The following is a 143,279-nucleotide window of genomic DNA, read 5'->3' on the forward strand; positions in this document are numbered from 1 at the left end:
TACAGTATAAAGGTAGATGTTTGTGTTAAAGCTCCATACAGTATAAAGGTAGATGTTTGTGTTAAAGCTCCATACAGTATAAAGGTAGATGTTTGTATTAAAGCTCCATACAGTATAAAGGTAGATGTTTGTGTTAAAGCTCCATACAGTATAAAGGTAGATGTTTGTATTAAAGCTCCATACGGTATAAAGGTAGATGTTTGTGTTAAAGCTCCATACAGTATAAAGGTAGATGTCCATGTGTAGTGTGATTATAAAGCAGCTCTAGGTTCTATATTAATACTGTGAAAGTATCAAAGCCTCAGTCCACAGAGAAATGCACACAGCCTGTATTCAGAAACTGAGCCTTAAAACCAGCCGTCAGGACTTCCTGTCACTTTGTGATGTCACAACTAAGCCCCGCCCCCTCACCACCTGGACAACACCATCCAACAACAACTTGCAGGATTTGGTTTCTCTGAGTGTTTTATTCTGAAATCTGTTCAGTTTATTCATTGGATCGCTTTAGAAAACAGTCAGCCAATCAGAAGAGAGGTTCAGAGCCTCCTCCTCTCTTCTGATTGGCTGACACCGACCTGTTGTTACCAGAGCTCCAGAGAGAAGCTGAGAGAGGAGATGGAAAACTACACTGAGATGGTTTTTTTTTTTTAGATCTTCTCATGGATCAGCTCTTCAAAATAAAAGACAGAAAAAGAAGGAAACATGAAGCTTTAAAAAAGTTAAAATCAAAATCAAACAGGAAGTCGTTAACGTTTCTGAACAAACAACAAGAGACAAGTTTCTCTGTAAATATTAACATTTATTTAAGTATACAATTTAGTCTTCTCATTGCCCCCCCCCCCACCCTCTCCCTCCCCCTCCCCCTCCCCATCCCGACCCCGTTTCACAGGTTCGATGTCAGTATCTCGGCTTCTCGATGCAGCATTAACCCCGTCTGCGCTGAAGGACGGACGGTAAAAACTCTTAACGGACGAACAGTTAAAACGAGCGTCGGTTTTTTATTTTTTTTACTTCTTTTTCTTTGCGCCGTTCGCAGACGGACGATCGCAACAAGGCGTCGCCGAACCCACAAGCTGCTGCTGCTGCTGCTGCTGCTCGCAAAAAATGCCACATTTGGTTCATTATCATTATTTGCTTTATTTTTTATTCTTTTATGTATTTATTTTCTATTATTCTCCACAGAAGGAGGCATTTACAGTCGCATTGCATAAAATTATATAGTTTGTTAACAGGAGGACGGAAGAGGATGATTTTTTTTATTTATTATTAGCGTTATTTTCATTATTATTATTATTATTTTGTTTCTTGTGTAGTGTGTAGTAGTGATATTTGTTGTTTTTTTTTAAATACTGACCAGAGCTGCTGACGCTTCCTGCTGCTGCGGAAAAAAAACAAAAAAATGAACGTAACAAAAATCCAACCGGACAGCGGAATAACAACAGTAATAACAACAACGACAACAAAACAAACTCCCATCGTCATTCCACAAAACGCCACAGTGTGTGTGAGAGTCGACGCGAGTGGAAATGTTTTTGTAAAGAAAAAAAGAAAAGAAAAAGAAAAACGTGCGAGAACATCATCTGTCATCTGTCACGTTTGTAAAATCGCGTTTAAAAGGCAAAACCTTTAGCGTTAAAAAAAAATAATATATAGTGTTTGTCACTGTAACCTGTCGGAAATAAAATACAAATCATTTCTGACACACTCACCAAAAAAAAAAGAAAAAAAAGAAAACACCAAACTGACCTATCATCATACAAACTGTGTGCAAAATAAACGGCTTTAATTAATTAAGTAAAAAATAAAGAGTTGAAGAGGCCGACCACCACGAGCCGCCATTGTTTTGGTCAACGAAATGTCTCCATGAAAAAATAACACGACTAAAACTACGATTTTTTTTTTTAAGCATTATTATTATTATAATAATAATAATAATAATTATAATAATTAGGAAACTCGCCAAAAAAGGTATGAAAAAGAAGCACGGTAAGTAAGAAAATAGTGTTATCTCGCATTAAACGCGACCGCTGCTCCAAACAACAGAGGATCCTGCCCGTTTTTCGGTCGCGCCTGCGTCTCTCTCCCTTTTTAAAAGTTTCTCTCAATGAAGCAGTGATGAAGACGAAGAAGAAGAAGTGAAGAAGTGAAGAAGTGAAGAAATGATAAATATTTCCCAGGGTGCACCGGGTTGATTAATTTTGATGATTAAATTGATGAAATGTTGAGTCTCCATGTTTGTGCTGATGACAGATTTAAGTGCTTCCTAATGAGTGGACATCCACGAGGAGGAAGAGGAGGAAGAGGAGGGGGGAAGAGGAGGGTGGTGCAGGTTTAACGGATGAGGTATTGCACAGATTAATTATCATAATCATAAAAAAAAACCCAAAATAGCCAAAAAAAAAGTAAAGGCAAAAAATAAATATACAGCAAATTCTTACAACATTTACATTTTTCAGGTTTTAGTCAGATTCTGGAAGATTTTTTTTTTTTTTCAGAAGATATTTTAGTGTCAGAGAAGAGATAGGTGCAGGAGGGGGGAGGTGGGGGTGGGGTTTTAGGACGGGGTGGGGGGGGGGTTGTCACTAGTCTTCCCACTCGTCGTCGTCCTCGAAGTCCTCGTCTTCGTCATCGTCCTCGTCTTCGTCTGGGAAGAAAACAAAGAAAGAAAAAACGATCAATTAAAGAGAAAGAGAAAAGGGAGACGAGTGGCTAACTTAGCTTAGCACAAACACTGGAAACAAGGGGAAACTGCTAGCCTAGCATAGCCTAGCCAAAGGTGCATCCATCTCCAAACTTCACCGGTGAACACATTTGATCTTAAAAACCCAAAGATATCCACCTTTTTCTGAACGTCAAAAACGTAAGCCGGTTTTGCTCTTCCGGTGGAATTTTATGTTTACGTTTCCATGGTTTCGGTAGTCGTAAATCTGCAAAACGCATGGATCATCACACCAGCTTTTAACGATGCATATCACACAAATTGACATCCGTGTTAAAAACCAGCGTTAAAGCAGAAGTAAGCGATATATTTGTGTTAATATAAGTCTTAAATAGTTGTATCTTCTGACAGCAATCACTTCTATAGAGTGTTTGGTCTGAAACACGGGTCTGTCAGTCACTCTGCTCTGCTCTGAGCCCAGGAGAAAACTTTCCTTGTATCCTACAGTTTTTATCCAATGAGGAGAGAGAACGGCATGCAGGGCTGTGTGTGCAGCCAAGGGACGCCGTGAATGTGGTGACGTAGGGACGAGGACTGTTATGGTGCGTTCAAGGCAACTCGTAACTCGTGTTTTTCCGACCTGTGAAGTTGTATCAGTTCGACCTGGTACGAGTTCACGGGTCGGAAGTTACGAGTGGCCGTTATAGTGACTTTCACAGGTAAAACAGGTCGGAAAAACACGAGTGGGTTGCCTGGAACGCTACAAAGTCGTAAGTCGTGACTTGAAGCTGTAATTTACGGTTTCAAAAGCCTGCCTGGAACGCAGCATTAGCCAAAACGACCGGATCGCTTACTTCTGCTTTAATAGATTCATGCGTTTACCGCAACTATGACAACGACTGAAAACCATGGAAACGTAAACGTACAATTCCACCGGAAATGCAAAACTGGCTTCCGGTTTTGATCATAGATGACGTTAAAGTTAAAGTTAAACTTGTGGATAAAACCAGACAAATAAGAGTTGATCCAGGGCTGAAGTTCATCACAGCGCTGGTTCCATGAGTTTATGATACTTAAAAGTTCAGTTCAGTGAGATAATCTTTACATATAAACTCCTTTTCTACCGTATCTGAAGCTTAATGCGACGGCCAGAAGTAAAAAGCTAACGTGTTTCCTCTTATTCTGACGTCACAGGCTCAGATTTTAACTCTCCAGCCTCTTTAACTTCCTGTGTTTCCTAGGAAACGGCCTCAGCTCAGGTGAGACGGTGACGTCGTCGCTCACCTGAGGAATGGATGGCTTTGCTCCTCTTCTGCATCACTTCCATGAGAGCGCCCACGATGCCGGCGGTCGAAGCCGGCGTCGGTGGTCCGGACTCGGGGAGATCGGGAACCTGGACACACACACACAGATGTTACAGATGTTACAGATGTTCAGAGCGCTTCACTTCCTGTTTTTTAAAGACCCCCTAAACCAAAAATGCCCTTTTTGAAATGTTTTGAAATTATTAACAATAAAAAAAAATAGTCATAGCAGAGCATTTTTACAAATTTTAAAATCAAGGTGTGGAGGCTGATGCACACCTAAAAAATCTTGAAAAACAGGTGCGTTGGAGCATAGGATAGGAGTGAACAAAGGAAAAAAGGCTCTTCCGCACACCAGTGGCGTAGGCAGAATTTTGATTTTGGGTCGGCCAGTACAAAATTGGATGGGCCATCTTTTCTCAGAAGGACAGTAGTGCATTCCATATAGCGCACATCACTGTTAACCATTTTATTGCACAACTTTTTTCTCTTTTTTTTTGTAACTTGCTCTTGACACAATATTTGATACATACAGATGAAATGATCTTTCCTGCCACTATGATGATAAACTGTATTTAACTGTACCTATGTAAACAATAAAACTCAGTAACTAATCACACAGGCAGCTCCATGTTGTCCCTGTGTGATGTTCAGGGACAGGTCAGGACAGTCTGAGGACAGACAGCTCTGAGGTTGAACTTTACTTCAAACTTTATTTATTTGTATAGCACCTTTCATACATATAAAAATGCACCTGTGACTGTGACTGTAGCTACGTCTTGACCACATGTCAGCTGATCAGCTGTAGTAGGCTACAGGAAACTTTTTTTTTTTTTTTTTTTTTAAATTTGCTCCGGTAGCGACCGGCTAATAGATACAGGATGATACTGTAAACCAGCACGGATCAGCTGTATTTATCAAAGCGTCACCGTGCTGAGGCACCGGGTCTGTTTGAGCTGCGTTCATGAAGTTAGAGGCTACTTTCAAACTCTTCAGGCAGTGATCAGTTATCAGTGTCTGCAGCTTTTTTTTTACTCGTTACTCACTGGTCTCTGTGTTTTAGCGACCGTGCTACATGGCTGAGTCCAGTATTATACAACAGGTAACATTGTTTCTTTTCACCTCCTCTCTCCCTTGCTGGCTGCACCAACGTTTTAAACAGAGATCCGCTACATCTGTCGGCCTTGTTTGTTTATATTTCACAGAACATCTCCCATTGAAAACGATCGATTAACTGCAGTTAATTTAATTTAATCAATAAATTTTTTCTTCTTATGAAACGTGGACGGGCGGGCCAGTGATTCGTGTGGGCGGCACTGGCCCGGCCAGGCCCACTCCTGCCTATGCGCCTGCCGCACACTGTCAAATCACTTGCAAGAGACTTTAATAAAACAAACAACGTTTCGGTCCACAAGACCTTTTTCAAGCAGATTTTCTTGCTTTTTTTTTTTTTTTTTAATCTCTGCTTGAATAAGGTCTTGTGGACCGAAACGTTGTTTGTTTTATTAAAGTCTCAGTCTGCGGGAAACCCTTTTTTTTTTACAAATTTTAAAATGCCTCTTTAGGGGAACTTTAACACTGGTGGTTACGGATGTTTCTCTCACGGTCTTGAGCTGGATCCCCTGGCGGATCTGGTCGAGCAGCGCGTCGCGGCCGCCGCTGCTGGACGCCGGCGCCCGGTTGTTCTGCTCCACCTTCTTCAGCTGCGTTCCCCCTCGGATCTGCTCCAGCAGCGCCGACGACGACTTCCCGCCGGGCGGAGTGGGCGAGTGAGGCGAGTCTCCGCCGCCGCCGCCGCCGTCCAGCTCTGGAGGGGGAGGGGGGCCGGGCGGGGGAGGGGGGGGAGGAGGAGGAGGAGGAGGGGCGGGGGCGGAGACCGGAGACTGCTGGGCTGGTGGTGGCGGTGGGGGGGGCGGGGCCTGGGGGGCGATGGAGGCGTGCGCAGGCGGAGGAGGAGGGGGCGGAGCCTGGTGGTGATGATGATGATGATGGTGGTGGTGATGCTGGGGGGGAGGGGGGGGCTGGTGACCTCCTCCTCCCCCCCGGGTGGGCGGCGGCGGCGGGGGAGGCGGAGCTCCCAGAGTTCCCGGTCTGGAGGGGGGAGGGGGAGGGGGGGCGGCGGCCGGGGCTCTGGACGGAGGAGGAGGGGGAGGGGCTCCGCGGCCGCCTCTGGAGGGGGGAGGAGGGGGAGGGGGCGGGGCCTGAGAGGAGGAGGAGGTGTGGTGGTGGGGCGGCGGGGGGGGAGGGGGAGGGGCTCCGCCGCCACGGGAAGGAGGCGGAGGGGGGGCTGCGGGAGAGAGGAGGATGATGTCATACAGGTGTCAATCAACCAGTGGATCAATAATAAACAACTAGACATTGTACTTCCTGAAGGAAAAACGTGTGAATGCTGAAAGCAGCTGAACGCCAGCGCTGAATTAGCAAACACAATTGACCTATGGCGAAGCCCACAGCAGGCAACTGATGATTTTTGGAGACAGAAAGATTAAATATCATCTGGAAGTCACCAAAACTTCACTTAGCTTTACTGCTATGGCTGCTGTTTGCCACGAAACACTGATAGCGACGGGCTAATTTCTGTTAGCCTGTCTATGGAGTTTTACATTATACGTTAGCATTAAGCTAGCGGACTTTATGCTTAGTTGTGATGCTGGCTAACATCTAAACATCTCTGACAATATGTTGCCTCACATACGTTGTTGACTTAACTTAGAACAGATGTAGACATCCTTGTTAAGTTTATCTATGTTTAGTTGGTGTTGTGGTCTACTGCATAACTTTATCCAGAGCAGACACTTCTCTTGGTTGAGATGTGGCTTGGGAAAAGGTAAAAAAAAAATCCACCCCGTCGCCCAGCCTCTCGGGGTATCTAGTGTCAGAGTTGCATGTCCCCCATGCACACCGTTTGACCATTTTAAACTTAAAATGTCAAGAAAAAACAGAAAACCGAATGAAAACTGACCTACTGCAATGCATTTCAATGGATGTGGAAGCAGAGAATGTCCGAGTGTATGGGCTAGCTATGCGCACTGTGATTGGCTCATCGAATTTCGGGGCGTGGCTTAGCCATAGGTCAATTGACAAATAGTGCAAGTAGTGATCAACATGCAAAGGTACGACCAAGGGAGGAATCGAACCCACGAGCTCATGGTCCGTAGACCTTTACTCTGCCACTAGGCAACAGAGAGCACTCAGTTGTCTTAGAGCAGCGGTATAAACAAGAAACATGTTAATAAACCGAGACAGAAAGAGGTAAAGAGAAAAGGTGGGGGGCATGTATGCATTATCAAGGTTGCTCATGCAAGATCTGAAAATAAGCCAGACCAAGTGGTGGTAGTTACAGTTAGAAGAGGTTGATACACTAACAAGAGATGAGCCCATGACCTTGGGGTTGGCAAGCAGCCACCTTAACCACTGGACTATAGCAATACTTGAGGTAATGGGAGGTTGAGACTTTCATGAATGTGAGATTATTCAACAATAGCTGAAAGTTTAACAGAATAGTATAAATATAAGCAAGAAGTAGAAATAGGGGACTTCTGTGCAAGGTGTGACTGTTTTTGGTGAATTTAAACAAAGTATAATGCCATTTACAGCGAGTTACAAACTGGAGCTCCATCTGCTCGGCTCTGAAAAAAAAAATGAACTAGGGTGAATGGGAGCAGAGAGTTCCCTAGCTGCGTTTAAAAAATATAATATAAAGTTATTCTCTAAGTCTCTGTGCATTTTTGACAACATTTTGAGACAGAAGACAAGTGTGGCTACAAACTGTTTCCAAATTCTTGTGTGTAGAGTGTCATTTGTCGCTTTGGTGGCAGTTTAAGAAGAAAAGTTCCAGTCGCTTTTTTGGCTCTCCTGCACTCTGACGATGATGTCACTCACTCTAGCCAAACGCAATACACACTCATTTAAAAGTGTGAAATCAGTCAGAAATGCTTATGTGCTTTTAAAGGATTTATCTCAAAAACGGTACAAGCTATGAAAAAGTTGTACACAGGTTGAATATATTAGAAGTTTGTCTACAGATCAGAATTTGAATGAAGTCTGTAGGTGAAAGTATGTGGAAGCAAATGAGGTTCAAAGTAGGAGCAGTAGTTTCAGAGTTTGAAAACTGTTCCGATGTATTTCCTATGGGACAAAAAAATCTGAACCATTTGAATATTTTAAAAAGTATAAATAGTTGAAAAGAGAAAAGTCATTTCGATAATGTCCAGAAAAAGCTGCACAATTTGATATTTGCTTTCAGCATTCACACTAAATACAGTAAAGGAGAGTTTTCTATCAGTAGATTAAAGGGATAGTTCAACATGTTGGCAAACTGGCCCATTGCCATAATCCCTATAGTCATAGCAGTAGGTGTTTTTACTCTTTTCTCCGGAGTAGAAAAAGACGAAAATTAGATTTAAAAAAAAAATCCCATAATTAGCAGACTAAAGGCAAAATCTGACCAATCAGGTTGGACTCACCCTGCCTCCTCAGCTCGTTCTTCACCGCCTCCACTCCTCCCTTCTTCTCGATGAAGTCGTAGATGACCTTGGACGTCTCTCTGTCCTTCAGCTGAGCCTCCGAGATGCCGCACATGTCGAACAGGTTCTTCAGCTCCGGGTCCAGGTTGTTCAGCTGCAGCCGCATCAAGAGAGAGAGAGAGAGAAAGGTTTTATTAAAGGAAACAACATGTGCAGAGTTGGATCTCAGTTTAAAACGCCACTACGGAAAACTAACCGTTACTCCAGATCATTCATCCCGTCTGCTATCAGACTCTTAAATCTAGACCCAAGCTTGTGGAAATAATAATTTTTTATCTTTACTTTTGATTATTCATTTATTGATCTATTTTTGATTCTGATTTTTAATTTTTGATTTATTTATTTTATTTTTTACACGCTGGAAGGCCAAACGGGAGACAAAGGTCATGTTTTGCTTCCACTGACATTGTAAATACAAACTAGCACCTGTGCATATGTATGAATGTGGATGAGTCTGTATTGTTGAGTTTGTATTGATGTGCTGTTGTGGATGAGCTTGTATTATTATTATTATTGTTCTTGGTGGACTGCCGAACAGAATTGCCCTCTGGGATTAATAAAGTTGATCAAATCAAATCAAATCAAATAAAACTTTATCTTTTGTTGTTATTCCTCTGTTTGTCCCAAAACAGCATCGTCTCTCTGGTGTCATTTCTATTTATTACCTTTGTAATAAAAATACAACGTAGACATGTTGCACCATTTTTATGAACCTAAACATCACAGACACCAAATCCCACCAGTTCATCCACATCAGTAAATGTTTGTTTCCACAAGAGCTTTAGTTTTGAGTTCAGGTCAGAAAAGCCTTGTGAAACATGCTGATGTCAAAACAGATATTACAACTATTAGAATAAACATAAAGTTCATTATTCTAGGAATACTCTTGAATCTCAGAGGGTTCGTTTAACACATAAAGTTTAGTTTAATTATTTGTGCATCCGTTTGCATTTCTGTTCCTCCGATATTTTCATTTTTCATTTTCTTCTTTTCCATTTTCATCCTTTATTAAAAAACATCTTGTGGTTTCGGTTTGTTTCTGACACTTTCATTTGTCGAGTACATGTGATGGTTGTAGAAATGTTTGTGCATCAACACTTCACCGACTCCTCATCTGTGACTTCTCTCCCTCTCTTCATGTTCTCGACTCCCTTTCAAAATAAAGTGCATTAACGGAGCTTCCTGCTGCAGACACAGAGTCAGTCTGACCTCTAGTGGCTGAAACGTGTAACTACAACCTGAGGACAAAACCACCGGCTGTCGTCTGCTGCTCTGCTGGACGAGTTACAGCTGCAAACATCAGGACGACGCTGATGCTTCTGCCTGTTTCCTTGTTTTTCTCTCCACTCAAGATGCATTCAACAGCATTAAAGGACAATTCCGGGCAAATTCAACTCGGGGCTGTATGTTCCTAACATTTTAGGTCTAAAAGAAGGAAATCTGAAGATTTTCAGTTTAATTGCGCTCGGTGTGTTCACGTGCAGTCGGACGCTCCCGTTTGTGTCATAAACACAGGAATATCAACTCTTGACTTGCTCGAAGTAAATAAACTTCTGGGTGCATGTTTGAGTCGCCGTCTGACGCTGTCTGTGGCTTTGAGGGATGGAAACAGCCTAAGCAGCAGAACTTCAATCCGCTCCCATTCATCGCTGCTGCCGTGGCGATGCGGGGACAGACACAACTACCGCAAAACAGGAGACATTACACTGAAAATCTACAGATTGCTTCTTTTAGACCTAAAATGTTAGGAACATACAGCCCGGAATTGTCCTTTAAACAGAGTTTTTGCTGGATAAAAGCTGCTGAGTTGTGTTTTTACAGCGTCTCAGGCTAAATTCTCTCTAATTCAAGGCTCAGTGTTAATTCATTTCTGTTACAGCACCAAGAATTTTAATAATAACATCGACAACGAGCTGCAGATTTACAGAAGCTCAGAGCTGCAGGTTTTTATTTTCTGTTTCAAAACCACTTCAGAGGAAAAGAATCAATAAAACTTTTAGAGTTTCTTATCAAACTGGATCCTCAGAGGGTTCTGTTTGTTTGTTTGTTTGTTTGTTTTAATTAACTCCTTAATGACCGTCTGTGGCGTGTGCAGCTGATTCTCTCTCTGCAGCGGAGCAACAACAGCCTATTGTGTGATGTCATCAGGCCGCCGCCGCCGCCACACAGGTTTCTATTGTGCTGCTGTGTGTGTGTGTGTGTGTATGTGTGAGAAAAGTGTGTGAGAAAAGTGTGTGTGTGTGTGTGTGTGTGTGTGTGAGAAAAGTGTGTGTGTGTGTGTGTGTGGAGGGGTACTCACATCAAAACCTGTGTTGGGATCCCAGCCCACGTGACCGATGTGCCTGAAGAAGACGGGACAGATATGTGGTGAGATCACACACACACACACACACACACGTACAGAAATGCATCAACTATTTAGCATGTGCACGTGGGCGACCATGTGTGTGCATGTTAAACACCGAGCCCACACACACACACACACTCATACACCAGTCACAGGGACAGTGTGTTCATTCAACGCTGCTCTCACACTCAACATGTTTCAGGTCCGAGGCTGAAAAACTGCTGCGTTCAAAACCTCCAAACTTTTTAATTTCTATTTATTTACTTATTTTTAAACTTTTTAAACCAAAGCTGTTTGAGTTTTTTTTCCTCCTTAAAACTTTTCAACGTCTCCAGAGGAACTCCAGCGTTGGTTGTGCTGTGCAGGATTTAGCACAAAAAAACACAAGAGAAAATCTGAGCTTCACCATGGAAACAACAAATTTACCCAGAAGACTGAGGAGTTATTTTCTGACAAAATGATTCATTGATTAATCAAGAAAACATCAGGTAACTTAATAAATGAATGAATGTGTTCTGTTTTTAATGGTTTATGTGAATAAAGAGCTTTGTAAATCTGTTTGTATCACAAAGTCAGTTTTTCATTCAAAATTAACTTGAAAAAACTTTTGTTATTAATCACAAACAATGTTTAAAATGCTGAGAATCTAAATATTTTTTAACTAAATGCACCTTCAGTTAAAATTCATTCAAAAATCTGACTTTTAATCCAATGTTTTATCATTTTGCATCATAACCAACACAACTGATTAATTGATTAATCAAGAAAACATCAGCTAACTTAATAAATAAATAAATGAATGTGTTATGTTTTTAATGGTTTATGTGAATAAGGTGAATAAAGAGCTTCGGAAATCTGTTATCTAGTATCATAAAGTCAGTTTTTCCTTCAATCTTTGAAATTAACTTGAAGAAACTTTTGTTATCAAACACAGATTATAATCAAAGTGTTTAGAATCTAAATATATTATAAAGTTCATTCAAAAATCGGACTTTAAATCCAATGTTTTATCATTTTTGCATCATAACCAACACAACAGACTGGTGTGTGTGTCATTCACTCTGCTGCAGCACAGACGGTGGACTGAGACTCACTGGAAGTTGCTGGGCGTGCCGATGTCGGCCTTGGTCAGCTTCTTCTTCTTGCCTTTGGTCTTCTTGTCCTTGCGGTTGAGGCCGCCGTGGCTCAGCATGTTGTTGAGGTGGTACGGCTGCTGCTGCTGCTGCTGCTGCTGCTGCTGGTGGCCGTGGTGGGAGTTGGAGTGGAATCTCACGTTGTTGATCTCCGGGTTCTTGATGTCCACTGTGGCCATGGGCAGAGCCGGGCCTGGAAGACAGTGGGGGGAGAGTGGGAGAGTGGGAGAGTGGGAGAGTGGGGGGTCGGGAAGAGAAGAGAAGTACATGAGCTGTGGCTGACTGTATAGAAGCTGTGTTGTTATGTATAGAAATGTCTGGTAACACTTTACTTGAATAGGTATTCATAAGATTGACATAACAGCTGTCATAAACATCAGTGAATACTTATGACAGCTGTCGTTAAGTGTCATTCAGTAAGTTATGTCACTTTTGATGCAAAGTTTAGTTTAGTTTATTAGTTTAATAAGGGACAATGTGCAATTACATTAACCATTTAAAGGAAAAAAATGAAAAGATGGTTGCACCAGATTTAGCTCCCAGCTAATTTCCATCTGTAGTACCTACACACATAACATAAAAGTTGTAAATTGACATTGTTTGAGATTTTTTGTTCTGACAACTTGACATAAAGACAATTTAAACTGTCATAGCAGACCTAATTGCCAAACTTTAAAAATTATGTCAAGTTCTCATAACAAGGACATCTCAAACAATGTCAACTTTGCATCAAAAGTGACATAACTTACCGAATGACACTTAACGACAGCTGTCATAAGTATTCATTGATGTTTATGACAGCTGTTATGTCATGGTTATGACAGTGTTATGTCAATCTTATGAATACCTATTCAAGTAAAGTGTTACCAAATGTCTTTCTCCTGGAGGATCGACCTCCTCTCCAGATAAACTTTAGATTTGAGCATCATCATTATTAAGAAAACCCTGTGGTGCCACATAGAAAAGTCATTTAACACATTTACACGTTCATAACGACCAAAATATAAGAAATATGAAGATAAACCAGCAGGAAATCAACTGGCTACAAGTCTCAGATGTCTCCTCTGTGTCTCTAACCCTCCTCTCCTCCATGTGCATTTGTTTTCAATGAGAAATGAATCCATGGAGCGGTGGATAAGGTTATTTATCATCTACCATGTTACCATGTGTATATCTGTGTAGTCTTATCTGTCATAAACAAAAAGAGATTACGGGTTACGGGTTAGCGCGTTACGTTTGTGTGGCGGTGTCGCCATGGAGACGAGAGCTGGGACACCGGGTCGGAGGCTCTGATCTTACAAGGTTGGTTTTCAGCCAAGAGACGCTCCATTCTCCCTGGAACTAGTTACTAGACATTGGTTTAACCAGAACTAGGACTCTGGAGCTGCAGCTAAGGGACACATGGAGCTGAGGTAAGGTGGAAATCCTAAAGAGTTTAAGGTCAGAACTCAGGAAATAGCGTTTTGCCAAATGTCAAAACGACATTTACTCAACTTGTTTTCACATTAATGTTGTAATCCATTATTTGTAATAGCAAATTAACATTTAATTTAATTTGCACCACCATAGTTTCACATGTATATGACCGCCTCTAATCCAGTTTGCAACACGTTATAGGCTGATCAGACTATTTTCAAGATGACGGCACCACATCCATCTTTGGATTTGCAACATAAACTGTGATGTTCTCCTTCAGTTTAGTCAACTTATTCTTTGTTCTTCATGTTTTCAAGTCAGAAAGATCTCCTCCTAATGCAAAAAAACTCAATCTGTCAGAGTTCTGCCAAAGCTAAAGATGAGGAACAAGAAGGGGGAAGTTTCTACTCAAATTACCAGGCATATACTGTATATAATCATACTTATTTACTTGGCTTGGCTTAACCTGCTAAAGCCTGAAACTCCTTTTTCTAGAGATTGAACTCAATGTTTTTTGGGTTCAGACACTCTGACTCTGGTTGTGTGTGTTGGGGCTGGTCATTAACTGCTCTACAAACCAGAGTGACTTTAATAATCCCTGACACCAGAGGGATCAACGTGTCAAAGAGCTGGTATGAACTCTGTTGTGTTTCATGTTCCCCAACAGTTCACTCTGAGCTTTTCTTCTCCATGTTTTCTAACACTAATGTCAAGCAGCGCTCCCTCTCTCCTCTCCTCTCCTGCCGGCCGGAGCCATTCAGTCCTCGAATCCCTCGTAATCTCCGCAAACAGCAGCAGCATCTGACATAATCACTAATCTACTGCTAATCCTGCTCCAAATCCCTGGACTCCCCATGAATATTACTAGATGTCTATGACCAGATCAACAGGCTCGCCCCGACCCCACAGACCCCGCCAACTCCGCCAACTCCGCCAACACCGCCAACACCGCCAACTCCGGAGGTTTCCTCAGCTGGTTCTGTGGAGGCTGGAGTCTCAGAGATGAGTTATTCTGTGGTACCGACCGAAAAGCTTTTTTTTTCTCTTCTTTTACCAAGATTAATTAAACTCAATATTTGGTACAAACTTTGTAAAGACACTCTGCACCAAATCAGATTCATCATCCTGTCTCCTTGTTCTTAGACCGGACAGTTCCTGGTAATTAGGGGTGTCACGATTTCGATTTTTTATCGAAATCGATCGAAATTATTTCATGGTCTCGAGCATCGAGGTCAAAAAGAGGATCGACGAAAGTAGTGCACACTGCTGTAACCAAAAAGAGTCACTGGATGGCATGCACCCTCTGTGACCTCTCATTTATTTTGTTTTATATTGTAAATAAATTATTTAAATTTGACCATTAGTGCCTAATGTGATATATTATGGAAATTGCATCACTTGTATGTAGCCCATCTTTTGAAATAAGATTTTCTGTACAAAATGTGATGAATAAAACCAATGACCGTAGACTAGACTAGTCTGAAAATGGCATAGGCCTCTGTGCTGTAAGAAAAATCGAGAATCGAATCGTGACCCTAAAATCGAAAATCAAATCGAATCAAAGATTTGGAGAATCGTGACACCCCTACTGGTTATAGATAACCAACTAAACCATTTTTGACAGATTTCAGACTAAGTTCTTGTGTAGCCACTTTGATGGTTGATTGATTCAGACGGGCCTATAACAAAGTGGTAACAGCTGCCACTCCAATTCTGTAGGTTTCAAATATTTGGCCAATTGATCCAAATGAGGCCTTCTTGTAAATTCGCTCCAATGAAGAGCTAGGAGGACTTCTGTGCAGGACAAGACCTCCAGGTCAATGGACATACAAACTGGATGTTGAGCGGCCACTTGTCTCCATTACCATCCAGACTAAATCTACTGCATGTTTCTGTTCTTGCAAGTTTGGCCTTTAAATGTTTAAATGTGGGATCTCTTGAGTCCAAACTTGTTGAGTTGATATTGGAAGACAAAACTGGTAAGAGGAGACAAGGACACAAACTCCACAAGAAATTTTAAAAACTGAGGAATCTCTTTGGACTCCACTCCCCCAACTCGGCTGGCTCATCAACAAACATCCATTCAAGTTGACAACATTTGCTAAAGGAGTGTCAGAGAGTTCACAACAAGCGAGTGGAACAATGAGGGCGATCCCTGAAGGAGCAGCATGGGCAGCTTCTTCCCCTATAGGCGTGTTCTCAGTGCTGTTCTCACAATGAGGACAAGGACAATACATTCCAAGAGGAGGGAGAAGGCAAACATGCATCTTCCCAAACAGAAACTCAACAACAACTCCAACAACACCACCACCCGTTGGTCTCATGTTTCACAGCCCAAATGTCAAAAGGAAATCTGTGCCACTGGAGAGAAACTTCAATGAAGCAATGATCTCAGGCACAAATCCATGGGGTTGATTGAAGAGGCCACTGATCTGTTCAGTGCATGTTAATCCTGCTCTTCACAGCCGCTGTGTTTGCCAACAGGCCGAGGGCTTAATGGGAGTAACTAGTCTTCAGGGAGTACACGGAGGCACAGCTGCCTGAGGAGAAGGTCTAAATTAACGGCTCTGGAGCTCTGGGACCGTTGTTCACATGTTGGTCTTCACATACAGCCAAACAAACACAGTGATACGGCATTTACCTTTGGGAAAGCTCCAAGTAGAGAGAGAGGTCCTTACTGCTCATCAGCCTTTTTTATCCACAGAACTAGTAAGACTGACCACTTCTGAACCAACATGACGTACCAGGAGCTGCCCCTCCCATCATTTAGACAATACAGCTGCAACAATTAATCGAACAATAATCAATTATTAAATTAATCATCAACTCTTTTGATAATCGAATAATCGGTTTTTGTAGTTTTTGAGAAAAAAAGAGTCCAAATTCTTTTTTTCAGCTTCTTAAATGTGAATATTTCTAGTTCCTTTGTTCCTTTACAACAATAAACTGAGTCTCTCTTTGGTTTGTGGACAAAACAAGACATTTGAGGACGTTGTCTGGTGGTTTGGTAAACACCGATTGATGTTTTTGAACATTTTTGAACATTTTATTGACCAAACAACTATCAACAGATTAATCAATAATAAAAATAATCGTTAGTTGCATCCCTATTAAACAATATACCATTCCGAAACAAGGATGAGTTTCCATTTTGCCAACATTTTGTTTTTGGCTTTCAGCTCCAAAGTGGATAAATCTGAAAACATCAATCAACTTTCTGCCACTTCTGCAAGTTTCTCTGTGATCACCAATTTTAAAAAATATGTCACGTTTAACCAGATTAATTGGGAAATGTATCTTTCTGTCTCAAATTCAGTCATCTGTCAAATGAAATAATGTCCAAAATGGATAAACATAAAAGCTCCAGTGCAGACGAGGAACAGTGAAGCTGAGAAAACGACTTCCTTTTCTATCAACATTAATGCTGAACATTAATTCAACCGTTTTTTTCATTAATCTGTGAAAACACTTATCAAAAAGGACAGAATTGGTGAACATTTGCGTGCAGGACTTAATTCATACAACAGAGAAATAACTGAACCTGTCGGCAGTTGCATGATGTGTCCCTTCAACCGTTTAACTGACGTAACTTGTCCGATATTGGTTTTTTTTGAAGAAAAACGTTTATTAGTCGCATTTTTGTTACCACAGCTGGAACTGGAATAACATCCAGCTCTTATGACATTTTTCCATCAACTCAACTATGTTTGGTTTTGCTTCTGAAAGTTTCCTTGATGTCATCGTCTGCAGTCACAGTCACTTGGTTGTTTTTAAAAATAAAACGTCCAGTCTCATACAACTAATGTTGACTCTCTCTGACCAACCAGAGTTCAGATGTCACGTTTTGGCTTGGCCTCAACTCACTTAGGAGCTCAGCAGAGGTCAGGCCAAATAAAGCATCATGTATTAGGTCCATCCTTCTATCCACAACCCTTGATTGATGGAAAACCAAATGAATTAATCTGTGATCAAGTCCAGTTGAGCCGGTACCTTCAAAACATCCATGGTCAAACTTCTCAACATCTTCTGACCATCAATAGTTTTCTGACTGAGGATGGAAGATTTTTGATTTAACCATTTCCCTGGTTTCATTGTCATAACCTTTTACCTGTGTGTATTTAGTCAGATGTCTTATTAAACACAGACCAACAACTTGACGTCTACTGGTGAGTGACAAAACGTAACCACAAAACAAATGTTTGGCAGCAGCGGCGGCGGCTGTGGGGATTAGAGATTAGGCCTAATGTGCATCACAACGGGGTTTACAGGGAACAACAGAGGCCATGTGGTCCACATATGGCACAGATGGGCTTCCTGCTGACCAGATTAACCTGCAGAGGACCGACTGACTGACTGCGCTCTGTGTCGGCGCACGAGTCACAGCGTCTGTGAAACAACGCTGCCGACGTGTCAGGAAATATCACCAGTTAACAGGGCAGCCTGCGGACAGCTGTATCCGCTCATAAAAACATGCTAAAGTCATCTGTGACTGGAGGAGACGCTCAGCGAGCTGCTGGGGTAGGCTCTGCTTTGTTCAACGGTGGAGTCAGGACACGTTGGGTCCTTTACGTCGAGTGTAAATAAAGATGGACGGAGCCTCTGTGACGTCATCCACAGGTTTCTGAAGCTGCCATCTTGGTTTGACTCCACCCCCTGAGTCCAAACCGATTAAAAACTAAGGATGGTTGCGTGTAAAACTGATTCGTCCACACGAATATGGATTTATTTAATCTGCATAAGCATTGTATTGTTTCGAAGTATCGTCCAGACAGAAACAGTGTTTTTGGGTGGGTGAAAACGGTATTTTTTGGAAATGGGTCCCGAGTGGGAAAATCTCAAAATGCAGCATTTTCATCTGGACAGCCAAAATGGATCTTTTGTGAAACAGATGTCATACCTCCCACCGCTCTCACCTATAATCTGAGGCCTTGTCCACAACTTGTCTGGGTATTTTTGAAGTTTTGTTAAATAAAATTCTGCGTCCACACGAGTGGTGTAATAAAAATACTCTGTACACACGCAACCGTATCAACCAATAATCAGCCAATCATATCTACCACATCCGGTTTGCCTGTTCACCTGCTGGCTTTAATTAACATCCCTGGTTCTCTTTTAGTTTTTTATTTGAACTTGTTTTATGAATATTTTAAACTATTTTTTTTTTTTTCTCTCTCTTTTTCTCTCTTGGATATGTGTGCCAGTGTTGCTACTGTAATGTATGGATTGTGTATGTATGTTTTACAAGTACAAGGCAGCTGTATTATGCCCAAGATGAATTTCCCTCCCAGGACAAATACACTTTATTTGATTGATTTGATTTGAACCGTAAAATCCGCTACCAAGTGATGCAATATACGTGTAATACAGCAATAGGTGGCGATGTAAGGTAAAACGGGAAGGCGGTTTTAACCAATCAAAACAGCGTCGGGCACATTGCTGCTGTCTTGTTAAGAAAGTTGCAGTTGTTGTGGTGGCTACTCGCTAGCAAGAGGAGCAGTCTCCTTCGTAGCTCGTCCAGACGCCTCCGTTGTTGAATTAGGTTGAGCAACTGGATATGACGACTGAATACAGCTGACAGCCAATAAGCAACAACAACAACGACTTTGTCATGTCCATTTTAGCTAGCAAGCCAACGTTAACCCAAGCTAACGACCTCTACGGACAGGCATTTAAATCAGCACGCGCTCAGCTCTGTGTCATAAACTATAAACTGTTTTCTTGTCTGTAACAACATCTATGTCCCGTCTGTCCGTCCTGGGTGAGGGATCCCTCCTCTGTTGCTCACCCTGAGGTTTCTCCTGGTTTTCCCTGTTAAAAGGGTTTTCCATGGAGTTTTTCCTCAGTGGATGTGAGGGTCTAAGGACAGAGGATGTTGTTACGATGCCATGTGAAGCCCTTTGAGACAAACTGTTTGTAAAAACGGGCTATACAAATAAAATTGCCTTGTCTTGCCTTGCCTCTGATGTAAACAATGTAAGTAATCGTGGTTGTCATATTCACACGCAACCGCTGAAACCTAAATCGGATGAAAACTTCACCCTGGACCCCGGTTTCAGTGTTGCAAAAGCACGGTTGCTTGTGGACAGAACAGAAAAAGCAGTAAAACACATGTTCACGGTTGCAAAAATACCCGGGTTGGTGTGGACAAGGCCTCACTGCTACAGTCAATGGACATAACATAACAACAACGGGCAACTACTGTCGGGTTTGAACACAGCGGGGAACTTTCCTCCTCCTTCTTCTCTGCAGCGCTGCAGCACCACACACACTCCACACAGGCCTGGTGTATGCAGCGTTTTCAGTGGATCAGTGTGTACGCGAATATTTTAAATACTTTTACAAAAAAAAACAAGAAAAAGACTGTTTTGGGTGAAGCTCTGAGAGTTTTTGGCAAACATACACTCAGCCACCTGTCACTCAAAGAGGCCACGCCCCCAAATTATACAAAACTTCAGTCCTTAATAAAGCGTAAACAGGTGAGTTACATAAAAGAAGGAAATAAGCTGTGTTTGCACCAGGACATTTTAACAGGGAAATCGACTCCAATGGTGAATCAGCATCTGGATCAGTTCCAGTTTTACTTCATTTCCTTCTCGTCTTTTTATTCATTCAATCTGTGCTTCACTTCTCTTCTCTTCTCTTCACTTTCGTTGTGTTCTGTTGTTGGTTTTAAAGCTCTTTAACATCAGATGTGTGGGTGACTCACATCACATGTTTGTGGTTTGTAGTTGGATTTGAAAAATAAACAATAAATTCAGTAGAAAAGTCACAAATATACAGATAAACGCTGCCAGAACAGAAACAGACTGAGCTGCTTTAGCAACATGAAGAGTTCAACATACCATTTTTAGGATCACCTCTTTTCTCTGCAAAAGAAAAATTGACATTGTTTTAGTTTCAGACCAGATTGAACTTAAAAGTGAAGGATATTTTAGTTGTTTAGTTTTTTAAAGAGGCGAGAAAAGGAAGGTGAGCGAGTTAAGAGCCAGGGAGTGTGATGATGAAGTGGAGTTAGTCTGAGAATAAAGAGGTTGTTTCTAGTTTCTAGTGTCCAGCGACGATGTGGACGAGGACAGTTTGAGAAGTCTTCAACAGCAGCAGCAGAAGAGGACGAGTTGAAAGATGTGAAAGCTGAGTTATGTGTGTTTCAGCCTTTGAACCCTCCGTCATCATCACAGTTTGAGCAGAGCACTTCAAACAGAGCGGCCTGCTGAGAGCTGGAGGGAAGCCAGGGAGGAGGAGGAGGAGGAGGAGGAAGAGGAGGAGGAAGAGGCTCTGCAGAGTTTTACTACAGAACGAAGAAGAGGAAGAGGAAGAAAAGTGTCCCTGGGCTAAAAAAAAAAAACACACAAAAAAACCTCAAACTCAACACTGAGGGAAACATCAAACGCACCGCGGCTTCTGTTCTGCACCGACGTTACTCTGCTCTCTGAGTTTCATTAAGGAGGAAACGCTGCAACCGTAAAATCAAGTTTCATGGTGTAAACTTAATTGCACAGATTCTGGTTCATATTTTAATTAAAAGGTGGTTTTTGTGTGTAAATCTCTGCTTCTGCTTGTTTGATCCTTCGTTAGTGGAATATACCTTTATTTATTCATTTCATCTCCTCCTGAAGGACTCGCTGCTCTGTGGGATATTCTTTTAGAGCTAATACTGATTTGGATATCAGTGAGTTCTGATAATCAATCAATCAACTGATATTCTCCTCTGATTTGGCTCAACATTAAATAACTTTGATTATTGTAAAATGTCCTCAGTGCAGCTCAGCAGCAAACTCTTGGAAAACGTGAATAAACTCATTGCCTACATTTAAATGCAGTTGATATTCAGGTTAAGGTCAATATTCCAGTTTCTGTAATATTCAGAATAACCTGTTTACATGTGTGAGCAATAATTGTAATCAATTGGGATATCCCGATCAAAAGATGTTTGTTCCTTTATTCTGTTTTTTGCTTTTTCTTGTTTGTTTCTTTTGAAGTGACTTTGTGTTTGTGTCTTTATGCCTTTTATCTTAACCCTAAACCTTTTTTATGTCTCAATGTAAAGCACTTTGGCTTCCCCTGTGGCTTTTACATGTGTTATATGAATAAAGTTGATTGATTGAAAACAGCGACGCACAGGCAACGTCATGACACAATGCGCTTCATTTCTACTTCTTCTTCCTGTATCCAAAAACAACAACAACAGCAGCGCGGTGGATAATGATCAGCCTGGAGCTGGTAGCAGTCGCCTTCGTTTGAGCTTTGATTGACTAATGTTAATCTACGTTACTTTGACATTTATTTTAGCCTACTTATTTGTCTGTCTATCTGTCTATCAAACATTCAGGTTAGAAAAGGAGTAACCCAGAGGTCATTTTCAGGTTATTAAAAACCAGAATATGTGCATATTCAGGTTCTTCAAAAGGGTTATTGGTGCATGTAGCCGTAGTCAAGGTAAATCAATACAGAAACAGGTGGAAACCCCTCTAATGAAGAATTGCTCCACTGTGTTTTCCTACAGTCTTGTGTGGATCATGAACACAACACTACCGCTACAGTTCACCTGCACAAAAATGAGTCGTCACACCAACACAGATCAGATCATTGATCAGCAGCAAGGGGGCAGTTGTCGGTCTGAGAAGTGAAGTCACTTCCGCGTTCAAAAAACTGCAATCCCCTCTTCTTCCTCTGGGGGCTGGTGTCAGAAGGGAGCATTCTCCATAGACCCCCATGTTAAAATCGCCGACTTTACATCCTCAATAAACATGTTAAAAGCCTGGTGTCAAAACGTTTTTTCGTCTCAATCGATAGTTTCTACCCCCGCACACACTCTGAGGGGGGTGAATTTTTTTTTAACTCTACAGTTTTACTGTTATTAGGTTAAAACTCTGTCCAATTAGGGCGCGGAAACGTTGAGTGACAGGTCCGAGCAGCTCCGTGGACAGCTGCTTCGAGGCCAGTGGGCGGGTTCTCGGCCGGCCAATCCAACATGGCGCTGTTCAGGCCGCCATATTTGAGTCACAAAAACGACTCCCCAAAACCAATGGGTGACGTCACGGACGCTACGTCCATTCTTTTTACAGTCTATGATCAGCAACAGCAGCAAAATAAAACCACCAGTTCCTGCTTCATATTCACTCTGAGCTTTAGCTTTAGCTGACTTTGATTTCCTTCTCTCAGCCCTCATCATCTCCCTGACACGTGGGTGAGGCAGGTTTGTTAGCAGCAGCAGCAGCAGCAGAAGAAGGAGAAGGAGGAGGAGAAAGAGGAGGTGAGGTCTCCAGTGTGAGGCAGGAAGAAGAAGCTGCTCAGGCTGAGGAAGAAGCAGCAGCAGCAGAAACAGAAGCAGCAGAAGAGGAGCAGCTGTTGGACTGTGAGACTCACCGGTCTTGCGTTGCCGTCGGTTGAGCAGGTCGTTGATGGCCACTCTGAATCTTTTGGCCTCTTCTTCGCTGGCGAAATTCAGCCCGACCTGACAGGACTGAGAGGAAGAGGAAGAAGGAGAAGAAGAGATGAATAAAAGTCTGGATTTCTATATGTAAAGAAAATATTCAACAGGAAGATCACAGAGCATTAAACGATGGTCGATCTCCATGTGTTTCTGGATTATAAAGCAGCTCTAGGTTCTACATTAACACTGTGAAATACACATAGCCGGAACTCAGATAGATAGATAGATAGATAAAGTTTCTATCTATCTATCTATCTATCTATCTATCTATCTATCTATCTATCTATCTATCTATCTATCTATCTATCTATCTATCTATCTATCTATCTATCTATCTATCTGTCTGTGATAACAGATCAAAACTGTTGAGTTAAAGCAGAAGTAAGTGGTCCGGTCGTTTTGGCTAATGCTGCGTTCCAGGCAGGCTTTTGAAACCGTAAATTACAGCTTCAAGTCACAACTTACGACTTTGTAGCGTTCCAGGCAACCCACTCGTGTTTTTCCGATCTGTTTTACCTGTGAAAGTCACTATAACGGCCACTCGTAACTTCTGACCCGTGAACTCGTACCAGATCAAACTGGTATGACTTCACAGGTCGGAAAAATACGAGTTTCCTTGAACGCACCATAACAGTCCTCGTCTCTACATCGCCACATTCACGGTGTCCCTTGGCTGCACACACAGCCCTGCATGCCGTTCTCTCTCCTCATTGGATAAAAACTGTAGGATACGATAAATGTTTTCTCCTGGGCTCAGAGCAGAGCAGAGGGACTGACAGACCCGTGTTTCAGACCAAACACTCTATGTAAGTGATTGCTGTCGGAAGATAGAACTATTTAAGACTTATATTAACACAAATATATCACTTACTTCTGCTTTAAGTTTGAAGCTTAAATGTTTAAAATGATCAGTTATGTCTGTGTTTTGTGTTGTTTTTCTCCTCATTGTCATTTATTTCCCCTTTGCTGCTGCCTGTAACATTTTAAATTGGGAATTAATAAAGTTACCTATCTATCTATCTATCTATCTATCTATCTATCTATGATAACAGATCAAAGCTTCAAATAAAACACCTGAAATATAATAAAAACAAAGAAACTTGAAACCTTTGATTCTGCATTTGTGAATAAAGACGAGCAGCTCAAAGTGTTTTGCTGTTTGTGTTTCTGTTTTCCAGATGATGTTTGCTTTATAAATACATTTAATTTGATTCAATTTCTATTTCTAATATATTATTGTTTTTTTAAGTTTCAGGTGTGACAGTTATTACAACAGTTGTAATGAGAGCAAAGAAACAAAATGAGAGTCAGAAAAACGGTGCAAAACAACGGAAAATCATTTTTTTTTTTTTTAAGTAATGTAAAATGTTGGAAAAAAATGCAAATTGCAGGAAATTTTGTGTGATATAATATTATCAAATACAGGCCGAACCCTGCAGATCTAAATAATTTCAATAATCAAACTTAATTTCTAATTTCCGTTTTCTTAAAGCTGGTGGATCAACACATTTTGATGAATGAAATCAATTCCAGGTAAACCCAGGATTAAACTAGAATCACTGATCTCATGTGGATGAACAGCTGCTCAGACAGATGTTTGTGGGTGTTTGTTTCTAACTCTGCTGAACCTTTAAGTCTGTGAGTGTTTCACTGTGATTATCACACGTTATAAAAGCATGTCGGTGCGTTCAGGTGCCGTGGGTTTTGTTTCTCTGGTTTTGAGGTGAGTGGTGTGAACGTACGTCTCCTGCAAACGAGACGAAGTAGGATCTGGAGCTGTTGATGGAGAAGTTGTGGTACAGTTCCTGCTCGAACATGGTTTTTCCTTCCTGCAAAGAGAAACAAATACAAGTCAGAGTGGATTCTGAAACTAAAACTATTTATAACCAATGAATAAAAATCTCCCACGCAATTAACTCTCAGATCCATTTCCCTCCTTCTGTTACTGCTCTCAGTTTATTGCTGTGGAGATCAATACTGAGTCGGCTGCTTTCAAAGCAAGAAAGAAACCATTAAATTATTAGAGTTTCCCTTTTCACAGTTTCCTGATGGTTCATTCTGGTGGAAGAAGGCAGATTATTAAACGTCCGATGTGCTTGAATGCACCACCAAGGAGATCCCTGCAGTGTGAACCACAGAACTGCAGAGATCAACAATAAGTGTTGTCTGCATGTGAGGCGTTTAGGGCACATGCGTAAACTATATCATCCACCGATCTGCATGCGAGGCGTTCAGGGGAGAATGGTAAACTGAAATGTCTAGTAATAGTCCAATATGAGGCGTTTAGGGGACATCGGTAAACTGTAGAATCTACTACTGTAATAATACAGACGTGATGCGTTTAGGGAACATAAGGAAACATTGGCATCTACTAACAGCCCATATGTGAGGCATTTAGGGTAAAGTGGTAAATTACAGTATCTATTTAGAGAACACAAGTGAGGCATTTAGGGGAAGGTGGAAAACTGCATTGTCCTCTCATTGCCGGCATGTGAGGCATTTAGGGGACATCTGTTAATTGTAGCATCTACCTATAGTACACAAGTGAGGCGTTTAGGGAACATAAGGAAACATTAGCATCTACCGATAGCCCATATGCGAGGCATTTAGGGGAAAGTGGTAAATTACAGCATCTATTTAGAGAACACAAGTGAGGCGTTTAGGAGACATTAGTAAACTGAATTGTCTTCTGATAGTTTGCTTGTGAGGCATTCAGGGGACATCCGTATATTGTCTATTATCTATTGATAGTACACAAGTGAGGCATTTAGGGAACATCAGTAAACATTAGCATCTACCGATAACCCATATGTGAGGCATTTAGGGTACACCGGTAAACTGTATAATTTTCAGATAGCCGACACGTGAGGCCTTCAGGGAAATCTGTAAATTACTGTATCTACTGATAGTACACTAGTGAGGCAACATTAGCATCTATTAATAGCCCATATGTGAGGCGTTTAGGAGACATTAGTAAACTGTATTCTCTTCTGATAGTTTGCTTGTGATGCATTTAGGGGAAATTGGTAAAATATAGAATATACTGATACTCCAGATGTGGTGCATTTAGGGTACATCAGGAAACCTAAGCATCTACCGACAGCCCATAGAGAGGCATTAAGGGGACGCTGGTAAACCGTATTGTCTTCTGATAGTCGGTAGCATGTGAGGCCTTCAGGGGACGTCGGTAAATTGTGGCGTCTACAGATGCATGCGAGGCGTTTGGGGCCGTCTGTAAAACTGCATCTTCAGAGAACAACAGTGTCTCTCTGTCTGAGCTACGTGATCGTCAGTCTCACATCCTGCAGACAGTAAACACATCATCGCTTTGATCCATTACAGTCGCCGCTATTGATCGCAACATCATCATCATCATCGACTCTAAAAGCAGCGTATTCATTTCCTCGATGAGCGGACTCGTTTCCCACACGCTGCCAAGTCAGTGAAGGCGACGCAGACGAAGAGGAGGAGGAGGAGGAGGAGGAGGAGGAGGAGGAGGAGGAGGAGGAGAAGGAGGAGGAGGAGGAGGAGGAATGACGAAACGCTTTGTTGCTTTGTGGCGAAGCATCAGATGAGAAAACTGATCCCACTCTCATTTTAGCTGCAGACGGGGGGAAGTTTCCACAAACGCATCGCGACCCTGAAGCACACACACGAGTCTTTAAAGGGATAGTTGAACATTTTGTCAAATTGGCCCATTGCCATAATCCCTATAGTCATAGCAGTAGGTTTGTTACCTTTAATTGTCGGTGCAAACTAGAGCTACAGAGGCTCATTATGGGATTTCTTGGTTTCCCTCATCAAACTCATCAAATACACAATCCAACAACTCCACAACGCTCTGGTGGACAAGTTGTGAGCTGCACATTCACCACGCTATGAGATAATAACACAACGTTACCACACAGAGTTGTTTTAGAGGGAAATTCATGCAAAACCGCTGATGCATGTTGCCTTCAGGGACAGTTTTTCATCAAGCAGTCTCTGAATTTCCCTCTACAACAACTCTGTGTGGTAACGTTGTGTTATTATCTCATAGCGTGGTGAATGTGCAGCTCACAACTTGTCCACCAGAGCGTTGTGGAGTTGTTGGATTGTGTATTTGATGAGTTCGATGAGGGAAACCAAGAAATCCCATAATGAGCCTCCGTAGCGTAGCTCTGAGCAGCTCACGGCTCTGCTCCGCCGTTCTAAAAACAGCTTGCACCGACAATTAAAAGGTAACGAACCTACTGCTATGACTATAGGGATTATGGCAATGGGGCCAATTTGCCAAAATGTTGCACTATCCCTTTAAAGGACATTCTAACATGAGAGTCGCTCTACTGCCTCTGACCTTGATGTCGAAGACTCTGATGAAGTAGGATCTCTGTGGGTTGTCTTTGACCAGACAGGCCACTCCGCAGCATCTCTTGTTCCAGCAGCTGCTCCGGTCGGCGCCGTACACCTGCACCACCGCCGAACACAGAGTCTGACACGGACAGGAGAGAGGGAGAGAGAAAAAACTTTATTTACATTTCTACCAGAGACGAGTCAGGCTGTTAAAGCGCTACGGCGACCAAACACAATGCAGAGTTACCTACGAATAATCACAAATAAAACTGTAAACTGCAGCTCGTCTTCAACAACAGTTTGTGTGGCGCCAAATGTTTTTAAAACTGTAAAATCATTTATCATTTTGTAAATGCTCTGTCCTCCATTTTGTTTTTTCTGGACACAAAAAATAGCCAGTTTCACTTCACCTGAGATAAAATTCAGGAGCTGCCACAGGAGGAAAAGGAGAATGAAGAGGAGAAGAAGTTTTTTTTTTTTTTTAACGTTTTATTACAATTTGCAGGGACAATATTAACTGTCAAAATGACGCTTATTTTTTTACATAAACAGATTTATCTATATTATAAAACAGAAGAAAAAGAAGATGAAGAAGAAGCAGAAGACAACATGTGGTGAAGCTGCACAGTCAGGAGAAATGTAACTGCCTGGCTGTGATCATCTCCCTTCATTAACTGTCCAGATTTCACACACACACACACACACACACATCTGGTTCCTTGTTAAAAGCCTCTGAACTGCACGTGTGTGTGTGTGTGTGTGTGTGTGTGTGTGTGTGTGTGTGTGTGCGTGTGTGTGTGTGACAGAGCGACAACGGAACAGGAAGTAGAAACCTACACGATGCAAATCTCAACATGATGTAAAATCTAAAATCAGATTAAGAGTCGCACACATGCAAAACATGGACACACACGCCTCTGGATCTGACTGTGAATTAACTTTTTTACATTTTCCAGATCCAGAGACATTAATTAAAGGCATATTCCACTTAATTAGCAGCAGGGCTGTTAAAGTTCACACCTTAATGCAAACTGGTTTTAATGACACTGGTTTTATTTCTGTTTTTTTGACCTTTGACCCCAGCACCCCCATAGTGTGAATCAGCTGCAGATAAACTACTGTGTTTTTATTGGAGCTTCTTTTTTTATGCTGCTTTCTGGACGACATTTGTCAATGTTTTTGTTTCATGTGTAATAAAGTTACATTTGCATAAAGCAGCAGATTCGTACAGGGGGAGTGGAGGCTGGAAATCAAACCTGCGATCAGAGCCGATTGATTATTAAAAGGCTTCAATGAAAACAAATGCACACGACCAGGAGGAGGGTTAGCAAAGCAGAGGAAAAGTGACGGCTACTGGCTGGTACGATGTAAACAGGAAGTCGTTGTCGAGCCCGTCAAAATTTCTTAAAGGGATAGTTCAACATTTTTTCAAATTGGCCCATTGCCATAATCCCTATAGTCATAGCAGTAGGTTCGTTACCTTTAATTGTCGGGATTTCTTGGTTTCCCTCATCAAACTCATCAAATACACAATCCAACAACTCCACAACGCTCTGGTGGACAAGTTGTGACCTGCACATTCACCACGCTAAAAAAAGATCCGTTTTGGGTTTCTATGAAAACGCTGGGGCGGCGTTTCGAGATCTTCCACGTCTGAGTCTCCAAACTGCAACAACGTCGGAAAAAGTTGCCTTTAGACACACACAAAAAAAATAGTAGGGACCTGCCGTGCCGTGTAAAAAAATCCCCAAACAACAACAAAAAAACTGATAGTGAGTGCGTGTCACGACTTCCTGTATCTGGACCTTCAAATTAAAAGCCCTATAGTCTTTCATAAACAGTTCAGTCATATTGATTTTGACTTAATTTTGACAAGACACGGCTCCAAATGTTTGTTTGTTTTTTTCCCTGCGACCAATCACTTTTTGGTCGACCAGTGATTGGTCGACTATTTGGGTGAAGTTATAATTGTTATTGTTAGACTATATATTGTTGTTATAATAAATAATCCAATTTTTGCTATCAAAATCTTCTTCTTTTTTTAACCTTGAAAAATTTGAATTGAATCGAATCGTGTATCGAACCGTGGGCCAGAAATCGAGATACGAATCAAATCGTGACTTTGGTGTATCGTTACAGGCCTAGTCATGGAAATAACGCCACCGAATCGCCGTTTATGGTCGGAACTACGACGCTATCTGATCGTCTTCCAACCTCTGACTTTCATTTTTGATCAATGAAAACATTCTTGGCAAATTTTTTCACTTTCGTCCGTCTCGCACCAGTCCAAGAATTTCACTGTGTGCGCGGAGGCTCATGGGAAATGTAGTGTGAAAACACTGACAGACATGACAGCGGACAAGTGTTGGATAAAGGGTTAAAATGCCACGCTTTCCCCATTACAGTGGACAGGGAGAACAGTTTGTTTTCCCCCACGGCTCTTGCCGGAAGTGACGTTTTGTGGGCCTGCCGACTCAATCTATCCGTGTCGACCAGCTCTAAACTTTGCACATTATGTCGCCTCAAGAGTCAGATGGTTCTTGTTCTGGTTCTAGGGGTCTTGAGGGCCCCTCCTCCCCCTTCATCCTCCTTCCTTCACCAGAAAACTTCCTTGTTGGGCACGGAGTCGTGTTCATTCAGCCTTCACTCTCAGGTCTAGGGCTGAAACGATTCATCGAGTTACTCGATTAACTCGATTACAAAAAATAGCTCGAGGCAAAAACTCTGCCTCGAAGCTTCGTTATATTCCTATGACGCGCAGGGATATTGTTCCACACGGACCGTTGTTAAGGAAACACACCACTACCGCGCGATGGTGGAGAGTCGGGATATCCGTAAACGGCAGAGATAATCTAAAGTTTGGGATCATTACATACTCAAAAAGGAAGGTGCAGTGTGTATACTGCAGCGGCGCCGGCACCTGTAACCCCCGCTCCGCTTCCCCCGCTCCGCAGCCGTCATATGTAAACCTTCTTCAGTCTATGATGTAAACCTACCGCAACTTCTCAAAAAAAGAAAAAGAAAACTCCGGTCTCCTGTGCTGGACAGGTTCCTGTTAATACGTCTCTTAAAGCCCGTTTGAGCAGTTTCTAAGATGCTACGGTTCTCAAAGACCCGACCTGGTCCAATCCGCAGGTGTTGAAGCCTGGACCTGATGCAGCTGGACTCACGAGCATTAATTCTCAGCTGGACCATGGCAAAATAAATAAATAAATAAATAAAGAAGCCCGTGGTCCGACCTGACCCAATTTTTAATCAGAATTTTAATAGAAAACATAATTTGTTTTTTATGCCAAGTCTTGACTTATAATTGTATCATTTACATTTATTTTTTTATATATATAAATTTTATATTGTTAACCTGTTTGGCTTGATATTTTATATTCTTTGGTCTCGGGTAATTTCCAGAAGGAGCAAATGTGCGATCCTTATTTGTAATGTTGTATGTTTAAATTTACAGTAAGTTAAAGCAGATATCAGTGGAATGTTTTTGTTAATATAAGTCCTAAATAGTCCTATTTTCCGTCAGCAATCACTTACATGAAGTATTTCAGCCTAAACACGAGTCTCTCCGTCACTCTGCTCTACTGTAACCCGAGGAGAAAATTTTCCTTGTGGGATACAAGTGTTATCCAATGAGGGGAGAGAACGGCATGAAGGGCTGTGTGTGCAGCCAAGGGATGCGCCTGAATGTGGTGACGTAGCACGAGGACCAATTGATGCCTGACAAGGGCGGGGGCTGCTAACTCATGGTGCGTTCAAGGAAACTCGTACTTTGTGTTTTTCCTTCCTGTGAAGTCATACCAGTTCGATCTGGTACGAGTTCACGGGTCGGAAGTTACGAGTGGCCGTTATAGGGAACTTTCACAGACAACAGGACGGTAAAAACACGAGCTACGGGTTACCTGGAACGCTACCAAGTCGTAGTTGTGACTTGAAGCTGTAACTTACGGTTTCAAAAGCCTGCCTTGAACACAGCATTAGCCGAAACGGCCGTGCCACTGATATCTGCTTTAACTGTGTTTTACCTACTTATTGCACTTGCAATAAATGGGCTTTTTGGAGCCAATAAAAAAGCCAAATGCTTGATCATTAGAAGCCACATCATTTTTGTTGTTTTGGTTGTTTAAAAACATTATCCGATTACTTGATTAATCGATCGATAAAGTGCTAGATTAATCGATTACAAAAAGAATCGATAGCTGCAGCCCTACTCAGATCACCGCTGAGAGAAACTCCTCTAACCTGGTTCTGTCTGAAAACGTCTCTCTGCCTGTAACATCCAACATCTGGTTCCCTGAAGCTCATGAACATTCAACACCAGAGCCGGAGCATCAGAGCGGTTGAGCAGAACCGGGGGGAACCACCTGGGGGGTCGAGGGGGTTGAGGTCGGGGATGTCGGGGGGGTCGGTCGGTGTCTGAAGTGAGGAAACAGATCTTCTCTCATGTATTTGAATGGAGCCGGTTGTCGGTGGCCGATCCCATCACATGCAAATCACCGCTTTGTGACACCGACCGACACTGTGTTTCTACTGTTCGCTGTGATAACAACAAGAGGAAATAAATGTCACCATGACAACAATCATATCTGGTCAGGAGGAACTGTTAGTCAGCTGTCTGGTGTTGATGTCATCATTATCGACTCTGGGGTTTCATTTTAAACGAGTCGTGTTTCCTTCAGCGCTGATTGTTTTTGTTTTTTTAATCTTTCAATGATTAACATGAGGCGGTTTGAGCAGTTATTCTGTTAACACGCTCCATCTCTCTACCTCATACTTAACGGATTGATTTTAAAGAGGTATTATTAACTTTAAAAACCTTGAATAAAGGACCCTTAGAACAAGTTACCACCAGATAAAAGGTTTTTAATCAGATCTAAAGACTTTATTTCATTACTGGTTCAGTTTAGTTTTAAATAGACTGTTTTCATTGTCTTATTTCTGTTGTGTTGTTTGTTTGTGTCTTTTTGTGAGGCATGTTTTAACCCCATTAAGAAAAAAACTGTTTAAAAAGATTATAATTTCTCGTGTTGTTGCTGTTATAAGCCTTTAAAAAACATAATCCTAGACTTTATAGTTAATTTGTAAAGGAGAAAAGCATGTGAATTGTTCACTGAGTAAATGACATGATGATGGTGCATCAGCTGGTCACCATGGAGCCTGTTAGAAGCGTCATGGCAACCGATCAACATCAGTTGTGTTGAGACAGTCTGGACCAGAGTGGAGCTCAGAAGAAGAAGAATCAGATGATCCAACGACACGAGGTTTAAATTAACAGAGGAATTATCTAGAGTTTGGAGGTCGTCCATCGGTGGGGAAAAACAAACAAAAAACAGACCCACGCTAGAAGTTGTCTGATACAAGGTTATTATAGTTTTAACATCTTCATTAGTTTGTATTTTTATTTAGTTTTTCAGTTTAGTTTTAGTTCAACAAGTGATGAAGCAGTTTTACTTTAGTTTTTATTATAAGTTTTAGGAGAAAGCCTCTGTCAGACCTCTGAAGATGAACCTCCAAATTTGTGGGATTTTTCCCTTTTGCGCTTCAGACAAGACAGCTTCCAAAACGGCAAATATTTTTGCCCGCTTTGGTCGCTCGTCAAGAGACTGACGTTATAGTTCGATCTCGCTGGTCATTGGGGAGCGCGTCATAGCTAATTACCATAAAGTTAACCAAGACTCAACTTCTCGTCTGGTGACGTTTTGAAAGCGTGGTGACGGCAGTTGATGCTTTGGTCGCTCAGGTCGCCGGGCTCTCATTGAAATTAATGCAGAAGTAAGCGGAATGTTTGTGTTAATATAAGTCTTAAATAGTTCTATCTTCCGACAGCAATCACTTCTATAGAGTGTTTGGTCTGAAACACGGGTCTGTCAGTCACTCTGCTCTGCTCTGAGCCCAGGAGAAAACTTTCCTTGTATCCTACAACCTTTATCCAATGAGGAGAGAGAACGGCATAAAGGGGCGGTCCTCTCTGTGTGTGCAGCCAAGGGATGCGCGTGAACGTGGTGACGTAGGGACGAGGGCGGGGACTGCTAACTCCATCGGCTGACAGGAAGTTAGACAAATTACTTCTGCTTTAACTTTGGCGTTTTTGAGGCTTTGGAAGCTTTTGGTGTGAACGCACAACGCACAACTATCTAGCTGTGGGTCGTACTCAAGGGGGCAGTTGTCGGTCTGAGAAGTGAAGCTCACTTCCGCGTTCAAAAAACTGCAATCCCCTCTTCTTCCTCTGGGGGCTGGTGTCAGAAGGGAGCATTCCCCATAGACCCCCATGTTAAAATCGCCGACTTTACATCCTCAGTAAACATGTTAAAAGCCTGGTGTCAGAACGTTTTTTCGTCTCAATCGATAGTTTCTACCCCCGCACACACTCTGAGGGGGGTGAATTTTTTTTTAACTCTACCGTTTTACTGTTATTAGGTTAAAACTCTGGCCAATTAGGGCGCGGAAACGTTGAGTGACAGGTCCGAGCAGCTCCGTGGACAGCTGCTTCGAGGCCAGTGGGCGGGTTCTCGGCCGGCCAATCCAACATGGCGCTGTTCAGGCCGCCATATTTGAGTCACAAAAACGACTCCCCAAAACCAATGGGGGACGTCAAGGACGCTACGTCCATTCTTTTTACAGTCTATGGTCGTACTCCAAGTCTTCCCATATTGAGATGTGGCGTTTTCTTCCTGCAGCGTTACACATCTCTAAGAAAACTACAACTAAGCTGATGTTATCTATATCTCTTATCTATATTATGTGTCATAAACTCTAATAAACTGTTTTCTTGTCTGTAACAACATCTATGTCCCATCTGTCCGTCCTGGGTGAGGGATCCCTCCTCTGTTGCTCACCCTGAGGTTTCTCAGATTTTTCCCTGTTAAAAGGGTTTTCTTTGGAGTTTTTCCTCCGTGGATGTGAGGGTCTAAGGACAGAGGATGTTGTTATGATGGGATGTGAAGCCCTTTGAGACAAACTGGTGGTAAATATAATTGCCTTGCCTTGCCTATCTGAGTATACTTTAGTTTCAGGTAGTTTTACATTGTTCATTGGAGTTTTGATTTAGTTTTCCTTTTTGGAAAAATTGTCACTTTTATTTTTATTTCAGTTTACTAAACTATTTTCAGATTTAGGTAAGGCAAGGCAAGGCAATTTTATTTGTATAGCCCGTTTTTACAAACAGTTTGTCTCAAAGGGCTTTACATGGCATAGTAACAACATCCTCTGTCCTTAGACCCTCACATCGACTGAGGAAAAACTCCATGGAAAACCCTTTTAACAGGGAAAAATCGGAGAAACCTCAGGGTGAGCAACAGAGGAGGGATCCCTCACCCAGGACGGACAGACGTGCAATAGATGTTGTTACAGACAAGAAAACAGTTTACAGTTTGTCACAGAATGTGCGAAATATGGAAATGTTAGCAGGTTCCAGGTAACTACAATAACCCTGCTCTGATCCCTGTTTGAGCTCCAGCACCACACACACACACACATACACACTCTATCAGCTGGTCTGAGGTCATGTGACTGACTGGAGCCTCCAAACGCTTCATTGTTTGGCCCTTTGTTTCCGCGGGTCGGCCTGCATGTTGAGGATCTGAGGCCGTCCAGCAGCAGCAGCAGCAGCAGCAGCAGCAGCAGCAGCAGCAGCAGAGTTACGTAACCATGGAGAACTGGAGGAGATGTGAGCAGGACGTCGCCTCTCTGACCTCACAGTTGTTGTTGTTTCATGTGAAATCGACGCATCGGACGTTTTGACCTTCAGGAACAGGAAGCCGAGTCCAGCTGCTGCTGCTGCTGCTGCTGCTGCTGCTGCTGCTGCTGCTGTCCTCAGCACCGTCCCGGCCTCGGACCGCTGTGGTTTGTGGTTTTCGAGGTTTCAGCAAAAGGTCACGCTGCGTTAAATCCTCCGCCAGGATCCCTCTGTCCCTCTGCAAACTCCAGCCACCGAGGGGGGGGGAGGAGGAGGAAATGCCGCTGGGCCGGTTTCCTCCTCTGTGATTTATGAGCGCAGGTCAGAGGAGCAGCAGGAAACACTTTTCACCATGAAATCACCGCTCAGCATCACACGGGAAAGGTCAACGGTCGCCTGTTAAAAGCCTCATTTAGGCTCTGTGAAACCTCACCGAGGGAGAGGAACAACGTATGCAGCAGGGTGCCGCACCTCGGCATCGAACGCAGCGCAGAAGAACCAACACGTCAGCATGATTCGTCGCCGTTCAGTCCTCAATCAACTCATCCATCAATCACACCATTCAGAATTAATCTAGAGGAAGTTATAAACCGTTGAAGTCATCAATCAAAACAGAACGTCTGTAAACATCAGGCTGCTGAAGCTTCTGCAATGAGGAATTTGTTGCTTCTCTGTTTTATGTCTTTTATGGTTTTAGGACAAAACCAAGACATTTCTTTATTGACTGACGGTTTACAGACAAACCAGTTCAGAGATCAGCTTCCTGACTATTCACGACATCTGAACATGTCATCATGAACTCTGGGAACTTGAACTGCGGACGATCCGATTGCACAGAAACGTACAGAAAAATCTCTGATGAGAAGTTGAAGCTCTTCGTTTATTTTCTTCCTGGTTAAACTGGTCTGCAGATATTATTGCTAGGACGGATCGTTCAGCCATGGAAGTCAATGTTTAGTGAACTTTGTTGACTGTAGGGGATTATAGATTATAGATTTTCTTGGTACGATTAATGTCAGATAAATAATTACGGTGTTACGATTATCACGCATCAATACATTTCACAACACTATGAATGTGTTAAGTCAAATACTGTATAGTCAAATACATTTACATTACTAATCTCTTAATATAGGACTAGTTATTAATCCCCAAGGGGAAGTGTTTACAGTCACAGTCACAAAAGTCATTAATTGTCATCTATACCGAATGTTAAGGTTATTTTATTCATCTTTTTAATTACATATGACATGCTAACATTTAAACTCCTTACAATTCAGTGTTACGTCAGATAAATGGACCAGTATCCGTGCATTTTCCTTTACTTTGGCGCCACATCTGCCGATATGGTTCCGACATAATCTTTTTTGGAGAGTGACGGTATTTAACAATAGTTACCATCAATTAATTGTGGCGTTTAATTGTGAAAACCAGTAATCATGACATCCCTAGTTGAGCGACCGGTGAACAGTAATGCATTCAAAGACCGAATCTAGCCAATCAGGTTGGACGCTGAAGGTCGGAGCAACATTTTCCAGGAGGAACTTCACCTCATGTTCACAGGTAGTTTCTGACTCTCTTCCTTCAAGACTTCATCCTGAGGACAGTTGAGTATTTTGTCAGGTGTTTTCCCCCAAAGGTCAAGAGTGAAAGTCCAAACCTCATCAGTCACAGCCAAGTGGAGCTGTACTCATAGTTTGAGTTGGGAATCTCATTGGAGCTCCATCTTTGTCCCAGTTTACGCAGCAGGAAAAATCAAATAACTGATGAAAACATGTCAGCCTCCTCAACACTAGGTGGCGATATGTGTCATTTCAGTGGGTTAACATGGAGCCCTTTCCAGTTGACCCATTACGTCACCTAGGAAACAACTAGATAAATGAGTCAGGCAGCAAACCGGTGTTTCAAACAGCGACAACATGGAGAATCCGACAGCTTTGTTCATTTCATACAAACTGTACACGTTACTTATAGCGCAGTTGAGACCCATGCTATCCCTTGTGGTTAAGTTTGTTTTTGTAAGGCAATACAAGAACGCCATACACTACTGGAGGGTTTACAACAATAGTCTTTCTTCTACGCCACACTTGGTGACGAAAAACATTGGTTTCCATTCGCATCATCTGGGCGTTTTCGTCACATCTCGAGAAGTCCAGTCATAGTCTAACGCGTTTACATGCACTTCAGTCGTCCAGTTATAGTCCGACTAAGGCCATAATTCAGTTTTTTCATGTAAACGTACTGCGTGCTTCAGCTCTTGGATAAAAAATGGAGCCCAACAGAAAAAAGGACAAAAGAAGAATGTAGTTTTTCCATCACATCTTCTCCAATTTGAGTGTTGTTGTCTGCGTTTTCTCTGTGTTTTGAAAATCTGTAGCCGTCAACCTTGAGCTGGGGGAAAGTATGATTCATCATTATTTTGTTATTGTCTGACACTTTAATGGACTTTAAATGATTCACTGAGAAAAAGCCAGATAAAACCAAAATAAATGCTGTTTGCAGCCTCGCATTAATTATTTCTGCAACGACTTCCAGATCTGTAACTGGAAGCAGAATCCGTTGTGTTACAGTGTGAGGTCAGTGTTAAAAGTTTTGTTTTCATGAGAGAAAAATGTGAGTTTTCAAGCTAAAACTGGAACCATAAAAAAACGAGAATCTATTTTGTTTTGACAGTAAAAAGATCAACTTTTTTGATCATGGCTGGAGCTCCTTTGGTCATGTGACAGGAATTAACCAATCAGCTCCTTGGGCCTCGCTTCTACCTTTCTGTCTAAGGACTCCCCAACATCCGGTTGAGAGGTTTCGGTTGCTTGGTAACAGTTCAACACAACCTAGATACAGAAGATGATGATAAAAGCAACATGGCCGCCGTTTTCCCAGAGAATCTAATTCAGTTATTCTCAAACTCTGCATGCACTCAGCCTCCAGATAAACCCCCCTCCACTGAGAGACCTTTAAAGTGCAGAGGGGCACTCCACAAATCCGAATTAGCAAATTAGCCACAAAACTTTAGGAAGTTTAGGAAGATTATATCTCATATTCTCTGAAATTGTGTTTTTTTTTTAACCCTATTTAAGAAACCATCACCTTACGTAACTAAACCCTAAACCCAAACGTAATAACCCGTGTTTTTACTTCTTTTTAGATTCAAATCCGTATCATCAGACTCAGCTTTGATATGGTCACAGATATCAGTCTAACTTTCTAATCCTGCTTTGGGAAATACCCTCCGAGTGCAGCCCCTCCATCTGTGCAGGAGGTCTGACTCTGAATACAAGTCGTCGTCCTAAACGCTGGTCTTTAACTGAGACTCACTCCGGTGACACAAACAATGGTGGAGTTGAATTACACACCACTTATCTGGTAACACCTGGACTTCTTCCCAGTTCCTGTGTTGCATATTTTTTTGTTTGAGATACAAAAGACTGTTCGGTCAATCATTTACTTAGTGTTATTATTTGTTATTCCCTCAATGGTTGAATAAAAGGTTTAACTTTAATTAACAAGGAAATATAAACTAGATATACCAGATATGTTGATACCTGGGGCTGCAGAAACATTTCAGTCGCCACCCGACAGTTTTTATCTTCCATGATCCAGCTCAACTGGTCAGTGCAACCGAACCAGTCTCAGTAAAATTGACTATTCATGCTCAGGTGTTTGACTTGTTTCAGTCCGGCCTGCAGGCTCAGCTCCAGCTCACCTCTGAGACCTGCAGCCGCTCTGACATTAAAAAACCTGCTGAGCTCGTCTGCAGCCACCACATTACATCAGATCAAACCGCAGGCTCGCAGCTTTTACGGCTTTTTGTCCTCGTCCAAGAAGGGTCCAATAAAAGCCAGCTGGTATTATACACTGCAGAGATAAAAACTGTGTTCAGATGCTGCCTTCAGGTTCCTGGGGTGTTTAAAGCCCCAGTATGTAGGAATTCTCCCCCATCTAGCGGTGCGGTTGCATATATGAATGTATTCTTGATGTTGCATTCACCTGAAATCGGGCAGATGTCAGACAGACAACAGACGCTGCATGTAACAGGATAAACAAGCGTCTATGTAAACAAGTGGTCCGACAATATGTTGTCATGGCGATGTGGTATTGTTTTACCTTTGTCTTTCTCTGGTGGAGTAAAATGACATCCGGTTGGTTTGCCGACGGCCGTCTGCCTGACTGCACCTGAATGCAACACCAGAGCCTCCGTCCTTCCTCACACTACACAGTGGTGACAGTTTTAACAGGCCGAGCCCACAGCTCCGCTCAGTTTCCGTGGTTACCTACGGTCACGCTGCCACTCGACGTAAAAAAAAATGGCGATGCAACATGGCCGCCTCGGTTCGGTGCGTCGCCCACTTATGTATTTGTAACGACTTGTAACAACTCATTCTAAGGAACCAGAAAGCTTTACTTTGTATGCGGCTGTGATTCACCTTCAGTGAAATACGGATTTATGAAAGACATATTTGATTTTTGCTAATAAAAAGCCAAATAAGTTACATACTGGGGCTTTAAAACTAACTAAAAAGTGAAGTGGCCCTGAAGTCGTCGTCGTCCCGAGTGGCAGCATCACTGATAACAACAACTTCCTGTCTCCAGACGTCAAGAGGACAAACAGCCATCCTTGATGAAGTGGAAGGAAACGCTGCACCCAATGACTCCTCGCTCCTACAAAAAGGTCTTTTTTAAAAAAAAAACATGACTCAGCATTTGGGGATTTCTAACTGGAAATGACTGAATTCCATGATGTTTTCAATCAAGTCAATAAAAACAATGGTAGCAAGGAGGGCATCGCTATTTTTAGACTAAATAGGAGCCACTTTAAGACTTGGAGCCAGATGTTGTGTTGTGTTGTGCCACAAACTTTTCTGCCATTTTCTGAGCAGGGTTAGGTTAATATTTGATCAAAGAAGCCTCAAGCACCAAACCAAACTTGTTATCCAAGCAAACTTCTAATCACATAAATCAACAACCCTGACATTAGGAGCTTTAACTGCGGGACATGTCCGGCGTTCCACCTGAAGCCTTCCTGGGCTTCCTGCTCTTCCAGGTGTTTCTGAAGATAAACTGTGGTTAGATTTCACACTACAGGCTCTAAGGTCGGACCAGGGATTATCTACAGTGTCAATTGGAGCTGGAATAAAATAAAAAATGGGAGTTTTTCCAGCTCTCCAGTGTTGCACAGTGTTTGCTCTTGGTGGGAACGTTTCTCTCTAATGTTGTCAGGTCTTGACCTTTCTCTGTAAAGTGCCTCGAGGTAATGTACACTATGCGTTAGTCCAGCATACTTAATTAAATAAACTGAACCTTTGATACCTACTGCACTTAATGTATTAATTATTAAGTTGATATAATGTTTTGCAACAAAAAAAACATACACATCACAGAGCAAAGTGTTTTTAAAAGGCTTATTTGGTCTAAAAACTCAAATATAATCAGCAAATCCTCCCATTGAAGAAGCTGCAAACAGGAATTGATTGACTTGATCGATAACTTGAAAGATGAAAAGATCTGAATAGTTTTTAATTCATTTTTCATTGACTTAATCCTTCAATACGCATTAAAAGATATCAAAGCATATATTTAATGAGTCAGTAGCTAGCTAACATATTTACATGGCCTAGAGCCCAAATTAAGCCCATACTCAAATTTGATTAGCCCAAATCAATTCCTTTGAAACGATGAATGTTTACATGATATATGGACGATAAAATTTGCATTTCCTGTTCCAGACATGTTCATAATAACCAACCAACAGACACATTACTGATGTAAACAAACAACATTGAAGCTATTAACTTTCAGCTACCAGTTTTCTTTTTTATTGCATTTGTCGTTAATGTTTTAATCTACTTCTTATTTATTGATATCATGATTAGTCGGTGCATTTAAAAAGCTGACAAGCCACATTTAGCTTCAGAGCAACTTGCAAGTTTGGGCTTTTTTCAGAAACAGTTTGCACCAGGATCACTGCATGGTTTGCACCTTCAAACTGCAGCCATGTAACATTTAAGCTAATGAACTTAACAGGTATATAGGCCTCTTTGTTTTTTGAAAAATAGGCCTACATAATATGTAAACAGTAACGACATCAGGGGGGTCGAGGGTCGCAGATGTCATTGTAGCACCAGGGTCACACACACAAACCGTGTTTCTGCTGCTTCATACCAACTCATCCTGATTAAAAAAGGAAGATGCAGACGTATATATATATATATATATTTGCACTGGGTGGATGTTATCTGCAGCTTTTTTTTGTGATGACTGTGATAAACAATATTTAGGCTTTGATATCATGATTAGTTCGTGCATTTAAAAAAAAAAAAAAAAGCTGACAAGCCACATTTAGCTTGAGAGCAACTTGCAAGTTTGGGCTTTTTTCAGAAACAGTTTGCACCAGGATCACTGGTTTGCACCTTCAAAAGTGCAGCCATGTAACGTCAACAGAAGCTAATGAACTAATATGTTTGTTTTAAAAAATACATAATATGTAAACAGTAAGGACGTCAGGGGGGTCGAGGGTCGCAGATGTCATTGTAGCACCAGGGTCACACACACACACACAGCCAAGCCGTGTTTCTGCTGCTTCATACCAGCTGATAATGACTAAAAAAAAGGAAGATGCAGACGTTTTTTTTATATTATTTGACCTAAGTGGATGTTGTTATCTGCAGCTTTTTTTTGTGTGTCTTGAATGTGCAGGTGATAAACAAAACCAACTTAACAAAAATGAAGCTATTAACTTTCAGCTACTAGTCTTTTTTTTTAAATTTTTTTTTTATTGCATTTGTTGTTAATGTTTTAATTCACTTCTTATTTAGGCTATTGATATCATGATTAGTCGGTGCATTAAAAAAAGCTGACAAGCCACATTTAGCTTGAGAGCAACTTGCAAGTTTGGGCTTTTATTGATGAAGCTCAGAAACAGTTTGCACCAGGATCACTGGTTTGCACCTTCAAACTGCAGCCATGTAAGAGTAATAAGTAGTAGTAAGTAATTAATGGACTAAACAGGTATATAGGTTTTAAAAATATATATATAATATGTAAACAGTAACGACGTCAGGGGGGTCGAGGGTCGCAGATGTCATTGTAGCACCAGGGTCACACACACAGCCAAGCCGTGTTTCTGCTGCTTCATACCAACTCAGAATGATTAGAAAAGGAAGATGCATTGTTTTTTTTTATATTATTACACCTGAGTGGATGCTATCTGCAGCTTTTTAAAAATTTTTTTATCTTGAATGTGCAAGGTGATAAACAAAACCAACTTACGGCGCATTTCCTGCCCAGGTAGCCGAACAGGCAGTCGTTCTCCTGCGGCGTCAGGAGCAGCGAGCCGACGTTAGCGACTCTGCGGCTCGGCGGATGGCTGTTCATGGCTCCCAAATCTCCCAAAACGATAATGCGGTTGCACTTGCAATTGCAATGCAAACTCCGATAACCGATTACAGAAAGAAATCCATGCGGGCTCCGGTTGCTGCTGCTGCTGCTGTGGCCTGCAACCGGATCATCTCCGCTGAACTCCGGGCTGGAGGAGGAGGAGGAGGAGGAGAAGGAGGAGAAGGAGGGGGACGGGGGGAGTCAGTGAGTGGTTCCCAGGCTTGGCCCCGTAGAGTAAAGACTCTAGACTCCTTACTTTAGGCGTTAATAGGAAAAATAAGTTATCGTTTTCCGTCTGTGGGCGGCTAAACGCTCAACTTTCATTCGGAAACTCCAGCAGCTGCAGCAGCGGCGATGCGTACATCCAACATGGCAGCAGAGCGGGGCAGACCACTTTAAAAGGGATGAGAGGGAGAGAGGGGGGTGTTGCTATGGACAAACTCTGTATTTATTCACTAAAAATGTGGATAACTTAATAAAATCGAATAGAATATGGGAGTTAATACATTATTTGACTTTATTTTCACGTTAAAACTAAATCGCGTTTGCGTTTTGGGGGTCGTTGCGAAGCTAAAAATGTCGTTGCTAACTCGAAATGGTTCAGTCCGATGTGGCAGCAGGAATGCAGCTCGAGCTCTGCGGAGGGAAAGGGAGGAGCGCGTGGAGCGGGGTGGGAGCGTGACGCAGCGAGGGGAGGGGCCAGATGGAGCAAAAACGAAAAAAAAAAAGAAAAAAAAAAGTAAATAAATAATTTATAATTTACTGAAGATTTTTCTGTGTGTTTTTAATGGCTTTGTTTGGGGGGAAATGATAAAATATGCTTTGATTTAACCACACAATGAATGATAATAAAGCAAGATTTCACCAGACATAGTTACAGAAAATGATTTAAAACAATTATAGTGTTGTATTAAATAAGTAGCCTACTAAAAGCTGTTTCTCCTTTACATGTAACACTGTTATTTGCACAGACAAAGGCACATGTAAGAAGAATCATACTATACCCAGGTTATCAATAACACTTGATATTATTTACATTTAAGGTAAACTATTATTTGGCTGAATTAATCAAACTAATAGTTAGAAATGGAAACAAATGAACCATCATTGTGTAATTTTAACATAGTTGGTTTTGTTTATCTTTTATTTTTTCTCTTCATAATATTTTATGTTTAATTGCTTATAGGTATTTGTACAGGCCTCACGGTGGGAGGCAACCCACTGAGACTGAGGAGTCAGTGTTTTTTTGTTTTGTTTTTTTGAACCACCTCTGTCAGTGAAAAAGATCTGTGCCTCTGTAAAGACCTTCTAGGAAAACATCCTGTAGATAGGCTATAGATATCCTGCATTCTTCAGCAGTTTACTGCACAGGAAAACTCATTACTTCACAGGCTAACACAATGAACTCCTGCCTTTTCTATTATTGCAGTGTTGGTCTTGTAATCTGTGATGTTTTACCTCCTCACACCAAATGAAACAACCCATTTGTTGTTTACACATTAAAAACATCCTCCAGTCCTCCTTACGTTATGTTTCACCACTGCTTGGAACTGCATGCAGCACATGTTGGGATGACAAAATAACTTTAATTAACTTCAGATTCCTTATCAAAGCTGACGAGATGAGGGTTGTGATGGCATGGCCGGCAGATGGACAGACGGCAGCGGAGGTCGGTGTCCTGCAGGTCCCGCCCCGCCAGGCCGGCCGGCTGGCTGCTGCGTTTAAAGCTCCATCAGTAGCATTAACACTAACACTAATCTGTGGACCAGCTGCTTCTATACGCTCGACTGTATGAAACACCGAGCAGAGGCCAAACAGGAGGAGTTAAAGCACCATTCATTCACAAATATCACAGGACCACAACCTGACTCGACAAACCTGAGTCTCCAGTTGTGTGATTTGTCTTTATCTGGACCAGGCTTCCTGATCTCTAAGGCCTCGTTTATCTGACGTTTGAATGTGTCCGTGATGTGGTTGTTTCCTCTGCAGTGATCTGTGAGGTTTTCCTGTTCTGCTTTGTCTGTCTCTGTCAAGCAGGTAACATCTCCTTACTCATCTGTCTGAACACAAAGGAACATAACTATCTTAAAGGGATAGTTCACCCAAAATTCAAATTTCGTTTCAGAGTGCTCCGTGGCTTCTCTGAGTTACAGCGGGGCTCCGTGCAGCAGTATTTGTCCATATAATGGCTGTGAATGGATACCACTTTTCTTCGTCCAAAAAGACACACCAAAAAACATCCAGATACCTCCATAGTGCTCGTCTGTGATGTCCCTCTTGTATTGAAGCCCCGACATGAGAAATTGTTCCGAAAAAAAATTAAATAAGTCTATATTTTAAGCTTGTTTGTAGCGGAAGCTCCCAGTGTCTCAGTTCACTGATCTTCCTGTGTCAGTGCAAATTTTGCGTGATTTGCACTGACCGGCGGAACAATTTCTCATGTCGGCGCTTCAATAGGGATGTGGGTGAGTAGATAATGAGTGAAATTTGAATTTTGGGTGAACTATCCCTTTAACAAGAAGATAAAACAAACAAAATTAACTATTGGATGTGTTTAAATGACCCGAAGACATGATACATGATATATTCACAGTCTGCCTTCTCAATAAAAGGGGTTAACCTATGGAACACTTTACCCCACTCACCTGAAACCGGAGACTGACTCCTTTAACAGAGGACTAAAAGCATGGTTAAAAGCAAAACAACAATGCTCTCATGTATAAATACGGACTTTCTCATTGTTACTGTCGCGATCATGAACTTTGTTTTATTTCCTTTTGCTGATCATATGCTCTGTATTTCCAGAATATATAGCTGTTGTGATCATGAACTTTGTTTTATCTCATACTGTTGATGATAATATGCTCTATGTTTTTAGAATAGCCGTCTATGGACTGGTGTTGACAATAAGCATATTGTGTGCTAATTAAACACACCCAAGCAAAGCATCTGGTCTGTCCACTGGAACAGTCTCAATGTATTTGTGATGTCCATATCAAATAAAATAAACATAAACATAAGACCTGATACATGATACATTCATGCTGTCATATGTTTGTATGCATAGTTGCTAAACTAAGATTGTGAAAATGCCTTTACATTTGACCTTCTAATGGTTAGCAACATGTGAGCAGGTTAGTACAACATGCAATAGATAGATAGAAACTAGAAACTATAACTTAATATATTATAGAAAATCAGCATATGAAAATGAAACGCAAATTTAAAGAGGAACTATGCAGGATTTTTATCTTAAAGGGATAGTTCAACATTTTGGCAAATTGGCCCATTGCCATAATCACTATAGTCATAGCAGTAGGTTCGTTACCTTTAATTGTTGTTTTATAGGTAAATGCAGAGACTGCTTGATGAAAAACTTCCCCCCGACGGAAACACGCATCAGCAGTTTTGCATGAATTTCCCTCTAAAACAACTCTGTGTGGTAACGTTGTGTTATTATCTCATAGCGTGGTGAATGTGCAGCTCACAACTTGTCCACCAGAGCGTTGTGGAGTTGTTGGATTGTGTGTTTGATGAGTTTGATGAGGGAAACCAAGAAATCCCATAATGAGCCTCTGTAGCGTAGCTCTGAGCAGCTCACGGCTCTGCTCCGCCGTTCTAAAAATAGCTTGCACCGACAATTAAAGGTAACGAACCTACTGCTATGACTATAGGGGTTATGGCAATGGACCAATTTGCCAAAATGTTGAACTATCCCTTTAATTCAGCTCCATGTGTCCCTTGTCTAGTCCTAGTGCTGGTTAAATCAATGAGTTTTAACTAGTTGGAGGGAGAATGGAGGTTCTCTGCCTTCCACCTAGCGTCTCTTGGCTGACCTTGTAAGATCAGAGCCTCCGACCCGGTGTCCCAGCTCTCGTCTCCATGGTGACACGCCACACAAACGTAACACGCTAACCCGTAACCCGTGATCTCTTGTTGATGACAGATAAGACTACACAGATATACACATGGTAACATGGTAGATGATAAATAACCTTATCCACCGCTCCATGGATTGATTTCTCACCGGCTTCGTTGTTGGAAACAAATGCACATGGAGGAGAGGAGGGTTAGCAAAACTGTAGAAAAGCGACCAGACTTGCATATAAAACCATATCTAATGAGCATTGAGACCTACAGTAAATATAATATGGAAGGAAATATGGTCCATGATGAGTATAGGAGCCTCCAGACTGCGGCTCTGTAGCTTTTTCCTCCTGAATCATCAGAGTTTTGTCTGTTTTTATCTGGTTCCATCCACCTGTGAGAGACACACCACACTGATTATCTCAATGCTAACAGATGGTAGAGGGGGTAGAGGGGGTAGAGGGGGCAGGGGGATGGGAGAGGAGGGGAGGGGGTCGATGTGGTGGGTTTCTGAGGCAGCAGATTTCCAGCAGAGCAGATTCTGCCAAACTGAGATAAATTTGACGCTGATCACCTGCTGTCTTTGTCTCGTCTCATTCAGGTGTTCTCAGCGTTGTGGATTTGCCGTGAAGCAGATGCTGATGAGGATCTCGTCCTCCGTCAGTCCTCCTGCAGTTATTCTGTCAGACCTCCACATTTTCACATTTCACTTTCCTACAGTCTGTCTCGTCTGCATTACACTCGCATGAGGATTCTTATTTTTTCCTATTCCTAGTTTCTTCAACAACCTCAAAGAAGGTCTGTTGAATAAATCTTATATAAACCCCTTTCACCAAAATCTGAAACATTCTGGCCTATTTTCTGCTCCTTAGATCATAAATTATACTAGAAATTAATCAATATTGCAGTTTTTTTGTTTTTGTGGAAGTTTAAAGAGGCAAGCTCTGTGTTGATACGAGTTGAATTTAGGGTTTAAAAATCACAACAATACAACAAGACATACAGTGAGTAATAACATCGCTTTCCTTCAGTGCTACAGCGAGGACAGTTAGGACAGAAACAGTAAATAGATCTCACTTTTAAAATACAAAATACAATGTTATGATTAAATCAACAAATCTTGCTTGTGACACAGCAGAAAAAAACTCTGCTTAACTTATGATTGTTTCAGTTAAAAACTGTTAAGTTTGAAGCTTAAATGTTCAAAATGATCAGTTATGTCTGTGTTTTGTGTTGTTTTTCTCCTCATTGTCATTTATTTTCCTTTCGCTGCTGCCTGTGATATTTTAAATTGGGAATTAATAAAGTTTTCTATCTATCTATCTATCTATCTATCTATCTATCTATCTATCTATCTATCTATCTATCTATCTATCTATCTATCTATCTATCTATCTATCTATCTATCTATCTATCTATCTATCTGTATTTCACAGATAAGTGAGTGTAGTGTGAGACTGTAGTTTGGTAATTTGACCACTAGATGGCGACAGATACTCAACTGTCCAACCTCACCTCTCATCTGATCTCACACCGCAGAAACATGAACCTAGTTGGTGAGAAGGTGATTATAGTGACAGTAGAAGTAGTAGTAGATGTAAAAATGCTGCTTATAGTTGAAAATATAACAATCTTTTGAACTTTTAGCTAAATGTGTTTGCATTTATCAATCGAACCCATGAGCAGGGCACTGTCCCTCATTCAAGCCCTGACAGACCTGTAGTAACTCAGGAGTTAGGTCTACACATCTCTGTATGTCTTGGATCCAATATCTCAGAGATGCCTTGAAGGCCACAAATGTCCCACTAGGCCTCAAGGATAACAAGTCAAAGATCATGGTGACCTTGGAAGACTTCTTTAAACCAAATATGACTCAAGACTTCACACAGAAATTACGACCAAATCCCACATGGTTGATATTCTACCTGACTCTGGATCAGCAGAGTAACCATGGCAGGAACATAACTAACCCTCTGACTTTGTGACAGAGCTGTGGTGAAGGTTTAGTTTGGTTTAGGCTCCAAAGCCACTATGGAAAGACTACGGTTAGGTTGACCTTTGTCGTCATGGGTACAATAATAAGCACATCATGAGATCATGGCCATGGTTTCGGTCCAATGTTTGGTTGACCCATTCAATTACCTGCTGCCTGCATGAGCTCAGTGAGTCTGTAACATCACGTCCTCCTTTACTCCTGTTGTAGTTGCCATGGCCACTAGAGGGAGCCGTCACTTGATAATAAACATCAGTCAAACTGCTGCAGTAAAACATTTCTATGGCTCAAAATAAGTTCCTTTTGCACAAACGCCTCAAACAATCGGTACAATATGGGCCATATAGTTCCAAAAATACAAATATCTTCACAAAATGAGTTTCATAGTTTGTTTTTTTATTTGAAAACAGAATTCCTTCTTCATTTTCTATATAAAATACAGCAACAAAAGGTTGCAGACAAATGGGCTGAACTAACGATGTCTTCTTCCCAGAATCCTCCCCGGTGGCCCAGTTGTAACCTGGGCTTCTCTCTCCCACTCTGCCTCAGCCTCAGAATAATCTAATAAAAAACCCGCTGCAGAACAGCATGATGGGAGTCCTAATGTCTGTCTGTCTGTGTCGTTTCCTGTGCAGACATTTCATTGACAGATCAGACAGGCTGATGGTATGACTCTCTCTAACTATGCTGGTGAACACAACTGAGCAGCCACAACAATCCTACAGCCTGTTGACGTCCAGTGTGGCTGGATGATCCGACTGTGAGACTCTACACACTGCAAAAACTCCAAATCTTACCAAGAATATTTGTCTTATTTCTAGTCAAAACTAATCTCATTACACTTAAAATAAGACTCATCACATTACAGTAAAAAGTAGCTTGTTTTTAGACACTTTTTACTTCTTTCAAGCAGATTTTCACTTGAAATAAGTAGAAAAGTTTTTCTTTCTTATTACAAGCACAAAAAACTTGCTTTTTCTACTTATTTCAGGTGAAAATTAGTTTGAAACAAATGAAAATGATCTCAAAACAAGTTCATTTTTATGTGATGAGTCTTATTTTAAGAGAAAAGAGATTAGTTTTGACTAGAAATTAGACATTTTGACAAGAAATACGACAAATATTCTTGGAAAGATTTTGAGTTTTTGCAGTGCAGTAGATTTTATTACCATCGATCCTTTAGATGTTGATCTCTAAGACCAAAACAGTGAGAACAAACAGAGGTGACAGATAACTATTGTAGTTTTTGTCGTAGATCAGTTTGCATGTAGATCAATACATGCAAACTGTTTAGTAAGTGCAACTTTTAAATGGTTTTGAAGTCTGAAAACTCTTAGAGAACAATTCTGTCTGATCATGTACGGTGTGAAGGTCCTAGACGCTTACATTGCCAGATTAAGACTTGATGACAAAGCTCGATGGACGCCGGCCTGAACTTACATCCGAACTCTCTGCTCAGCGTTTTCCAGTGTTTCCACAGCTGACAGGAACTTCTTCACCTCCACCCTCGGCTTCATGAAGCCAAGCTGCTGCTGCTCCTCGCTGACCCCATCACTCCGGAGGTCCTGGCTAATCTGTGGATGGATAAAGATGAAAGATATACTTCACATGACCTTACCCCCTTTTCACACAAAAGCCTCATTCCAGCTGCAGGAACTTTATATCCAGGGAACTTTTGAGGAACTCTGTGGATCGGATCACAAGAACCAAGATCTTGATTTAGTCCAAGTATACTTCTAATTCCTGGTACTTTTCTTTATGAACTTACTAAGAATTACCGGATTGGAACTGGTGACACATCGTTGTAATGTAGACTCTAGACTTTAGACTTTTATTGTCCCTTGTTGGGGAAATTCTTTTTAACATGACCTTTTCTGGAAGAAGAAAGAAAAGCCCACACTCTGGCCTGGTTATCGAGGCCTTTTGTTCAGTCATGAGTCATTCTGTACCTCTGCGTCCTCAGGGAAGAGGGGTGGGGTGGGTGTGTAATGTCCTGTTGTACTGAGGCTGCAATGATGGACCCGTTGATAGGCTTAGTGTAAGGGGGAGCTGTGGTGGTTATGTGCGTGAGTTTATCTATGTTTTTAACCAATAACATGTTGAAGAAGCAGGTGGACCAGTATGTAAGAGATGATTGTAGCCTTCATCACCTACTGGACTGGAGGTTGGCCTCCATTGCTTCTCCATACATCTTCATCATCAGCCTGACTCACATGATCTTCCCAGGACTTTACGGACATAGGAGCCTTTTAGTTCCTGAAGAAAAGTAATTGGAGCCAAACGCTCCGGGTACTTCTTAGTCAAAAGGTGCATATTTCCTAGCTCTTAGGTCAAAATGAGGTAGAATTGATTGACAGGTCAATTTTGTTTTGTTTTTTTGCTCTTTATCTTCATCTTGTAAATGCATATCTTGATGTACACAAAGATGCTGCTTCAGCCTACACCTTCTGGTCCATGTTTTACTGACCAGTCAATGCATTTTGTCTTTTGTTTTTAAATCAACCAATTAAAGAAACTCAAACTCAATCAATGGATGTTATCACCAAAGACTTCAAGCTCTTCCTTTTCCTGTTGTTTTTGCACAATAAAACTTACATTGATACAAGTGACTCTTCCCTGATTTAACTTGATATCTCATGGATAGATTCAGACATAAGAGGCAGTTTATAGTAGCTGTGACAGTAATCAATGCATTCTTTTTATTCTTCAAATGTTTAATTACATTTGGTAAAATCTGAACCTTCAGTAACTCACTATAGAAACCGTTGATGACTTGTGTTCACCCTTATATAAAGAGAAGCTTTTAAAACTTTTGACCGCTCCTGTTCTCTGTGTAAATCCTGTGTAAGTCGCTTTCTTTCCCACAGTTCTTTGAGGCGTCTGTCTTTGCCTCTGATGGGAAGCTGACAGGACCGGCCTTTGGTTTTTGTCTCAGCAGGTTCAGGATCTTCTCCGAGGCCGCTGAGGGCAGCGCAGGAAGCTGTGGAGGGATTTCTTGACGATGTGCAGCCTCAGTTCAGTTGTTTCTCCAGCTGAAGGAATGTTCTCTGATCTTATCTGATGCAGCTCATGTTCAGCCGCTCTAAGCTGCTCTGCAGTCGGCTTCAGGTGATGCTGTTGCGTGCAGCCGGGAGGAAGTGTGGTTTGAAGTGAACCCTGTCTGTTTGTGCAGACGTAAACTGATGATCCTCTGCATTTCTGTGATGCTGATGCAGAGGTGCGGCTGCCACTGCCGGCCTATAATCCTCCAGATGTTTCCTCCTTGGCTGCACTGGAGGGAGAGAGAAACCTGACTGAGAACAACACCTTTCCGCGGGTCAGTGCAGAGTCAAGGATCAGAGCTGGAGACGCCAAAGCCCTGTTCTCTCTGTACTCTAGTTCGTCTGGGGGTTAGACCTTTGTACCAACTTCCTTTGATTGCAGAACTTTTGTCCTAAAAACTCATCCAATCTGATTATTATTACCCAACAATTGCATTTCACCTTTTCAATCAACTTTTGCACTTTTTATGATCTAAAGACCTCATTTACATCGAAATATACCAGGCTTTTGAGTCATAATTTAGTCAAAATACTGTTCTGAAATTACAAAAGTGATGTGACTCATTGCATCATTGAACTGAGAAAACCCGAATATGCTATGAATTGGATTAAAATACCAAAATGTCAATGAAAATAGTGATCAGGGCGGTGATAAGAACCAACAATGTTATTTTCAGGCACCTTCAGGCAACTTTCAGGCAAAATTGGCAGCTTGGATGGTTTTTCAAATAAATAAAAATGTACACGTGCATTATAACTGAACTATGAGGCTAAGAGTTTCGGGCGATGTGTGCTATGGGGATCTTGGAGACCTTTGTTGCAGTATTCTGATGTGTTCTCACATGTTTGACTTGTCTCAGAAGGTTTTATTGTGATGTTTTTATTAGTTTACAACGGGAAAATATGTGTCATAGCTACTTGAAATGAATGACTGATGTAAACCTGTCCTGTTCCACATGGTGGTGGTCCTGCTGATTAACCAAGGTAACACACTGTGGAGGGGTTTCTATCCTTACGGTGCCCATGATCTTCAATCACAAGGAAAAAATCCACTTGTCCGATACCACATAACACACTGTCTCCATGTTCTCACATTGTGAAGACCAACATTGTTCAGGTTGTCTCTGATTATGGGGGTAAATGTCATCCAGAATTGATCCTCAACAGGTGTTGAATCGTGGCTCCGGCCTGTTCCCTGTCCGGGGCTTCAGCTCCCGTTTGGTCCAGTAAACAAAGGTCTTGTTGATGAGGAGGGGCAACAACAACAACAATAGTGGGGCATCTTTGCCCCAGAGAGAGAGAGAGAGAGAGAGAGACAGGGTTCAGAGGGACAGTCCAGCAGCATTTCACACAGTCGGTCTCTGTGTCTGAGGGTAAAACGGTAAAGGTGAGGAAATCATCCAGAGGGAGGCCAAGATCCACAGGATGGACGGTAAGTCAGCTTCATCTTAATAACTGTTTTTAATTTGGATAATTAAAATATCTAACCTCATTTAACTGTAAAGATTTGGCCACTTCTACAACCAACATCGTTCTGCAGACGTCTGCAGACGATGGGGAAACAGATTTTACATCTGATCCCAGATTAGTTGATTATATTGATTCTAGAAAACACAAAATCACAAGTTCATTCTTCTGGATGGATGTAGAAAAACCTTGGTTACAGATACAGTTCCCTGACATCCAGATAATTTGAATTTAATTCAGTTTAACATCAAACACCCTCATTGATTGATTTCTCAGGCTACTTTGAGTTATTCAGCTCAGACTGATCGGTGAAAAGGCGACAAACTTAACGACTGGACTGTTGAAGTAAAAAGTGAAAACGCAGCTTCTCATCGCTGCAGCAGTGAAGTGTCTGAGCCCTGGTGTTAATAAAAACCCGTTAAAATCACATCTGGAAAGTGCAGCGGGGCGACCGCAGCCTGAAAACCACACGTGAACATAATCAAGACTCCACTGAAGGCTGGAAATGAACCAGATAGACTCAGTGTGTGTGTGTGTGTATGGGGGTGATGGAGGGTGAAGGCCTCTGTGGGCTTCACATCCACCAGTTCATTTAATGTGTTGACGAACCGGCGAGGGTTTTGTTTGAAGTCGACTGAGGCCTGAGTTAGTCCTTATGAAAGTACAGGACAGGAAGATGGATTAACCATTGGAGTAGGGATGTCACGGTTACTTGTTTTCACAATTAATTGTGGTATCAAATGCCACAATTAATTAACCGTAAAGATTCCTAAATACCTTTACTTTCCAAAAAAGATGATGTTGGAACCATATCGGCAGATGTGCGCAAAAATAAAGGAAAATGCTCAGATACATTGTGACGTAACGTAACATAACGTAACATTGAATTGGTAGGAATTTAAATATTAACGTGTCATTTTACATTTAAAAAAACAACAAAATAAAACAAAAGACGATTAATATAAACGTTTAATTTAGTATAGCTGACAATTTATGACCTGTATATTTCAAACACTTCCCAAGGGAGATTAATAATTAGTCCTATATTAATAGATACTTGACATATTTTGTGTAAACAATGAGTAAAGCAATTATATTTTGACTATATTTGATTTTACACATTCATAGTGTTGTGAAACTAATTAATGCATAATAATCGTGATAATCGTAGTACCGTGATTATTTCTCTGACAATAATCATACCAGGAAAATGTATAATGGTGACATCCCTACATTGGAGCTAAAGATGTGAAACTTGTCCTGAAGGGGGCGCTAGAGCAAAGGTCAGAGGGTCATCAGGCTGTGAAGTCTTCAGACGGTGAGAAGAAGCTGGAGAACTGATGGAGATGCAGGAAGAACATGCAAAGTCCAAACAGAAAGGCCCAAGAAACAAACCTAAGACTTTCTACAAGGAACCTTGGTGTTATTTTAGAGAGTGACTTTAGGTTTGACAAGCAGATATCCTCCATAGTCAAGACAAGCTTCTTCCAACCAAGGCTGTTGGCAAAAGCAAAGGTTTTTCTCCCAAGAAATGTATTTGAGAGATTAATTCACACCTTTATTATTATTGTTTATTACAAACATTACATGTTTAGATTATTGTAATTCCTTGTTTGTTGGCCTTGACCAGAAAGCACTGCGCCGCTTGCAGGTTGTTCAAAATGCGGCTGCACACAGAGAGGACCGCCCCTTTATGCCGTTCTCTCTCCTCATTGGATAAAGGTTGTAGGATACAAGGAAAGTTTTCTCCTCAGCTTACAGCAGAGCAGAGTGACTGACAGACCTGTGTTTCAGACCAAACACTCTATAGAAGTGATTGCTGTCGGAAGATACAACTATTTAAGGGCGCTTTCACACCTGACCATTTGTTCCGAAACAGGGAGCGTTTACGTCATATATCGGTTCGTTTGGTCAGATGTGAACACAGCAATCGCGCTCGATGCGGAACAAAACAAGCGGGCCGAGATCGCTTGGGAGAGGCGGTCTCGGCTCGTTTCCATCCGAGCCCTGGAGCGGTTCGTTTGTAGTGAGAACGCAACCGACACATGTATCGGAACAAATTGACTGGTTACCTGGCAACCGGAGGAGGAGGACCACGGGCAACTGCCCCAAAAACATAATGGAGCATCAGCAGCGTGTCGTCTTGGCCTTAAAACAGGAAAGCCGGTGGCCAAAAGAAAAGAAAGACGCAAACTCAAGCCACGAGTCCACCAGCCTTTCCAAGCTGACCCGCGGCGATCAGCACCGGGCAGAGCTCCGCAAACAACCCCTATAACTAGTCATGCTACGGTGCCCGTTTACTAGAAGAAAAAAAGAGTCAAACTGTAGGGTGTGTTAGAGCAGTGGTTCTCAACCTTTTTGAGTCGCGACCCCCAATTTCACATGCACTGCTGTCCGCGACCCCCCGCCCCAACACACAAACACACACACGCCGGTGTGAACGCATGATGGATAAAGTGCAGCGCTGTCCGCGGTGGGTTTTTTTTTTTTGCCTTTTTAGTTCTTGATCCCTGCACTGAAAAAAATAATTGGCTGCTGTAGTTTTGTCTCCTTGGCCAATATTCCGACCTGGAGGTTTTCATCAGGGCAAAAGAACAAAACAAAGTGACGGAGTTTAAATAGATGCGGCTGGCGAGTTGATGCGGTGTCCACACACCCGGGCTGGTTTATGTGACATGCGAGGACCTGTCGGCGCAGGAGCGAGTGGAGCGTGGATGCAAGCCAATCTCCTTCAACCATGCACGGAAAAGGGGAATGACAAGAAAAGTTTTTCTAATTTATTAAGAAACAATGCCCAGGTCAGCAATGCATGCCAAGAAACATGTCGTTCATTCGGCCCCTCCAGTCACATCAACTGGGGTCGGGAGGGACCCCAAGGTTGAGAATGGCTGTGTTAGAGGACAATTCATCTGACATAACTATGACACCTGAAACTGAAAACACAGCTTGACCAACACAACCTGACCACCTCTCTCTCTCTCTGTCTCTCTCTCTCTCTCTGTCTCTCTCTCTCTCACGGGCAGTGACACGCTCTGTCATTCATTCACGTGTCAGCACTGAGACAGCGGACAGCACGCTTGGTCACTAGCTAATAATAATAATAATAATAAATAATAATGTAGCCATTAGACTACATTTGTAGCTATAGCACATTATAGGCATACTTCAAGGTCTCGCCCCAGCCATAAACCAGTCAGCTTGGGCATTTTTTTAAATTGAACTCCAACTAAATAGGCTACTCGCCTGCCCAAATATTAATAAGAAATTGAACCTCCTCACTACTGCAAGTCAGCCCGCGGTTCATTGTTGCCATTGTTGCTGATCAGCTGATGGGGTGTTGTTAGGGCCGTTGCTATGGCGCTGTTCCACAGCGCAAAGCGCTGTACCGCTTTAGAATCATGCAATGTGAACACAAACGGCCCAGAAAAAAGAACGCAACAGTTGTATCGGTTTAGTTGCTGAATCGGAACAACTGCAGGTGTGAAAACGCCCTAAGACTTATATTAACACAAACATTCCGCTTACTTCTGCTTTAATTGTTTGTGATTAACTATGTTGTGCTTTTGCAATTGTACAGCACTTTGGTCGACTGAGGTTGTTTTAAATGTGCTTTATAAATAAATTGTGACTTGACTTGACTTGACTTCTTACTGTGAGGAAAGAGTATAACCACTGATCCACCGTGACCATTGACAGTTTTATGAGGCTGACAGGGTGTGAACTGGACAGAGTACTGTAGCTATAGGGAAGATATCTGTGGAGTATCTTGCTGCGGTTTGGGTCTGTTCTGATCCATCTGGGTCCAGACCAGGTCTGAGGTTCTTCAGTCGGTTTTAGACCAGGTTTCCTCATCATGGATCCGTTCCACGAAGACATCAGGACTGGAGAATCAGCTCTTAGATCAGCTAGGCCTCATCTTCACAACTCCACACACGCTGGGAGTCAATTCAGGCGTCTGACTCAGAGTTTCTGTGGTTTTAAAGCCAACCCCCCCAACACACACACATACAATAATGACAGTGGCTCTGTCTCAGCTCACTGGACATTAACAGTGGATCATTAACTGTTAATTGGAGGCTGGCTTCATATTTTCCAGACTTAACTGTACGAGCTGGTCCATGAATCAAATGCAATCACCCTGAGTGATCCAATCCAGACTGAGACCCCTGAATGCAACGTCGCCACATCTGCACGCACATCTGCCAAAACACCACAGATAAAAATCCAGCTAACTCAGGCACCAATCAGTCTGATCACATCTGGCCTGTCACTGTGTTAACGGTGAAGTACGATCGTGTGGACGTCTTTCCAAAACCACAAACGCGTGTCTGACGAGCTAACTACACACAGTAGTAACTGGGCTTTGCTTCCAGGCTTCCAGTCGTCAGCATGTCGTTCTCTAATGACACTGGTTTGTGGGGGTTTGATTACTTTAAAAAGCTTTTCACAAACCAACACATGAGCTGTGCGCTGTGACGGCCAGATTAGCAGATTAGCTTCACTGTCCCGCTCTTTATTGGATTGACATAAACACATTAGCTGCTCCCGCTCCTGGCCCTAAAAGCCAAACAGTGTAGTGTTACAATAAAAATCTTACATTTTCCTTCAGCTGGTGCAGAATCTGTCAAATTATATCTGAAAATAATATGCATGTAGCAAACAGGTCCTTATTTACGGAGTAAACACCCCAACAGAAAGAAAGCAAGAAAGTTCTGGTAAGTAACTTATTAGCAACTTTATTAGCTTGGCTTAATGTGACATTACATTGCAGTAGTTTATTGAAACAGACTTAAATGTAGGCTATATAGGTGAATAAAACTAAATTGTGCTACACAGTCAATAAGATATGATAGATTCTGTCAGATTACAAATAAAGGTGGGCTGCTCCACCATTGCCATCTTGGCCATCACCTGACTCCGCCCAATTTCTGACTAATCCAAAAATGGAGAAAGGGGATAATATCCCCTTAGTATACATTTGTCACAAAGGATGTGTTTATTTATTTGTGTTTAATTCAGCTGTAAACTCTCACATTTTAACATGGATGCTTATCGGGACTGACTCTAATGGCCAAAAATGTTTTGGTGCCATGTTGGTTAGAAACCAAAATTCATGGCACATAAATGAACCTCATGGTTTTGCTCAATAGAGGAAAATTCAGGGAATCACTAAAGCACTCAGGATTTTCTGAGGACCATAAATGTCTGTATAAGATTTATGAGAATCCATCCAGTGGTTATAATTATTGAAATATTATAATCTGGAGAGAGAGAGAGAGAGGTGGACTGACCGCCTGACACTGCCAACCCTCGAGTGTGGCAAGACATCAGGATGGTTTGCTAACGCTGACAGTTCACCCCCCCTCCCTCCATGTCTTCATCTGGATCCAATTAGTGTGAGTTCAGCTGTTTTTCACCGTCTTGTTGTGTCTGTCTGAGACAAAACACCGAGCTGAGTCTCCTGTGTCGGTCTGGACTCAGACTCTGCCGTTGGGGGGTCTTTTCTTGTGGTGGCTCCGGTCCTCTCGGTGGTTTGGAGGACAGCCTGAGTGGCTTCACCGCACTCTAGTTAGTCTTGGATCAGCATGGCCAGAGAAACCATGGCACTGGGAGGATTATGAAACTGGTGTGAGGCTCACAGCATTAAAAAAAAAAAAAGCCTTTACTGAGCTGAGCTGGACACGAGGAAGAGGAAGGTTTCAGATAAATTACAGCCTTTTTAAAATGTTTAGAAGGAAACATTTTCACAGTTTAGCTCTGCGTCCTCCGTCATCTCCTCCAGCTCTACGCTCACTGATCCGCGTCCAGCATCTCAGCGATCGTAAAGTTCTCGTGCCATAAAAGTCTTCGGAGAGCATCGGCCTCCCGTGATGAATGAAAAGTTGAAATGGTCGGAGAAGCCTCAGCCCAACGGCGGTTTCCTGCAAACCCGCTGCTCTGGTTACCATCATGCAAAGAGGATGATCGGAGATTTTCCGTTGAATCCTCCGAGGCAACCTCAGTGGTGATGTTTCCCAAGAGCGGGGTCAATGTGTCTTTCCCCCGACTTTGGAAAAACTTAAATATGAATTACTTGCATATGAGGGGGCGCCAACAGCAATTAGACGCGGAGGGTTTTGGGGATGGGGGTGGATGGCGGGGGTTCTTACATAAAAAGCTGGGGAACAGTTTCAGAGGAATGTCAGAGAGGAAAATAAAAGGCAGACCTTTGAGGAGACTAAATGTTTGTGTATAGAACGACAGAATGAACCTTTAAGCTTTGTCTTTGTGGTCTCTAAAGGAAAAACTCACTTAAATAAAAGCTTCAACCTGAAATGATTCACAATTATGCTGTGAGATACCTTAATTTCATAAACAAACCCTTCTTCTTGACCAATGACATTGAAGACTAAACATCTACATCACCTCTTCATGGCTGGCTGCAGCATAGGTCATAAACCCAACCACTCCATGTCAATCAATGTTCATCTCAAATACATTAATCTCAAAGATTGTTCCGTTACAGGTAGTTTTTCATATTTGCTTTCCCTGGATATTTAATTCTTGTTATTTAAGGCTTGATATCGCTCCATGCACCAATTGTCAAGACGGCAGCGCTCGTTTTTGGTTTATTTGAGCTTCAGAAACAGATGGTTCATCTTTAAATTCAGTCACTGAGCTGTTGTCAATGTACATAGTTAATGATCTTGACCTTTGACCTGTACCAGCAATTCATTTTGGAGGTTTTATCATAAACAGTTGTCTTAAACAGCTTGCTTCTCGTTTATATTTCCATCTCTGAAGCCACTGTAGGCAGGAAGATGATGCTCAAATTCAGGAACCACCAGAAGAGCAGAGTAGTGCACATTTCACCCAGAAAACCCAATTAACCAATTGTTAAACTCATGGCAGGAAAATGTCCAGGAAATGAAATCAATAGGAAACTATTAATTCAGTCCTGCAGCAGCACTCACAGTGGGACCTTCTCAATGTGGTAGAAGCATCTCTGAGGTTTAATGGATGATAAATATTGAAAAGTAAAGTAGAGATGCTGTTCGTCTTCCTGTCCACACAGGTTTAGGATTTGAACTTGGCATCTCTTCCATCTCTGTCTATGGTTCATAATCCATCAGAGAACAGAGGAGCTTTGTTTTGTTGCTGTGTTGTGGAATTTGGAGCATTCACTTCAGTGATCACCGCTCATATCTGATCTGATTATCTCTGCTCACTGAGGCTCATGATGTGTTTGTTTTCTCTCTAAACATGTTCAGGACCACTAATTGCTCCATGAGGAAGAATCGGCACCCACATGGCACAGATGGGGCTCCCTCTCCTGGCGCTGGCCTTGTGGCTCGGCGTCGGAGTGCAGCTCCAAGTCGGGGGTGAGAAACCGGCCCGTGCGCCTCTGATCCCTCACAGGCCTTTCGTCGTGGTGTGGAACGCTCCCACCGAGTCGTGCCGCCTCCGCTTCAAGGTGGACCTGGACCTCAGTGTCTTTGACATCATAGCGAACCTCAACGAAACCCTCAGCGGACCCAACGTCACCATCTTCTACCACAGCCACCTGGGCTACTACCCCTACTACTCCAACTCCGGGGTTCCTGTTAACGGCGGACTGCCGCAGAACCAGAGCGTCTCCAAACACCTGAGCAAGGCCCGCGCCGATATCGACAAGCTGATCCCTCACAAGGACTTCCGAGGCCTGGGCGTCATCGACTGGGAGAACTGGAGGCCTCAGTGGGTCAGGAACTGGGGCTCCAAGGACATCTACCGCAACAAGTCCAAGGAGCAGATCCGGAAGCTTCACCCCAACTGGCCGGAGAGCAAAGTGGAGAAGGAGGCGAAGGAGAGTTTTGAGAGGGCTGGACTGGCTTTCATGAACCTGACCTTGGCTCTGGCTGAAGGTCGTAGGCCGGACGGGCTGTGGGGGTTTTACCTGTTCCCGGACTGCTACAACTACGGGTACAAGCAGCACCCTCAGCAGTACACCGGCGAATGCCCCAACGTCGAGCACGTTCGCAACGACCACCTGATGTGGCTCTGGAAGGAGAGCACGGCCCTCTACCCGTCCATCTACCTGGACTACGAGCTCAAGTCGTCCCCCAACACCGTCAAGTTTGTCCACTATCGGGTCAAAGAAGCCATGAGGATTGCGTCCATCGCCCGCACTGACTTTACGTTGCCCGTGTTCGTCTACTCCAGACCTTTCTACGCCTACACCTTTGTGGTTCTGTCAGAGGTACGTCTTAAAGGCCCCATGATGTGCACTTTTCTCTGGGTTTATTTACCTGCTGATATCCCGAACAAGATGTATCATTGGTTTTGAGTACCTGTGATCTGCTTAATATCGTTTATACTGCCCCTTTCTGTTGCCTCTTTCTGGAGCTCTAGCAGGCACAGGTCATTTGGCCAATCAGAAGAGAGAATGAGAACCTCTCCTCTGATTGGCTGACTGTTTTTGAGTGGCATGTGGTCGGGCCAATCACAGGCAATTAACTGAAACCTAAGCTGCATTCATAAAAATTGAATAAAAAAACACAACTGGTCGCGGTGGGCGGAGTTACCTTGTGTGTGACGCCACACAAAGGAGGAAGTGCTATCTGCTCGTCTTAAAGAGACAGTTCCTACAAATGGGCGGTGTGCGTTTCTCCGTTTATGACCAGTTTGATGCATGGGGCAGTATATACGTGGCCCAGAGACCTCCCCAAGCAACAAAAAATAACCAAAATCACATTTTTAATGCCATGGGGCCTTTAAAGTCTTTTTTCAGTGTGTTTTTAGGGACTGAAGTAGTTGCAAATCATAAAAGACAATGAAAACTAGATACTGGTTGTGTTTGAAGGTGGATTAAAGCTTCAGTCTTCCTGTTTCAGAGCGACCTGATACATACCATCGGGGAAAGCGCCGCCTTGGGAGCTTCAGGTGTCGTCCTCTGGGGATCGTCAGAGTACGCTCGGTCACAGGTGATTTTACAACAACTTAGATTTAAGTGGATTTAGGACTTGAGTTTCAGTACTAAAACTTAGAAACCCCCTTTACTCTAAAAATCAGTTCAAAGGCAGATCTTCAAACTGACGGCTCATTATGTTACAACCTTCCTCCGCCATTAGAGCATACATCACATAAATGGAGCCGCAAAGCATTAGGGGAACCACAGATGTTAATGACGTAAATCACATGCAGCCACAGTGCATAAAACAGTACTTCACGGTTTCTGACTGTGATAAATACAAACAGACATCATAACTCTCTCCTACAGAAACATATGTTTGCAAAAAAACAGTGTCAGTAAAATATCTTTATGACCGAAACAAACTAAGAGTTAAAAACCAGGAGACGACTGCATGCATCTGATTTATGTGCGACTGAGTCTGGGTTTCTGTTGGTGACTGTGGATTGTTTCACATCCTATTTACAGCCTCAAATGCTGCAGAAGAACTTAAATATACAGTATCTCATAATTATCATCACACAACCGAAAGAAGAAGACTCTGTGACGTCTGGGATCTGTCAACAATGACACTTAACTTTAATTTATCACAAGTAAAAGATTACTCACCATTTTGAATTCTGTACTTGCTGAACAAGTTGCTTAGACTCAGGGGCGGAGTCAGACATTAATGCCATGACGACAACAGTGCAATAGCACGGTCTGAGCTGTCGAGCTTTATTTATGTTTTGGGAATGGAAAGTGCTGACTCTGATCAGCAGGCTTCATGTGGTTTATACCTGGACGTCTGCACAGGTAGTTCCTCCTCTGGGGTCTGAACCATCAACCTTCTGGTCTTGAGTTCAGTCCATTCTGTTAAAAATACTAAATTAGGGCAGATTTTATTTTTTGTAAGAACAGAATTGCTCATGAATACTCTAAAACACTCACGTTTGGTACAACTACAGAACTTTGTGTCTATTCTTACTTTAAACACTGTAGTCGACATCTTTGTCGACTCTGCAGCTGTTCTGTAACTCACCTATGAACCTGTCCCTTAAACAACTTGTAGAACTGCTGAAAGAAAATGCTGAAACTTTGTTTAATGCATATTAAACAGAGTAATAATAAGCTTTGACGTGTTAGCAGGTTAAAATTACTTAATATCTCTCGCATATGTTGCAAACAATGGGGCAGTGATGCATGGCTGTAATGTTATAAATATTTTGATCCATTATCTGTACTTTATGCATAATGATTTAAATAATCTGATTATTGCCTAGGAAACAGGAAACCAGTCTATAAACTATGTTCTGTTGTTGGTTTGAAACATGTGTTTTGTCTCCTCCGTCCCTCAGAGGAACTGTCTGACGGTGAAGAAGTACATCGACGGTCCTCTGGGACATTACGTCATCAACGTCACGTCTGCTGCCAAGCTGTGCAGCAAAGCCTTGTGCAAGAAGAACGGCCGGTGCGTCCGCAAGAGCCTGGACTCGGGCGCCTACCTGCACCTCAACCCGCGGTTCTTCCACATCCACCGCAACCCGTCGCCGCGGGGACCGCTCTTCCACGTCAGCGGCCACCTCAACAACCACGACATCCTGGACATGAAGCACAAGTTCAGCTGCCAGTGCTACCAGGGCTGGACAGGTGTTTACTGTGAGATCCCTCAGGCTCCGCCCCCTCCTCCTCTACTGCCCCATCAGCCCACTGCCCCTCTGCCCCGCCCCCGAGACACCGGCCTGCTGGGAGACATCCTGCTGCTCCTCTCCCTCCACTTCTCCTGTCTGTGCATCATCATGTTTCTGGGACTCTGTCTGATCATCAAGTGTCTGATTCTGTAGCTGCATGGGATTACAGCACTGGAAAAGAGAGTAACGACATCACCATTGACTCCCGTGGTAAGCCTCATACGCCCCCAGTGGCAGGATATGGTTATCGCAAAAGCGCCCAGAAAACCCATTCACTCCAATGTATGTGTGTTGCCCACTTGCTTGTAAATTGATGAAAACGGCCGTGTTTTTGTTTTTAGGTGTCTTGGTCATATCAAATTATACTTATAATTTGTTTATTACAAAATGTAGATTGAAACATTAATGTAGACAACTGTTTTTTTGTTGTTGTTTTTTTTACTCGCCTGTGTTAATGTTTATCTGTAAAGGATCCTCAATGATGCTATTAACGTGGGTGATCTATAAATGTCCTTAAATTATTGAAAATACCACACTTGCTCATTCACCAACAATGCAGAGATGTCAGTTCTTGGGGGCTTTTGCAAAACCCATATTCCTCCACCAGGAGGCGCTTCCATTGGACCAATGCGTGTCGTTACTCTCTTTTCCAGTGCTCTACATGGGATGTGGAGACAGGTTGCCTAGGAACGGTTGTTGCTAAGCTATGATGTGGACAACTGTGGACCAGTGGTGGGGATTTAGGGAAAAGCTGAAAATGCACTGTCGTTGTTTTTCTTAGAAGAAACTGTCACGTTTCCTTTTTATGTAAACTTCATCTTCTCTTTTTAAATCATTTGTCTTTTTCTATCACTGTGAATTGTTTTTGTAAATGTGCCATTACTGACTGAATAAACGGACATGACTTGAACAATTACTTCTCATACATTTTCAAACACAACACAAGTAAAATAGAGCCTTCTGATCCAGAATGGCAGGCCAGAATCAAACACCAAATCCTGCAAGTGTTGCATGGTGGTGGGCGTGGCTTAAGGTTATTGTGACATCACAAAGTGACAGGAAGTCCTGACGGCTGGTTTTAAGGCTCAGTTTCTGAATACAGGCTGTGTGCATTTCTCTGTGGACTGAGGCTTTGATACTTTCACAGTATTAATATAGAACCTAGAGCTGCTTTATAATCACACTACACATGGACATCTACCTTTATACTGTATGGAGCTTTAATACAAACATCTACCTTTATACTGTATGGAGCTTTAATACAAACATCTACCTTTATACTGTATGGAGCTTTAACACAAACATCTACCTTTATACTGTATGGAGCTTTAATACAAACATCTACCTTTATACTGTATGGAGCTTTAACACAAACATCTACCTTTATACTGTATGGAGCTTTAACACAAACATCTACCTTTATACTGTATGGAGCTTTAAGGAGTGTTGATATATTATGAACTCAGAGAGACACTGAGCTCGTTTTCTCCAGCAGGACAAATAAACATTATTCTTCTATAAAAACCTTGTCATCAAAGACGGCTCAGTTCGTTTACAGTCTCAGTCATTTGTTTAATTTGGGATAATGACTGTAATGAGGCTCACATCGCAGCCAGCACTTCATCAGAGAGCTGCTGAATGAAAACACAGTTTGGCGATGACAGCTCAGTCAGTCAAATGAGTCACATCGAGCTGTGGTGGGACGGGTCACATGACCCAGCGACTTAACAATAGCCCCCCTCTGTCCCACGGGAAAGGGAGGGACGGCCGGGTGTCGAACACTGTCCCGCGTGATGAGAGGGTGGAACTACAGCTTCTGTTGCAGCTGGAGGTCTGTGATCTGCAAAGAGAAATCAGAGGATCAGGGAAAGTGTGGAAGAGAAGAGGTTGATTAAAAATAAAACAATCTTTATAAACTCTAATTTAACAGAAGCTTCAGAGGTTCAGCACTAAACAGCAGCAGCTGAAGGATCAGAGAGGTTTTACCTGTAGATTAAGGCAGGAGTCTTTATGAGCTGTAGTGGTTCATCACCTGAGATCAGCTCAGAGCTGCAGTTCCTCCCCTGACCACTAGAGTGAGTCTCCAACAGTTCTCATCACGTTAAAATGTCCTTTAACTTTACAGCAGAAATAAAACATGGTACAGAAACAGGTTCAGTCTCTGCAGATCATTTCCTGTTTACACTTTATTAAAGCAGAAGTCCGGTGGTTTTGTCTAACTTCCTGTCAGCAGATGGAGTTAGCAGTCCCCGCCCTCGTCCCTACGTCACCACATTCACGCGCATCCCTTGGCTGCACACACAGAGAGGACTGCCCCTTTATGCCGTTCTCTCTCCTCATTGGATAAAGGTTGTAGGATACAAGGAAAGTTTTCTCCTGGGCTCAGAGCAGAGCAGAGTGACTGACAGACCCGTGTTTCAGACCAAACACTCTATAGAAGTGATTGCTGTCGGAAGATACAACTATTTAAGACTTATATTAACATAAACATTCCGCTTACTTCTGCTTTAACTTTACAGCAGAAATAAAACATGGTACAGAAACAGGTTTGGTCTGTGCAGAACATTACACTTTATTAAAGACTAAAGTTCTGGATGTGGCCTGTTTTTTGGACAAGATCGGAGTCAGGGGACGGAGTCAGACATCGATGCCAAGATGACAACGGTGCAGCAGCTTGATCTAAACTTTTTGGCTGCACCTTAAGACATTAGGTCCTGATCAGCAGCCTCCATATGGTTCGTACCTGGACGTCTGCACAGGTAGTTTCTCCTCTGGATGCCTCCTGCTGCTCTTGGGTTCGAACCATCAACCTTCTGGTCTTGAGTTCAGTCCAATCTGTTAAAAAATACATAATTATGACAGATTTTGTTTGTGCAAGAACAGATTTGCTCATGATGAATCAAATGTACTGACAGTTGGTACAACTTACTACAGTGCTTAGTGTCTATTCTTACTTTTAACACTGTTAACACTCACCTCCTGATGAACCTGTCCCTTTAACATGTTTTGCACATAAATGAGTTGCCAGGCACAGAAACACAGTGACTCAGAAAAAAAGGCAAAGTTTTCTCAACAATAACAGAATTAAGCAGCTTTTTGTGGTTTTTCAGCTCCTCAGAGAACAGACCCTGTGAACCACCCAGCAGTGGAAACTGTCAGGTCGACTCAGGAGGAGCAATCACTCAGCCCTGACTCTGTTGTTTCTGTCGTAATTATGTCAAATGGTTGGTGCACATGTTTTGTTTCCACTCTGTATTCCTTCTTCTCTTTTTTTCTGCTCATATATCTCCATCTAGGTTTCTAGTACAAACTCTTTGCTAACGAATAAGTTCATCCTTTTCCACTCTTGGTCTGTGTGTCAACTTCTGTAGAAATTCATCACTCTGCGTGCACCTAATAAAACTCTGCAGCTCCATGTGCAACAGTATTTATCTGCTTATTGTTGTATAGCAGCTCATTATCAGCTCTTTATTGGTATAAACTCCACTAAAGAGGTCAAATGCGTTTTTAGGGACAAGTTTCTGTTGCAATTTCTGTTCATCTGTGTTGTGGCATGTGATAATTTTAACTTTCAGGTGAACATGCATGTTTCCTGATGATGAAATGTTTATAAAACAGTTTGTTAAGTTTATAGAAATAAATATAGAAACAAAACGGATGTAGGTACGTCCTGTTTAGACATTTTCAACAAGTGGATGTTGAAACTTGTCTGGTCTGAAGCTTTTCAGTGCTGAGCTGAAGCTGACTCGGCTAAATAACTGTGACAGTGCGCCTCTGTGGTGTTATTATTGGATTATGATGACTGGCAGCTGAGGGAGTAAACAGCTGTAGCATCTGTAATTCACAGTCCTCACAGTGTGTGAACAGAGACAAAGATCCCGTCAATGAAAGTTACATCATGAATCAGTTTGTTTTCCTCCAGCTGTTCAAGTTACAAACCCACATATGAAGGATGTTCAAAAACAAAAACTGTGGATCCACTTCTCTGAATAAATAAACTCCTGAGGTTCATCATCAGTCTATTTGTCTTATAAATACACAGAAACCAAACACCTGTAATCTCACTCAGCCCAGGCCTCAGTTAGCGCCTCCACTCCAGCTAATAACCATCATCAGCCTCGGCTCAGTGCCAGCAGCCGCTCTGGATGTGAGGCGAAGCTGCTGGAGACTCAACAGGAGAGAGAGGGAAAGTCTAGGAATCAAACCTGTGATCTACAAATCACAGGACGGAGTCGTTAAAGGAGCTCGACACTGGAGTTGATTAAAGAATAAATATACGGCTTCATTCTGTTTGACTTACTGTCATCAAGTCAGTGTCACTCTCAGCTCTGAGCCCATTGATTCCTATTGAAGGTGTGACTGAAAATATATAGTTATACATCTGTTATCTATTTATTTTTATACTATTGAAGTGTTTTTATATTGTATTTTTATGGTATTGCTTGTTTTGCACTGAAGGGGGGCTCTAATTTCGTTATACCACGAGTATAATGACAAATAAAGGCATTCTGATTCTGATTCTGGTTATATAAAGAAGCCTCAGTAATGTCCTTTTAGCTAATGTTACACAAATAGTGCGTTTATCTCAGACTGTTTTCCCTTTGCCCTTTTTCACTCGCACTACTCGGCTCGGCTCAACTCTAATGGTGCGTTGAAGTCAGAAGGTGGAGCTGGGAATGACGCCACGGCCGAGTTATCAGCGTTCCTGTTCGGCAAACAAGAAACTGATCTACCTTGCTATTGTTAGCTATTGTTAGCACGGCCTGCGTTGCAGTTCGCACATACAGTACCACATGAAAAATGTAAGTTACACTATAGCAGCATTTCCATACATATGTAACGGAGGTCCGCGAGTATAGCCACAGTCATGAGGTTAGCGGTACTGAAGCTAAACTCACTCACCCATAAAAAGACATGCAAACCACTTGCCAAGTGGTCATTGACCTCTTGGCGAAACGGTTTGCATCGTTGCCTACGGTGCGGGAGACCGGAGTTCGAAACTCACTAAGGGCAGACCAGAACAACATCGGTCACATACTATATGTGGCAAGGTGAAGAGGGCCCGGGCGGGGATTGAACCCACCCGGGTAAGAGTCATGCGCGCTTGCCAGTCACCCAAAGGGACATCCCCTTGGCCAAGTAGCCAGGGCACATGATCAACTGGAGGCATAGTGACAGGACCACCACTGTCACATATATATACATCGACAAATACTCTGTATTGATTTAGTGCGAGAAACACTGGTCAGAAGTGCTTATAAACACAATATTACAGGATCTTCTACTGCTGTTTACACGCGGGGCAATCATCTCTGAAAGTCAACTCAAGGGTTGTGAGGATCCTCCGACTTTCCAAAGGAAATCCGCCCTCGGGGGGTGTTCAAGTTGAAACTTCCGACCGGAACTTGGAAATGCCGACTTCCAAGTCCAAATGGAAAGCACCACAAGATTCGAGGCGAGTCAAGGAGGTTGGGAACCAATCAGGGAGCGACTGGTGACACCATCAAGTCCAAAGATCTCCAATTCTGTCTGTCCAGATCAACACGACTATGGGCCAAAGCGATTTGAAGAGTTTTAAGGTGAAACATCGTTGGGTGGATGAAGCCTTAAAGAGTGTGGCTCCAGTCTGCTGCTGCTGTGATTGGTTGTTTATCAGCTGTTCATCGCCAACTCTGCTGCCTCCATCCTCCATCAGCTTCACATGCTGTTGCTGCTGCTGCTGTTGTTGTTGATTACAGGCCGGCAGGAAAAGCAGCTAAACATCATCTACGACCTTCATACACAAACAATTAACGAGGTCTAAACACTGAGGAGTGAGGATCCAGATGAGACGAACGTTTCACCTCCAAACAAACTCAGATGGAAAAACAGCAGCAACAACAACAACAATATCTAGATCAGCTCCACATCCGGTTCTCTCAGAGGGAAGACTGGAAAACACAACGTTTCCTCCACTGAAATCAAACTTTGTATCAAAGAAGGAAAAAGGTCCAACAACTTTTACAAGTCAAACGGTTCCAGGTTTGACCACTGGCTGCAGAATAAAGAGTAAAAAACTGAGGAATTTATTTTATTTTTCCACTTTCTTATCTCTTGCACATTTTATGATTGAAGATCAGATTGTTTTCTCACCATTTTTATTTCGACTTTCTTCAACAAAACGCTTGTTTCTGGCCTGTTCTCTTTAACAAGTTCCACATTTCAGCCTTGGATCCATGTTGGATTAGTTGCATGTCAAAAAATGTGCGGAAAAAAAAAACATAACCCCACTTTTCAAGGTTAATGCAGATCCTGTTAGCAGCGGCCATTAAAGATCAGAGTGAGTTAATGCAAAAGGACCGGATGGCGGTTTTAGAGAAACATCATAATCCCCCAAAACTCATCATGTAGGAACCAGAACATCAAAAGAAAACGTAGTCAAACTCAGTCCCAATGTCAGAGACCTTCAGATGTGGCACAAAGAGTCCAAACGATCTGAGTTCAGAAACCCTAACACTAAAAATCACCCCGAGGCGTTTTATAGAAGCGTATGAGGAGAGTCTGGGGGTGAGTAGAGGTCGTTCTCTCCAGTAAAAACATCGACTCTCCGTCAGTGTGTTGATGTTAAACCCAGTCGACCGCTCAGATCCCGATCCTACATCAACACAACAACTCTCCGAGGCTCATTGAAGGCCATAAAATGCACAGTTGGGGCGCTGGTGGGCGAAGATGGCATCAGAAACAATAATATAGCTATGACTGCCGGCCGGGGAAAACTGGCAACTCTGCAACAAAAGACATATGTGAGAGAAAACCACAGGACTGTAGCAGGCTGCAGATCACTGGGGCCTTTACGTCTGTGGGAGCAGAGCAGAGCGGAGCGTCGACGAGGCTCCGGAGCCCGAAGGTCAACGGTCAGAGCTGCAGCGGACTGTGATGAAGAGGAATTATATCAATTATCTTCAATGTGATGGACTGATAAAAACGTGAGACCAGAGAGAGGAGGCTCAGTGTGACGTTGGTGTTTTTAAACAGGAAGTTATAATTCTGCTTTTACTGTAAACGCTGTTACATAACCCCCCCAAGATGAGATAAGAGACTTATTATGGTCTGATCGGGAGGTCAACAACAACACAACACTCACCACTCCTTTCCTTTCCTTTCCTTTCCTTTCCCGCTGATCACGTGGTCGCTCGCTACGTTAAAAGATCTTTGGCTGCCAACAACCCGTCAGTTCGGTTTCCTCTCCATCTGGAAAACTGAAGAAAGAAAGTAAATAAAACCAGTGGAGGATTTAAAAGCATCGTTTGCACTTGATGTGCCGTGGTCAGGTCAGACACCAGTGACTACTGTATCTGATCTAAGGAAAGCTCAGTGGAAGTCAATGGGCAAACGTGAGCTAATGCTAGCTAATCTGCTAAAGTGCAGAAGTTCTTTTACTGTTTTTGTCAGGCATTTGATTTATTCAGATTTTCTAAACTCAATTCAGACGACTGTAGCTTCTTTCACGATCCAGGCAAAGTTATTTTATGTTTAAATTTCACTTTATTTTACACTTTCTGCAAGTTTTTACATCCATAAGAACACTCTCCTCTGATTGGCTGACTGTTTTCTGAGTGATCCAATACAAAAACAGAGCATATTTTAGAATATAACACAGAGAAAGTGTTGGATGGTGTCGTCCAGGTGGTGGTGGGCAGGACTTAGCGTGACTGCTTAGTTGTGACATCACAAAGTGACAGGAAGTCCTGACGGCTGGTTTCAAGGCTCAGTTTCTGAATACAGGCTGTGTGCATTTCTCTGTGGACTGAGGCTTTGATACTTTCACAGTATTAATATAGAACCTAGAGCTGCTTTATAATCACACTACACATGGACATCTACCTTTATACTGTATGGAGCTTTAATACAAACATCTACCTTTATACTGTATGGAGCTTTAATACAAACATCTACCTTTATACTGTATGGAGCTTTAACACAAACATCTACCTTTATACTGTATGGAGCTTTAATACAAACATCTACCTTTATACTGTATGGAGCTGTCATAGAATGGTGTTTTTGTGAACAGTATAACGAACAGGTAAATTATGGCAAAAATGAGTGTGATGTTTGATTTGTTTGGGTGTAGTGATTCTTTTATCTCTTATGTTTATGTTTTGAATATTTTATTATGCTCATGATGGTGCTTGCCTACTTACCTGTTTTGAACTGTTCCGTGAACACATCAGACTCTGACGCAAAAGCGGTGCGCCGCTAATCAGCGGGCTCGCTCGCCAGCTGTGTGCTGGCAACCTAATAAGGAGAACGCCATGGTGGAGAGAAGAGACAGAGAGCCGGTCGGACGCGTCGGGGTTGGAGCAGCCTCTCACATCACCTGTCCTCCTCCGTGAAAAGGGAGAGTTCCTGCCAGCGAGACCAGGGGACGGGTCTGACCTGTGATGATTATGATGGGCCTACAACTTACCTGCTAAAGGGAAGTGACCACACTTATGTGTGTATGTGTATGTGTGTGTGGGTGTTTTAATGTGCGACCAGGCTGGCACTGATTTGCGCCTCCTCTTCACCCTACAGTGGACGGACGACGTCGTGGGTTTCGACGCTGGATCTCTGGGCCAGCCGCAGTGGATTAAGCCTTTTCCGGGAGCCCGAAAATCACGGCTGGACGATTAAGCGGACATAACTCGACTGGACTTTGGTGATATTGCCCCACTTCTGGTTGGATAAAAAGAAAAGAAAAACTGCTTCATTGCTTTTATCTTTCAGTTCTCAAGTTGACTTTGACTCTTTTAATAAAAAGAGAACTGATTTTAATTTATTCATCTTGTTGTCTGTGTTGGTGTGGCCGGGGAATCCGAACCTGTTTTAACAGTTAAACGATAGAATAAGTAATACTGTTACAGAGCTTTAACACAAACATCTACCTTTATACTGTATGGAGCTTTAATACAAACATCTACCTTTATACTGTATGGAGCTTTAATAGGCCTACACACCAGTTTGTATGTAGCCAACATAAAGGCGGAAATTTATAAACTTGAGGAGTGATGTGGAAAACGATCAAAGCGTTTAAAATATTACATATAAATTGTTGCAGATGGACTGAAGCATGCAGAAGAACTTCATCTGGTCTGATGGAGACTCAGAGAAACGTTGAGTGCAGTTTCAATCAGCAGTGATCCGTCTGCAACGGCCACAGAAACCAGGCTTCAGTTTCCGTTCTTTCAAATCTAATTTTCTGCGGACCGATCGTTGCCGTGCAGACATGACAATCAGCTCATTTTCCCCTCAGCTCCTCCGTATCACCGGCTACGACTGGAATGCACCGTAGCTGCGTCCATGTGAACGCAGGCCCGAACCCCGGACCATCATCGCTTCCTCTCTGGGCAACCTGATGCCTCATTACAGCCCCCGGGCTTTAAAGCAGCTCCCATAACACGATCCATATGTTGGTGAGGACGCTCCGGCGACCAGGAGGTTTCCGTGCAGGGGTGAAGGAGTGAAGGAGGGGTGGGGGGGGGTTTGGTGGTGGTGGGGGGGTTGTGTGGGTTGAGGGTGGGCCTTTCATCCACGGAGGTGGTGGAAACGAATCTGCCGTCAGGATCACAGCGCCAGGCCAGAGGAATCCAAACATACTACCCACCACACACACTCACACATACACACACACATCCTGAGGCTGTGGGATTATGAAATCAGTCTGTAAGTGTTTTTCTAAGTTCTGTGGTCTCGATTTGCATTTATATAACTATACATATGTGTGTGTGTGTGTGCACAGTTCAGCGTGTCCTTTAGTGCAGTGTTTCTCAACCAGGGGTACTCGTACGGACCCATAGTGGTACTTGGTGTAATTGCAAGGGGTACTTAAAATGATAAAATATCCATAGCGTAGCTCTGAGCAGCTCACGGCTCTGCTCCGCCGTTCTAAAAATAGCTTGCACCGACAATTAAAGGTAACGAACCTACTGCTATGACTATAGGGATTATGGCAATGGGCCAATTTGCCAAAATGTTGAACTATCCCTTTAAATTGCAGAAGTTAAATTAAGCTAAGCTAATTGGCATTTCCCCCAATCCCATATGTTTTAATGGGAAATTGGTCATATTTTAATAAAAGTCCACATTTTGATGATTTTGATTGACTCTCATTTATCTTTTAATCGTGAACCTCCCCTTGCATTTCAGTGGACAGTCTCCATTAATTTTTTTAATTGAGCTTTTATTGTGAAAAATCCCACAGGAAGATGGTGTAAACTGACTTTTGAAGTTGCATATTTGCCCTCAGATTTGTTACTCTAATAAATATGATGCAGTTACATAAAAAGGCTTTTTCTGCAATTTCTGTCAAATTGGTTTGGGAGTTTTTTGCCACCTCACACCTGGGTAGGTATGTCATCAATATGTCAACAGCTGCGTTTCCATTACAGGTTTTTGCAAAATAAAAGCGATATTTATAACATTTTTCTATCTGCAGATGTTTCCATTGAAAGGTGTTTTGTGAATGAGCCGTAATCTGTAACAGAAGGAACAATTGTTTGGTTATTCACACGGACATGTTATTGTGTGACACCACCTGAGTTATCAGACTGAGTTGAATAATTGGACCTCACATGCCAAAGTTTAATTAAAATAACCTGGTTGGGTGAAAACGGTCCATGGGACGGGACGACTCAAAAGAGACGGGAAAAAAAAACACCTCATGAGAGCGTAAAAATGTTTTGGCGATATTTGAGAGGTTTTTTGAAACGTAGGTATTTCCATTACCTGTTTTTTAATTGCGATATTTAGGTTTTGTGCATTTCTAGGGGTTAATGGAAACACGACTATTGACAGGTGAGTTGTCCAGGTGTAGCCCTGCCTCCTCAGCTGTGATTGGCTCCCATGACGCTGCATGGATAAACAGTATGGTGGATGGACAGTGGTTTATTTAAAATCAGTATTCTCATATTATCTTACATAAATGAATCTCTGCCCCCTCTCACCTGGACTCACCTGTTCACAGCTGGAAAAGAAACCAGTTCCTCCTCATTCAGCTCAATTTAACGGCTGAGCGGAGTTCGCCGACTCCTCTGATGAGAAACACATCTTTCTTTTATTAAGTTATTCGGGGAAAGTTTAATTTTCCTCTGGATGTAAAACGTGTTTGAACTTTAGTAGCTGAGCTCAACACAATCAGACACAGACGACTTCACCCAACGACGCTGTTCTTCACATTTCTGCTCGACCTCAATCACGACCTCACATCTTCATCTGAACCCTGTTGTTCTGTTTCCTCCAGACGAATCACACTTTGGCCCAGTTCCAATCAGACCCCTCACGGACTCACTGACTTAGAGGCGCGTTCACGGGAAGTCTGTGAGTGTGTGAGGGCTGTTCCGTTGTCAGATCATCAAGTCAGTGAGTCGGTGAATGAGCCCTTACTGCTTACTGCTGACGTCACTTCAGTCAGTGAGGGTTCAGGGCCTGAGTCTTTAGGGAACGGATTGGAACTGGGCAAAAGACTCAGAGCGGAGGGGAAACTGTGGTGACAGCTCAACAGGAAGTGTTTCTGGGGACACAGTAAAGTGAGGGACCAGGTTGGGGACACGTTGGCCCAGTTCCCAAAGACTCAGGTCCTGGTCGGTCACCGACTGAACTGACCAGAACCACCAGGACCAGAACCAGAACCAGGATAAACAGATAGAAATGAATTAATTTGCAGTTTAAATCTGAAAACAAACCTTTTTTATTTAATTTAAGAACACGTATAAAGTTTTGGTTTCATCCTGGCTTCACTTTATTTTTTTATTGGTGGATTTCATCACAGCAGCTTCAACATTTCTCTCCGTTCTCAGGATTTTTCTACAGCTGCATCCAGACCCTTTATAGTTTAATATTTCCATTACCATTGACCACCACTAATATTCACATCATTGGTCACTCTGCTGAGTCACTAATCCTCCCTCGTTCCTCACAGATCCACGATGACCGACCTGTTTACTGAACTTGTAAAAGGTTTTTCCTCTGAAAGCAGCAGAGTGACATTCTTCTCTTCACCACCCGTATGAAAGTTTCCCCACAAACGCCTTAATTTGGCGACTTTTAACGAGCGCACACCTCCTCATGAGCACGCGGTTTTCGCAACGACTGATTGCAACTTTTTACGACAAGTTTGTGCAGCTCAGAGAGAGTTTGTACGAACAAACCTCAGAGAAGAATGAGAAGTTCAGGATGAATGAAGGTGGAAACGTTGTTACCTGTCTGTCACATGACCTAAAGTACGAGTCCTGTTAGAAACAAGACTGAGACGAAAGTTTGTAAATCTCATTACAGACAAAAACAGAAAAAAAACTCTCTTAAAAGACAATTTTCCTATTTTTAGATCTGAGCCACTGCAGCGTCTCAAACTCTGTTATGTTCAAAGCTCATGATGAATAAACACAGAGCAGTTTACATGTTAATATTTTAATTATAGGTAAGACTGGAGTTTTACTGAGTCGGGTTTCGCCCATAATAATATATTCTCCCACAATCCAACGCTGTCATGCACTATTAAAGCAAACACGCTGTATTTCCTCCTACACACTCAGATCTCTGTGAAACGCTGTTTAAGTTGTTGTGACATATTTATTCAGCATGAAAACACACACACAAACACACACACACACAGAGTTAGAAAAAGGGAAAATCCATGTGTATATTTACCAGAGCTCCAGACTCTGCAGGGATCGAGTTCGCTGCGACTTTTGTCTCCTGGTTGTAAATATGTGTGGTGAACCACAGGAATCTGGGCTCGGGCCGCGTCTAAGTGCTGGGTCCACATGTAATGTCATTTAATCACACACACACACACACATGAACAAGGAAATACACACTACACAACACACATATACTAGTTTATAGCTGCTGCTGAGCTGAAGATATTTGGCAGCGTGTTTTCTCAGGATTGTTGAAGTTTATGTGTTTTACATTTTTTAATTATTTTTTACAGTGTTCAGCAGAAATAAAGCGAAAGAAAACTGCAGATGACAAAATGACAACATCTACATCTGGAAGACTCCCTGCAAGTGCAAAACTTTCCCTCTTAATATTTTCAGAAATAAAAAAAACCTGGAGCTTGTTGCACTAAAGACCTTAAAATTACACTGTAAAAAAAATCATAAAAAAAACTGGCAACACTGCAAGATATTGGCGGATAAATCCTGTAAAATGAAAACTTTTCATATTTTAACAGCTTTTTCTTGTTAAATTACATGAGATGTTTCGTTTTTTCTTTGTTATTTGCTGATATAACTTGATTTATAAACAGGGTAGGCAGAATGAGCTAAGCTTCAGCCTACACCTTTTCAGTTTTAATGTCTGTTTTTTTGTTTTTGTTGTCTTTAAAGACCTTGCCTAGCTGATGTATTTATGTGTGATCTAATTTCTAATGTAAAATGAGGTGACATGTCAAGACCGAAATAAACTAAAACTAAACTAAGACGTGTCGATATACATCTCATTCTTGTAATTTTAACACAATTATTCTGTCAGCTCAGCATACTGTAGAAAAAACGGTAAAATAAATTGAGGAAAAACTGAAAAAAAAAAAAAAAGTTAATCAAAACTCAGAACTGTTTTGAGAATTACTGCAAATTAATTAAGTAAAAATGATAATCATGCATGTACACACATACACGTTCATGCACCGTCATTGTTAAACAACCGTGTGTTTCCTGTCTGAGCCGAGACTTTTCCTCCTGCGGGGATCAGACCCCCGATCAGCTCACAGGGCTTTAAAACCTCTCTCTCTCTCTCTCTCTCTCTCTCTCTCTCTGTGTCTGTACTGTGTCTATGTCTCTCGCCCCCCCTCCCCTCCCTGCTGCTGCTCTCTAATCGCTGTGTTGTGGTGGTGGTGACTCTCTCTCTCTCTCTCTCTCTCTCTCCTCCCTCTCTTCTTCTCCTCCTCCCAGACTTAGCTTCATGTATATAAGTGTGGATGAGCGGCCTGTGTGTGTCAGACCGGCACCATGGACGTCGGACACGCAACGTGACCCCCGCCGTGACCCCCCAGGACTGCTGATCCCAGGTCCACATGCAGCGTCTACAGGTGAGTTTCTAAAGACTCTTTCAGCTTCATCAGGGTTAAAAAAACTAAAACAAAGAAACAAAAAACAGCAAAAATCAACTTTTTTTTGGTTTTCTGCTCAGAGATGAAGTTTGTTTTTGAAGCGTGAGGGAGGCGGGAACCCTCGGTGTTTTGGGTGATGCAGGAAGGGTGAGGAGGAAGAGGAGGAAGAGGGGGAGGAAGAGGGGGAGGAAGAGGAGGTAGTGCCCTCGTCATGCCAGGAATGTTGGCTCAGTCTAAACAAGCTCCTCACAGCACAGAGAGGGTTTCTCTCCGACTCAACGATCTGTATCAGGAACGTCAAAGCTCCAGACGTTCTCCATCACTGACATTTATAAAAGACAGCAGAGAGAAAAAACGTCTTGACGCTTGTGTTTTATGTTGATGTTGTTGTTGTTGTTGTTTTTCCAGTCTGAGGTTCACTACTCTACGTGTCGCGGGTTAAAGATCAAAGCTGCAGAATCAGCTGATTGGATTATTTCAGGATTGTCTCTTTAAGCTCTGCAGCGAAAACCCAGACAAGACGAGACGGAGAAGATCTGAGTTCAGAGTTCAGATGTTTGATGTTTTGGTCTCTTCAAAATATATATAATATAAAAGTTCTTAAATTCAGATTTCTGTCGGTGTATATTTTATGAATGAATCAGAGAGGAATCTGAAAAACAACGATGTAAAGACTGAAATCTAACAAAATCTTTGCAGCAATAGTAAATAACTGTCCAAATGAATCACATTGTGCAGCTTTAGCTTCTTCATCCATTCATTTGGACTGAACTAGATCAAAACATCAGCAACAGAATCAACATGTAAAGATACTTAGTGATAATCCTGAAGTGTAATGTCCAAATGTTACCAGAAAAATTAAAAGTTGGTGCTCATTATCCAGAGGGGCCTCTTAAAGTGTTCATTATGGGCCCCCCCCCCGAGGTCCCAAGGGCCGTAATAATAATAATTTATGGGAAAACTCAGGCTTTTCTGTTTTACACTGTAAAATGTGGCATTCTTGTCTCATGTATACACAACAGTAGGTTTTTATGGGCGGATAAATGTTGTTTCTTAATTTTTTTAACTCAGATAGTGATGATGTTGGAATTGACTCGTGGCTCTGAGTTCGTTTTTAAAATCTTGTTCATATCTGGAGATTTATTCTTCTTACATGACAATCAGTAAAAATTTCTCAAAGATTCCTGTGAAAAAACTTCTTGTCTTTCATCGTCTCTACTGACAAATCGTCTCTCCTCCATCGTCGACAACAACAACAACAACAACAACCAAACAAACCATCGGGAAGTTTAAAGCTTCACAGATTAAACAAAAGATCCTCAGAGAAGACGAGCTGCGTCTTTATTGTCCTCTCTCTCCTCCTCTGAGCTCATCCGTCTGTTTTCTCCGTCTTGTCAAACCGTTCTGGTTTCACGAGGAACTCTGGCTCAGCTGAGTGGAAAACATCTCTGCTCTCTCTCTCTCTCTCTCTCTCTCTCTCTCTGTCGTGTGTGAGTGGAACATGAATCGTGACCACATCCAGTCCGACCAGGATTATTTGCTGAGATGTTTCTCTCTGCTCTGGTTAACATGGTTCAACCGGCTCCGGGTGTGAATCATGGAAAAGTCCTGATGCTGAGTCGAGTCGGAGGGTTTTCATGGTTTCGTTTTTTAATCAGATAAAGGTGCAATGAAACACTGGGATACGCCAGATTAAGCTGCTACGACTCTCGACTGCAGCACATCATCACACTGCATCAAACTTACATTAGAATAAACACAGGTATAAAACACTCATGAAACATATCAGCTCCAATTTAAACTGAACAATCGGTCTTATTGTTTGATGTGGGACAGACTGTAACATCATCATAAACAAAAGTCCTGGAAGAGACGATTTATAGAAACAGGTGAAGTTTTAAGGGATAGTTCAACATTTTGGCAAATTGGCCGATTGCCATAATCCCTATAGTCATAGCAATAGGTTTGTTACCTTTAATTGTCGGTGCAAGCTGTTTTTAGAACAGCGGAGCAGAGCCGTGAGCTGCTCAGAGCTATGCTACGGAGGCTCGTTATGGGATTTCTTGGTTTCCCTCATCAAACTCATCAAATACACAATCCAACAACTCCACAACGCTCTGGTGGACAAGTTGTGAGCTGCACATTCACCACGCTATGAGATAATAACACAACGTTACCAGACGGAGTTGTTTTAGAGGGAAATTCATGCAAAACCGCTGATGCGCGTTGCCTTCAGGGACAGTTTTTCATCAAGCAGTCTCTGTATTTCCCTCTAAAACAACTCTGTGTGGTAACGTTGTGTTATTATCTCATAGCGTGGTGAATGTGCAGCTCACAACTTGTCCACCAGAGCGTTGTGGAGTTGTTGGATTGTGTATTTGATGAGTTTGATGAGGGAAACCAAGAAATCCTATGAGCCTCCGTAGCGTAGCTCTGAGCAGCTCACGGCTCTGCTCCGCCGTTCTAAAAATAGACGAACCTACTGCTATGACTATAGGGATTATGGCAATGGGCCAATTTGCCAAAATGTTGAACTATCCCTCTAAACTTTTGCAAACACCTGAGCAGCAGGTACGACTTCCACATTCAGCTGATCTTTGAAAAACAAAGTCGTGCAGAGTCGACATCATGACGTGAGGTTCAGGGAAGCCTGTGATTTCTGCGACTCCCTGCAGCCTCTCATTTGCTCTGAGGACAAGAGGCTCGTTCCTGAGGTTTCTCTGACTCACTCACTCACTCATTAGAAAAGAGAAAACCTGAGAGTTTCCTTCATGTTGTAACAACACACCAGTGTTCCCACGAGAAGGCAGCTGCTCACGCTGCACCTGCGTCATCCTTCCACCGGTTCTCCTCCTCCTCCTCGTCCTCGTCCGCCACACAAACACTCTGGTTATTTATAAAACATGAGCGCTTGTTGCAGCTCCAGATCTGTTATCTGTCGTGCACAGCGATGACGTGTCTGTGTGTAACGTGCACGTGTGGTCGACAGTGGAGAAGATGTTATGTTCCGCTGGATGCAGTGATGTGAAACTCGGTGCATGGAGAGTTCCTTCTTTATCAGATGCAGCTGCTGCTCTTAGAAAACATAAAGAGGAGAAGACAGGGACAAACTTAAAGGGATAGTTCACCCAAAATTGAAATTTCTCGAAATTACTCATTATCTACTCCCCCTCATGTGGACTAAGGGCTGGGAGAAGTTTCAGAGTCCTCCGTGGCTTCTCTGAGTTACAGGGGGTCTCGGCGTAGCAGTGCATGTCCATATAACGGTTGTAAATGGATACCAACTGTCTTCGCAACAAAAAGACATCTGACTTCCCAGTTTGTCCAAATTTGACGAACTGGAAAGAGGAGCTTCGAGAAGCTTCCGCTACAAACAAGCTTGAAATATAGACTTTTTTTTTTCGGGACAATTTTGCATTTTGGGGCTTCAATACAAGACGGACATTACATACGAGCAGCATGGAGGTGTTTGGATGTTTTTTGGTGTGTCTTTTTGTTACGAAGACAGTTGGTATCCATTTGCAACCGTTATATGGACATGCACTGCTACGCCGAGACCCCCTGTAACTCAGAGAAGCCACGGAGGACTCTGAAACTTCTCCCAGCCCTTAGTCCACATGAGGGGGAGGAGATAATGAGTGAAATTTCAATTTTGGGTGAACTATCCCTTTAAACCAAGTTGAAGTTTGTGAATCTGCAGATCCTGACCACGGTGCAGGTATCTTCTGTGTGAACTGTGAGTATAGTAAACGTGACTCCTTGTTGGACGATGTCTACACGGCAGATGGCATGTGTGAGGGAATCTGTTGTCCTGGCGTCCGGCCTTCAGGAACTCCGACCGGGCGTTCGGCTCGATTCCCAAACATCAAACCCAGGACGTGCCTCTTCTTCTTCTTCCTCTCCTGGCAGCTCTGAATGTCCCCACTGTTCCCCAAACGCCTCCGTCAGACTCCACAGCTTCGTTTTGTCCTGAGTTTTAAAAAATGCAAAACAATTCCTGCTGTGAAATGAACCCCTCGGTCCATGAAGAGACTGATGTTGCATGAACTCACAGATAGAGGATCACAAGTTCTTCTGTTCAGGCCTCCAGACCTCTTGACCTTTGTCCCGCAGCAGCAGCAGCAGCAGCAGCAGCATCGTCTGGTTCAGAGCTGCTGGAGAACCATCAGAGAAACTTCAGACACTCGTCTGTGGCTTTGATTCAAACCAGTTTTCCAGCAGAGACACTGGAAATTAGACGTCTCTCTCTCTTTTTCATGTATTTGTTGAAGGAGCGGAGCCATTCCACAAGAACCACAGACATCAACAAACTCTTATCTTAATCGAAGCCAGACCGGCCCGCGGCTCCAAGACCCTCTGGATAAATAACTCAGTTTGACACCAAGCCAGACTTTAGGTTCAGACTCTAGTGAGTTTGATCTGAAGCTGCTACCATCAGGATTCTGACAGGAACCGTCAACACGACCGCTCCACTTGGTCCAGTTCAGACGTCCAGGTGAAAACTCAGACCAGAACAGAATCAATCAATAAATTAGGACATTATGTCAATCAGATATTTGCGTCTTTGTCAGATGAATCAATCAGATCAATTTCTAGACTCGTCTTTGGGCAGTTAATTGACCTTTTACGGGCAAATTGATTGATTGTTGCACGGAAAATGAACTGCAGATAAACTGATGATAAAAATAATCACTTGTGTGGCCGTAGCTGATCAGCTTCTACTGAATCAATCAAACTGTCCACCCTGACTACTGTCAACAGTCGAGGTACGGTGGCCTGGATGTGTTGATTCATGGAGTGAAATGTGATAGCGTTGACGCACGTCGGCGATTGGAAATCCATTTGAAATCAGTGACGTGCAACAAGGTGCGCAGCTGCATCTCGTCTAGGATCAACAATGACCGTTGGCTTCTTGTAGCCGTGACGACCACCTTTAATTAACTGAAAACAAGTTGTTTAGATGCCTGAACTTCAGATAAACCTCAGAAAACTGGAATATGAGCTGTTTTTGAAAAGGTCATGCAAGTTGAGTTAGAAAACAATATTAAAGTCGATATAGTTCAGGATCATCAGAGTGGTCAAGGTCTGCAGACTCTGACAGAAGTTGACTTAAGGACTCGTTGAAACGTGCAGTTTCTCATTTCAAGGTCTTTCAGACGTCTGCTCAGGTCATTTCATGCCTGAATATGGATGAAATCTTTACAGAGCTGCACAAACCCATGTGTGCTAATCAATGCTCTACACTGATAGAGGTACTTGTGGTTTTCATCAGTGGTTTCAAACTCATCGGGAATGAACCCATAAGGAGAAGCAGCAGAATAGAAGCTGTGGTCGGGTTGTGTTTGAGATGTAAAACAGACAAAGAGCAAATTTAAAAATTGGTCATAATCAGAAACATCGTGTGTGCTGTGCTGCTGCCAGGCTTCAGATGGATGTGGTTTCAGCTCCAACACAGAGTCATTAACCAGCGTCACATCCATACGTTCATGTTCAACTGTGAGGCTGCACTTTGAAAAACGACCCGTTCTCGGTGAAAAGAAAAAAGTCAAATCAGCTCCAAACCGACAGGGAGAAACTGGCAGCAACATCAAGAAAAAGAAAAAGACTCTGATTCCAAACCGACATAACTCAGACATGAAAAAAATAATAATGGGAACCAACTGGAACTACTTTTAAGACTTGAACAATGCTACTATACTACTGAACACTGTGTTTACACCAGACAATGACTTTATGTCAGATACTGTACAAGATCAGTAGCGTGTACGTAATACATTTATTTATACACATTTAGTGCAATATTAGACACACATCTGCATGTGCAATCATGTGCCATGGTGCAATTTAAGTCAATCCTGCACTTTATTGGGGTATTGTGCAATCAGAATAAATTTAATCTTGCCCTCATCACTTTAGCCCTGTAGCACTTTAGGAGTAGTACTTCTGTTCTGTAATCTCTTGGTCCCCATACTACTTCTTTGGCCAATTAATATACGTATGTTGTTCATGTCATATAGCCTATGTTTGTGTAAGATGTCAAGATGTATCATGATATATTGTTCTTTTCTTGTAGTCCTGCCTCTTGTGCTTTTATCTTCATTGTTATCAACCTGCCAACCTTCACTGATCGTTGGTGCTGAAGCCAACAATGCCAACCAGAATCGCACTTTAAAAAGACAGTGTTCGGCTTCAGGTCTTGTTAAAACCAAAGATGTCAAAAGTTTTGGCAACCTTGACAACTTGAGGTTTTGACTCAAAACCTCAAGTTGTCAAGGTTGCCAAGTAACAAAAGGTACAGAAACAGTTTGTTTACAGAAAGCTGAAAGTCTCTGCAGGGCCAGTCCATATCGTTTCAGTTTCAACTATGTGGTTTTTATGATAACGCAACCTCCAAAAGTTGCAACCCCTGGATTTGGAAGCAACCAATATGATCTTTACGTAAATACCTGAAGCCGTTACGAGGCAACTAAACACAAAACATTTGTCAATTCAACATAATTGACAGATTAACAACAAAAAACATTGCCATATGTTGCGAAAATAAGGCGAGCTTGAACAAGTGTTGGTTGTCTGTAAACACATCAGCAGGTAAATTACAGCAGCATCACGGCCGTTTTAGATGCTCCAGTTAAATTACAGTAATCTACAAAACAAACCTGTTATTACACATACTGTTAAGTGAAAGGTGAAGAGAGACACTTCAACATACATTTAACTGTCGTATGCTTCATGCTAAAGCTTCAGCACAGAGTATAGACAGAGTAGACTCTCTAACTCTTTAGCATAAATGGAGTTGTACTGAATTAATTATAGGATAATTAGTTAGAGTTTAATAGTTTCTCAGTGTGTAATCATCAGTCATGCTAATGTTTTAGCATACCTACTATTTTACAAAGGTGACAGAGAGCTACGTGCTAATGTTTTATCACAGGCTAGGTTTAGCTAATACAGTAGTACAGGCATTTGCATGATGTGTAATATATTTCCAAATGAGTTAAGAGGTTGGAAACTCCATCATGTGCCAATTAAATAGGATTATTTTCAACACATGGCTGATGGTGGTAAATAAAGTCTCTAACTGGATGTTTGGCTGCGTTTGGACACAGAGACACGCTGAGACAGTTTGGCAGGAAGACCTGTCATTGTGGCCTGAGGCTTCATCTCTGGTCAGGAGGAGACTGGATGTGGACAGAGAGGAGCAGCAGCAGTCCATGCAGCTCAAGTCCTCGTTCCAAACCCTGGGTGTCAACCGACTTCCTCTCCGTGACCTCTGACCTCTTTGTGCCATGGAAATGAGCCAAGAAACTGTTTATGTCTCTGAGGACGGGAGTGGTCAGGAGGTGAAATGCAAATGTTGGAATTCAGGCAAGATGTTGTTTAAATTACGAGAAGAACAAATGTGGGTTAAACAAACACTGAAAAACACATGAATAATTTATAGAAAAACAAATTAAGCTGCATTGTTGGAATAAAAAATCAGATTTGAATGACTTACATCATCATGAATTAATTCAACAACACTCATGCAAGTTTCCCCTTGAGGCTGCAGTGTTCATTAGAGCTGCAGTATAAAAAATGCTGCTCAGAATAAACATGATCAGCAGTATTTGTGGAAATGTTGTGTGTCGGTTCTGATGGCAACACAACATGAAAGCTGAAATATCCAGATTTAACTTCAGACAGGTCCAGTCATTGTTTCTCCAACCAGGCAAACGACAAAACACAAGAACTGATGTCAACAAATCTGAGATGAGGGCAGTGGTTTAGAGGTTAAAGGGTTGTGGTTTCGTTAAAAACTAGTTTTGCATGTGTAGAGTGATTATAAAGCAGCTCTAGGTTCTATATTAATACTGTGAAAGTATCAAAGCCTCAGCCTGTATTCAGAAACTGAGCCTTAAAACCAGCCGTCAGGACTTCCTGTCACAACAAAGCAGTCCCACCCCCCACCTGGACCCACCATCCCACAACTTTGCAGGATTTGGTTTCTCTGAGTATTTTATTCTGAAACCTGCTATCCTTCCATCTGTATTGTGGATCTCCAGTGGCTCCTAAATACAACTCCAGCCGTTGGCACAAACACATAAATGAGGATTTAGTTTCTTACTATATGAGGTTGTTCGGCTCGGTGAATACATCCCAGATGTTTTCACAGTCTTAAAGATGGAAAATCAGCTCAGCTCATCACATGTGAACGCGTTGTACAGCTTCCATGAACCACCATTGGACTGTAATGCTCACAGATGCAGTAAAAAAAAGAGATGTTTTGGACGAGGAGCCCTCGAACACATCGCACTGTGTCCTCATAAACTTGTTGAGCAGGAACGATATAAAACCAGTGAGGAGGTCGAACGAAGGTGAAGAGATCAGCTGAAACATTTCACACTGATACTTCGGCTGTAGGATTTATATTGTCTTACGGTGTTTAAAGAAACATCAGCGCTATTCCTGGTTCCTACAAATGTTCAGATATTTAACAAATTTCGTTTCTTCTCCTGCTCCCTCAGGATGATTGACAGCTGCTCCTCCTGAACCCAAGGATGCCTACAGTGCCAGTGGGCGGGGCATCCTCCTCCCAACACGTCGTACCTGTGGCCCTCACCTGCTCCTGGCTGCTGCTGCTCTTCCACACCGCCTTCGGTCAGAAACCCGCCAAGCTCCCCTTGATTGGCCGGAAGCCCTTCATCGCGGCATGGAATGCCCCGTTGGACCTGTGCGCCATCAAGTACAAGGTCACCATCAACCTCGACCGCCTGTTCCACATCTACGGGAGCCCACGTGCTGATTGGACCGGACAGAACGTCACCATCTTCTATGCCAACCGGCTGGGATACTACCCTCACTACAACCACCAGGGCGTGGCGGTGAACGGCGGCCTACCGCAGAACAGCAGCCTGGACCTGCACCTGTTCAAGGCCTACCAGGACATCAACCACTTCATCCCTGCGGAGGACTTCCGCGGCCTGGCCGTCATCGACTGGGAGTTCTGGCGGCCTCAGTGGAGTCGAAACTGGCACAAGAAAGACATTTACCGGCAGAAGTCGAAGGAGCTGACCGCTCAGGCCTACGTGAACGTGACGGCGACGCAGGTGGAGGAGCTGGCACGCCGGCGGTTCGAGAAAAGTGCCAAGGCGTTCATGCAGAGGACTATTCAGCTGGGGACGCGTCTTCGTCCCAACGCCCTCTGGGGTTTCTACCTCTACCCTGACTGCCACAACTACAACCTGCACGAGCAGAACTACACGGGCGTCTGCCCCCTGCTGGAGCGGCTGAGGAACGACGAGCTGCTGTGGCTGTGGAACAGCAGCGCGGCGCTCTTCCCCTCTGTGGCCATCAGGAAAAGTCACACCAACAGCATCAGCAACCTGCACTTCTCCCAGCACAGGGTCAGGGAGGCGCTTCGCGTGGCCTCGCTCACCTCCAAGGAGTACGACCTCCCCACCTACGTCTACATGAGGATGGGCTACCGAGACGAGCCGCTGTCCTTCCTCACCTCAGTAAGACACCAACTCTATAACAGCACTTTACTTTGTGTTGAGTATTACACACGCAGTGGTTTACATACTGAGCTTTGGTTGGACAATTTTCTCCCAATGGAGCCACCGGTGCTCCTCTGAACTCCTTTCACATAGTCAAGAGTTACAGTTTTATATCGTGCCTCTATATTGTCAAACCAAACCCACATCTTAGTAAAAGGTTTGAAACACCAACTCACTGCTTTACTTTGATATCATTATCTCCTTCCCTTTAATGTGACCCAGAGTTGAATGTTTCCACAATAATATGCCAGTAATACGTAATACTGCACATTTTTCATTACAAGAATCTGTGTCCCTAAGAATTGGCACATCTTTCCATTTATCTGATAAGATATCTCAGATGCACCAATGGTAAAGAGTACCAAGAACTTATATTATTGTATCGTCCCCAACCAAATGGTTGGAATTCTAGATTTATCATTGGTATACGCACCTTTCAGGAAACAAGAGAGTCCAGACCATGCGCCAGGTGTTTTACTTCTTTGGGTTTTTGATGGACGTCTTTGCTACCTGGAGTCCAGGTTGTGAGTTTAGGTAATAGTCCTTCAAAGATGAGTTGTAATAGAAAAGATGACGGCCGTCAGTGTTGTGAAAGAGACACAATGGGTAATGGATACACTAGTATCATGCAGAAAATACAGGTGATCATTATGAAGGGACAGGAAACAGGGCAGACTAGGAGGAAGACTAAGTCCAGGAGGAGACATCAGCAGCCGAACCACCTCAAAGAGGAAAGGGTTTGAGTTGGAGTTCAAGGCTGTGGCTATTTCCTGGAAGGACATGCCAACAATAGAGCAGCAGAAATTATTTAGTGTTTCATTTTTTTGCCAGCTCTGAGTTTATCCATTCAAGTGTGTGTCTGCAACAGACCAACAGACCAACGCGATGCTTTGTTTGGCAGATGATTTCTCTCACCCCAGATCAAGTTGACTTCAGCTTTAATTCCCAGAATCAGTCATGAGTGAGATGCATGTGCATGTAAAGGACAGAAAACGAACCACATTAACTGAGAGTTTATGACAAGATCAAATTGAAAAGTTGTTTTTGTGTCTAATGTGGCTGCACAAACTGTAAAAATAATGAGTGGAAAATCCAGAATCCCACCAAGGAAGCTGCAGAGCAAGTTTCAGTTTCAGTAAAATAATTTGAACATTTTCTCTCAAGTCCACAGAGAACTGCTGACACTCACATTTTCCTGTATTTGCCCTCAGTGATTCTCTTTTATTTGTGTGAGAAAGTCAAGTCTTGGAATGAGCTGTGACTAAAACCTCTCATTATAAACAATAGTCTCTGGATTCTCTGGAAACCAGTGACTCTCTTGGTTTTGGTCAAAGTCCCGAGGAGAATTACACAGCAAAATAAATAAATTAAACAAAAATACCGAACTAGAAAACTTTCAGTCACTCCTCGCTCTGTAATTTGAATTACTGTAGAAAGCTGTTGTCACCAAGCCCAGAGATTCAAATCTGAGACGAGAAGCTTCATCTTCACCACAGCTCCATACAGATATCTGATAGAATGATGTACAACACGTCTCATCGTTACAGTGTAGGGATTTATTCACCACTGCCATCTAGTGGAGAAGATGAAGAATGCAGCTCATAGTTACAAAGACAAACTCGAAGGGGTTTGGTTTCCTGATAATAATTTAGGAATACGTGTTAGATTCATCTAAATATAACGTAACATGTAAATATGAGGATGTATTTTTGTCAACCTGGTGGTAAAATGTGGGAGGCACTGAAAATATAGAGAAATATTTAGGTTCTTTTTCACTTTATTTTGAACAGAACAAACAGCACCATCTTGTGGCTCTTTAATCTTATATGATTATTATTATTTTACTGTAACAATGTAAAATGCTTATATACAATCTCTTTGAACTTAATGAAAAAATCTGTACTGAATGCCATTTGTTGTGATAATTTATTCATTAAAATTCCTTGTGCTTCCCTAATGTTTTTGAGTCAGAGGTCAAAGTTTACAAGACAAATATTTTTGAATGTTCACTCTACCCATGTTGTTTCAGCATGTTTTGATATTTACAGTGTGTTTGTGTGACCATCAGGTGTGATAATGTCTGTACCTGTGTGTTTTCTGCAGAAAGACTTGATCCACACCATCGGCGAGAGCGCTGCACTCGGAGCTGCAGGATTCGTCATCTGGGGCGACCTCAACTTGACGGCATCGAGGGTGAGTGTCCTCCGCCTGGAAAATGCAAAAATAAATATTTATAATACGTGTTGTATGGGCCGTTGTTGGAGGCTGTCAAACTCTCATCTGTGCCGTTGTGTCAGTTGAAATCTGACTCTGTAGTTTTATGTGAAAAACTTTCTCTCTTCAAACTTCTTGATTTGTTTTGGCCTCCGGACAAACCACCTCTGTAAACACTCAAGACAATAGAGAGTTGACATCATGTGGTTGCTGTGTGTTGGGAAACCACTCTGACATTTTTGAAAAGCATAATGCATGTGTGTTTTATGGTCTGTCTGCATGGAAGGACTTCATCCAGACATCTAACTGTCAGAGCCAGCAGGATCTCAGGGAGTGGAGCCGGGTGTGGTTCAGAAATGCTCATATTGACACCATCTCTTTGACACTTCCTATCACTTCACTTGCTCAAACATGAGCAGCAGCAGCATTAGATCTGGATCCAAACATGTTGAACTCTTATTGACTCGCTGGTGATGATGAGATTTACTCTTTGACCCCTTCAAACATCAAAGTTTGGTATCAAATGACAAAAGACATGGGCAATGGCCTCCTCACTAGTGTCAAACCAATTCAGTCAACAACAGTATTACCAACTGCTACCAACTTTGAGGTGTCCAATTTCGATATCAACACTTCATAATCTTGGCACTAACACTGGATCGTCCACATGTAGCTGCTCGGATAATAGTTAATAGTTCTAATAGTTAATAGTAGTTTTCAAAAAAAGGGTCCTATGTTCCCCGCTGTTGCTGGTCGATGGACTCTCTCTACTTTATCTATCTGGCCTGTCTAGCCTCTACCTGGTCTTTTTACTAAACTTAACCAACTCCTTTCTTCATTGCTTAAACCCAACCAATGGGACAATTACACTTCTCACTCAAAGTCACAACTCAACTTCTCACTCAAAGTAGGCAAAGATCTGCAAAGTCACTCACAACTCCACTTCCGGGCATGGGCACAAAAATTGCATGTATCCCAGGTCCTTTTGGGGAAAAGCGGGGAACATAGACACTTTTTCTAAAAAAGGGTTCCATGTTATAGGACCCAGGGAACATAGGGATGATCCCTAAAGCTCCCATGGTGTTGGCCACTAGGGGATAAACAAACTAATAACTAACTTGTTGACTTGTTTTGTTTCTGCAGACGAACTGCACCAAAGTGAAATCCTTCCTGAGCCACCGCCTCGGTCAGTACATCATCAACGTGACGAGAGCTGCCGAGGTCTGCAGCGACTCCCTGTGCCAGGGGAATGGACGCTGCGTCCGCCGAGACCCCGACGCCCGCCATTACCTCCACCTGAGCGCCGACAGCTACCGCATCCAGCCCGCCGGGAACGGGGAATTTGCGGTCACCGGATGGCACTCTCAACACGACCTGCAGCTGCTGACTGAGCGGTTTCACTGCCACTGTTACGAAGGCCACGAAGGTGAAACCTGCGACAGCATCAACAAAGTGAAGGAGGATGACGGGCCGTGGAGGGAGGGGGAGGAGGACGAGGACGAGCAGGAGAGGAAGAGGACGGAGTGGGAGGACGAGCAGGACGAACGGTTGGAGGCAGCGGAGAGTGCAGCAGCACCGCGCACCAGCTTCAGCCTTCACCTGATGATGTTGATGCTCCTGTTGAACTTATCGTTAGCAAAGACTGATGCTGTATGACGCACAGCTGTGTACAGATGTTAATTTTCCATATAAAGACAATATAAATGTTTTTGATTTAAGCTGGAGGCTGACTTGAACCCTAGCTGAATGCTAACAGGCTGACATTCATAATGTTAACCCTGTTTACAATCATAGTTTGGTATGTTAGCATGCTAACATTTACAAACAAGCAATAACAGAAGCTATAGCTACAACTTGTAGCAATATCAGTTTTGCAGGTATTTCCTCATGAAGCACCTTTTGATGGCGCTAGAGGGCATGCAAGATTTGTCACCAAACCAGAAACGACACCCTTAGCGATCCTTAGAGCCACTATGCTAGCAATGCTAAAACGCCAAAGAGAAGCGGCAAAGATGAATGGAAGCATGTTTTCTTGTAATTGTGACATCTGTATTGTATAATCATGTGATTGAATGTGAGAAAATGATCATAACACACACCTCTTGGTCAGGAGCAGTAACGTCCTGGGTTTCCTGTTGGTCACCTGTTAGCTGTTTCCAGTCCTGGTTAACAAGATGTTAACAGGGCGCTACTGGCCATGAATGAGTATTTCTGTCATCTGTGAAAACAAATAATTATTTCTTTGGCAGCTGTATACAAGGTAACAAAGGTGTAAAAAGCAAACAAACAAATGAAACACCAAAAAAAAGTTCTGTAAACCAAAAACTGAAAGTTTTCCTAACAGAAAGAAATCTAGCCACAACCTTTAGCCACTGTTAGCATTTCTGTGATATCATCAATTGTTGACAGTTTACCTTTTAGCAGTTGCAACATTTGCTGAACACATTTATCATTTTGGCAACAGCAGCACAAACATTTGCATGCATTAGCCTACGATAGATATGAAGAATAGAGTTTCCAAAACAGTGGTTACTTTGGTCTCTGTTCAGGATGAAATAAACTCATGGTATCTTCATGTAGAGAGGAATTTGCCAGTTTGCCTTTAAAGAGGTTGGACCTGTCCGTAGATGACTGTTCAGTTGTCATTGTCATTGTACAGCTCAACCAGGTAAAGTGTGTTTGACCTCTACAACAATCTGCACTGTGTCTTCAACCGACAACTGCACCAGTCCGAGCATGAACGTTGATTAATAAATGTAAAGGATCTGTTAAACTGTGGCCTGAGCATCACTACAGAAACATCTGTTTAGATCTATAGTTTATTTTGTGGACAAACAGTCAAGCCTTTCAGTGGAAACAACAGGGGCCAATACAGTGCGGATAAAATGACTAAGATCAGATCTGACTTCCTGTTTGAAGCCTGTTTCCTTTCTCAACAATGAGCTGTAATTTCCCTAAATATAAATCATGTATTCTTTGTATTGCTGCTGACATTTCAGCTTATTGGACTCATGGGTGCTTTGACTTAAATCATATTTTGTATCTGTATCTTTTCTGTCATTTGTCTTGGGTTTATTACACTAAAAACATCCTAACTTTAAAGGATCAGATCTGTTTTTCAGTGATTCATTTGAATTTAATGGTTTCAGTTTGTGGTTTTTTATTTCATCTCAGTGTGGCTGATGACCAGCTGGCATCTCTGAAGCCGATGTAATGTACTGTAGTTGTGAGAAAACACTGAACAGGATGCAAACTATGGCACATACTGTACATTCATGGACACATGACTCAGCAGTTCTCTGTGGTTTTATGTTTCTTCAATGTCGACTTCTGGCCACAGAGCAAAAAATAAAATGTCTCAGCTCCTGCAAAAAAAACACCCCACAGAACTGACAACTGATCATGTGTTTGTCGGTGCTTCCAGTCCGTTACCAAATATGCAACAATGACTATGCAACAAATGGAAAATGTCACCTGAATGTAAATGCACTGCAAATAAAGACTTTTCTTCAGTACACCTGAGTTTTATAGTTTATTTTTTGATCTGTGTAAAAAAAACACAGAAACTGTGGAAACTGAGCTGAACCTCAAAAAAACTTCAAGGTCACTTTACTCTTTCCTCATACAGCAACAAGTGTGTAACAGATCGCAGCGGCATGTCCACATACTGAGGGCAGAAAAAAAGTTAGAGGTGTGAACGAAGCCTCTGTTTTCTCAGCAACGATGATGCATCAAAAAATACCACACATCTGAAAACCTGAACGTTTCATCACTAGAAAACTAAAAGTCAAACACAGACACTGTTCTGGTGCAATCCTCAGAACATACCCTTAAAATAATTTAGCATCTTTCCACACGTTTCTTTCTTCATCTTTTTGACATATTTTTGACATAGGGGAGAGCGGGGTAAGTAGTGCCAATTTTTACTTAAACTGCCTTTAAAGCAAGGGGATTATAATAATGCCCCCAACTAATATATGTACATATAGTTTAGGATGTTGTGCATCCCTGGGAACAATCACTTTGAATCTTAAATCAACCGTTTCAGAAATATAGCTTTAGAAAAAAAAAAAAAATTCTGGCACAACTTGCCCCCGGTGCGGGGTAAGTTGTGCCATTAGAGAGAATACACTGGGGTAAATTGTGCCATTGATAATTGAAGTAAAACAGATCATTTTAATCTCACAAATGTTAATGCTATATAAAAGCAAGACATTCAATACAAAATGAAAGCCAGAAGCGGCGATGATCGGGCCCTCGCTTGTCCCCATGCAGTCGCGGAGGCCTGAGGCACGCTGGGGGCTGTGGCGCAAAGAAATGCAATGTTTTGTTCATCCACCAGGCTACGAGCACAACCAGACTGGGCAGGTGTGTTCAGGGGCGGTCCCTCATCACACATGTTAAGTTTCAAGCAAATCCGTGCCCACTGCCATGTTTCTCCTATACACAGACAGCACTGCCACTGGCACAACTTAACCCAGGCCCTTTGGCACAAATTACCCCAAGCCCAGCATTTTGAGAAAAAATGATTCCCCAGCTGTTTTGAGCTGGCATCATGCTAACTGTATAGACTCATGGTGTAGCTTAATAAAGCACTAAAACATGTGTGAACTGTTTTCAAAGTTATCTATAATTGTTCAAACACGGCAATCAAAAAACCTTGATCATATAAATTTTACTTTGGAGGGCAAAAACTTGTTTTTTGAACATAAATGTGCTTTTCTCTCAAGCCATGTGTCTCCCTTCTTGATAGGATGAGTGAAATGGATGCCCCTTCAAAAATATGTGGTCACAGGACCAACTTCTTCTATGGTTTTCTAGATAACAGGGGTGGAACTACTTGCCCCATGGCACAAATTACCCCACTCTCCCCTATTGATTTGATGAGATTTGTTTCTTTGTCATTAGTCAAACTGATTTTGACCCTAAACACAAAAAGAAAAGTGATAAAACAAATTAAAGTAAACAAAACTACAACTATAACAATAAAATATTAAAATCTCCAAAAATGGCCTCAATGCAACGACCAACTGAGCGACAGGTCCGGCCCAGACATCAGGACGTTGATCAGATAACGATCGATCAGTTTCCTCCGACACATGAAACAGCAAAAAAATGAGATACAGAGAAGTTCAGAAACGATCAACAGTCGTTCAGAGGAGACTGAAGACAACGGACGGTAGGAACTGATGATATGGAAATCATGCAAAAATAGTTAAAATTCAAATCTCACCTGTCAGATAATACAAGAACTGTGAGATTGATTTTGTACAATTAATCTTTGATTAGATCGTTAAAAACTATTCTGATTATGAGGCGAGAACAAAAATCTTGAGTCTTTGGGAAATGTGAGAATCTGAAACTAGATATTTTTTATTCTTTTTCTGTTGTATTGATTTGTGGGATTACAATGCTAACAGTTGTGAGATTATAAAAAACATGATCTTTTTTAATTTTCTTAATTATTTGTAGTTGTAGATTTACAGCTAGCAGCATCAGTTGCATAAAAAATTACAGTGAACAATTTGACACCATCACATTCAGCTGAGAGAGAGAGAGAGAGAAGTGACCACATCGGGGGACCGGGCCTTTGCTGCCCGGGCCCCTCAGCAGTGGCAAACTCAGTGTCCTCTTTTAAATCACTTCTTAAAACTCACTGTTATCTTCTGGCCTTTATTTTTTAAACTGACTCTGTTTTCTTAATTATGTTACTCTTTTAGGCTGGATTGCACCAACAAGGTTTAATTTAATCTAAGATTAGCTCTAATCAGAGATTAGTAAAACTCAGTTTAAAATGAGTTAATCCATGTTTAAAATTAAGCAGAGCTCTGTTGCACCATTTAAAATTAATCTCAGTTTAGTAAAACTCAGTTTAACTGAATTTAAACTGAATTTAAACTGATTTAAATCAGTAGGGACAAGTGTGTATAAAGGAAACTAATTAAATATGCGAAATGGAGTTTTGTTCGTTGCAGTTTGTAAACAAAACATTCAAGCTGGGCGGGCTCAACTGTGTAGACTAGCCTCCTGCCACTGACAGCAGCAATCAAGACCGCAGAGGAAACGAAATACAGTCTGGGCCGATACCCGCCATCACCAACACCAGAAGCCTCTGGTTTTGTTTTGTTTTTTAAACAGGAGAGCCGAGCTGGGAAGACGGTGTTAGCGGTGGATGCTAACCACTACCACTAGCCGGATTTAGCATCGAGCTAGCTCCCCACAACGGTCCTCATACTTGTTACCAGTCGAGGCTTTAGTTGTCAGTGACGGTCAGGAATCGGTCTGCAGCTCCAGCGCTTCACTCAGACTGTACTTCTTTCTTTTGTCCTCCTGACTGCTGCTGAGAGAGAGAGGGAGAGACGTGCTAGCACTCGTTAGCATCAGAGACAGCTAGTGCAGCTAGCAGCCCTGAGCCTTCTACTCGGCTGCAGTAGCTTCACCTGAGCTCTGTCAGAGAAAACACTGTCTCTCTCCGCCCAGAAACGTCTCTGTGCGCAACAAAACAAAGCAAAAGAGAGAAAATTGAGAGACAGAGCTGCCTGTCTCTCAATTTTCCTCAAGGAACTTCATAATTTTGCTCACTCCAGCTCAAAAATGCAGCCATTGAAAAAATTAAACCTCCTCCACTGTCAGTTTAAAATTAACCCTAGATCACAGTTTAAACTGGAGTTTAAAGTTCTGGTGCAACAGGATTAAAATTAAACTTAGTTTAGAGTAAAAATTAAACTGAGGTTTAAAGGGAGGTTTAAATCTAATCTGTCTTAATTTTGAACTAGGTTTAAAGTTTAGTGCAACAGAATTTAAACTTAAACCATGATTTAATCTGGTTTTAAAGTTAAACCTTGTTGGTGCAATCCAGCCTTAGTTTTTTATTCTGTATTCCTGTATTCCAATGATATTGTATTTTTAGGTATTTCAATTATATTTATTGATAAGCACTTTGTAACCTTGTTTTGAAGGTAAGTTAAATCATTATGATAGGTCTGTGACCAGGCTTGTGCCAATCGGCAACCGGATCCTCTTTAGGCGATTGAGAGGACGATCGGCAATGCTTGTTTTTTCTGCTATAAAAAACACACACGCTGCTACGGCTGTGCAGCGCCACATCCACTGTGTTCTGGATCAGCTGATCAGTGCCAGATGGTGGTTAGATTTTAACATCTTCAACTCTTTTTATGCAAAGTGCAGCCAAACACCAGGCTAAAGAGAGAGGAACAGCAGAGCTACTCAGACAGCTCGGTCAGCTGCAAGTGAGATGGCCGGAGAGCGCAGCGCTGTCATTTCTTTCAGTTTTTTTTAGCGACTGTATGCAAAAGTCTGTGGTGACACAGGTGACGTTATGCATTCCTCCTTTTTGTCGTGCATGCATACCTGTGTACCAGTCATGTGCACCCCTGGTTATATTCCTCCTACTATTAAAGGTTTGAAAATGGTACAAATGCAACAGCATCGTCTGCAAACAAGTGAAACATTTAAGTCAAATAATCGTCCTTATTTATTATTATGATTATACATCTACATCAAAAATGGACAAAAAAGGGCAGACATCAAACAATTGGGTGACCTTTGTTTCACAGGTTCAATATTTTCCTAATTGCAACTTTAATACATTCTGCACTTGGTGCTAATTGTTGGGAAATGGTGGATGTCCAAGGACCCAGACCATAAACTCTGTCATGTCTCTGTGAAATCACATCTACTATGTTGTTTTTCTTCTATTCGTCCACAGCGACCATGATGTCCATGTCCTTCCTCTCCTGCCTCACCCTCTCTGTCATTCTATCTGTCACCACCGGTGTCACTTTACCCAACACCGAGCCGCCTCTGATCCATGACCACCCCTTCTTGGCGATATGGAACGCCCCCACCGACCAGTGTCAACAGCTCCGCATCCCGCTGGACACCGCGGCCTTCCAGGCGGTGACCACACCCGCCAACACCCCCGGTCAGTTCCTCACCATCTTCTACCAAGACCGCCTCGGCCTCTACCCAATGGTCGACACCATCAGGCGTAAGATCTACCAAGGCGGGGTCCCTCAAAACGGCAACCTGACGGAGCATCTGACCAAGGCCCAGGGGCAGATAAACCGCTACATCTCCCAGGATTCCTCTCCGGGGCTGGTTGTCATCGACTGGGAGTCCTGGCGCCCGCTGTGGGCGCAGAACTGGGGATCCAAACGTATCTACCGGAAGCTGTCCATCGCCCACGCCTTGCAGGTGTCGCCGTTTTCATCATCTAAAGAAATCCACAAACTGGCCAAGAGCGAGTTCCAGCAGGCCAGCCGCCGCTTCATGGAGAAGACCATCGGCCTCGGCATCGGCGAGCGTCCGAGCCGCCGCTGGGGCTTCTACCTGTTCCCCGACTGCTTCAACTACGGCTGGAACAAACCCAACTACACGGGGAAGTGCTCCGCCAAGACCCAGAAGCAGAACAACCAGATGTTGTGGCTGTGGGAGCGCAGCACCGCCCTCTTCCCCTCCGTCTACCTCCACCAGGGCCTGAGGAACTCCCCCCTTGCCGCCATGTTTGTCCGCAACCGCGTCCAGGAGGCGCTGAGGGTGGCGGCGATGCCGAAGCGTCCGTACACGGTGCCGGTCTACGTCTACTCCAGGCCTCTGTACCGGGATCAGACCAAGCAGTTCCAGAGTCTGGTGAGTCTAGTCATGAACTTAGAGGAATAGTTCACTCAAAATTGAAATCCGAAGTCCTCCGTGGCTTCTCTGAGTTACAGGGGGTCTCGGCGTAGCAGTGCATGTCCATATAACGGTTGCAAATGGATACCAACTGTCTTCGTAACAAAAAGACACAACAAAAAACATCCAAATACCTCCATGCTGCTCGTATGTAATGTCTGCCTTGTATTGAAGCCCCGAAAGGTGAAATTGTTCCGAAAAAAATTACAATAAGTCTATATTTCAAGCTTGTTTGTAACGGAAGCTCCTCTTCCTGGTCCGTCCAAATCTCGCGAGATTTGGATTAAGCCATTACATACGTGCAGCATGGAGGTATTTGGATGTTTTTTGGTGTGTCTTTTTGTTACGAAACTTCTCCCAGCCCTTAGTCGACATGAGGGTGAGTAGATAATGAGTGCAATTTGATTTTTGGGTGAACTATTCTTTTAACATCTGTCCAAGTCACATGAGTAGCCTAAATGTGTCGAATTGCAAATCAGGTCGAGCAGGTGCAAACGTCTCACCTTAGACTTATCAGGTAGATGACATCACATCCTGCCTACAGATCTGTCATTGGTCATTTTTCAGTCACCAACTAGCACAACATCAAACCTAATTTACTGTATCTCTGGATAAAGAAACTTAACAATATGATGATTATTATAATGATTTTGTGCATTTCAGCCGATGTTCACCTATGTAGACGATATTTAACTTTATATTTAAAGCCAAAGAACAATCATGTCATTTCTGCATGATTCATTCTGAACAGGAATAAACCGACAAGTTTAGTTATTTGAATTATGTGAATTGTTTGCCTGTTATAAAAAGCCTGTTATATAAAATAATAACTATGGAACCAATTTCTTTGCTTTATGCAATAGCAATATTTTGCATTTATTTACTGTTTTTATTTACTAAAAATATTCTTGTGAAAGGTTTTCTTGTTAATACATTGTAACAATAATATATGACTCAGATCAGGCTCCTATATAATTGATGACTTAAATCCCATTTACCCATCTTCAATGCACTGCATGTTAAGTACAAAGAACCAACAGGAAGTTTCAAGTACATTTTTGATCTAAATGACCTCCTATAAACCTAAAACAAAATGTCTGACGAACTGATATGAATCTTAATAATGATGTGTTGTTGTTTATTTGTCTCTCAGATGGACCTGGTGAGTACCGTCGGGGAGTCGGCTGCTCTGGGAGCTTCAGGTGTCGTGATGTGGGGAGGGACCAAAGACTACAACAACAAGGTAACATCTGCTTCACTGGGTGGACTGGTCCGCTCCCAGTCACTACGGGACATGTTGTTGATGTGTAACTTTTTAGCCGTGACAGTAAATGCATCACACTCCTTCACAGAGCTGGAAACAGGAACTCAGACGGCCGGGCGTTAATTAGTAAAACCATTAAACCGACTATGTTTCCTGTTCCAGGAGGAACTGTCGGTCGTGACTCTGAAGTATTTTTCTTATCTCTGCGAACAGATGTGTGGAATAACTGTTGCAGATTTTCTGCCGTTTCATGCCTCTTTATTTATTGCCACTTCCTGCAGGCCGCCTGTCAGTCTCTGTCCGAGTACCTGGCCTCCACCGTCAACCCGTACATCGCTAACGTGACGGCGGCCGCCATGCTGTGCAGCGAGGCCCTGTGCCAGGGGAAGGGCCGCTGTGTCAGGAAGACGTACGACTCCTCCCACTACCTGCACCTGAACCCCGCCCACTTCAGCCTGCTGCGGGCCGACAGGAAGTACGTGGCGATCGGTCTACCGTCCGCCGCCGACCTCAACGCCTGGGCTGAAAGCTTCACCTGTCAGTGCTACGCTGGGTCCAGCTGCTCAGCCAAACTGCTGTATCCAACCAAGATCAAACTCATCTGGGTTTAATGTGTCAGAGAGCAACTTCCTGTTTATGATTCGATTGCATCATTAATGCAATTAAGACTACAGTCTGTAATTTGATCCAATAAATAAATCAGCAATGTTGAATTATTGAAAAAAATTGAGATTTAATGCAGAATTTAATTTATATTTTGCAGGTCACATCATTAAAAGGGACATAATTGTCTTTCTACAATGAAATAATAATTTAATTTGAATTTTAAATCAAAGAACTAAAAGGTGGCTCAATAAAAGCTTTGCAAAAAACAATGTTTAGCATTTTCTTTGGTTGAACAAACTGCACTGAACAAAGCTCCAGTACTGTATAAAGACATTTATTTGTGTTAAAGCTCCATACAGTATAAAGGTAGATGTTTACTATAGGCTAAATGACATCTGAGCCATAAAACCAGCTGTCAGGACTTCCGGTCACTTTGTGATGTCACAACAAAGCAGTCACCAAGCCCCGCCCACCATCACCTCAACCCTCCATCCAATAATTAGCAGGATTTGGTTTTTCAGAGTGTTTTATTCTGAAATCTGTTCTGTTTTCTATTCTTTTCATAACATTTTTCATCTCACACTTTGTTGGGGTATTACCACATTTTATAATCTGTGTTTTTACTGTTTTATTCTTTTGCTTTTACTTCTATTTTTGTGTTTCTTTTTCATAAAACACACCGAACGACCTCTGATAACAGAAATTCTACAACCCTGACTTCAGTGTTTTGGTCTCATTATCAGAAAAATGGTTTGAATATGATTTTGGTTGTATACAATATGCTGGTTCTACTGTTTTTATTGACTTTAAGATTTGGCGAATAAAATGAATAATTAGTGTTCTCGTGAGAGTGACAGATGTTTCTCAGTGTCGACACTTCGACTTGTCTCAGCAGGAAATGTTCTGGAGTAATTAGCACCGTTTAGTGATGATGGATCGTCTCCATGTGGGTGTGTCACTGTTCAATCAAATCAACACACCGGTAATAATGTTCAGACATTATGTAAGTCTCAGTTTGACTGAAGAACACAGAGTGCCGGGGTGAGGTGGGGTCAAAGGTCGGTCAGTGTGATACAGGGACCGATGAGTGATGATTTGTCATCCGGTGTTTTTCAAACGTCTGACTGGACTCGTTGACTCGGTGATGGTTCCATGGAGGCGGGTGAGTTTTTCTAGGAAGGATGAAGGGAATGTGTCCAGAGTGACAAACCATGACGTTGGTAAAAAGAAGATATACCCGTTTGGGAAAACTGTCTGCGATGATTCTCAGTCCTACAGGTTGTTTTTTATTTCCCATAATTATTTGGTACCTGCACCTGGACCTGCCCTAAGCTCGTGTTGTTCCTACAGCGTTATGATTTTATCATCTGCTGCAGTAGTTGGATAGAAATGTAAATTAAGTTAAGGCCTTCAGACCAGTTTCATGGGATCAGATTTAACTCATTAACACCTCCCACTGCAAAAACTCAAAATCTTTCCAAGAATATTTGTCTTATTTCTTGTCAAAATGTCTCATTTCTAGTCCAAAACTAATCTCTTTCCACTTAAAACAAGACTCATCACGTAAAAATGTACTTGTTTTAAGATCATTTTCACTTCTTTCAAACAAATTTTCACTTAAAATAAGTAAAGTAGTAGTAAGTAGAAAGATCTGCCAGTAAAAGGAAGTTTATTTTGCTTGTAATAAGAAAGAAAAACTTGATAGCTCCACTATCAGATTTTTGTAATTATTTGAAGTGAAAATATGCTTGAAATAAGTAAAACTGTCTAAAAACAAGCTACTTTTTATGGGATGAGTCTTATGTATAATGAGATTTGTTTTGACTAGAAATAAGACAAATATTCTTGGTAAGATTTTGAGTTTTTGTAGTGTGATATTAACATGCACAGTGTGTAAACAGATTTGGCCAGTTGTGAACACCTGAAGAACACGAGCCTGTTCTGAAGAAGGAAAAAAAAAGGGAAAAGAAAGTGAGTTCAAAGGTCACGACAACACTTCCTGACTCAGGTCACATCTTCTCTCCAGGTGCTTAAGAGGCCAAAAGTGTCGGAGCAATAGGTGAGGTCAAAGTTCAAGACAATTCATTCAGGGTTAGTGTTTGACTTGATGCTTAATTTGTCACTTTTATATCCTCTGGTTTTATTTTGACTTCTTTACCCGGTGGCTCATAAGATCATTAATAAAGTGTCAGTAAATGATTATGAACATTGATGCTGATTTAGAAATAAACTGTCAGTGAGATGTTTTATAAAAGTAAAAGTCAGTACTGAAATTCTGTGCTTGAGACATCTACTCACCAACCATTTATACATGTATGGTAACCTAATATATGTATATTGTTTACAAAATTACAGACTAATTAGTATCAGGGTAGGACGAATGAAATTATGAATTTGGGATTTAATAATGATTAACTAATGATTAATACTGTGTCACTACTGACAAGATTCATTCATTTATTCATTCATTTGTTAACCTCCACTCAGAGTGTAATAAGAATGTAATAATTAGAGTATTTAATTTTTATGTATTTTACTTCAGTGTTTCATGATCTGTGTTGTTCGTCTCCATTGTCTTTGCTGCTGCTTGTGACATTGTAAATTTCCCCTCGGGGATTAAATAAAGTATTCTGTTATTCTATTATTAAAATAAAGAGAGAAGTAAAAGTTCAAATTTGAAACAAATTAAAAACCATATTTTGACCGAAAGCAGGAACAGTTGGTAAAATAAAATAAGATTAGGGATTTAAATCATCTAATAAAAATGAGGTAAATTTCATCATAATCCAAGTTGCAGGTGCACAGTATGAAAAACTGGATTTTCCAAATTCAGTAAAAGAAAAAAGAAAAAAAAAACAACAGCTGGCACCTGCAGCGTGGCCCAGAGTGTGTGTCTGTATGGACGGTGACTGTTGTGGTTTTAACTGAGCCCTTCAGTCACTGTGAGTCAGTGGAAACTCTCCTTTAATAGAATCCAGTAGAAAACCAGTGGACATTACTGTAAGTCAGCAGCAGGTTGATAATCAGTGATTCAACCAGTTCATCCTGCTCGGCCCATGATTCACCTCCTGATGGTGAAACCAAGCCGGTACATTTCCAACAGCCACATGCAGCTGACCCAGCTCAAGCTGCTGCTGCTGCTGCTGCTGCTGCTGCATTCCTCAGCGTGTCCGGACACACAGGCCTGAGATCTGTGTCCACACATCATGCGTCCCCCCCTCCTGCAGCTTCCTCGCATGTCTTCCTCCAAGCATGGAGGAAGAGGAGGAGGGGGAGGAAGGGGAGGAGGAGGAGGGGACATCCCAGTTAAAAGCAGAAGAGCTCGGGGCGGCTGATCTCTGAGCTTTCTGACAAGTTCCCACAAGTGTGTGACGGCTCATTTATAAAAGAGAGGAGCTGAGCAGAGCAGCGAGGCGTTCATCAGCAGCAGGTAGTCGATTCATTTCCACCAGTCGCAGCTTCCACGGCGCTTCAAAGTTGGAAAGTTGGACTCCCATTACCACCACAGCAGCAGCAGGTCGGTGCTCGGCTCAAGTCGTTAAAAGTCGTTTATTGGTGTTTTTATGAAAGCTGAAGATGACAGGGTCCATAAAAAGTGACAGGACAAGTGCAGCCTGAGTGTGTATGTGTATGTGTGTGTGTGTGTGTGTGTGTGTGTGTGTGGAAGCTGCCCGGAGACAAAGATACTGCAGTTACACATCCGACCCCGTGACCTCGTAAAGATACTAATGTTAACACAGTGTGTGATGTCTATATCTGTCTGTCGCTGAGGCAACGCGACAGGTGACTGAGACTATGATCAATCAGTCAGTCCAGTCAGAGCAGATCAGACACAGAGTTCAGCTATAATTAGAAAAAAAAACAAAAAAAAATGAAAAGCATCTGCAGCAGCATCTGGAAGAGTGTCTGCTTTCAATTCTAGAGTCACACCACCACAACATCTGCACACATGTGGCTGCCACTGCTGCTGCTGCTGAACAGCGTGCAAATAAAAAACGGATAAATAATTCAAATAAAAAAACAAAACAAAAGATAAATCAGTTTTATGAACAGTAGGTCAATCAAATCTGTACATGTGAATATTTTTTAAAAACTTTAAACTTTGATACTGTTTGTGTTTCTGTAGCATGTGGCCATGTTTGCCTCGTTAAGATTAAGATATATGACCAATCTATGTGTGTTTTAATAGATAAAACAAACAGGTGCAGTGGGTCAGACAATAAGGATTAAATGGCCTGTGAGTTTATTGTCAGCTGACACTTAAAATCAAGCCATCTGCACTTTATATTCTATTTCATGGGTTTAAAAGTTGCAGAAAACACTGTAAACACAACTTTATACAGGTGTATCATGCTTTGTGGGAGATAGAAATTTAAAGATTACTTTTAGTATCTTTAAAGTTTGTGTGCGTTTTTGCTCTCACATGTGAAACTTTTTCTCTTTTTTTTTGCTTAGTTGATATTTTGTCTTTTACAGTGTTATAGGACTGAAGCAGATAAAGTTTTTACAGTCAGCTGATTTTTCTGGTTCTGGACGCTCTCTCTCTTTCTCTTTGTGGTTTATTTAAAGTATAAAACATCACAATCTCAATCAGGCGTGAGACGTTTTTATCTGTTTTTATGCAGCAAAGAAAATATTCAGAGGAAGCATCCTGACTCAGCTGTTTGTCCTCAGGATATTGAAAACACATAAATCTTGGTGCCACATGAAGAATCTCTCTGCTCCGTGTTTTGACTTGAACTCAAACTTTCTGTCGTCCAATGAGGAAATAAAAACAGTGTGTAATGTCACAAAGTGTTGGTGGGGAATTTAAGATGATGTACTGTTATTAATTATCATCTTTTAAAGATAAAATTGTAGTGAAAGGTCAAAAAGTCAAACATATAAAATGAATACTTCAGTAAATAACTCAGTGCTTACATGATGAAATGTATTGTGTAAAAGTGAATCTATAGCTGCTAACCTCAGATAAGTTAAAACAAGTTAAATAAGAGCTTTCTTAGTGTATTATCAATACACTAAGAAATTAATTAGTTAATTAATTACTTTAGTGGAGAGAATTACATTTCCTTTTTAAATTCAGCGTTATTTATTCAAAAACCAATACATTTTGTTTTATTTTTAACCTGTCTGATAAACTTTAATAATATTTTACTCATTTTTGGATTCTGACAAACACTATGTTATTAATAATAAATGAATATTGAAAGGTGTTTTTCTTGCACTAATTAAAATTGTTGAGACCAACAACACTAATGATGAAACCCACCTCTTCTCACCATGGACACAAACCTGCAGCAGTTTTAATTCACAATTTCATTCTAGAATTGTTTGTTGCATTATTTAAAAAGAACTTGAAAGTTACAGTTGTTTTTCTTTAAACAATTGTTGCCGCGACGACTTCAGAATGTAGCTAACATTTTAAGTTAAACATGTAGCGGTGACAGTCACAGCTGCTGCTCTTCTTTCTTTCTTTGCTACCTCTTCAGACATCTGCTTTTCTTCTGAACCAGGTGAGCTGTACAACCACTAACTCTGTTCAGTCCTTGCTGCACATATTAAAAACGTTCCTGCTTTTCACAAGCTTCATTATAAACTGGACTGAGTCTATGAACATGCTGACAGCTCATTGAGGTCGCACTAAAGCATCACCCTCACAATCATTAGTTAACATGCTAAAACATAAAACTGTTATGTTATGTTTTCAGCTACTACAATGTATTCTTCTCTCAGTGTTTTGTTTGGTTTTGTGTAACCTTTATCTCAACTAATATCCTTCTACTGTAGCCTATTTGGTGCTTTTGGTGTCATCGCTTTTCTTTATTTAACTTTATAAAAAAAAATCTCAACTATTCACATATTTTTGCAACTGCTTTACACCGGTCTCTAAAACTAAGCCCATTTTTTAAAACGTTTTTTTGTTGTTCAAAGTAGGTAAGTACTTTGGATTGCATTTTAACTTGCAACTTAGGTTGCCATATAAATGAAGTTTGAATGATGGATTATGTTTAGTAGGTGTAAAATTGACTGTGTTCACTGACCAACCAAAATTGCGACTGCAAAGCTACCAGCTAGCAAAGCTAACGATAAGGTCCACTGTCTCTGAACATAATTTTCAAAACAATATGAGCCTGTAACGTCGTAAAGTGTCAGATTCAGCTAAATTATAGTTTATAATTAGTCCTTAAAGGTATTCAGAAAAGAAATTAATTTTGTGTAGGCTAATCACTCATCTATCAGACCAATAATGTAGCCCAAACTTTGTGCAAAATTCTATTTTCGAGTAAATCCGGGGTGAAAGTGGGGTAGTTTTTGGATAATGCATGAGCATGAATTATGCGTCACGTTGCTCCCAATTCATCAGCCAATTATATCAGGATCCGTCATCCGTCAATCAAACGTCTGAGAAAACAAGGAGACTCGTCCACCACCACTGAGGTCCCGCCCCAAACATTGAATATCCCGCCCGCTTGATAACGCCCAATCAAATTTGTTTTCCTTGCTCGGTTAAACTCGTGCGGCAATGGAAACTGGTGGAAGGAGGTGCGACAAACAGGACAAACGGCCATTTCTGAACACTTTTAAATTTCCAAAAACAATTTGAACCTTAGAGGAGCTGAATTGAGAAGTTTTGTGTGACAACCAACCAGAGAAAATGTGTTTGCTGTTCTGGGAACTTTAATGGACGAAACCTAAAAAGGAGAATATGAACTAGATGAAATCAGGGCAACGTCTGTTCACCTGAGACCAAAAATAAATGTCCCGAGAAACAGCATGAGCTCTTCCTAGCTTCAGTTTCTTCAATGTTTGTGTTTCCTCACAGATCTGATTCCTGATTCAAAATGAGCCGACTCAAGCTGCTTCATGACAAACAACATTTGTTTATCTTCATCGTCTTGTTGGCCGTGCTGAACTCCGGCTGGTCCTTACCGAGGACAGACCCTCCCATCCGTTCCAGTCAGCCCTTCCTCTTCATGTGGAATGCTCCGACCGAGCTTTGCGACATCCGCTTCGGCCTTCCCCTCGACCTCTCCCACTTCCACTTTGTCAGCAGCACGTTGAAGACGGCGACCAACCAGAGCATCTCCATATTCTACACCGACCGCTTCGGCCTCTTCCCCTACGTGGACGAAGACACCCACGAGATGTACGACGAGGGTCTGCCCCAGCTGATAGACCTGAAGGAGCACCACGAGCTGGCCGAGGACGACATCGAGTACTACATCCCCGCCAACCAGCCCGGCCTCGCTGTGCTGGACTTCGAGGAGTGGAGGCCACAGTGGGCAAGAAACTGGGGCAGCAAAGACATCTACCGACAAATCTCCATAGAGACGGTGAAGAAGAAAAACGCAACGCTGTCCGACGATGAGGCGGAAGATCGAGCCAAGATCGTGTTTGAACGTGCTGCCAAGAGGTACTTCCTGCGCTCCATCCGCATCGGGAAGAAGCTGAGGCCCAACAGGCTGTGGGGCTACTACCTGTACCCCGACTGCTACAACTACGACTACAACCAGGACATGGCGGGCTTCACCGGAGAGTGTCCCGCCATCGAGAAGGACCGGAACGACGAGCTGCTGTGGCTCTGGACGGACTCCACGGCGCTGTTTCCCTCCATCTACCTGGAGCTGGCGCTCAGAGACTCATACCAGGCCCGCTTGTTTGTTCGCCATCGGATCCAGGAGGCCGTGAGGGTGTCGACGCTCCCCAACAGCTCCTACTCCATCCCCATCTACGCCTACATCCGCCCAGTGTACAAGGACAGCGTTGACGAGTACATGTCCGAGGTCAGAGAGACGGGGGTTTAGACACAAAGTTAGGACGGTTGAATCAATAAAAACCTCTCTAGAGTTTGATTGATCCATTTATCGAATGTTTGATTGGCTGATTGTCATGTTCTTGCAGTTCGATCTGGTCAACACCATTGGAGAAGCTGCTGCTCTCGGCGCCGCGGGCGTCGTTTCCTGGGGCGACATGAACGTCACAGATGACGAGGTACAAAGTTACATCCCACTGGTTTTTAAAATGTGTGTCCATCTCGTTGTTACTGACTATAGCACTGGAAAAGAGAGTAACGACACGCATTGGTCCAATGGAAGCGCCTCCTGATGGCGGAATATGGGTATTGCAAAAGCGCCCAAGAACTGACAACTCTGCATTGTTGGTGAATGAGCAAGTGTGGTATTTTCAATAATTTAAGGACATTTATAAATCACCCACGTTAATAGCATCATTGAGGACCCTTTACAGATTACACACACATTACACATTAACACACAGGCGAGTAAAAAAAACAACAAAAAAACAGTTGTCTACATTAATGTTTCAATCTACATTTTGTAATAAACAAATTATAAGATATGACCACGACACCTATAAACAAAAACATGGCCGTATTCATCAATTTACAAGCAAGTGGGCAACACACATACATCGGAGTGAATGGGTTTTCTGGGCGCTTTTGCAATACCCATATCCTGCCACTAGGGGCGCAAAACCCTTACCACGGGAGTCAATGGTGGTGTCGTTACTCTCTTATTCCAGTGCTCTATTACTGACTAACCGACTGTTTTGTCATCCCACAATCCTCTAGGACTCCTGCTTCGACGCTCGGCGCCACCTAGAGCAGGTCATGAACGCGTACATCCTCAACGTCACCGTGGCAACGCAGCTCTGCAGCCAAGCGCTGTGCCAGAGCCGAGGCCGCTGCGTGAGGAAGCGCCGGGACGACGACGTCTTCCTGCACCTGGACCCGCGGCGTTACCGGATCCAGCGGCAGCGGCGCGGCGGCCCGCTGACGGTGAGCGGCGGCCTCTCGCAGGACGACATCAACCAGTTCGACCGCAGCTTCGACTGCGTGTGCTACAGCGAGGAGCCGTGCAGGTCGGTCATGACGCTCAACGTCCTGCAGGAGGCCGTCGTCACCCGGAGGAACCGCAGTCCCGACGGGACCCGCCCACTCCTGTCGGTGGTGACGATGCTCGGCCTGACACACATCTGGACGGGATTGTAACAACACACAAACCCTGACAGATGTGAAACAGAAAGTACAACAAAGGACAATTATACTGGTATTTGAGATCATCTGTGTCTTGTAGGTGTGAGTTTTGTTTTTATGTCGGATTTGTAATATTTTAAATTCAGTTTATTCTCCATCACTCAGTCACGGTTGGATAAACAACTGTTGGTATTTTTACTACAGTGGTCGGCAGTGTTGGGCACGTTACCTTAAAAAAATAATTAGTTACAGCTACTTTCCCACAAAAAAGGAACTGAGTTAGCAACTGAATTCCAGGAATAGTAACAATTACATTACTTTTTTTATTATAAAAAACTTTTTATTGGCAGTATCGGTAATGGTGTTATAACGGGAGAAACAGTAAATTTTTTGATTACTCGTTACTGAACTTATTTAACGACGCTGTTATTCCCATCACTAGTGGTCAGTGACACAGTTGGCTCGGTACAGGTGGCTTGTGTGATGTTAGCACAGAGGCTAACTAGCGAGCTTAAAGACTGTAATATGTCGCTTTATAAACATGTCAGCACCTGAACAGTATGTTTGACCTTTTCTTATCAACACATTCATCTTCTTATGGAACTTACTACGTTATATTTCCACACTGCGCTTTCTGCTTTCTCGCGTGAACTGACAACGTCTCCAGGTTTTCCTGTTTGTTTCCACACAGACCGACCAGAAGTGAAGGAGGTGTCAGATTAAAGACAGTTCTGTGAGTCAGACGAGATCTAACAAAGTCACAGTTTGTCCCGTCTTTGTAACCAAAACAGCATCATTCACACAGTTCAGTGTGATAGCAAAGAACAAAACAGTCAAGACAAGCTTGTTCATGATAATCTCACAGAAAAATGCTAACTTTTTCAATTTTCTATTACACTGCCATTTTGATCATTCATGTTTCCCTCGGGATGAACCAAGGTAAATGTTGTGATTGACTTTAAATCAGTGACTGAATGAACCCAGAATTATTAACATAGGTCTGTTTTACTGACTGAGTTGAACGTTTACAGGCCGTGCTGAGGAGGTTTGATGTGGACGAACATGTGGTTACACTAAAATGTCGCCTCTGGATGTTTTCGTCCGTCAAACCAGAGAAATGTGGACTCGAGCCAGAAAAGTGACATTTGGTTCCAGTTTATTTGAAGCAGCAACGTCAACGTCTTTCCTCTGTCTCATGTTTGTCCTGGAGGGAAGAAAAAACAGGACAATCGCCAACAAATCAAATATGAACTATTAATTAACTTTGATTTGTTGTTGTGAAGAAATAATTCATCTTTTCAAGTTGACTTCTGTTTGCTGTGATTAAATCTGCAGCACAAAGTCTTTAATACCAAACACAACAACTTTATCTGTTAGTGTTACAAATGTTTTGTTGTTCAATGTTGTTGTGTGTTTTAACCAGACTGTGAAGCCAAAGGACGATTTCTACATTTGTGGAGAATAAAGATGATTGTTGTTATTATTACCAACGTTTTTGCTGTTGTTGGTTGAAGTAGTAGTATAAACTTTGTTTGTATAGTTCTTATGAAGATAGACCTACAAAGTGCTTCAAACAATTTGCTAAACAACAAAACAAACACTTAAGATGAAATTGAGCAGCAAAGAATAAAAGGACAAAATACAGAAAAGAAGAGATATAATGGAATGGAGGGACAAGGAAAGTTTTATAGGTAAGTAAAATCTGAAAATCAACCTTCAGACTAAAGGGAATCACAAGTATGTGCTTAGTTTTCGTTACACAGGTTCCAGAAAAACTGGAGCTGCAGTACAGGCTGTCGACCACTAGATGGAGCACAGGAGAGCTGAGGCGGATCAGTGTGAGAGGAGTTTTTCATCCAGAGGAACCACAGTAACACAAACTGAGTTCATGAATAAATAAATAAATAAAATAAATAAACCTGCTGTATGTTCAAAGATGTTAATGTCACATTGACAAAGTCTTGCAAATAAAAATTATAAAAAGAGCTAAACATTTTTATTGAACTTCACTTTATGATGTTTTTCTGTTAAAGTCAGAGTTTCCCCTCAGTCTGAGCTGCAGTGTGTGTCGTCGTCCTGCAGGTGGAGACAGAGCTCTGTAACTAATGCCATGGTGTGTTCACTGACCCCAGAGACAGGTCTTTCACTCCAAACATGATCTATAACCACAAACAGTGACTGATGAATTTAATTTTCTTCCTTTGATTAGCATACTTAACATTTACGCTTCTGTCAAACATTTTGAAAAACAAGATCTATCCATTTCTTTTTTGGATATTCAAAATTTTATTGTTTTAGAAAATAGAGCAGTGGAAACATTCTTGGAAGCATAAATATTTTTCCATACAATAGTTTCCATTTTACATATTTTTCCAGACCATAAATGTATCAAATCTAATCCCATACTTTTCCATACTTGAGTAGGAATCCTGAATAAAAATGTTTCATATGATACACTGCAGTAGAAATACTTTCTTTAGTTACAGTAGGACAGTAAAAGCACTCCCTGTACTTACAGTAAAACAGTAAAAATACTTAATTTATTTACAGTAAAACAATAAAATACTTCCTGTAGATACAGTATCAGAGTAAAAGTACTTCTTACAAGGTATCACAGTGAATACTTCTTGTATTTATAGTATCAGAGTAAATACTTTTTACAGTAAAAGTATTTAGTTAGGAGTTAGTGGAGTAAAAGTACTTCCTGTACTTGAGTGACAGGTGAAGCTCATTGTTCCTGTTTGACTCAACACCTTTACCTGTGACTGGATCACTGATGATTGACACATTGAAGCTGCTGCAGCGTTTTCTGAGTCTGTGATGTCATAGATGATGTCATGTGTGATGTCACATCCTGACAGGTTCACCTGCTGCACTTTACACTTTATTTCACTCCCACAGTCTCATCAGCTGTGGAAACAGCTACAGATCAGACTCACTGCAGAGTCTCCAGTCGAAAGTCTGGACTCTTCACAAGATCATGAAGCTGCTGCAGAGATGAAGAGCTCAGCTTGTTGTTGTAGCTCAGGTAGCTGGGTCCTTCTTTCAGGTCCAGTTCTCTCAGGTGGGAGGGGTTGGACTTCAGAGCTGAGACCAGAGAAGAACAACTGATATCTGACAAACCACAGCCCTCCAATCTGAATAAAGAAAAAAAGAAGAAGATGAAATGATTGATGATTGATCAGATGTGTGTGTCCTGATCAATGATTAGTGTGTAAATGAGTAGAGGGACTTTGTATGGGAGGACGTTTAGGGAGAAGACATTGAAATGTGTGAATGTACATACTACTGTATATTATTAAGAATAGAAAAGGGACGATTAATATCACACACACACACACACACACACACACACACACACACACACACACACACACACACACACACACACACACACACACACACACACACACACACACACCTGCAGTGATCAGATCATTGATTATTGATCAGACTGAGTGAAATGAGCTGAAAGTGAAGAGTCATTGTCAGTGTGAGAGAAGAACAAGTGGAAACATGAGACAACAACTATTTCAAACGTCCTTCATTCATGACATCAAAGTCAATGATTCAAGTTCTGAGTGAAGATCAATCAGGTTCAGTTGTGGATCAAAGATCTAAGATCTACAACAGTAACAGTCAGTGAACTGACCCCAGAGTCTCCAGTCTACAGTCTGGACTCTCCAGAAAACCACTCAGATGCTTCACTCCTGAATCCTGCAGGTTGTTCCAGCTCAGGTCCAGGTGTCTCAGGTGGGAGGGGTTGGACTTCAGAGCTGAGACCAGAGAAGAACAGCTGATCTCTGACAAACTGCAGCCCCACAATCTGAATAAAGAATAAAAGCAGTGAGTTGAGGACAAAGCTCCTTGTTGACAGCGTTCAGTGTCTCATCATCTGTTCAGAGCTGAAGAAGCTTCAGAAAGAACAAGTTTAGAAAATCAAAGTCCAACAGCTGAAGCAACAGGAAGCAGGTTAAACAGTCACATAGAGAGAAAACAGCTCATTAATATTCATGAGAAGCTGCTGCTGCTTCAACACAGACGCAGTGACTCCGCCTCTTCACCTGTCAGCTCCACCTGTGGCTCCATCCAGACAAACTCATGTTGTGCAGCCACATTAACCAGAGATTTACTGACCATGCTCAAGACAACCAACATGTGAGGCTGAACTCTGTTACTATGACAACTAACGTGTAGAAACACATGTTGAATGAAGCTCAGAGACAGAAAAACCTGACACAAGCACACACCTGCTTATTATGGGATGTTGGCTTTGAATGTTTCACTATAAACATGACAGAGCCTCAGGAAAGAGGTGGAGCCAGCAGCTATTGATTATAGATCAGTTATTGTCTGATACATCACATGTGTTTCTGTAGTGGAGGTGAAACATGAAGAGAAACAGAGACTGGACTAAAAACCAGTGACGTGCAGTCAGGGCTTTGATTTATTCACTTCATCTAAAGTTGGATTCTTTTGGACTTTCAGATAACTTTACTACAAGTTCAATGTGTCAGAATGTGGTGATTTTCATGGTCTAATAAAAGCCAGTAAACAGAGCTAGCTTCTGTCCAGGCAGCAGCTGCACAAACCACTCAGCCATGTGTAGTATTACAGAGCAAAGGCCCAGAGCTGCTCTGCCTCTTCTGTCAGTACGGTGTGTATGTGGCTGTTTGCACATGTGCAGTAAGTTCCCACAGAGAGTTCACATGGAGGTGAAAAGGCACAACGCTACGCTGCCTCTTAACTTAACTGCACCATGTCTGAGCTGCACTTCTGTTCACATTGCCTTGGTGAATGGTCAACACACAGACGTGTCCCCTGGCTTTTTAATGTCCAGCAGTTTAGCAGCTAATTCAACTGCAGTGATGCTCCACTGGAGAGGTGAACACCTTAATGAGCTTTCATCTGAAGAACAACAGCAGCTTTTATCAGACGGGAGACCAACGCCTGAGCTACGGTGGCTAACAGTTAGCAAGTTTTAGTCTTCTTCAGGTCCAGAGGCTGTGGACACAGTCACAGTGACTCAGGAGAAACTGTCCACTGTCTGAAGCTGACCTCTGACCCCTCACTGACAGTGGAGTCATGTGACCAGAGGCTGCTCCACAGACACTGTGGACAGGAAGTAAACTCCTTTAATGTCATGTGACCATGAGCTGAAGCTTCCTTCCTGTGGATCCCGGTGTTGATGTTCATGAGCCTCAGTGTCTCTACAGTGGGATCATCAAACCAACACTGTTCTCTGAGCTACAGGACTTTAACCTGACCTCTCACACTGGGAAGCTGCTTTGACCTTTGACCCTGAACCAAGCAAAGAGGGAAAACTCAGATCTACATCACATCTGCTCACATCTGCTCAACTGCTTCAAAAATAATCCTAAAATTGTTGATAATGCGTGATCGTATTGCTGTTTGATGTATTTTTATGATTACTGCAATTGTTATGTAATTGTTGTTTTGACTTGATGTGCTCTCGACGTCATTGGAAATGAGGGTTTACCCTCAATGGCTTTTGAGATCTAAATAAAGGTTAAAGAAAGAAAGAAAAAACTTCTGCTACATTGGCTGATCCAGCTGTTCTGTTAGCAGCTTCATCTGAGAGCCAGCTCATCATCATCATCATCATCACCACACTGACCTCTGAGTGACCTCTGACCCTTCACCTTCTACCAGCTGCAGTAACATGGAGTCACAATCAGTCGCTGCTTCAAACTGAACTTCACACATTTGAGTTGAACACAGACAAAAGTCCAACAGGTCCAGTCAGTGAACTCACCTCAGAGTCTCCAGTCTACCGTTTGGACTCTCCAGTCCAGCACACACAACCTTCACTGATGAATCACTCAGGATGTTGTAGCTCAGGTCCAGTTCTGTCAGGTGGGAGGGGTTGGACTTCAGAGCTGAGGCCACGACTTCACAGTGACTCTCTGAGAGCCAACAACCAACAAGTCTGTGAAGAGAGAAAATACCAAATGTGTCAGAATCAAATCCGATGAAAGCTGCAGTAAAAACACAGTTGATGCATCTGATGACAGGACGTGATGATGTGATGAACATCTGAGCTTCAGCTCATCTTCTCTGACTGAGTTTTACAGGAAACAATGATCCTCATCACTCTGCTTATGTGAACTACTGATCTAAACTACTGATCAATAATTATATTGATTATGTCTGGTCTCACCGAGCCTTCTTGCAGTTCCTCACAGCTGGGATCAGTCTCCATCGTCCCTGAGTTGATGTGTTGTACTTGCTCAGATCAAACTGGTCCAGAACCTGCTCTGACATCTGCAGCATGTAGGCCAGAGCTGAACACTGGATCTCAGAGAGTTTCTCTGATCTGTTCTCTGACTTGAGGAACTGTTGGATCTGCTGATGAACTGACTGGTCCTTTATCTCCGTCAGACAGTGGAAGATGTTGATGCTTCTGTCAGGAGAGATTTTATCACTCTTCATCTCCTTCAGGTTGTTGATGGTTCTCTGGATGGTTCCTGGACTGTTGTCTGTCTGACCCAGCAGACCTCCTAACAGCCTCTGGTTGGACTCCAGAGAGAGGCCATGAAGGAAGCGAACAAACAGGTCCAGGTGGCCATTTCTACTGTTGAGGGATTTCTGCATGGCTCTCTTCAGGAAGTCATCCAGGGTTAAAACACCAAGGAAGTTATCCAGGACCTGTGTGTTCCTGTTGGTGAAACAGTGGAACATGTAGACTGCAGCCAGAAACTCCTGAACACTCAGATGAACAAAGCAGTAGACTGTTTTCTGGAAGATCACACTCTCTCTTTTGAAGATCTCAGTACAGAGTCCTGAGTTCACCAAGGCCTGTGTGACATCCAGACCACACTGCTCCAGGTCTTTTTGGTAGAACATGATGTTTCCTTCCTCCAGCTGTTCGAACGCCAACCTCCCCAGCTTCAGAAGAACTTCCCTGTCGGCCTCCGTCAGCTCCTGTGGACTCGTCTCATGTCCTTCACCGTACTTGTTCTTCTTCCTCTTTGTCTGGACCAGCAGGAAGTGAGAGAACAGGTCAGTCGTGGTCTTGGGCAGCTCTCCTCTCTGGTCTGTGGTCAACATGTGCTCCAGAACTGTAGCACTGATCCAGCAGAAGACTGGGACTTGACACATGATGTGGAGGGTCCTGGACGTCTGGATGTGTGAGATGATTCTTCTGGACAGATCTTCATCACTGGACCTCCTCCTGAAGTACTCCTCTATCTGGGCGTCAGTGAAGCCTCGGACCTCTGTTACCCTGTCAACACATGTAGGAGGGATCTGATTGGCTGCTGCAGGTCTGGAGGTGATCCAGACCAGAGCCGAGGGAAGCAGATTCCCCTGGATGAGGTTTGTCAGCAGCAAGTTGACTGATGACGTCTGTGTGATATCAGACACAACCTCCCTGTTGTTGAAGTCCAGTGACAGTCGGCTTTCATCCAGGCCGTCAAAGATGAAGAGAAGTTTACAGACAGCCAGCTGCTCTGCTGTGACCTTCTGTAATGTTGGATGGAAAACATGGAGCAGCCTGAGAAGACTCAACCGCTGATCTCTGATCAGGTTCAGCTCCCTGAACGAAAGCAGAACCAGCAGACTGACATCTTGGTTCTCCAAGCCCTCGGCCCAGTCCAGAGTGAACTTCTGCACCGAGAAGGTTTTTCCAACGCCAGCGACGCCATTGGTCAGAACCACTCTGATGGGTCTCTGTTGGACAGGTGAGACTGTAGAGACGTCCTCTCTCTGTTGGACAGGTGAGACCGTAGAGACGTCATCTCTCTGTTGGACAGGTGAGACTGTGGAGACGTCCTCTCTGTGTTGGACAGGTGAGACTGTAGAGAAGTCCTCACTCTGTTGGACAGGTGAGACCGTAGAGACGTCTTCTCTCTGTTGGACAGGTGAGACCGTAGAGACGTCCTCTCTCTGTTGGACAGGTAAGTCTTTAAAGATGTCATTGCACTTGATTGGAGTGTCATGGAGGGTCTTCTTCTTGGACGCTGTCTCCAGCTGTCTCACCTCATGTTGGGTATTAACCTCTTCACTCTGTCCCTCTGTGATGTAGAGCTCAGTGTAGATCCTGTTGAGGAGGGTTTCACTTCCTGTTCCCTCAGTTCCTTCAGTCACTCGTTCACATCTGCTCCTCAGACTGATCTTATGTTGATCTAAAACCTCCTGCAGACCACGATCTGCTGAGAGAGAAGAGACAGAGTCAGACTGAAGACAGAGAGTCTGACAATCTGATCAGATCATTTTCATCAGCTACAGAAAAACTACAGACAACAAAGGGAAGGTTTGAATCATCATCTTAAATGTCAGTGCTGTGTGATGGAACAATGACTCTGGAGAAAACAACAGGTCCTGGTTTCACAAATGACCACATCAGCAGACAGATGTCCAGTCTCACTTTGTCCACAGCTGCTCTGATTGGCTGTCTGCAGCTCACCTCTGGTTCTGGGTCTTTTTCCACACTGGGGACAGGAGGGGGGTCCTGAAGAACCAGACTGGTCCCGGTCTGAGGTGAAGCACTGTCTGCAGAACCAGTGTCCACAGCTGGTGGAGACTGGATCCTTCAGGACGTCCTGACAGAGACCACAGCAGGACAGCTGCTGGTCCACAGAGACACCACTCCTCTTCCTCCTGTCAAGACATTTCTGGATCAACAACATGTCACAGCTCCACATCTGAGCTCTGATTGGTTAACCACCTCAAGGGGGCGGGGCTTCAGTAACCAGAGGAGCAGAGAGAGAAAAAGTAGAGGAAGACAAGTGTAGAGAGACGAGCTGAATGAAGACCTGGTCCTGAACTGGTCTGGTTTCCAGGGGCAAATTTGGCCATAGGGAGTACCGGGAGTTTTCCCGGTGGGCCGGTCACTAATGGGCCAATAGGCGGCCGTTTTTTAATTATTTATTTAACTTTTTTTTTTCGCCATGCCTCGCCTTGCCTATTGTAACTCTCCCGGCCCAGGGAGAGAGACATGCATCGGCTCGGCCCACAGTGCTCATATCAGCTGCAGACACAGCAGAGAGGTGACGATTGGCCCAATGGCCCTATGAGAGGCTACAGAGGCCCAGGAGTCCCACCCACGCATGTTCTAGCCCCCCCCCCTCGTCCAATCACTTTTAATGATGAGGAGTCATGATGAGAGAGAGAGCAAGAGAGAGAAAAAAACAACACACCAGCGCACGAAAACGGAAAAGAGAAGTAAAAAAAAAAAAGGGTAGCACTACATAATACGGCCCGCGACTTACAGCGTACCTACCGCTCTCTTGCCGCGTAGGTTGCCGCTTATTTCACACAAGTACTGAGTAACTGCAGCTCACTTTCCCCCCTGTTTCCCCCGTGCATTTACAGTGTAACTAGGCTGCGTCTTAGTGCGTAATTTACATCCTGCTTCACACCAACTTCCACAGAAGTACAGGGTAACTCTTGCTGTTTTACAGTTTAACTAGGCTGCGTCTTGGCACGTAACTCCTGTCATACTTTACACCAAATTACACAGTAACTCTCGCTCACTCCACCACTAATTACCCCGCATTTTACAGTATAACTAGGTTGTGTCTTAGAGCGTAACTCCCGTACAATTACATCCTACTTTGCCCGGACTTACAGTGTAACTCCTGCCAGGTACATTAGAAATTAAATAGTCTACTGTACAATATGAGCACAGTTGCAATCCATGTTTTCCAAAAGTGTCAGCAGCGACATTTCACCTCTATTTCAGAGATTTATTATTCATTATTTAATTGTATGGTTTGGAATAGGTGAGAAATGGGTATAGAGTGTGGACATTTTCCAATACAGTAACAGGCTGGCTGGTAGTAAACTTACCTCTCTAAAATGCACATCTATGAAAGTCTAGTTCTGTCATCCAAGGGCAAAACACAAACTATACAGTAAAACATCCACAATAATGAGTCATTCGGAGAGTTAGAAAATGTTTTTATTATTTATTAACCAGAAAACACATGACACATCCACATCCATGATCATTCATAAACTTTAAGTACAGTAAGTACTGTAAGTGAGCACTGTTACCCCTCCTTAGTCTGCACCTACACTGTACTTGTCTTAGAGTTACCCAGTAACTAGAGGGTAACGGGCTGTATTATAAAGTAATGGCTGTTACTCCCTCCTTAGTCTGCACCTACACAGTAGCTGTCATGCACCTACACTGTACTTGTCTTAGAGTTACCCAGTAACTAGAGGGTAACGGGCTGTATTATAAAGTAATGGCTGTTACTCCCTCCTTAGGCTGCACCTACACAGTAGCTGTCATGCACCTACACTGTACTTGTCTTAGAGTTACCCAGTAACTAGAGGGTAACGGGCTGTATTATAAAGTATTCTTTGTTATTCCCTCCTTAGAGTGCAAATACACTGTAATTGTCCTGCAACTACAATGTAGTTGTCCTGGAGTTTTAAAGCCTCGGTCCCACTAATGCACTTTTACGCATTACGCACACAACTTACAGCAAAAAAGAAACATGAATTAATTCATTAAAGGTCCGCACGTCCAAGTGCGCAAACCACAAGGATGATTGATCATTTCCCTGGCCTAATACACAATGAAAAAAGCCTGGGGAGCAAACCTGCAAATCAACTACCCCAGCTCCAATAGACTATGGCCAGGCAAAACCCAGTGTATCACTACAAGTTGTTGCAACTTTTGGGAATTTACTCCTGGTAAAAAGGCTTACAAACATGGACAAGGACGGCTCCATAATACGCACAAAAATCCAAAGGAAACGAAAAGTAACTTAAAAAAAAATAGCAACAGCACAAAGTAGTCAAAATATGTGTTTTACGCATGGCTCTGTGCGTCTGCAGATCAAATTGTATATAATTATAGCTGCTGCGCAGCGATGGGTCGGGTCCGGGCTACTTTTGGGCAAATTTAGGCAATTCTGAGCAACAAACAGGAGAATAGGAAGACAAGACAGTTGTCCTTATAATGTCCAATTTGCATCAGTTGAGGATTGAACCCACAACCTCGGGAACCAAAGACCATTGTCTATCGCACTGAGCTAATTGACAAGTGGCAGATCAACAGTGGCTTCACAAATTGAGTAAGCCATTCACTGTTGTGTAGGCAGAAAAAGAAAAATCAGTTTTTGAGGTAAAATAATGATATGTATTTGTCAAACATCTACTATGAGTCTAAGATGTTAGGAGCCTTCGCAGATGGTCCAGTCCAAGCTATTTGAATTTTTAAATTTAGAAGCTTGCTGTGATGCCACCATTAGGACAATTGTCTTGTGTTTCGTGTTGAGGACATTTGACATTTTGATCTGTCATCATCATCATCACCCTGGCTGGGTCTCGAACTCATAACCTCTGACACCTAGAACCAGCTCCTAACTCAGTGAGCTAATTTTCTGGAAGTAAGACATGGTGTGTGTCTTCTCAAATAGACTCAGGGAGTCAGTGTCCGGGCAGCAGTTGTGAACGCAGATTTCTGTTATCTAAACAAAAATCTGTTAATACATAAATTGCATTTAGACAGCAAAATAGCTTGAGGACATCTCACATTTTGATCTGTCATCATCATCATCACCCTTGCTGGGTCTCCAACTCACAATCTCTGACACCAAGAACCAGCTCCTAACTCACTGAGCTAATTGGCTGGTAGTGAGCCCTGCTGTGTAGCCTCATTTATCCACTCAGGTGAGTCAGTGCCCGGGCAGCTGTTGTGATGAAATGGTCAAAAGTCAGAAATTCAGTCATCTAAACAAAAATCTGATAATACATAAATTGCATCTTGACAGCATGGAAATGTTGGTGATTTGTTTTTAATGATAAGTGTTTTGCTTCATAAGAGAAAATATGATGTTTATAAATCCCACTCTCACATTGATTGCAGTTGTTCCCATGAGAGCAGAATTCAAAATGTTCTCAAAAATTCAGTTTTTGAATTAAAATTCTGATATTTGCCAAACTTCATCAACCATGACTCCAGAATATTCTCATTTTTTTTCAGGAAGTTTGAAAATGTAATTAGCAAGAATTTGATGGTATATGTTTACAGTACCGTTTACAGTCAAACGTTTTCATGCACTGTAGGCTCAATTTTTGCTTAATCAAAAATGAGAGAAACAAGTTTTGTGGAGGACAGTCTGGAGATGCTCTGTAGCAAGTTTGGTGACAATTGAGCAAAAATTGTGGGAGGAGATACATTTTAAAAGTTTTACAGTTATTGAAAAAAACAGAGTGATGGACTTCATAATTTGTAATAAGTTTAAGTGGACAAACGTTTCAGCAGTATTGAGGCTACATTGTGGTGAAGTTTCAAAACTGTAGCATCTACCGTTGGTGGAATTTTTAAAGTTTTTAAATTTAAACGCTTATTGTGCCCCCCCTAGGAGGGGGGGGGCACATGTCCTTGGAGTTGAGTGAATCTGGCATGGGACTGAACCTTTGTGCAAAGTTTGGTGAGTTTTCGCCCATGGGAAGTATGACTTCCTTGGAAGAAGAAAGAAAGAAAGAAAGAAAGAAAGAAAGAAAGAAAGAAAGAAAGAAGAAGAAGAAGAAGAAGAAGAAGAATTCCTAGGAATACAATAGTGTCCTGGCAGCTGCGCTGCCCGGACCCTAATTAAACTTGGAGCCAGACCCGGCCAGGCTACAGGAGAGATCAAAAATATGCAGGGGTCCAGGACCCCCATGAGAACCACTGATTCTGTTGAAAGTAGGCTACTGTAACCACTGTGATACAATAAAAAACAACATCACTGATCTGATTCACCAGCGTAGCGGTCCCTCTCTCCATTAACTCTCTAGCTCTCTCGACCACAGCTGCAAACTAAGTAGCACAGCGCCAATAATAATAATAATAATGCATTTTATAATCGAGATGGGATGTGACAAGGGCGTTGACCAGAGTCGAAGTGCTGTTAGAGGAGAGAGATGGGCGGAGGCGGTGATCATAGTTATTAACCTACACATAGCCTACATTAATGACCTTATATGTATGTCGGAATGGCGGAACGTTTCCAAAAAAGGAAAGTACCGCCATTCCGACAATGGAAACAGAAATTGTCGGAGTGGTGGGACGTTTTCAATCAATGGAAGTGCCGCCATTACGACAACTAGACGTCAACGTCGGAGTGGCGGTATGTCGGAATGACCCGCGGATACCGTATATTGTATATCGTTTAGTAGTGGTGTTATTAAGAGCTTTGTGTGTGTGTATGTACATCAACGGTGCTAGTTGGCAAAATATCCGCGCGCAGATAGTGGGCCGGTCTGGACCAAAAAGTCCAGGGCCAAATTTTTGTCCCAGTCAACCCCTGCTGGTTTCTGTCTCTGTTTATCTGTTGACCTCAAATCTGGACTCTAACTCTAACTGTTAGTTTGAGGTCACTTTCACACCCGAAAGTCCGGACCACGGTCCGGACCAGAGGGAAGAAATTATACATTGTTGCAATTAAGTTTTGGTCCGGTCTGTGTTCACACTGTCCCTTGTCAAAACAAATGACACGTGGTCTACAGGTCGTTCAGCTATTGGTCAGAAAATTTGTGAGGGAAAATCACTTTCTGTCATTTTTTGGGGAGCAGCAGCTTTGACAGTTCTCCTTTGAAAGGAGACTGTGGCAGGCTTTCACCGCGCCCTGCTGTCCTGCATTATCTCTCTCTCTCTCTGTGTGTGTGTGTGTGAATGGCAATAACGGAGAAAGAGCACTATGCGGACATGAATGAATGAAACGATATTGCGTTGGTCGAGCCAAAAGCTGTAAAATCTATTCGTGGTTGACGTCCAGACCACTGATCACTCCTGTCTGGTTTCTGACTTTTCAAAATAAAAGTCTGTGTGTATCAGCTGCTTTAATCTCTACTGTGACTTCAGTTTAAAGGCTCAGACGTGTGGATCATTAAAGTGCTGGTGCAGCAACGTTCACACTGACTGAGGCTGATGACACAGTAACATGAGGACGCTGTGCTTCATCAGTCTGATGGACAGAGTGTGTGTGCATGTTTCTGTCTCTGAGGTTTGTTGTGAACCTTCAGAGTCTGATGGATCTGGTTCCTGGTTTCTCTCTGTTTCCTTCACATGAGTCTAATGACTGAATAATCTTCGGCTCAGTTTACAGAAGAAACCGTCTCTTACTGTGACTCTGAAGGTCCAGGTCCAGGTCCAGGTCCAGGTCCAGGTCCAAGACTAAAGTCTCGAAGATGTCCCATGGACCAGTCACTCTTCATGGACAGACAGATGGATCCTGGAGACTCTGCTCTCAGTCTGTGGTTCTGACCTCTGCAAACACAAACATGTTTTTATTCACATCACATTGATCACTTATCAGTTCACTGATCAATTGTTAAATCAATCATTGTTAATTGTAAGTTAGGATGTTGCCCAATACATTTGGAAATCAATCAGTCCACCTAAAATGTCAGTATGAACTGAGCATGTCCCTTTTTGTTTTAGAGGGAAATTCATGCAAAACCACTGATGCGCGTTGCCTTCAGGGACAGTTTTTCATCAAGCAGTCTCTGTATTTCCCTCTAAAACAACTCTGTCTGGTAACGTTGTGTTATTATCTCATAGCGTGGTGAATGTACAGGTCACAACTTGTCCACCAGAGCGTTGTGGAGTTGTTGGATTGTGTATTTGATGAGTTTGATGAGGGAAACCAAGAAATCCCATGAGCCTCCGTAGCGTAGCTCTGAGCAGCTCACGGCTCTGCTCCGCCATTCTAAAAATAGCTTGCACCAACAATTAAAGGTAACAAACCTACTGCTATGACTGTAGGGATTATGGCAATGGGCCAATTTGCCAAAATGTTGAACTATCCCTTTAATTTGCATATTTGGTAATGAAGTAATCCAAAAGTAACTAAAACGTGTGATAGTTAGAATTAGTAGTGTGTAATTTAGATTTTCTGATTACATTGTTTTAACATGTAATTTGTAATTATACTGGAATACATTTTTAAAGTAACTCTCCAAACCAAACTAAAACCTGCACACAGGTCTGTATCTGGTCTCTTACTGTGACTCTGGAGGTCCAGGTCCAAGACTGACGTCTAGAAGATCTCCCATGGACCGGTCACTCTTCATGGACAGACAGGTGGATCCTGGAGACTCTGCTCTCAGTCTGTGGTTTTGACCTCTGCAAACACAAACATGTTTTTATTCACTGGACACTCACACACACAAACCAGGAAGTCATTTCCTCTTCTCTGACGTCACACACACTTCAGGTTTCTATCTGGTCTCTTACTGTGAGTCTGGAGGTTCATGTTTGGACCGGTCACTCTCCAGAGACTTTGATCTGTCCTCCTGTTCCTCCACATTAACACTCATCTTCAGGACTTCAGTCAGTCTGAGAGGGAAACCAGTAACACACACACACACACACACACAGAATCAAGACACACCCAAATCCACCGAGGACAAACTATAATCACTTCCTTGTTTGATCCAGTCGTTGACCTCCACCACTCATAGTACTTTGACCATAGATATAAACACGTAAACACCGCCTCTGACGCTGCTGTCCATTGGAACGATATGTCAATGCGGCCGCCATCTTGGGCAGGGGGAAGCGTGTCTACTTACTGCATTAGTCTACAGAGGCAGAGGTCTATCAACCATTAAAATCACCATAACTCACTGAATATGCAACCGATTTTCAAGCCGTTTGGTTTATTATCAATGTCAGACATACATTTATGATACAACATAGGTGTATATATATACATATATATATATTTTATATATCATGCGTACACTTACATCCTCAGACACACACCCACATGCATACATCCACTGAAATGTGTTCTACAAGGGTCTGAGCGGGTCTGGCTGCTTGTCAGACTTATTATGTCTATGGTCAGAAACCCCTGACCAAGATGGCGGCCATGTTGACGCGCCTGACAAGCCTGAATGCAGCATCTACGTGTATATATTACAGTAATAACTTTGACTTTAAATCCATGTTTATCCAGTCACCATGACCTTTGACCTTTGATGTTTGTTCTGAGTTTGAAGAAGTTGTGTGGAGGTGAATCTGAGACAATGTGCTGACGTATGTACGGACTACGTCTGACTCTTCTTCCCTCCACAGTCCACACAGACAAACTGACTCTCACACTCTGACACAACAACAACATCAACAACAATAAATAAATACAAATTTTAAAAAAGTTATTTTCATACTCACCCACCTCAGACTTCAGTTTCTCTCCTTCTGCTCTGTTTCACTCTAAAATGGCGTCTGAACACCTTTACCTTCACCTCCTCCCTCTGCTCTGCAGTTACAATAAATAAACAATAAATTATAATGAGGAAGTGACTTTCTACAGTGGAGTGGCGCCACCTGCTGGGTAACTCCTGGTATTACACCTGTGTGGACAGGTGAACTCTGACACCATGAATAAACAGTGAGCTGAGATCCAGCTGTGGTAGAAGAGCTGCTGAGAGATTTAAAGACACTCCACTACAAGTTACAGCTCAGTCTGTTCTCTGTCTTATTCATCACACATGTTGTCATCTACTAATTTGTGTCTCAGTGTTGTAACTTAACTCGCCCCGGTCTGGCAACACGACCATATATGGAAAACACAACCACAACTAAATGTAAGTCCACACAGAAACCAGGAGGATACAAGGAGAATGAACTCCTTATAGAAATGCACTCATTGACATAATGTGTTCCCTCGCCCCTTACCCTAACCTTAACCATTACTCTTAACCTAATTTAAACCTAATTATAACCTTAAGTCTTAACCCTCAAACAGTCCTCACTTCCCAAAAATGTCCTCACTTTGCTGGTTAAAAACTCTCAACGGTCCCCACAACGTAGTAAGTACAAGAACACACACACACACACACACACTGGCCAATCACATTATCAGCATTATTTTCATCTCTCTCTCTGATTGGTTCAGGACGGCTACTTGCTACAGTGGACCTGATGTGTTCAGAGGAGGAGGAGGAGGAGTTTCTAATCTTGGAGTAAAGCTTGACAGAGATTCATGCTTTTATTTCTACACATTTGGACTCCTACTCTTCCTCCTCCTCCTCCTCTTCCTCCTCTTCTTCCTCCCCCTCTTTCTCCTCCTCCTCTTCTTGCTCCTCTTCCTCCCTCTCTTCTTCCTCTTCCTATTCTGCCTTCTCCTCTTCCACCTCCACCTCCTCCTTCTCTTCCTTCTCCTCCTCTTCCTCCCCCTCCACCTATTCCACTTTCTCCTCCTCCTCTTCCTTTTCCTCCTCCTCTTCCACCTCCTCCTCCTTCTTGTCCTCCCTTCTCCTCCTCTTCTTCCTCCTCCTACTCTTGCTCCTCTTCCTACTCCTGCTCTTCCTCCTGCACCTCCTCCTCCTCTTTCCTCCTCTTCATATTCCTCCTCCTCCACTTCCCCCTCCTCCACATCTTCCTCTTCCACCTCCTCTTCTTTCTCCTCATCCCCCTCTTCCTCCTCCCCCTTCTTCTCCTCGTGCTCCCCCACAACTTCCTCTTCCTCATCTTCTCCTCCTCCTCTTCCTCCTCCACCTCTTCCTCCTCCTCCTCCTCCCCCCTCTTAGTCTCTCCCCTCCTTCTCTCTTTCTCCCCTCCTCTCTCTCTCTCTCTCTCTCCTCCCCCTCATATCTCTCCCCCTCTCTCTTCTCTCTTCTCTCTCCTTCCTTTACTGTAGTGAAGTTGTATTTTGATGATGTTTTATTGTCCAATCACGTCCCATCGTTTGTAGCTCATTAACAGCGTCACATGTAAACGACACTAATAACCATTAAACATTAATTATCTAGATCTAATAACTCTGAGACCAGATTGACACAGTGAAGTCAGTGATGTGTAAAAAGCTGCTGTAACTCTGATCCACCACCAGGTGTCGCTGTGTTCACATGTCTGAAGCTTCGTCAGGTTTTGTGAATGAGTTTGTCTCCTGGTTTAATAACTCGTGACTCTTCAGGCTGCGTTCAAGGAAACCGGTTTTTCTCAGACTCCAGTGAAGTGGATCTTCTCCTTCGTCTGTTTCAGTGCACGTTGGTGACGGTGAGGACGACTCACGTCACGTTCAGGTGAGTCAGGTGATCTGACGCTGCTCGTCTCCTGACGTCGGATCAGACCGAGGCTTCATGTGTGTGTGTGTGTGTGTGTTCTTGTTCTTACTACGTTGTGAGGACCGGAGAGAGTTTTTCACCAGAGTGACGACGTTTATTTGAAAGATAGATAAGGGTGTGTTTGTGTCCACCTCCTCCTCCTCATCTTCTTTCTCCTCCACCTCCTCCCTCCTCTTTCTCCTCTTCCTCCTCCTCCTTCTCCCCCTCCTCCCTCCTCTTCTCCCTCCCCCTCCTCTACCTCCTCCGTCCTCTTCTCCCTCCTCTTTCTCCTTTTCCACCTCCTCCTTCTCCCCCTCCTCTTCTCCCTCCTCTTTCTCCTCCTCCTCCTCCTCCCTCCTCTTCTCCCTCCTCCTCCTCCTTCTCCACCTCCTCCCTCCTTTTCTTCCTCCTCCTCATCTTCTTTCTCCTCCACCTCTTCCCTCCTCTTTCTCCTCTTCCTCCCTCCTCTTTCTCCTCTTCCTCCTCCTCAACCTCCTCCCCCTCCTCTTTCTCCTCCTCCTCCGTCCTCCTTTTCTCCCTCCTCTTTCTCCGCTTCCTCCTCCTCTTCTCCTCCTCCCCCTCCTCTTCCACCTCATCACTCCTCTTCCTCCTCCTCCGCTTCCTCCTCCTCCTTCTCCCCCTCCACCTCCTCCCTCCTCTTTCTCCTCTTCCTCCTCCTCCTTCTCCCCCTCCTCCCTCCTCTTCTCCCTCCTCCTCCCTCCTCCTCCTCCACCTCCTCCGTCCTCTTCTCCCTCCTCTTTCTCCTTTTCCTCCTCCTCCTTCACCCCCTCCTCTTCCCCCTCCTTTCTCCTCTTCCTCCTCCTCCTTCTCCCCCTCCCCTTCTCCCTCCTCTTTCTCCTCCTCCTCCACCTCCTCCCTCCTCTTCTCCCCCCTCCTCCTCCTTCTCCACCTCCTCCCTCCTTTTCTTCCTCCTCCTCATCTTCTTTCTCCTCCACCTCCTCCCTCCTCTTCCTCCTACTCCTCCACCTCCTCCCTCCTCTTCCTCCTCCACCTCCACTTCCTCCCTCCTCTTTCTCCGCTTCCTCCTCCTCCTCTTTCTCCTCTTCCACCTCCTTCTCCACCTCCTCCTCCTCCACCTCTTCCCTCCTCTTCTCCCTCCTCCTCCGCTTCCTCCTCCTCTTCCTTCTCCCCCTCCTCCTCCTCCAGTTCCTCCTCCTTCTCCAACTCCTCCCTCCTCTTTCTCCTCTTCCTCCTCCTCCTCTTCCTCCTCCACTTCCACCTCCTCCTCTTTGTCCTTCTCTTCCTCCTCCTCCTCTTCCCCCTTCTCCTCTTCCTCCTCCCACCTCCTCCTCCTCCAGTTCCTCCTCCTTCTCCAACTCCTCCCTCCTCCCCCTCCTCCCTCCTCTTTCTCCTCTTCCTCCTCCTCCTCTTCCTCCTCCACTTCCACCTCCTCCTTTTTGTCCTTCTCTTCCTTCTCCTCCTCCACCTCCTCTTCCCCCTTCTCCTCTTCCTCCTCCCACCTCTTCCTCCTCTAGTTCCTCCTCCTTCTCCAACTCCTCCTCCTCCTCCTCCTCCTCCTCCACCTCCTCCTGACTTTCTCTCTGAGCGTCTCCTCCTACAGACGTTCAGCTGAGGGAATTCGCTCCTCACCTGTTGAGCCCAGCGTCAGGAGCTCATTATGGGATGTTTTACTTCTCTCTACAGTCTATGGAGGCCACTGAAAGAAGCTGAGCGCTCGCAGCAGGACAGATAATCAGATGGATAATCAGTAAAGTTAATAACTTCACTCTGATGTGGACAAGAATAAACTATTTCAGTGTTTCTCCTGTTGTGTGGCCGTGTTGCCCAAACACAACTCTTGAACAGGTTGAACTGTTTTCACAGTTAAAAAGCTCTTTGTTGTCTTTGTGCAGAGACAATATGAGATTTGCTTTTTCAGTTTAGAGTTTGTGTCAATGAAGTTTTGACAAGAGATGTTTGTTTTTCTTTCTTTTGGAGAGAAAAGTTAGTGATATTTTTTACTTCACAGTACTTAAAGTACCACAGTAAAAGTACTTCCTGTAGTTACAATATTATAAACACTTACTGTATTAATAGTACCAAAGTAAACAGTTCTTCACTGTAGTTACTGTAACACAGTAAAACTACTTAATGAGCCATATGTAGTAATATAAAAATAAAGGTATTTCCTGTAGATACAGTATCAGAGTTAAAGTACTTTATATAAGGTATCATTTATTTACAGTACCAAAGTAAAAGTACTCCCTGTACTTACAGTAACACAGTAAAAATAACTCATGTATTTACAGTAGAACAATGAGAGTAGTTTCTGTAGATACAGCATCTCAGTAAAAGTACTTCTTACAAGGTATCACAGTGAATACTATAATATAGGAGCAGAGTAAAAGTTTCTATAATCACAGTATCACAGTAAAAGTAATTAGTTTGGAGTCACTGGAGTAAAAGTACTTCCTGTACTTGAGTGACAGGTGAAGCTCATTGTTCCTGTTTGACTCAACACCTTTACCTGTGACTGGATCACTGATGATTGACACATTGAAGCTGCTGCAGCGTTTTCTGAGTCTGTGATGTCATAGATGATGTCATGTGTGATGTCACATCCTGACAGGTTCACCTGCTGCACTTTACACTTTATTTCACTCCCACAGTCTCATCAGCTGTGGAAACAGATACAGATCAGACTCACAACAGAGTCTCCAGTCGAAAGTCTGGACTCTCAACAAGATCATGAAGCTGCTGCCAAGATGAAGAGCTCAGGTGGTTGTTTCCTCTCAGGTCCAGGTGTCTCAGGTGGGAGGGGTTGGACTTCAGAACTGAGACCAGAGAAGAACAGCTGATGTCTGACAAATTGCAGTTCCTCAATCTGAATAAAGAATAAAAGAAGAAGATGAAATGAAGATCTCTCTCTCTCTCTCTCTCTCTCTCTCTCTCTCTCTCTCTCTCTCTCTCTCTCTCTCTCTCTCTCTCTCTCTCTCTCTCTCTCTCTCTCTCTCTCTCTCTCTCTCTCTCTCTGTCACACACACACACACACAGATCATTGATTATTGATCAGACTGAGTGAAATGAGCTGAAAGTGAAGAGTCATTGTCAGTGTGAGAGAAGAACAAGTGGAAACATGAGACAACAACTATTTCAAACGTCCTTCATTCATGACATCAAAGTCAATGATTCAAGTTCTGAGTGAAGATCAATCAGGTTCAGTTGTGGATCAAAGATCTAAGATCTACAACAGTAACAGTCAGTGAACTGACCTCAGAGTCTCCAGTCTACAGTCTGGACTCTCCAGAAAACCACTCAGATGCTTCACTCCTGAATCATGAAGGTTGTTGGCGTTCAGGTCCAGTTCTCTCAGGTGGGAGGGGTTGGACTTCAGAGCTGAGACCAGAGAAGAACAGCTGATCTCTGACAATCTGCAGCTCTCCAATCTGAATAAAGAATAAAAGCAGTGAGTTGAGGACAAAGCTCCTTGTTGACAGCGTTCAGTGTCTCATCATCTGTTCAGAGCTGAAGAAGCTTCAGAAAGAACAAGTTTAGAAAATCAAAGTCCAACAGCTGAAGCAACAGGAAGCAGGTTAAACAGTCACATAGAGAGAAAACAGCTCATTAATATTCATGAGAAGCTGCTGCTGCTTCAACACAGACGCAGTGACTCCGCCTCTTCACCTGTCAGCTCCACCTGTGGCTCCATCCAGACAAACTCATGTTGTGCAGCCACATTGATCAGAGATTTACTGACCATGCTCAAGACAAAAAACATGTGAGGCTGAACTCTGTTACCATGACAACTAGCGTGTAGAAACACATGTTGAATGAAGCTCAGAGACAGAAAAAATGCTTATTATGGGATGTTGTCTTTGAATGTTTCACTATAAACATCACAGAGCCTCAGGAAAGAGGTGGAGCCAGCAGCTATTGATTATAGATCAGTTATTGTCTGATACATCACATGTGTTTCTGTAGTGGAGGTGAAACATGAAGAGAAACAGAGACTGGACTAAAAACCAGTGACGTGCAGTCAGGGCTTTGATTTATTCACTTCATCTAAAGTTGGATTCTTTTTGACTTTCAGATAACTTTACTACAAGTTCAATGTGTCAGAATGTGGTGATTTTCATGGTCTAATAAAAGCCAGTAAACAGAGCTAGCTTCTGTCCAGGCAGCAGCTGCACAAACCACTCAGCCATGTGTAGTATTACAGAGCAAAGGCCCAGAGCTGCTCTGCCTCTTCTGTCAGTACGGTGTGTATGTGGCTGTTTGCACATGTGCAGTAAGTTCCCACAAAGAGTTCACATGGAGGTGAAAAGGCACAACGCTACGCTGCCTCTTCACTTAACTGCTCCATGTCTGAGCTGCACTTCTGTTCACGTTGCCTTGGTGAATGGTCAACACACAGACGTGTCCCCTGACTTTTTAGCCTCCAGCAGTTTAGCAGCTAATTCAACTGCAGTGATGCTCCACTGGAGAGGTGAACACCTTAATGAGCTTCATCTGAAGAACAACAGCAGCTTTTATCTGACGGGAGACCAACGCCTGAGCTACGGTGGCTAACAGTTAGCAAGTTTTAACCTACTCTCTCTCTGAGACACACACACACACACACACACACACACACACACACACACACACACACACACACACACACACACACACACACACACACAGCCCAGGTTGTGTGTCTTCTCTGTTGTAAACCTTGTAATAACAGCTTGTTGTGTAGCTACAGTTAACATACTTGTTGCTCAGGTCTGAGTGTGGATGTTGTTAAAGGTTTGTTGTGTGATGTGATCGGTGCTCCAATATGTGATCCTGTTATTGATCTGAGTTGTGTGTTAATAACAGCTGATGTCAGGACGGCATGGATTGTGGGGAAAAGGTGTTGCACATGTTTAAGACTTTGGATCTGTGTAAACCATTGTGCATAAATCTGTTTGTTGTGAGGTTGTTGTGTGATGAGCTGTCTGAAGTGCCGACCCCCCCACAGCCCTGGTCTTGGTCTGTGAGCGCCTGCCTACCCTGTCCTACAGCCTCAGTGTGGATCAGTAGAATATCAGCCTCGTGTCTGCAGCTCAGTATCAACACAACTTTCACATCACATTCATCTGAGCACAGAAATAAAACAGAGTCTGACCTCAGAGTCTCCAGTCTATAGTCTGGACTCTCCAGAAAACCACTCAGATCCTTCACTCCTGAATCCTGCAGCACGTTGTAGCTCAGGTCCAGAAGTCTCAGGTGGGAGGGGTTGGACTTCAGAGCTGAGACCAGAGAAGAACAGCTGATCTCTGACAAACTGCAGCTCCACAATCTGAATAAAGAATAAAAGAAGAAGATGAAATGATTGATGATTGATCAGATGTGTCCTGATCAATGATCAGTGTGTAAATGAGTTGAGGGACTTTGTCCTTGTGTTGTTGTGGATCATCATCATGTGGCCTTCTACACACATCATCCACATGTCAGCACAGATTCATCAGCTGCTGCTGACCTCAGATCAGTCTGTCAATATACAATCAATATCTGATCAATACCTGTTGGTCCGTTTGAAAAAAAAAAAAATATATATATATATATATATATATATATATATGAGATTTTCTTCTTCTGATACTATTATTATTATTATACTACTATAATCCACTTTTTTATTGCCTAACTGGTAAAAAATATTTAAGTAACACATTATTTAACCTTTAAATAATGTTGAGGGTCCAATGTGACCGATTTTTACATTTAGGAACAGTAAAAACACCCTAAACATTTTTCCTCTGACTTTAAGTTGAACTTATTCTTGACCAACACAATAGATAGCTCCATGTTGCCCCTGTGTGATGTTCAGGGACAGGTCCAGACAGTCTGAAGACAGAGAGCTCTGAGGTTTAAGTCCTATAATAATGAGATGAGATGAGATACACGTTGTGACGGTTTTTTTAGTACAACATTTATTTTTAGTTAATGCTGGGGTGCCAGTCAGGCGTCTGAGTCCTGACAATAAGTCTGTGTCACACTTGAATTCTAACCCCCACAAAGGATACACACTTAATCAATACCCAATAATTTCGGATAAGCATGTAACCTCCATTTAAAACATCTTTAAACACTGTACCCAGCACAAGAACAAGAAAAAACAGGGCACAACCAAAGCTTCTTTTGTTTTCTTTTCCAAAAAAATTATTTAAATGGTCCATAAACAATAAACAGAGTTCTCTTAATGACTGTTTGTCTCAGTTCAATCAACAAAAAATCCGATCTTCAGCAAAAACTGAAAATATCAGGAAAAACCCATGGCTGTCATAAAAAAAGGAAAAAGCCAAAACAAAAGTAATCCAACAAAGTCGATCGGTAATTACTCACGCACGCCAGAGGGGGGAGTTGTCAACGCGCACCAGTCAGTCAGTCAGTCAGTCAGTCAGTCAACAGTCATTTCCGGCCCAGCTCCAGCAGGACCAAACGAGAGGAGATCACGGATCGTCACAGGAACGGAAGCGGCAGAACGAGGCAAACGAACGGGATTAACTACCACTCTTTTACTTTTCCTCCTGCACTAGGCTGCTTTGGCGGCTCAAATCGCGCTCACTTCTTCTCCGGGACACACACTGCTTCTTCGACTACTGCTGCTGCTGCTGCTGCTTCTGCTGACGGCGCCGCAATGACAGTTATGACATCTCTTTTAACCTGCCGATCCCGTGAGCGGGGCATGACCTGGCGGTCACGTGAATGGGCATGACCTCGGCCCGTCACAACGTGTGACAGTTACAGGTCTGTAGCTACGTCTGGACCACATGTCAGCTGTTCAGCTGCAGCAGAAGAAACTCCGCTGCTCCCAGCTGCACTGCGACGAGTGCCTTTTTTTATTTATTTATTTTTTGAAATTAAGCTCTGGTAGCAACCGGAGCTGACATAACCTAGCGCAGTGGTTCCCAAACTTTTTTGTCTTGCGTACCCCCTGAGCCGCTTTGCCATACCACAAGTACCCCCTCCCTCATACGTGTTGATGATTCTCCAAAAGTGGTCATATAGAACGTAACACAACTGATTAAGAAACGAAAATCATTTCAATTTCTCTCTTCAATTTGTACAAGTAAGTAAGTAAGTACTTTATTTGTATAGCACCCTTCTCAGTACGAATACACAGAGTACTTCACATAGATAAAACCATCATACAGTACATAACAGTAGGCAATAAAATATAGAAATTATTGTGCATATTACATAGTAACAGCACAGATAACAACATAGGAAAACATCAGGTGGCACTTGATCGACCCGAGGGGGTCGAGGCAAAAACAATGTTAAATGAAAGGTGAGTCACATCCTACAGCATCTAACACCCAAAAGCCTTTTTAAACAAAAATGTCTTCAGTTGACCCTTGAAACAGCCTGCCGACTGGGCAGATCTTATCTCCAGTGGGAGCACAAAGACATTTTACACATATTCTCCTGCATTTTAGTTGTTTCTGGCTGTTGTGGTGTTTGTTGTGGTCAAATGTGTCTTCACAGAGTTGTAGGATTGTCATAAACTAAAACCTAACCCAGGAAAATATTGAATATGACATCATATACACTACAGCAGCAGTGCCTCTCAGCTTATTATTGCTCCATTATTTTATTTTTATTATAATCAAAAGGATTACATTTTTTAATTAAATGAAAAGCAATGAAAAGCTAACTAAGAGTTGTGCAATTCCAGCGTGTTGCTATTGTTTCATTACAATGCATCTCCTCTGACGGGCGGGGCTCCGCTCCCCCCTCTCTCACAACACACACACGTGCAGGCAGACAGTGGAGAAAAAGAGAGGAGACGAGAGAGGAGTGTTGCCGTTAATATCGCCGTTTTGTGTAACTACTCACTCAGGTCCAAACGATCTGGACGCTGCCCGCTCTGCTCTGCCTGTCGAGTGCGCGCATCGGGCGCTGTGGGGGCGCGCTGTTAATATCGATACTTTATCATGTATCCAGATGCGCCGTTTTGCATCGATACTTTTGACAACTATACAAAGCTGTGCTACAGGTTGTTCTGGGGGGAACTAGTTGTGGCGCACGTACCATTTCAGTAATGGGCTTATGAAGTGACTCGGAATATCTACTTATCATTTTAGTAATAAATTAGTGTTTCTACATACCCCCTGCAATGTGCTCATGTACCCCTAGGGGTACGCGTACCACACTTTGGGAACCACTGACCTAGCGGGATCGTTAAATATGTGTGCAGCGCACTGAGCGCACAAGGGAGAGAGGAGGTGAAAAGAGACAACAACACTGTAGACACTCCTAGAAAAGGATCAATTAACTGCAATTAATTTAATTGTTTACATCCCTACTTGGCTTGACATGCACTGAACATGTGTGATTACACAGCAGTGAGTGTCGGGCGAGGGAGAAGACACAAGGCGCTGCGTTCAAAGTTCCATAGGCTACTAGTATCTGTAAGTGGCATCGGTGCATCATTTGTTAGTACTCGCCGATACCGAGGCCAGCATTTTAGTGCTGTATCGGGGCCCCATACCGATACTAGTATTGGTATCGGTACAACACTAGTTACATTTAGTGCATAGTTAATTAATAGCTTGTTATTTTGTAGCCTGTATTCGTAACTGTCCAAGATGGCAGGGGGCCGTTACACAAATTCGGCAGCAACAGAGATATACACGCTGAGAGCTGGATCATCATCATCATCATCATCATCATCATCATCATCATCATCATCATCATCATCATCATCATCATCATCATCATCATCATCATCATCATCACCACCACACTGACCTCTGAGTGACCGCTGACCCTTCACCTTCTACCAGCTGCAGTAACATGGAGTCACAATCAGTCGCTGCTTCAAACTGAACTTCACACATTTGAACTGAACACAGACAAAAGTCCAACAGGTCCAGTCAGTGAACTCACCTCAGAGTCTCCAGTCTACAGTTTGGACTCTCTAGTCCAGCACACAGAACCTCCACTGATGAACCACTCAGGTTGTTTCCACTCAGGTTCAGTTCTGTCAGGTGGGAGGGGTTGGACTTCAGAGCTGAGGCCACGACTTCACAGTGACTCTCTGAGAGTTTACATTGAACAAGTCTGTGAAGAGAGAAAATATCAAATGTGTCAGAATCAAATCAGATGAAAGCTGCAGTAAAAACACAGTTGATGCATCTGATGACAGGACGTGATGATGTGATGAACATCTGAGCTTCAGCTCATCTTCTCTGACTGAGTTTGACAGGAAAAAATTATCCTCATCACTCTCACAGGATGGACGGGACCCTGAAGCAAAGCCTGCTCACTCTCTATTATCCCTGACATAATGTTTTCAAAGTCAAACTTAGTCAAAAATAATGAGAAAAAAAGAAAAACTCTGTTTATGTGAACTACTGATCAATAATTATATTGATCATGTCTGGACTCACCGAGCCTTCCTGCAGTTCCTCACAGCTGGGATCAGTCTCCGTCGTCCCTCCTCTGATGTGTTGTACTTCTTCAGGTCCAACTCATCCAGAACCTGCTCTGACATCTGCAGCATGTAGGCCAGAGCTGAACACTGGATCTCAGAGAGTTTCTCTGATCTGTTCTCTGACTTGAGGAACTGTTGGATCTGCTGATGAACCGACTGGTCCTTCATCTCCGTCAGACAGTGGAAGATGTTGATGCTTCTGTCAGGAGAGATTTCATCACTCTTCATCTCCTTCAGGTTGTTGATGGCTCTCTGGATGGTTTCTGGACTGTTGTCTGTCTGACCAAGCAGACCTCCTAACAGCCTCTGGTTGGACTCCAGAGAGAGGCCATGAAGGAAGCGAACAAACAGGTCCAGGTGACCGTTTCTACTGCTGAGGGATTTCTGCATGGCTCCCTGCAGGAAGACATCCAAGGTTAGAGGACTGTTATTGATCTGTGGAAGACTTTTATTGATCTGTGGAGGACTGTTTTTGATCTGTGGAGGACTGCTTGCATTGAATCCAAAAAAATTCTGAACCTTCTTAAACAAAGACTTCTGTTTTGGTTTCTCTCTCTGTTTGTAGTTTTCTTCTTTTTCTTCTTTGCTGCCACTGCCACTGCCGCCACCGTCTTTTTCTGCTAAGGAGAAGTCACTGAAATAATGTTCCCTGACTTGTTCTCTCAGGAACTTCTTGAGGACCTGTGTGTTCCTGTTGGTGAAACAGTGGAACATGTAGACTGCAGCCAGAAACTCCTGAACACTCAGATGAACAAAGCAGTAGACTGTTTTCTGGAAGATCACACTCTCTCTTTTGAAGATCTCAGTACAGAGTCCTGAGTTCACCAAGGCCTCTGTGACATCCAGACCACACTGCTCCAGGTCTTCTTGGTAGAACATGATGTTTCCTTCCTCCAGCTGTTCAAACGCCAGCCTCCCCAGCTTCAGAAGAACTTCCCTGTCGGCCTCCGTCAGCTCCTGTGGACTCGTCTTATGTCCTTCACCGTACTTGTTCTTCTTCCTCTTTGTCTGGACCAGCAGGAAGTGTGAGAACAGGTCAGTCGTGGTCTTGGGCAGCTCTCCTCTCTGGTCTGTGGTCAACATGTGCTCCAGAACTGTAGCACTGATCCAGCAGAAGACTGGGACTTGACACATGATGTGGAGGGTCCTGGACGTCTTGATGTGTGAGATGATTCTTCTGGACAGATCTTCATCACTGGACCTCCTCCTGAAGTACTCCTCCATCTGGGCGTCAGTGAAGCCTCGGACCTCTGTTACCCTGTCAACACATGTAGGAGGGATCTGATTGGCGGCTGCAGGTCTGGAGGTGATCCAGACCAGAGCCGAGGGAAGCAGATTCCCCTGGATGAGGTTTGTCAGCAGCACGTTGACTGATGACGTCTGTGTGACATCAGGCACAACCTCCCTGTTGTTGAAGTCCAGTGATAGTCGGCTTTCATCCAGGCCGTCAAAGATGAAGAGAAGTTTACAGACAGCCAGCTGCTCTGCTGTGACCTTCTGTAATGTTGGATGGAAAACATGGAGCAGCCTGAGAAGACTCAACCGCTGATCTCTGATCAGGTTCAGCTCCCTGAACGAAAGCAGAACCAGCAGACTGACATCTTGGTTCTCCAAGCCCTCGGCCCAGTCCAGAGTGAACTTCTGCACCGAGAAGGTTTTTCCAACGCCAGCGACACCGTTGGTCAGAACCACTCTGATGGGTCTCTGTTGGACAGGTGAGACCGTAGAGACGTCCTCTCTCTGTTGGACAGGTGAGACCGTAGAGACGTCCTCTCTCTGTTGGACAGGTGAGACCGTAGAGACGTCATCTCTCTGATGGACAGGTGAAACTGTGGAGACGTCCTCTCTCTGTTGGACAGGTGAGACCTTAGAGACATCCTCTCTCTGTTGGACAGGTGAGACCTTAGAGACATCCTCTCTCTGTTGGACAGGTGAGACCTTAGAGACGTCCTCTCTCTGTTGGACAGGTAAGTCTTTAAAGATGTCATTGCACTTGATTGGAGTGTCATGGAGGGTCTTCTTCTTGGACGTTGTCTCCAGCTGTCTCACCTCATGTTGGGTATTAACCTCTTCACTCTGTCCCTCTGTGATGTAGAGCTCAGTGTAGATCCTGTTGAGGAGGGTTCCACTTCCTGTTCCCTCAGTTCCTTCAGTCACTCGTTCACATCTGCTCCTCAGACTGATCTTATGTTGATCTAAAACCTCCTGCAGACCACGATCTGCTGAGAGAGAAGAGACAGAGTCAGACTGAAGACAGAGAGTCTGACAATCTGATCAGATTATTTTCATCGGCTACAGAAAAACTACAGACAACAAAGAGAAGGTTTGAATCATCATCTTAAATGTCAGTGCTGTGTGATGGAACAATGACTCTGGAGAAAACAACAGGTCGTGGTTTCACAAATGACCACATCAGCAGACAGATGTTCAGTCTCACTTTGCACACAGCTGCTCTGATTGGCTGTCTGCAACCCACCTCTGGTTCTGGGTCTTTGTCCACACTGGGGACAGGAGGGGGGTCCTGAAGAACCAGACTGGTCCCAGTCTGAGGTGAAGCACTGTCTGCAGAACCAGTGTCCACAGCTGGTGGAGACTGGATCCTTCAGGACGTCCTGACAGAGACCACAGCAGGACAGCTGCTGGTCCACAGAGACACCACTCCTCTTCCTCCTGTCAAGACATTTCTGGATCAACAACATGTCACAGCTCCACATCTGAGCTCTGATTGGTTAACCTCCTCAAGGGGGCGGGGCTTCAGTAACCAGAGGAGCAGAGAGAGAGAAAGTAGAGGAAGACGAGTGTAGAGATACGAGCTGAATGAAGACCTGGTCCTGAACTGGTCTGGTTTCTGTCTCTGTTTATCTGTTCACTGCAAAAACTCAAAAACTTTCCAAGAATATTTGTCTCATTTCTTTTCAAAATGTCTCATTTGTAGTCTAAACTAATCTCTTTCAACTTAAAATAAGACTCATCACCTAAAAATTAACTTGTTTTTAGATCATTTTCACTTGTTTCAAACAAATCTTCATGTGAAATAAGTAGAACAATCTGCCAGTCAAAGCTGGTTTTTAGTGTAATAAGAAAGAAAAACTTTCTCCACTATTAGATTTTACTACTTAAAAATATTTCAATTGAAAATATCCTTGAAAAAAGTAAAAAGTGTCTTAAAAACAAGCTACTTTCTCATGTTTAATGAGTCTTATTTTAAGTATGATTTGATTTGTTTTGACTAGAAATTACATTTTGACTAGAAATAAGACAAATATTCTTGGTAATATTTTGAGTTTTTGCAGTGTTGACCTTAAATCTGGACTCTAAACCAAACTCCCTGTTAGTTTGAGTCTCTTCAATTCTGCGTCGTCTCGTCTGGTTTTTACTCCAAATGTGTGAAATGATTGAGAAGCTGTTGGTGGTGTTTTCCTCTTTCAGACACTGATCATGTGTTTGATGTTGGTTCTGGACTGAGTCCTATCAGCTCTTTAACTAATGAGCTCCTCATCCAGACGCTGCTGTGTGGCTCTAATCAACCTGTGTTGGAGCTCTGATCCAGTGTGAGGAGACTGAAGCTGACAACAGAAGCTTCAGCAGCTCCACCTGAGCTTCACTACATGTTGTGGAGAAGCTCAGACAGTCACAGACAGGAAACAGGAAAGACTGATCACTCCTGTCTGGTTCCTGACTTTTCAAAATAAAAGTCTGTGTGTATCAGCTGCTTTAATCTCTACTGTGACTTCAGTTTAAAGGCTCAGACGTGTGGATCATTAAAGTGTTGGTGCAGCAACGTTCACACTGACTGAGGCTGATGACACAGGAACATGAGGACGCTGTGCTTCATCAGTCTGATGGACAGAGTGTGTGTGCATGTTTCTGTCTCTGAGGTTTGTTGTGAACCTTCAGAGTCTGATGGATCTGGTTCCTGGTTTCTCTCTGTTTCCTTCACATGAGTCTAATGACCGAATCATCTTCAGCTCAGTTTACAGTAGAAAAACAGACAAAACAGGAAGTAATTTCCTGTTCGGTAACGTCACACACATATGCTTGTAATGCTATCTTTGTGAGGACACTCATTGACATAATGTGTTCCCTAGCTCCTTACCCTAACCTTAACCATTACTCTTAACCTAATTTAAACGTAATTATAACCCAAAGTCTTAACCCTCAAACAGCCCTTGGAAAAAGTGAGGACCAGCCAAAATGTCCTCACTTCCCAAAAATTTCCTCACTCTGTTGGTTAAAAACTCTTGATGGTCCTCACAACGTAGTAAGTACAAGAACACACACATACACTCAGGTTCTGGGTTTTATTAGGTCTCTTACTGTGACTCTAAAGGTCCAGGTCCAGGTCTAAAGTAAATAGGTTTTCCCATGGACCGGTCACTCTTCATGGACAGACAGATGGATCCTGGAGACTCTGCTCTCAGTCTGTGGTTCTGACCTCTGCAAACACAAACATGTTTTTATTCACATCACATTGATCACTGATCAGTTCTGTGATCACAGATGCATTGTGGGAAGTCTCCAGTGACGTCAGCATCCAGCACCACACACTGTAGTGAGGGATGGAAGCAACACAGCAGCATCATAGACAACAGTGTAGAGTCAGTCAGTCAGTAACTGTGTCCAGTGTCCAGCTGCTGAACATCTGTCTCACATCAGCTCTACACAGGATCACACACTGACACTGACACACACATACACACACACTCGCAGAGGACACACAACACAGGCAGGCTTGGGGAGTAATGGATGTCATGGCATAAGAGGGAAAAAAAGGAAACTGTTACAGTACAGATAAACACATGTCATCAGATTGCTGGAATATTTGTTAAAATGGGGATTACTTCTTGTCAGGATTACTTTTTAAAAAAATGTTGCAGTTGTCCTCCTCCACTATTATCTTTTATTTCCTTTGTGACGTCCTGTCAGTTTCAGGACTCTGACTGACCGATGACTCATGGTTGTTTGTCACGGGAGTTTGTCCATTGTGTTTTATTTTGAAATTTACCAGATACTCAGTGAGTTTGACTTCCTATCTTGAGTGATCTAATCGAAGTGGATTGATGTGTGTTGGTTGTGTGATATTCTTAATTTGCATATTTTGTATTAAAGTAATCCAAAAGTAACTAAAAGTAATCTGGTTGATTACTTTAATTGTGTGATACTTAAAGTAAGTTACTGCTTACATTTTTAAAGTAACTCTCCCAGTCCTGCACACAGGTCTGTATCTGGTTTCTTACTCTGACTCCGGAGGTCCAGGTTCAGGACTGAATACTGGACGATGTCCCATGGACCGGTCACTCCTCATGGACAGACAGGTGGATCCTGGAGACTCTGCTCTCAGTCTGTAGTTCTGACCTCTGCAAACACAAACATGTTTTTATTCACTGGACACTCACACACACCTTTATTCACATCACATTGATCAATGGACACACACACATTTCCTCTTCTGTGACGTCACACACACTTCAGGTTTTTATCTGGTCTCTTACTGTGAGTCTGGAGGTTCATGTTTGGACCGGTCACTCTCCAGAGACTTTGATCTGTCCTCCTGTTCCTCCACATTAACACTCATCTTCAGGACTTCAGTCAGTCTGAGAGGGAAACCAGTAACACACACACACACACACACACACACACACACACACACACACACACACACACACACACACACAGAATCAAGACACACCCAAATCTACCGAGGACAAACTATAATCACTTTCTTGTCTGATCCAGTCGTTGACCTCCACCACTCATAGTACTTTGACATTAAATCCATGTTCATCCAGTCACCGTGACCTTTGACCTTTGATGTTTGTTCTGAGTTTGAAGAAGTTGTGTGGAGGTGAATCTGAGACAATGTGCTGACGTATGTACGGACTACGTCTGACTCTTCTTCCCTCCACAGTCCACACAGACACACTGACTCTCACACTCTGACACAACAACAACAACAACAACAACAACTACAACAACAACAATAATAATAATAATAATAATAATAATAATAATAATAATCATAATAATAATAATGTGTTGACACTCACCCGTCTCAGACTTCAGTTTCTCTCCTTCTGCTCCGTTCACTCTAACATGGTGGCATATTAGTTTCACTTCCTTCTCTGCATTTACAGGAAATCACACAAGGAGCAGGAGGAGGAAGTAGGAGGAGGAGGAATAGGAGGGAGGAGTTGGGGGAAGTTGGGGGAGGAGGAGGTGGAGGAGTAGGGTGGAGGAGGAGGAGGGAGGAGGATGAAGAGTGGGAGGAGGAGGAAGTTGGAGGAGCAGCAGAAGAAGAAGATCTGGACTCTGCCTGAAGCTCGACGTCTCAGCCTGTTACATTGTAACCAAACCTCTCAAGGACCCGGACCTCCTCCTGATGCCCCTCACAAGGACCCGGACCTCCTTCTGATGCCCCTCACAAGGACCCGGACCTCCTTCTGATGCCCCTCACAAGGACCCGGACCTCCTCCTGATGCCCCTCACAAGGACCCGGACCTCCTTCTGATGCCCCTCTCAAGGACCCGGACCTCCCTCTGATGCCCCTCTCAAGGACCCGGACCTCCTTCTGCCTCTCAAGGACCCGGACCTCCTCCTGATGCCCCTCTCAAGGACCCGGACCTCCCTCTGATGCCCCTCTCAAGGACCCGGACCTCCTCCTGATGCCCCTCTCAAGGACCCGGACCCCCTCCTGATGCCCCTCTCAAGGACCTGGACCTCCTTCTGATGCCCCTCTCAAGGACCCGGACCTCCTCCTGATGCCCCTCTCAAGGACATGGACCTCCTTCTGATGCCCCTCTCAAGGACCCGGACCTCCTCCTGATGCCCCTCTCAAGGACATGGACCTCCTCCTGATGCCCCTCTGAAGGACATGGACCTCCTTCTGATGCCCCTCTCATTGACCTGGACCTCCTTCTGATGCTCCTCTCAAGGACCCGGACCTCCCTCTGATGCCCCTCTCAAGGACCCGGACCTCCTTCTGCCTCTCAAGGACCCGGACCTCCTCCTGATGCCCCTCTCAAGGACCCGGACCTCCCTCTGATGCCCCTCTCAAGGACCCGGACCTCCTCCTGATGCCCCTCTCAAGGACCCGGACCCCCTCCTGATGCCCCTCTCAAGGACCTGGACCTCCTTCTGATGGCCCTCTCAAGGACCCGGACCTCCTCCTGATGCCCCTCTCAAGGACATGGACCTCCTTCTGATGCCCCTCTCAAGGACCCGGACCTCCTCCTGATGCCCCTCTCAAGGACATGGACCTCCTCCTGATGCCCCTCTCAAGGACATG

The 143,279-nt window shown here is 42.9% G+C and overlaps 7 protein-coding genes and 1 long non-coding RNA gene across 11 annotated transcripts; 4 read left to right on the forward strand and 4 right to left on the reverse strand.

Annotated features, from left to right (window-relative positions):
• Positions 1-1,616: 1,616 nt before the first annotated feature.
• Positions 1,617-42,249, reverse strand: wasla (WASP like actin nucleation promoting factor a). Of its 2 annotated transcripts, XM_085780268.1 has the most exons (11): positions 42,095-42,249; positions 27,155-27,289; positions 24,561-24,647; positions 22,752-22,848; positions 20,228-20,251; positions 11,931-12,162; positions 10,789-10,831; positions 8,430-8,583; positions 5,568-6,250; positions 3,944-4,052; positions 1,617-2,644 (listed from the first exon to the last, which is right to left on the reverse strand). In XM_085780268.1, exons 1-11 carry the CDS (start codon positions 42,197-42,199, stop codon positions 2,583-2,585), a joined length of 1,731 nt encoding a protein of 576 aa, XP_085636394.1. In that variant the 5' UTR covers positions 42,200-42,249; the 3' UTR covers positions 1,617-2,582. The 2 variants fall into 2 exon arrangements, with proteins under 2 accessions (XP_085636394.1, XP_085636395.1); XM_085780269.1 differs by lacking the exon at positions 20,228-20,251 and having other exon boundaries at positions 1,619-2,644.
• A 17,575-nt stretch (positions 42,250-59,824) lies between these two features.
• Positions 59,825-63,893, forward strand: hyal6 (hyaluronoglucosaminidase 6). 2 transcript variants are annotated; one of them, XM_085780257.1, is made up of 4 exons: positions 59,825-60,788; positions 61,423-61,512; positions 62,837-63,318; positions 63,823-63,893. In XM_085780257.1, the coding sequence occupies exons 1-4, from the start codon at positions 59,859-59,861 to the stop codon at positions 63,854-63,856; spliced, it is 1,536 nt and encodes a 511-aa protein (XP_085636383.1). In that variant the 5' UTR covers positions 59,825-59,858; the 3' UTR covers positions 63,857-63,893. The 2 variants fall into 2 exon arrangements, with proteins under 2 accessions (XP_085636383.1, XP_085636384.1); XM_085780258.1 differs by lacking the exon at positions 63,823-63,893 and having other exon boundaries at positions 62,837-63,322.
• Positions 63,894-69,685: 5,792 nt separating this feature from the next.
• On the reverse strand, positions 69,686-91,149 carry LOC146986528 (uncharacterized). The gene is made up of 4 exons (XR_015036035.1): positions 91,090-91,149; positions 88,863-88,984; positions 70,293-70,407; positions 69,686-70,079 (listed from the first exon to the last, which is right to left on the reverse strand). It is a non-coding gene; the product is annotated as an uncharacterized LOC146986528 (long non-coding RNA).
• Positions 77,137-91,201, forward strand: hyal4 (hyaluronidase 4). Its single transcript, XM_085780270.1, has 4 exons — positions 77,137-77,219; positions 85,745-86,734; positions 88,880-88,969; positions 90,134-91,201. Exons 2-4 carry the CDS (start codon positions 85,778-85,780, stop codon positions 90,644-90,646), a joined length of 1,560 nt encoding a protein of 519 aa, XP_085636396.1. The 5' UTR covers positions 77,137-77,219; positions 85,745-85,777; the 3' UTR covers positions 90,647-91,201.
• Positions 91,202-94,089: 2,888 nt separating this feature from the next.
• On the forward strand, positions 94,090-99,814 carry LOC146986530 (hyaluronidase-like). Of its 2 annotated transcripts, XM_085780275.1 has the most exons (5): positions 94,090-94,169; positions 95,157-95,158; positions 96,720-97,642; positions 98,838-98,927; positions 99,230-99,814. In XM_085780275.1, exons 1-5 carry the CDS (start codon positions 94,090-94,092, stop codon positions 99,557-99,559), a joined length of 1,425 nt encoding a protein of 474 aa, XP_085636401.1. In that variant the 3' UTR covers positions 99,560-99,814. The 2 variants fall into 2 exon arrangements, with proteins under 2 accessions (XP_085636401.1, XP_085636400.1); XM_085780274.1 differs by lacking the exons at positions 94,090-94,169; positions 95,157-95,158 and having other exon boundaries at positions 96,688-97,642.
• A 5,216-nt stretch (positions 99,815-105,030) lies between these two features.
• Positions 105,031-108,637, forward strand: LOC146986531 (hyaluronidase sv-hya-like). The gene is made up of 4 exons (XM_085780286.1): positions 105,031-105,067; positions 106,378-107,338; positions 107,457-107,546; positions 108,145-108,637. Exons 2-4 carry the CDS (start codon positions 106,397-106,399, stop codon positions 108,562-108,564), a joined length of 1,452 nt encoding a protein of 483 aa, XP_085636412.1. The 5' UTR covers positions 105,031-105,067; positions 106,378-106,396; the 3' UTR covers positions 108,565-108,637.
• Positions 108,638-113,540: 4,903 nt separating this feature from the next.
• LOC146986532 (protein NLRC3-like) lies at positions 113,541-116,720 on the reverse strand. Its single transcript, XM_085780500.1, has 4 exons — positions 116,385-116,720; positions 114,731-116,241; positions 114,326-114,499; positions 113,541-113,553 (listed from the first exon to the last, which is right to left on the reverse strand). Exons 1-4 carry the CDS (start codon positions 116,508-116,510, stop codon positions 113,541-113,543), a joined length of 1,824 nt encoding a protein of 607 aa, XP_085636626.1. The 5' UTR covers positions 116,511-116,720.
• Positions 116,721-129,017: 12,297 nt separating this feature from the next.
• On the reverse strand, positions 129,018-141,505 carry LOC146986533 (protein NLRC3-like). Its single transcript, XM_085780501.1, has 4 exons — positions 141,487-141,505; positions 135,951-138,264; positions 135,448-135,621; positions 129,018-129,412 (listed from the first exon to the last, which is right to left on the reverse strand). Exons 1-4 carry the CDS (start codon positions 141,503-141,505, stop codon positions 129,232-129,234), a joined length of 2,688 nt encoding a protein of 895 aa, XP_085636627.1. The 3' UTR covers positions 129,018-129,231.
• Positions 141,506-143,279: the final 1,774 nt, after the last annotated feature.

Source organism: Trachurus japonicus, chromosome 6 (genome assembly GCF_045865225.1).
Source record: "Trachurus japonicus isolate A0001 chromosome 6, Traja_1.0".
NCBI classification, from domain to species: Eukaryota; Metazoa; Chordata; class Actinopteri; order Carangiformes; family Carangidae; genus Trachurus; species Trachurus japonicus.

Bases quoted from the DNA above. Each gene is read 5' to 3' on its own strand.
- hyal4 (XM_085780270.1), top strand. From the start codon at position 85,778: ATGCCTACAGTGCCAGTGGGCGGGGCATCCTCCTCCCAACACGTCGTA. The intron at 86,735-88,879 runs GTAAGACACCAA...TGTTTTCTGCAG, and splicing joins CGCTGTCCTTCCTCACCTCA to AAAGACTTGATCCACACCAT. The intron at 88,970-90,133 runs GTGAGTGTCCTC...TTGTTTCTGCAG, and splicing joins TCAACTTGACGGCATCGAGG to ACGAACTGCACCAAAGTGAA.
- LOC146986532 (XM_085780500.1), bottom strand. From the start codon at position 116,510: ATGACACTCCAATCAAGTGCAATGACATCTTTAAAGACTTACCTGTCC. The intron at 116,242-116,384 runs GTGAGGACTTCT...CCTGTCCAACAG, and splicing joins GGTCTCACCTGTCCAACAGA to AGACCCATCAGAGTGGTTCT. The intron at 114,500-114,730 runs GTGAGACCAGAC...CTCTCTTCACAG, and splicing joins AGGAACTGCAAGAAGGCTCG to ACTTGTTGGTTGTTGGCTCT.
- LOC146986531 (XM_085780286.1), top strand. From the start codon at position 106,397: ATGAGCCGACTCAAGCTGCTTCATGACAAACAACATTTGTTTATCTTC. The intron at 107,339-107,456 runs GTCAGAGAGACG...ATGTTCTTGCAG, and splicing joins TTGACGAGTACATGTCCGAG to TTCGATCTGGTCAACACCAT. The intron at 107,547-108,144 runs GTACAAAGTTAC...ACAATCCTCTAG, and splicing joins TGAACGTCACAGATGACGAG to GACTCCTGCTTCGACGCTCG.
- LOC146986533 (XM_085780501.1), bottom strand. The intron at 135,622-135,950 runs GTGAGTCCAGAC...CTCTCTTCACAG, and splicing joins AGGAACTGCAGGAAGGCTCG to ACTTGTTCAATGTAAACTCT. The intron at 129,413-135,447 runs GTGAGTTCACTG...TTCTTTATTCAG, and splicing joins TGTAGACTGGAGACTCTGAG to ATTGAGGAACTGCAATTTGT.
- wasla (XM_085780268.1), bottom strand. From the start codon at position 42,199: ATGAACAGCCATCCGCCGAGCCGCAGAGTCGCTAACGTCGGCTCGCTG. The intron at 22,849-24,560 runs GTACGTTCACAC...TCTTCCTCTCAG, and splicing joins TCGTCTCGTTTGCAGGAGAC to TCCTGTCAGGTCGGGCTGAA. The intron at 2,645-3,943 runs GTGAGCGACGAC...TTTTCTTCCCAG, and splicing joins CAAAGCCATCCATTCCTCAG to ACGAAGACGAGGACGATGAC.
- LOC146986530 (XM_085780275.1), top strand. From the start codon at position 94,090: ATGAAACAGCAAAAAAATGAGATACAGAGAAGTTCAGAAACGATCAAC. The intron at 97,643-98,837 runs GTGAGTCTAGTC...TTTGTCTCTCAG, and splicing joins CCAAGCAGTTCCAGAGTCTG to ATGGACCTGGTGAGTACCGT. The intron at 98,928-99,229 runs GTAACATCTGCT...CACTTCCTGCAG, and splicing joins CCAAAGACTACAACAACAAG to GCCGCCTGTCAGTCTCTGTC.
- hyal6 (XM_085780257.1), top strand. From the start codon at position 59,859: ATGGCACAGATGGGGCTCCCTCTCCTGGCGCTGGCCTTGTGGCTCGGC. The intron at 60,789-61,422 runs GTACGTCTTAAA...TTCCTGTTTCAG, and splicing joins CCTTTGTGGTTCTGTCAGAG to AGCGACCTGATACATACCAT. The intron at 61,513-62,836 runs GTGATTTTACAA...TCCGTCCCTCAG, and splicing joins CAGAGTACGCTCGGTCACAG to AGGAACTGTCTGACGGTGAA.